The sequence below is a fragment of the Corvus hawaiiensis genome, chromosome 6 (assembly GCF_020740725.1).
Source record: "Corvus hawaiiensis isolate bCorHaw1 chromosome 6, bCorHaw1.pri.cur, whole genome shotgun sequence".
Taxonomy (NCBI): domain Eukaryota; kingdom Metazoa; phylum Chordata; class Aves; order Passeriformes; family Corvidae; genus Corvus; species Corvus hawaiiensis.
Genome location: NC_063218.1, coordinates 23,835,255 through 23,976,612, shown reverse-complemented (window position 1 = coordinate 23,976,612; position 141,358 = coordinate 23,835,255). Strand labels below are relative to the sequence as shown.

The window sequence follows — 141,358 nt, the reverse complement described above, 5'->3', positions numbered from 1 at the left end:
ATGGCCCTGAGCCCAGACCCTCCTAGGAGCTCTCAGAAGGTGCTTTGGATCTTCTAAGCAGAGGCCCAAGTCCTGCCAGGACACAGTACCTCTGCCTCTGGGCAACCAAGCTTATGATTCTGCCCAAGAGAAAACCATCTCACAAAGGCTGCTGAGAAGCAAAGGCAGAGCTGCCTGGGCAGCTGTCATTTGGGGGGGAGGGGGGAGGAGGGGGGGGTGACAGAAGGGCTGTGAAAGCTCATGGACAATGTGTCTGGCAGGAGTGGACCAAGCCCTCTCTCAGCCACAGGAGCCTGTGCAGCAGTATGGACACCTGGCATGTCTCAGCCCTGCGCCCTGCAGGGTGAACCACAGCTCAAGGGGAGAAGGAAGTGCTTTCATCAGCACCACAGACACGATTGCAGAAAGCAGTTTTGCTCCAGCCAACACTCAAGCCCTCCCATCGGTGCTCGTCTCCACACCACTGCTTCTGTCTTGGGCACAGCACCAGCATGCAGATTGAGAGGCTGTTCATCCCTGGGGTATGACAAAGCCTTCACCAGTCCTGGGAAAGGTTGCTGTGGCACAACCATCAGGTGAGGTGGCCTTGGGGACGGAAAGGTCAGCGGGGTGATGTGAGGGAGGCAGGTCTCAATGTGGGGCAGGAAGGAAGGGTGGAGAGACATGACAGCCCCAATGGGGCTGGCAGAGATGGTACACAGAGAAACAAAAGAGCACAGTAGGGACAGCAGTGGGAAGGGAAATGGTGGGCAAGAAGCATGGGGCAGGGGAAGCACAGTGACATCTGAGCCAGAGAGCTGGACCCTGGCCACCGACATGGAGAAGGAAAGGACTATGAAGCTGCTGGAGGGGAAAGAGTTGGTGAGGACCAGGAGGGGAGGAAGAGGGTGACACAAAGCCTGTGGACTTGGATTAGAGGGAGGATAGCTGAGGCATTTGTGATGTAGAGAATCTGATTCACACCTTTGATGCAGCTGGTTTGATAGAGCTGGAAAGGAGTGAATAAAGTGCTTGTTCTGATCTCCTGACAGGTGGAAAGCCAGTACCAAAGGGCTACTGGCTCCAACAGAGACAAAATTGCTCTGAGAATTGGGATGTGATGGGCTGCTTTTCAAGGACCACAAGTCAAATTGGGCAATTTCCAGGTGGAAATCGAGTCTTTATTGTCTCTGATAAAAATGTTTCTCTGTGGCAGTGTTCTGACCCAGCCATGCTCAAAACTAAGGTGTTGCTCCTAATGCTAAGGAGCAGCAAATCCATCCCTGGGGGCTGTCAGGGAAGAGCCGGGCTGGTTTTGGAGCAGCCGTTCCAGGAACTCTACAGGGCTGGGGCTCTGCCACCGCCCTGTCCCCAGCGCCTGTGGCAGCAATCTGGACACACTGCCCGTGCGCATCACATCAACAGGGGAGCAGTGGAAACTCCATTGCCTCCGAGCAGGCATCCCCAGAGCACCCAGCTTCACACCGGCAGTGCCTGCACACAGGCGCCGGCAGGGTGTTCGTGGCTGCCGCGTCCCCCGCCCCGGCAGCGTCCGGCGCTCGCCAGGCGGCCGCCAGGTGTCCCCGGCGCTCCGCGCAGCGCCCGCCGCGCACAGCCCCGCACAGCTCCGCACAGCTCCGCACAGCCCCGCACCGCCCGAATAGCCCCGCACCGCCCCGCACAGCTCCGCACAGCTCCGCACAGCCCCGCACCGCCCCGCACAGCCCCGCACAGCTCCGCACAGCCCCGCACCGCTCCGCACCGCCCCGCACAGCTCCGCACAGCTCCGCACAGCCCGAACAGCCCCGCACCGCCCCGCACAGCCCCGCACCGCCCCGCACAGTCCGAACAGCCCCGCACCGCCCCGCACAGCCCCGCACAGCCCCGCACAGCCCCACACCGCTCCGCACCGCTCCGCACAGCCCCGCACCGCCCGAACAGCCCCGCACCGCTCCGCACAGCCCTGCACAGCCCCGCACAGCCCCGCACAGCCCGAATAGCCCCGCACCGCCCGAACAGTCCCGCACAGCCCGGCACCGCCTGAACCGCCCCGCACAGCCCCGCACAGCCCCGCACCGCCCCGCACTGCCCGAACAGCCCCGCACCGCTCCGGCCGTGGGGCCCGGCCGCTCCCCAACCCCGCCCGCCGCCGGCACTCGGAGCATCGCGGGGCCGGGACGGCGGCTGCGGGCAAAGCCTGGGCCCGGTGCCTGTATGTCCAGATCGCTGGGGACGGCTACGGCGCCCCAACACCCCATGGCTGGCGCTGGCTCCTCTAGTGGGAGCACGGCGTCGGCCCGGGGTCCGAGCTCACCGAGCCTGCCGGGTGCACCTCGCCGTGCCCCTCAGGCACGAGAGATACGGGAAGGGCTCACCGAGCTGGTGATGCGGGATGGAGGCAGCATGGATGGTGATGGAAATAAAGCACATGGTGGTGTGGGTGGCTAGGTGTAAAATTAGCAGATTTGGACTCTCTCGGCATTCCTTTTTTTCAGCAGGAAACGCAAACAAGTAAATAAGGTGGTTGTCGGAAGTTTCTGCAGGCTGTCCTGTGTACATGGGATCAAGGAGGAGAGGAGGCAGTGTAGGGGGGCTGCTCCCGAGACTGGCTCGGAGCTGGAGGGCAGCAGAGTGGCCGTGGGGTGCCCAACTGAGGCAGAGCAGACTGGGTGACCTGGCTGGCAGCACTGGGCCAGGGAAGTGCACCAGGAAAGGATCAGGGATGGGCAAGTTCGGGAAGTTCCAACAGCCACACTGGGACAAGTCCTCTCAGCCTCAGAGCACTCCTGATGGGTTTGCACCCAACCAACCAGCAGCCCTGCAGCACCTTCAACAAAAAGCCCCAGTGAGAGGCTTTAAAAGGGCACATGACGCCAAACAAAGCTGATGGATTGCTTTCACCAGAGGCTTCTTCACTTTCCTGTACAGGAACCCAGCAGGGTTGCTGGGAGGTAGTGGAGGTCAGGGCAATGACTCCCAGGCGTGGAGGCTTGCCGGGACAGTCAGCATCTCCATCCCTTTGAGGCATCAGCCAGTGAAGACAGCTTTGGAGGCTGTTGGGCTCTCACTGCTTATCTCAGCCAAAAAATATCAGTCCAGGGTCAGGGGAGACTAATTCCCCTGCCTGCTACAACACCTAAATCACTGTCCTGGAGAAACATGAGCTCGGACTGGGTCTGGGCTTCTACCTCCTCTTCCTCAGCTCAGGACCACCCTAAGGAAGTACCCTAAGGCCGCTCTCTGGGGCGAGGGGCATTGGCATCTTGCCCTCAATGTAGAAAACCTACTTAAAAACATTCATACATACAGAGCCACTGAGAACCAAACTCCCTGACACCTGGGCTCCAATGCTTCCAGCACAGAGGCAGCCCAACCCCTGTCCTGAGACCAGCCTCCTTGCTCGGAGTGGCCAAAGAGACAAAAAGTATCCCACTGGACTGCTCACAGAGGTCCTTCAAGATGTGTTTACTATCAAGACGTTCTCTCTGCCACTGGAAGATTCACAGAAGCTCTTGCTGGCAGACTGTAATTTTGCTCATGGCCCATTTTCCTCTGCTAATGGCTACAGTCCTTGATTTCACATCAGGTTTTCTCCATCACTATTTATACTCAGTATGGAAGTGAACACAGTGGTTATCCTAAATGGCTCCATGTTCTTCTCCAAGCAGGTACTTTCGTCCATACCCTTTTCTCCAGTCCCATCATCTCTACTTCAAGGCTCTTCTCCTGCCCATGAAGTCCCACAGGCCATTCATGGCTGCTGTTACCATGGGACCCTGCACCCTGTCCTCCCCACAGACCACTCTGAGAGCAGCAATACCCTGTGCTGGAGCAGACCTGTGCCTCATGCTCCCCTCCAGGACCAGCCCTGCTCCCCTTGGCCCTGCAGCCCAGCCTGGGACCATTTGCAGGTCTGCGCCCCAGGGATGATCTCCCTTCACCATCCGGGCACCCAGCACAGAAGTGGTCAGACAGGTGGGACTTGGCTTTCTTCCAGGTGAGAGACTTGCACCGTCAGAGACCAAAATGGGGACAGGGACATAGTGCTCAAGTTGGCAGCAGTTGTCGGGGTGACAGAAAGATGTCCTCCCCTTCACAGCTGTGGCTTGCTGATAGAACAGCTTAGCCACAGCACCTAACTCCATCCTCACATCTCCCTGAAAATCCCCCTCTTATCTATTGAAGCTGGCAATGTAAAGCGTCTGTTAAGGACTGCTCGTTTGTCTCTGTTTAAAACCTATCCATACTCAGACGATTCATTAGCACCCTGAAGGCTCGAGCATGCCAGCACCCTGCTTTCCCCACTGCCCTGTTTATTTTATCCATGTCTCCCTGCCTTCAGCTCAGGGCTATTTCCACCTTGCTTACTGTGTTCTGATTCTCCTGGGGATTCACAAGGTTCCTCTGTAGTTCAGATGTTTAACTCATCTGCCAATGATGTGCTCTCTCTTTAAAAATGAACTTATGCTGTGGAGATGACACCTCTCCAACTTACTTTTCCAAACCCTAAGTTTCCAAAACCAGTGTGTATTTATCAGCAGTAAGCTGATTTCCTGGTCCAGCAAATAAGTGGATTGCTGTCTTCCCATATGGCAAACCCCAGATAAACTTCAAGGTGTTAAAATTATTACTTGGGTCAAAAGGTGCAATCCAAACCAGATGTAGAGAGTCTCTTTCCTATTCCAAAATTCCATACTGCCAAAGAATACTCAAGTGGAGATGTGCCCTCTGAGTTGGAGGAGGGACAGTTCACACTCGTTTATTCTATCGTCGGGAATATGGTGAGAGGAAAGGCAACAGCTTCCCCCAGCCATCCCACAACCCTTGTCCATCCCACAGTATCAGACTCCAGGATCATGCAGAGGATAGTGCTAATTTTTTTTCCATATAGTATGGAAACAGCTGTTGCAAAACAATGCCACATTTTCTTTTCCCTGACCTTGCCAATTGCCTTGCAGAGGCGCCCTCTGGGCTGCTCCTTCATTTGCTGTATGGATGCTTTTCCTTTCTTCCTGGCCCATTTCTCTTCCCAGGCCATGTCACCACCTCCCTGGGACAGGACTCAGGTTGCTTCTTGCACCCATCCAGAGTCATAGTGTGTTGAAAGAAGCAGCTGTGTGCTGGGTGAGCTGCACTGTTGGTCCTGTGTGGGCTGAGCGAGGACATTCTGCTCATGGTGTTTCCCTCCCAGCATGTCCCTGTTGTGTGGGACAAGCCTCAGCATCACCCTTTTGTCCTCCCCTGCCACCATGGAAGTCATGGAGAGCAGGAAGGATTTGCAGAGAAACCTCTGCCCAGCTCAGGAGCAGCACCAGAGTGGCTGTCACACGTGGCATCAAATCTCTGATGTGCCTTGGGCCAATTTTTCACACCAGCTGTTGAGCTTCCAGACATACAGCCTGGGGACAAATCCTGTGACCAGCTCTGGTTTTCAAAGTGTACCTGAAGGGTTTTACTCCAAAAGGAAGCTGGTTTAAGTGACAGACCCAAAAAATACCGGGGATCATTGTAGCCTTCCCTTCCAGGTTGAGCAGTGTTTGGTTTGGTTTGCTGCCTTCTTCACTTGACAGAGAAAGAGCAACAGAAGGACAATTTGGAGGAAACCTGTAATGGATTATTTTTCCTTCTCTAGTGCTGTGCCATGGCCCTTCACTCAGAAAAGTCAATCATTTGCCCATCTCCATTTCGACAAATAGAGAAATTCTGTCTGAAAACCTTGCCTGAAATTACCACCCTGAAAGCAGCAATGGAGTTGCAGCTCCTGCAAGTGGTACCTGCCAATCACAGGCTCAGGTCGAGGGCTTTAGAAATTAGCCAGAAAAAGGGGGGCAGCAAGGGCAGAGCTTTGGATTACCTGGTGAAGTCAAAGATAGTCCTGGAAAGATGTGAGTACATCCTAACACAAGCAGAAGGCTGTGAGGGTGCCAGACAAACCAAAACGACTTGAAGTGCCCATGCCCATGCCAGGGGCCCACAGACTGCTCTGCCATAAGCTCCTGGGCTGGGCAGGATTGCCCCCTTTGGGGCTTGCTCCAGGGAGCTTGTAGGTGATAGAGGGGGATTTTAATGGCCAACTTTTTGCCAAGTACTTGGTCACTTCCCTGCAATTGATGGTGATGTCTGCAGGCTGGACTGAGGGCAGGAATGAGTTGGGTACCACGCAAAAGCAGGGATCTGCTGAACAAATTCACCGTGCTGGAGCTGCAGCAAATTACTCATTCTTTAATAATGGTGTTTATTACCTGCCTCTGATGGTGGTTCAGGGAGACGAACTGAAGTGGATTCAGGTCCCCAAAGCTTTAGCTCTGCCAGCCGCTTTTACAACACAAGAAACTTTTGCCAGAGAAATGCAGTCACTGCATTTTGACTTGGGTAATTTCTTCTCCTGACAATCTACAAAGTAACCAGCAACTATCCCTCAGAGACCAAAGCTATTTTTTTCCTTGCGTGTGGCAGGCAGGCTCAGACCCCACTTCTCTGGTTATCCCTGGTATTTATACAGCGCTACCTTCCTCCTGGGAAAAAGGTTTTTACTGGTGGCAGATCCCAAGCTAATGAAAAGGGAATTTATCTTTTTCAGAAGCAAAGGAAGCAGCCCAATAAAATGGGTTTTGGGAGAGCAGCATGGCTTTTGTGAAACCCGCAGCAGCTTCGGAGAAGGAATTACAAACAGGCACTGGGTAGAGACGGAAAGTGCTTCCCATTGAAACTCCTGAACGAGTGGCTTTTTCCACCAGACACAAAATGGGAGGGCATCCTCAGGGCTATAGGGAGATGGTGCTGCTCAGGGAAGCCGTGTCGTTGGCACAAGTCACGGCACCGTCAATAGCCAGATCTACCGAGGTCCCCGGACTGTTCCCCTGCCCAGCTGCATCCCGGGGATGCCCGGCAGTGGCGTGGCTGCCGCCGGCTGCTGAGGCTTCTCGGCAGAAGGAAAACCACCCCCAAACTTCAGCCGGCGGCTGAGCTGCCACCCGGGGAGGGAGTCCCGAAAGCAGGCTGGGTCCAAGGTGCCATTGCAATTGCTCCGACAGATCTGGCCTCCAAAACTTTGGTTGCAATCTTTACATTTTGGCCACGCCAGAGCCTCTGACGAGGCAATTTGTCCTGGTTTCTCCAGGTTGTAGCCTTTCATCTTTACGTCCCCCAGCGTATTTTCTGACTCCCCTGGGGCCAACTCAACCTCGGCGCGGGGCTGCCTTTCCCTGGGGACGTGCTGCCATCCCACTGGAGAAGCCTGGGGACGCTGGGGACGAGCTCCCGGACCCCCCGGGAACGCCGACCGCCCGGGCGCCAGCGGGGGTGCCCCCACCCGAGAGCTGTACGCGGGTCCTTACCTGCGTGTCGAGGAAGGGCTCACCCGCCAAGTTGGAGCACCGGCGGCAGGAGTGGAGAGGCGGCGGCTGGCATGACGGCGCCCGGCAGCGGCTCGGCGGCCCCGCCGCGGCCTGTGGCCGGGTGGGCTCCCGGCGGCCCTGCGGCGGGCCCGGCCGCGGCCGTGGGGAGCGGCGGGAGCGGCGGAGCCCCGGCCGGCGCCGGAGTGCGGCAGCGCAGAGCACCGCGCGGTGCCGGCGGGGAGCGGCGCAGCGCTCCGGCTGCGGCCGGACCGCGCTTCACCTCCGCGCCCGCAGAGCCGCGCTCGCCCGCTGCTGCGATCAGCGGCTCGAGGGCTGGCTAACGGGAGTCGTGCTGCGGCTCCCGACGTGACTGCTTCTCCCGCTGCTTCCGATAACACGGCACAAACTCTCTCCTTTCTCTTCGGATCGCTGCATTTCCCAGGGCACAGCCCTTCCCACTCCCCCAGCAAGGGAAAGACCCAGTGCCAGCGAGCAGAGTTTAAAGGAAAAGGATAAAAGCGATTTCTCGGTGCCCGAGCCGGTGCTGAGGGGACAGGTAGCCCGGCCTGAGCGCTGCACCCCAGGGACAGCCAGCTCGTTTGCTGGCTCAGTCGGGTATTTTTCTGCCCTGCTCCGTAAGGACCAGGGTGGAAGGCTGATCTGCCTCACACGTTTCTGGGCACCACTCCGACCAGCGGAGTTAACCCGGGTTTGCACCAGCACAGCAAGAGTCAACACCACAGCCCCAACAGCCCATTCTTCCTGCGCCCATTTCCCCCCCACGCCCCCAAATGTCCCGGGAAGCCCGTGATGCTCCCTCACGCTCCGGCAGCTCCCTGAGCCCTGCACCGATGCCCTGCTATTCCTAAACTCCCTAGATGTCCCCCTAATAGTTTTCCCCACCTCAGGAGCACCCAGCACCGAGACGACTGTTGGCAGATACACACGCGGCTGGAGCCTGGTCTAGCGACAGCGACCTGCTTGAGCGGCAGAGAGCTGCCTGCCTTCACCCATCCTCTGTGCTGCTTTGCCAGGAGCAGTCCGTGACAGGCAGACTCAGGTGCGACCCACAGCCACCCGTGTCCACCAGCAACACTACCCAGCTGTCACCCTCCGCAGCCCACACTGAGGCTTCCTGGGGACCACGCTGTGTCTTCTCGGTACAATGCGACTTTCTGAAGGTCCAGGCTTGTCTCTAACACCTCCCAGCTTCTTCCAGGAGCTGAACTGACAGCTGATGGGCTATGTACCAGGGCAGCTGGGTCTCAAGGTCCCATTACCAGAGGGGCTGGGGCACTGGCTAGGGAAGGAGATGGGCAGGGCAGCCTCCCCTCTGCTCCAGCTCTCAGATAGCTGCACATCTTTCCAGTAGCAGCAGAGACACCCTTTTGCAAAGCTAAAAGGGCTGAATTATGTGGGCTAAGAACAGGACTGAAGCGTGTGTGTTCCCCAATGAAGCAGTGACAGCTGGCCTGCTTTCCCTCCCTGGGGGTAATCTGTGTGTCCCACTGTTGGCAACTCCCAGCAGGTCTGGGGAAGATTTGAGCACAGAATGCCAGCCCTGGGTTGGGGGCCTCAGCAGGGAAGCTGTCTTTGAGGATGTCAGCCAGAGCACAAAGGCTGCTGCTATGAACAGAGAGATCTCCAGGGAAAACAGGTCCCTGTGGCCAGACACAGACAGCATAGCTTGAGGGGAATCTAAGAAGGAAATAGCTGTCCCTATGTCCCTAGGGAGTGGGACAGACAGGAAAGGGCTAGGGGTGCAGTAAAGGAAGTTTTGCATCTCTGCCATCCTAGGTTTGTCAATCCAGATTAGAAGAATCCTTTGGAAGCGGCCTCAGGATGTGACTTGGGACACAGGGACAGAGCAGATGACTTGTAGTGGTTCCTTCAGCCCTGAGAACTCCAACTCCAGCAAAGTCCCAGCAGGTGTGAAATAAAGCACTGGCTGTGTACACCTCAAGATACAGCGTGGCTGTGGGGTGAGCTGCAGCCCTGTGAGGAAGCAGAGGAGTCAGTGGGACTTGCTGTTGCATGGGTGGAAACAAACAGGTTTGGTGGCAATCGCCTTTCCCAAGTGAAAGTCCCCATAAGAGTCCTGCTCACGTCTTTGGGAGCTCATGGGGATGTGGTCACCACTGACTGCCTCATTCCCAGTCCTGCTGTTTGCCTCAGTTATGAGATCCCATGCAGCTGTGTCCAGCCAGCACGGGGTAATTAAAGGCAAAGAGGCCTCATTCCACAAGGACAGCCTCTTGGCAGGGATGGAGGGGCTGTGGAGGTGTAGGGAAGCAAGACAGGCTCAAAACACCATTTCTCCCTGTCCTGGGGGAGCATGAAAGAAAAACTCAGTTGCTGGATGAAGCATCTTCATCCGTGGCCTGCCGAGGCCCAGAAAACTTCCTTGGCTTTACCACATGCAGAAGGCTGGGAGCATGGAGCACAGCTCACAGAGGCAACACTGCCACCATGGTGTGCATGGTCACCTCCACCACAGCTGTCCCTGCTCATCTCCGGCCAGCTCCTTCCATCAGCCGGGGATGGCTGCTCCATCCTTCACCAGAGCCACACATATCCCTGGCTTAATGTCCAGGTGCAGCAATTGCCTGGTGGGGCAGAGGATTAGCCCTCACCAACTTTTACAGATATGCTGCTTAGCAGCAGAGCTGCAGCACCGTTTCTCCTGTTTTAACAATGAGAAGGTGACATTAGCATCCCAAATCAAAGCCTCTTCGACCTTGAGCGGCTCTGAGAGAAATGTATGATACACAGATATGTACATGCTTGTGGAGGTACAGCGAAAACCAGCCTAAGTGATGTGGTTTGGGGCTTTGCTTTTATAACAGCAGCCATTCAGTCCAGATTAGAGACGGGCAGTGTCCCTGGGAGGTGACATGAGGCAAAAGGCTGTGTGACCTAGAAGAGTCAGCAAGAGATAAAACACTTCTGGGGCACTGAGGATAAGCTGCCAGTTGGAAACTTTCCTGCCCAGAAAAAGGGACAGACTCTGAAGGGAATGTAGCAAAATGTACAGAACCTCCCACTCCACAGAAACTTCTTGTTGTATTTATGCATCCTCTGGGATGAATGAAATGAAAATGGATATCAAAACAGCCCTTTGCTCTCAGCTGCAAGGGGGACTCTGTTGAGAATCCATCCAGCAGAAGGAAATGACATCTCATTACATTAAATATTAGCTGATGCACTATCCCATTGGACTTGTTATACAATCCAAATGATGCACCTCTTAAAAAGTAATTAGAAAAAATGTTGCTGGAGACATAAAATACAAGAGGAAAAGGCTGTACTTGTGTTTCAGGCCTGCCTGGCATGGGAAGGTGGGGTTTTGTTTTGATTATGTTCTCTAAAACATTAAAATCTGCCTGCCAATACGTTCTGAGCTTCACATGCTTCATTTAACTACAGACATAGCAACAGATAAATATGCCATGACAAATTTGGTAACACTACTTTATTGACGGCCAAAAAAACCCCAGATCACTCAAGACTAAAAGCCTGAACTCCTGCCAAACAATCACAAGCAAAGTGCTGAGATGAGAGATTTCACGCCAGAAAGGGGCAGGCACTACTAAAATGCCCAATAGCTGGAAGGCCTCTGCAAAGGTGAGGGTTCAGCTGCAGAGCATCCTCAAAGAAACAGAAACAGAGAGTGAAAATACAATGAAAGGGAAACACACCACACCTGAGATGATTGGTCATTGCTGCTCAGGCGACTGCATCAGCAGGACCAGAGGACATCAGGAAGGACCCGCTTGTCAGAGGCACTCAGTGCACTTTGTGCCGGTGAGGTGTGCGGGGGATTTGAAGTACCTATTTATGATGGCTGAGGGGAGCACCAAGCAGATTAAAGTTATATTTGCAGCTATTAAAAATGATCAGATTAGTGAAATCTAGAATGGGAGAGAAGCTTCAGAGGGATGAGCCAAAGCTAATTAATTCGGCAGCGTGATGGGAGAAGAAATTAAGCGTGGACAAGGGGAAGGTAAAACATATTGGAAGGAAAAACTCCAATGCTTCATAATCACTAGTGATTTCTAAATTAACTGGAAGCATGAAGGCAAAAAAATTATGTGGGTGTATCTGTGGACAATAGAGCAAAAACCATCTGGTTAATGTACAGTGGTGAGGAAAAAAACCACGAACATGCTGTCAGATTGCTTTCATAGAAGGATACAGAAAATAATAAAAATATTACAGTACTGTGTTGGTAATGACTCAGCTGTTCTGGATAAATTGAGGTTTTTCAATTAGAAGACAGATCCAGATCATTTATTGTGAAAAATACAGTTAAAAAACCCCAAGTCTTCTGTAAAAGTGAAGCATTAAGCCCTGGAGGGCAGAATGAAGTTTTTTAAGTGTTTGTGAGGAAGTCTGGCCATTTAGAAGGCAGCAGTAAACAAGGCATAAGAGATGCAGTTCCCTTACGAAACATAGCACCCAGCATCAGATCTTGTCAGGACTCTGATATGATGTGATTAGCACCTGATAACACGGGTAACTCCAACTTTAAATGTAGATAAAGCCCCTGAGAAGGCTGTGTCTGCAATATATTTGAATAGCATCCTTCTGGAATTAGTGTCATTTTCCTCCTTCATAGCAAATGTTGTCTTCTGAGGAGGCTGGAGACTAAAATGCTTCAGTGCAGTAAAATCCACAGGGAATCCCTTCCTATCCCTCCCTTGCTCCCCATCACCCACGGCCCTGAGTGTCTCATGTACCCATGTCAAAGGGGGGGGCCTCCCACCCCTTGCCAGTGGTACTGCAGCAGTGTTCAGGTGTCAGGCACTTTTCTTTGGCACGCAATGGATGGAGGAAAGAGGTACTTTTGGAAAGCACCTGAATTCTGCAGTAATTAAGCTCCTAGTTGACATACTGTGAATAGACATTCAGTGTGACCTTTTCCTTACTTCAACTATGAAATCTTGCAGGATGCCTAAAGTATGTGGCAGAATCTCCAGCTCCTCACAGCGTAAGAAACTCCCATTCTCCTGGACAGTTGCCTTGGGAGGACAGGACATGGAGGTCATAAAGGAAAAGGGCAAGCCCTCATGAGGGCAAGAGACCTCCATGAATTCCAAATGTCCAGAGCTGATGCTCCTGGACCACAGCCAGCTGTGGTGTAGGCTGGGAGAGCAGGGGAGCAGTGTGGGATTTTCAAGGATATGAAGGGGGCAGGAGGGAGAAGGAGATGGTGTGTATGGGTGCAGTCACGTCATGTAGGGGATATGTTCAGGGAAATAGACATCTGGAGGACGAGTGGGATACGGAAGGGAACCCTATGTGCTGTCTAGCTGCTTTGCATTGCTCTGGAAAAGCAAAGCAGCTCTAAACCCAGAATAGCTGCTCCATATGCTTTGGCTGTTTTCGCCCGCAGCCAGAGCTTTGTGGTAAATCTGGCCATGAAAGATAACAGTCTCTTAAAAATGCTGAGCTGGTGGGACTACTTGTCTGCCATGGACGACCTCAGAACAGTCCTTCCAGCCTGATTCACTGTGGTTCTGCAACTGTTGAAGGTAAAACTCCGAGTTATGAAGAAAATCAAGGGGGGGAATCCAAACAGCCCCAAATCTGTACTCCCATGTAGCCTGTACCAAAAAAAAGCTCAGTGAACTTCAGCTGTAGAAATGTCTGAGAGGACAGGGCAGACTGTTTGAGGCCTGTCTGTGCACTTCTGCATCCTATTATCTTGAATTTAAGTCATAAACTGAAGACTTCACTTTGGCATAGTTCTTCCCAAGAATGGAAGTCTGTGACATGTGGTTGCCTGGCAAACCTTGCCCATCTCTGATTGCGAGAGAAGTGAGGTCAATGGCTGACAGACGTGATCCAGCCTTCCTGTTACCAGGGCTGGTTCTGCTGCTGGTACAGACAGCAGCCACTAGTCCCTAGGGCCTTGGAGGGCACAGAGCAAATAGCAGGATTGAGCCATGTTTTGAGATGAGGTGATAAGGAGAAAACTCCTCATGTTCCATAGCTGGCTTTGAGCCAACACAGTTCAATCCTGCTCTCTCACAAGGGCCTGGACTGTGGTGTTTCACTTCATTAAAGATTCTTCTACTTACTATCTTTTTTTCTGTTCCCTCTCATTTTTCAGAGTTGTCCCGCTCTGCCCAAAAAAAGCCACGTTAGGCGAGGACGTGTCCCAGCCTGTGCGTGTGGGGACATGGACAGTCGCAGCAGCTGGGGGCTCTCAGACTGTCTCTGTGCTGTGGTGTGGTGGCAGAAGGTTTAAGTCCAACCCCAGGAAATACAGCTGCTACCTGAGGTGACCATCACTTGCATGATAGCAGGTCTCCCACTGACTAATTGCTGAATAAACCCTCTTTAGAGGCTGGCAGAGTGATCCCTGGGGACCTCCTTATTCAGCTATTAGCAGGAGGCAATGCCTCTGGAAATGAAGCTTTACCAGGCTGCTGAAGCCCCAGATGAAAGGCAGGCAGCAGGGTTAGGATGAGGACATCAGCAAGCAGCTGTGTGAGCACCACGGGGACCTTCCCCATTTGTGCTCAGTCCCTTGCTGGCTCAGAGGGGCAGCGGTGGGCTGCATCCCTGTCTTTGGGATCCTGCAGTCTCCTGCAGACCCTTTAGCATCCCTCTGCCCTCCCCTGGGGGCTTGTACTCAACTTCTGAGCAGTTGAGGGCACCCTCCATGGCTGCAGTGGGGAGTGGACCTTGCACCAGGGCAGCCTCCTGATGTAACCCCCTGCACACAGATCTGCACATCTCTTGGTTTCTCCTTGTTTCCTCATTTCTGGTATCAAATCTCTGAGAAACTGACTCCGAACATATTAAGGAAATTCAACTTGTCAAACAGGAACAGAAGAACTTTGCCCCCCAAACCCTTAAAAAGTATTGAAATTCACTCGAATAAGCAAAAAAAAAAAGACGGAGCTGTCACACATGAGGCACATGAATCATCTTCAGGGAGGAAAGCAATTCTGGCGATGTCTGGGCTTGAAGTAACTGTAGTTAACATTATAATGACTCATACCACATATGCGTCATATTGCTTTTCATTAAGAGCAGCATTCTGATGTCCTGTGACTAACTGGAAGCTGGAATTGTGCTCCCAAAGCCTTGGGATGGGAACTTGTCTTGCTCATAAGTGCTGTCTTAGTGTCAGAGGCATTATCAGCCTTCAAATATTAAAATAATAATAATAATAATGATAATGATAATAACAATAATATTAATAATAACAACAGCAGCAATAATTCTCAGATCAAGAACTTCATTCAAATGAACAAATGAGATGGGCTTTGGAGATGTCATCCCCAAGAGTGCCATGATTTTAATAGGGAGAAAATGGATAAATTGAGGGCAGGCACCTCCAGAGAGGCCATTCTTCTGCTCTCAGCTCTTTAATGTCAAACCAGGTTCTTCAGCCCATTCCCGATCTTTAGACAAGGTCAAAATTTCCATTTTTGTCTCTCCACAAAAAGACTTTGGATTCCTTTTCTATAGCCCTATGACCCTTTCAGCACCCTCCCAACAAATTATTTGATGTGCAAATCCGTGCTAGTCAGGCATGGACATCAGCTCCTGCGGGCCAAACCACTCAGCCAACATCAACTAGATCAGCCCGTGTGTCACCAAGCCTCTGTTTGTCTGTACTTGCCAGGGGCCAGAGCTAGCGCTGACCCTTCACCCTGTGAAACAGGGTTCTGGAGGCTGGAGGAGTTTGGAGTGTCAGAGGTGAAGGGGTAATGTTGCATAAGAGATGAAATACAAAGTTGTATGAATTGGGGGCAACAAATGCAGGGGATTAAGGGAACGAACTAGTGGCAACTCACTGAGGACAACCTCAATTCTTTGAGGGCAGAAGCTGCAGTTTTTGTGGTCTCAGTCCATTACACTTGGCCAGGGGAAGTGTCAAGGCTCTGGGATGATGTCAGCTCCTCTGGTCAGGCCAGCCTTCTCCAGCATTTAAGCCTTGCTGTTGCCCCATGAGGTCAGTCAGGCTGTTTTGGGGGCTGCTTGCGGTCTGTTGGGTGGGTCTGGAGGATAGTGAGCACACCCAAGGCAATGCTAATGGACCATTGCTTCTGTTCCAATGACAAAATGCTCAAATTATATCAAAATTTGATGAGTGGTAGGAGAAATTTGACAGGAAATGGGAGGTAAAGGTGAGGAGATCCCCAGGAACAACCTGTCACAGGGAAAAATGGGAGAGATGTAACTCTGGGATATGAGCCAAGGATGCATTGAGCTGCCAGGGGAACAGTTTCAGGCTCCTACGCCACAGCTATGTTTTGGTGGTAGCATAACTGCACTTCCCAGAGGGGTGCCATGGGCTTTGAAGCACAACTGATGTCACTTGTTGGCCACGGTTGCCTTGTTTTTGTGCTGGTAGAGCTACGACACCCATCCAGGGATGAAGTCCTCTGTGGGGGATTACAATGAGCAGTCCTAAAGTGAAGCGACTGCTGGAGCCTGCAGAAGGTCACTGGCTGGACACCGCAAGAGGTTGTTCAGAAACCTCTGTGTAGCTGGGAAGCACCCTTCCTTCTCAGACCTGCCCTGAGAGAAGGCTTTGAAGAGATGGGTGAGAAACCCTGGTGTGGAGCAGTGGCAGATGTGCCACAGCAAGATGGACTTCCTATGGATGTCTGTGGAGTCTCGTGTTCTCAGGGCAATGGCTCCTCCAGGCTCTGGGCCCTGCTAAATCTTGTGCTGTCAGCTTAAAACCACTTTTCATAACCAAATTGTCCTCCAGCATAATGAAAACTTCGAATCTGGGTGGGAGCAGAGTAGCTGAGGGCTATGCTGGAGTTACTGTATCGAACTGCAGGAAGAGAAAAAATACAATCTGGAAGATACCTGCGGTGCTAAACACACTTTACCCTGCTATCTGAAGAAACAGATCAGCCAAAAAACTTATTATCAAACTTTACAAAGTATACCACCTATGGGCTGAAGGAAGCAAGAGAAAGTTCATCTCAAAGGGAAATATTTATACAAAATTGATGAACTACAAAAATAAGTGCTTACATTTGAATCACTGCAGCAGGACAAGGACAGTACTCTCTCTGCTGAAGAGCAAGCACTATCATGGGTGGCACTGATGTACCATCTGAAATCCATAGCAGGCCAATAATCATTCACATCAGCTGCTGAAATACATTGTAGGGGCTAGATTGGCAGGAGGAAGATTCTTACAAACCTTAGGAGGTAAGATTGCCTGGAGATAGAGACAAAAATACAATAGCAGTGGGGTCCAGAGGGAAACAGGAGTCATATAAATTGCCCATTCAGCTTTGCCTCTCTAACCCCAGGACATCCCCCAAGCTGGACCAGTGACAAGGCTGCAGCATCTGCAGCCATTTTGGTGCCACACCGAGTCAGACCAGCTCCAAAGTACATTCACAAGCAGGCAGGCCATGGTGGGGAGCTTGAATCTAAGGAGAAGTGGTCAGTATACTTGCTTTCTTGTGGATGCTTGGTTGTAAAAGCAAACTGTGCACAAAGTCCATACAGCTGCTTGTTTTTTATTTGGGTCCTGTGTCAGGGTTATAGATTTAGCTGTATCTTTGACTGCCTCAGCCTCAGACTAGAGATCATTTATAAACAGGAAAGTATTTCAAGTGTTGAATGTGCCAGGTTATGACATAAATGGGTATAGTTTGGAGGGACTGTGCCATAATCAATTGACTCAAGATACTGTTATCTGTGAGATACTTACAGATACAATCTCATAAAAACATTTCTAAAAGGTGAGAATACAAAATAAAAATGTTTTACAAGCCTCTCTCTCATTGATGCATTTCTAATACAGCATGTCAAACCCATCAGCACAAATGGCATCATTGCTGCCCAAAGGCCTGCCTGTCCTTTTCCTCCACCTCCCTGCACCAGCTGGTGAGACCCACAGCTCTGGGCCAGAGCAGATACGGCCTGAGCAGCAAAATGACCATATAGCTTCTGGATTCAGGTGTCCCAACCAGGGTCATCTCATAGCAGCACCTCCAGGACATGTGGCTGGACATCATTCCCTATTGCAGCATCTCTCAGTGGTCCAAAAGTCCCATGTTTTCAAAAATAAGCTTCTGCTCCAGACCGATGTGCCGACTTTGCAAAGTTGCTCTGATTTGGCTCTTCACAACCGAGTATCATTGCCCTGCACTGCACCCCATACCAGTGTGTTTCAAAGCATCAGGGTCCTGCAGCATCTCTGTGGCCCTGGAAACAGGGAATGTGGGGGACCAAAGTGCATTCTTTGTTTTCAGCCAGTAGTGCAATTTGCATAGGCTGCACCCGGATTTACTGCACCCCCTGATGACCATACAGGAGCAGTAAACACCCACATGGCCATTTGGCTCAATTATTGTAATTCCCTCTCCACAGGGCTTCTCCACTGTGCCTTGCAGGTTGTTCTGGAAGCAGCAGCACACCGGCTTACTAGCTGGAGCTTCATTATCATATCATCTTCACTTCTGCCACCTGTAAAGCAGTGGATTGATTGACTTGGTCTCACTAGTCCCTAAAGCCTTCATCAGTGTTTACTGTGGATGTCTCAAAGTCCCATTCTCCATCCACAAAGGAACTGCCAAATCTTGTCAAACCTCTGCACTCACCTTATCCCCCTCTGCTCATTCAGCAGTGCTGCTATAGAGCAGGAAGGGCAGGGCCCTGAAGACACTGCACGGTTGGTATTATTCTTGTTTCTCACCCAGCTGCAATGTAATTTGTAATGGTAATTACTGAAGTAATTACCATTTTCTAACACCCAGAGATGTCAGTGACAGGCAGTATGCTGGCAGCAGGTATTGCATGGACATGAAGAAAGGAAATATAGAGGGCATATCTGGGATGCTGCACATAACAGCACAAAGCCAGCCTCAGCAGGGGTGCATTTGGGAGAGCTTGGAGCTAGAGTGGTCAGGAGACCAGGAAGAATGATCAGAAGCTAAACAGAGAAGAGAGGAAGGATAGAGTTAGGGAGGTGAGGATGAGAAGCTCAAACCTGATTCAAGAAGAAGCCCACAGAGAGAAAGGCATTGATATTGCATCCTAGAGACAAAAGCAGATGCCATTGGGCATGGGCTGAAGAAGGCAGAGATCAAAGAGCATGGCTGGGAAGCTGCAAAGCAGAGGCTATCGAAGCATGATTTTGACCAGTACCTGATTAGAGCTTGAGTTGTCCATGCGCTGGAGCAAGCCAGACTCTAGAAAGTCCAGGCACAACAGATTAGCACAGCTTGGACATGAGCTGGGTGTGCAAGCAGAGGGACGGAGGCTGGATGAAGGTGCTCACTCCATCTTCAAGCTTGGGTGGCAGTGTGAGGAGCATCGCTGGGAGACTGTCACCCTGCTGGTACGGTAGCTTTTTAGCATTCTCCTTGCCATCCTGTTTTTCCCTCCTGTGTTGCGCCAACTTCCTTTAATTTGGTCATTAAAGGGTTATTTGGGTTATTACAGCAAATTGTGGCATTTTCTCTTTAAACCTGTGAAATAGCCAGAGCCCTGAAATTGCCCTGAACTCTAATGGGTACAATCCTGGCTCAAATGAATTATTGGCAAGCTTCTCACGGACTCTTGCAGGGCCAAGATTTCACCTCAGATGGACCCTGTCTTTCAATTAAAGGTATTACTCTTAATATTCATTAAAATTCTGTCTAATCCTATCTTTACAAGGGGCAAACCCTGAAATTCATTAAGAGTTTTATAAAAAGCACAGAGGACCAGTCAGGAAAAGTGCCTTATTTGAGAGGCTGAGGAATGCCACCTTAAATTGACCTTAAATTAGCCAGGTCTGAGAAGTGGGACAACTTGGTGCTGGAGCCCACTGGGAACATGACCTCCCTGGGTGTGAGTGGCTACAGAGTGGCCTCCCTGGGTGTGGTGGGAACTCCTCCAGCTCCCCATGGTTTTGCTCTCATAGCTCCTTGCCTTTTGAGGCAGTAGAGGGCAGGTGAAGGAGGCAGCATGGAGCTACAGATGCTATGAAGTGCCCAGTTAATGCCTTTGCTTCACCCTCTCTTCTTCCTTCAACCTCCTTCAGGTATCCATCCACACAGACATGATCTTGCTCATGGGTGCCTCCCCTGGCTGCCATCCCCCGCAGCTCAGCCCACAGCCATACTGTGGTCACAGGGCAGTCCGGTCTCTATGATCCTGCAGGCCTCACCTTTGCTATCCTGTGTTGTGTCCATGTGCCATCCCCTAAAGCCTCTCCCAGAAAAGCCTCAAAAGAGGGCAGCCATCAGTGGGGAGCAGCTGCTGCCTGTTCTGCACAGCCTTCAAATCCAATGCTCACCAAGCCATTGAGAGAACACCCCAAGAAGTTGCCCAAGGATTTGTTCTTACCTGCATGGAGAGGCAGCCCCTTCTGGCAGTGAGCAGGCAGCAGGGAGAGACAGTGCACAAAGCCCTGATGTTAGCTCTGGGATAAAAAACCTACTGAAAGGAAAAAATATCTTGGAGGCTGGAAGAGGGAGAAATGAAATGGAAGAAGCTGGCCAGGTGAACTCTGCAAGGAGCACAGCACAGCAGGAGAGATGGGTGTTTCTCCAGGCCAAAGGTTAATGAGTTGCCTCAGTCAAGAGCTGAATCCCAGATATCATATTATTTTCTGGCCCTCAGATGTGAACCAAAGTGCCTTGGGTCTGTCCTTTGGTCACTCTAATTTCAGTGTAGGTATCCTAGATTCTCTGCTTGTGTTTGCAGATGCTGTAATTTTGTATGCATTTTCATGAGGCTCATATAAATAAAAAAATTCCTTCATCAAGTAAGTATCAGTGCATTATTCACAGGCTGCAGCTGTCGGTGGTGGCTTGACCTCTGTGAGAAGCCCTGGTTTGCTACCTGTTAGACAAAAAATTTTTCACTGTCTCTTGTGTTTCTCTGCATCTGTTAATTCCTTTATTTTTATTTCTAAAGCTGTCCCATCAGGCTGAATGACTCCTAAATCCCTGTTTTCTCTCTCTTTCACTTTGCTGCTAGGAGCGCTACTGTTGTCTGAAGCCAGAAGGAAGGCTGCCAACAGTCCCCACTCCCTCTTCTCCCAAACATCACCTGCTTTTCCCAGCTATGAAATATGCTGGATGAAATACATTAGGTTCCCTTGGTTGATAATCCATCAGTACTCCTGAACACCAGGGAAGCAGCCGTCTTCCACTTCTTCCAGCTAATTCACTGACAACTGTTCTCCTGTCTCCCCTCTTGCCCTGCCAGATTCTGTTTCTTTTTATCACTCTTGTCCCTGTGTTGCTTCCAGTGTCTGGCACTGTTCCTCCTTGTGCTCCTTTCCTTAAACTGCTTCCATAATTCTCTTATTTCTTACTCTCTACCTCTTCTTGCTTTCTTCTTCTAGCCTCTCTCCTCTGCTTTCTCCTTATTTCTATCTCTTGGTAAATTGTATACTGTCATTTACAACTACAATGATGATGAAAGACCCGAAAGGTGAAAATAGCAGGCATTGGTTTCCTACCTTTCCCTTCCCTCCTCCCCTCACCCCCAAGCATAATTCATTTTTCCAGGTCTCCTACAGCAGAGATCCAGCCTGCCCAGGGAGCATCCACATTGTGCCAGCAGATGCAAAAGTGACAAAAGGTGTCAGAAAGGACCAGCTCCCCTAGCTAAGCTCCTTTGGGAAGCCGTGATATTACAGCTGGAGCAAGGTGAGGGCTGGCTTTGGAGTGCTTTCCACCCAGCCATCGCCAAGTGCTCTGCAGTGATAGGCAAATTGCTTTATCTCTGTGACACAGAGGGAGAAGTTGAAACAAATCATTGGGCTCTGTAATGAGTGTGAGGGACACGAGCAGAGTGCTTTCCCTTTATGCTGTGACGGAAAATATTACTCAAGGGGCCTGGCCCCAGGGACCAACCACAGTTGAGCTTGACTCTCCCAGTGGGAGCAGTAATAAACTTTTCACCGCAAATCTGGAATCTGCAATGTGAAATTCAGCCTAAACTTTGACACTCTTCTGCCTCCAGCTTGCTGCTGATGTGGCATGACTCCCTAGGAGCCCATGCCAAGGCTGGACCTTGGCCGCAGCACACTGCCTGCTGGAGAAAGCTGAGGGGAGCAGCCCTTTAGCAGGGAATCTGACAGAGCTAGTGAACACAGCAATGGATATGACCCTGGCATAACAAATACCATGAGAGGCAGGCATAGCTCACACAGCCTCACAGAAACTCCCACCTTCTCATTACCCAGACCCCAGGGAACAGATACATTTATTAGCAGTTGATCCAAGCAGTCCCTGGACAAACCCAGCCCATCATCTCACCTTGGCCATAGCTACAGGCCAGGCCCACACAGCCATTAGCTCTGCTCCTGTTCATCCTGTTTTCCTTGCTTTAAAGGAGGGGATTTTAGTTACCTCTCCTCTTCAATGTTTTTGCCTGTCCCTCCTCTTGAAATACCTGCACCTGTTCTCACATTGCTTGTGTCATTCTTGATGATCTCAGTAAATCAAGCAGGTAACCAACTGTTGGCTGAACATTAGCCATGCTGGAGATGTTTTCCAGTGGTATAAGCTGTTTCGCTAGGATAATGAGAAATTAGTCAAGCATTCATGAGCAGATGCTCTTCCTTCTGAAGAACACAGGGCTCACTTCATTGTTTGAACAATTCTTTCTGCTAAGCCACTGCTAGCTGCAAAGGTGCTGATTTGATGTGATGTGTACCATTTGTCTTCATAACAGTTTCCAAGATGAGCACTACAGACTGAAGTCTACCATCACCCATGGGCTCTTTTGGCTGAGTCAGACACACTTCTCAGCAAGTGCCCTCAGTAGATGGAAAGAAAACTTCCTGACCTGGTCCAGGAGGCCACCACATTGAAAGCAGTGGCCTCCTTGTTTCAGGTTCTCCCCACCACTCCTCTTGCAGCACCCCTGGGCACCTGGCCACTACCTGCGAGATCCACAAAGCCAGTGGTGGGTCTTGTGGTGGTTCTGAGGAGCACATAGACCAGTCCTCTGTTTTCTTTCCTCTATGGAAAGCATGCACAGCTCTCCACAAGGGCACAGTGGGACATGAGGACGGAGGATCATCTTCATGGTGGGTCATCTTGGTGGCAGTGGTCCAAGGGTGTGGATACCCACTCAGGGACAGACACCTAGGCCCAGCATTTCTGTCCATTTGCAATAATGAGTGAGAAATTTAATGTCTTCTCAAGAGGCCCAACTCAAAAAAGCAGGTCAGTGCTGGCTCAGCCACATGATACAAAGCCATGCTAGCTTTACCTGATATTGATAGGGAGAAATGAAAAAATGGAAAATAGATTTTCTTTCATATATCAGGAATCCCTGGGGGGGGGGGGGGGGGGGGGAGGGGGGAAGTGTATCCAAACAACTTGCATTTCTGCAATAAGAGAAAACACTGGAGTTTGGAGGCTCAGTGGCTTCATTCACATAGATCAAACTCTCTATAAAAAGTTTATAAATTGATACTTCTGCCTGTGAACCCAAAAGCTACAGCTCTTCACATGGGGTCTGGGTGAACCCAGACTCTCAGGACCCTTATTTTATATCTGTCAGGCTCTAGCCATTTATTAACACATTTACTCTTGTCCAGCCTCTAAAAGCTTTAAACATCAAGCACAGACCCTTGCTGCTCACTCCCTGGGACTTTGTTTCTAGGCTTAGCACAGCTTTGTTCTGCTGAAATCCTGGCCACTTGCACCAATACTTTAAAAAAAGAGGTAATTCTCCTGAATGTATGGGTCTCTCCATTGTTCTTACAGCTCTGAGGCTACCTTGTTTCATAGTTCTTTTATTAGGTACAAGCATCTAGCATGTATGAAGCTGTAACACAACCCATTCTTTTCCTTCAAGGCTGCACACCCAAAGCTCTAGTTATTTAGCCCCACTTCTCTCTCTGGGATGCTACATTTATTCCTTGTTGTCTGATTCGAACTCAATGATGGACAACATGGGGCATAGGAAACAATTATAGGGAGCAGAAATAGCCTCCACACACAGTGGGAGCAGCTCTCTAATTCAGAGCCCTTATTATAGATCAGAGCCCATAAGATTCAAAGTCCGTATATACCATAAGAGACTGTGTGGTCTCTGGATTTCCTCTGAAGCATGCTATGGCAAGTACAGAAAGACAAGTCTGTCATGTACAAAAAAAAATATTTAACCCTTGCCAGCCTGGGGTGGATCAGTGTAGTAGGAAGCTTTGGACAGGTTAAGGTGGGACACATTAGCCCAGGTACTTTTACATCTGGATTCTGCAGCAGCAACAGATGACTTGAGTAGGATTGCTGCTGGAGCTCCAGGAGTGGTTGGACTAATTTTCTCTCTGCCCTGAAAATGCACTCTCATCTATCAGAAAATTATTTTCTGTGTCCATGGGCATCTTCTCACTCACTGATTTATTTACCTTGTACTCTAGCGCAAATCTTAACAGGCAAAGGGGTTCATCAGGTAGGACACAACTTTACTCTGTGAGATGTTTCTGATCAAAGTCATTGCCTCTCCAAAGCAGAATTACCCTGAATCCTTGGGAAGTCCCCAGTGCTGTGAAAATATATATGACCAGGTTGCTTTTTATGGCACTGTTTTCCCTGTGGATCTGTGGTGCAGGTGGCAGAACAGGGATTTCTTCACCTGCTTTCCTGTTTCTATCTCTACCCCCAGTGCTGGACCCATCCTTTCCTGACACCACTTCCTTGGGGTGTACAGAACCCTTACCCGGATCTGCTTTCCAAAGCAGTTTGCACCAGACTCAGTGCTTCCTGATCATCCATCATGGGAACTGAAGAAGCAGCCTCTCCTCTGTGCTCCCAAGAGAGGACACTGATATTTGTTGTTTCCTCTCTGCTTTCTGCTGTCAGAGAATCACACACCTCACTACCCCAGCCCAACAACTCATCAATGCCACGGTATTTTTGTGAGACCCTTCAAAGCCGGGGATTAGGGCCTTCACAAGCCACCAGCTTTCAGCTGAATGTGCCCCCAACTCCACTGACAAATCTGCAGCAGCAACGACCCAATTTCATCTCTCCTCACTACTCAACCTTAGACAAGAGCATGGGATTTATTATGCTGGGACTTGTGTTCCTAAGCATGAGGATGTTGCTATTATCAGCAGCTGACAGGCCATCAAGAAAATATTGCTGTCAAAGTGACAAGCCAATGGTTAGCATTTCCTCAACCCCCCATTTGTTGGCAAACAGCAGGAGGAGTGCAGCTCCTGCCCACAAACACAGGTTCCTGGAGACCTGGGGGGATCATCCCCTGGCCAGGATGGGATGCAGGTCCCAGCTCTGCAGCATCACTGCTGGAGGATGAACTGTTTCTGCGCTGGCTGCTCTGCCCTGCTGCTGACAGGAGGAAGCCCTGCCTGCCTTGCCAAAAACTTTTTTGGTTGGTGAGAGATAATGACAGTCATTGTGCTGGGGCTGTCCACCATGTCAGCATCCTATTTTTTGGAAGAGTGTGTCTTAGGCTTGAATAGCCTCTAAACACAGCAGGAGAGATCTCAGCATGGAGCATTAGGCCCATGGGTTTCCTAATCTGAGAATTACTTAGCAATGCCTACTAGCCAGAAGTCACATCCTTTTCCCTTTTTTTTTAAATTAAAAAAATTATTTCTTGTTAAGCCTCCTTTTCAAAATTTAGGACCACAGTTCTCAGCATGCCATTTTCCCTGATGATGAGGGTGCTCTTACACTGTGCCCTCAATTTTTTCAGACAAGGATGCCCTGCCAGCAGCATCAAGGGGCCATCATGCACACAGCATTGCCAGGCTGGCAAACAGGAGGTCACCTGCACATGCATTATTTAGAGCAAAGCCCAGACTGACTCCTCCCTTGAGTGCTCTTGAGCTGGGCTGCTCTAAAATGCAATTGTTTGAAATGTCATGTCAGAAGGACCTTTACCAGCAACTGCTGAGAAAGAGATGTTTTGGAAGCATGCAAGTGTTTTAGATATTTTCAGGGGTTGGTGTCTCAGGGGAATAGGCTGTTTCCATCACTTTGTGTCTGTTTTCTCTGGGTCAAGGCAGTTCATAGCTCTTTGATTACTTTTCATAACAAATATGGGGTTTCTGTCTGAAATAAAGCCAGTGCACAGGATGTAAAGTGTTCTTCCGCAAGGAAAACTAGCCTAAGGTTTCAAGGTATTGAATTGCTCCCTTGTGTACATGGGTGTTTTTGCTTTAAAAATGTGTCACAAAGTAATGGGGAAAAAAAATAGAAAAAGAGGAAAAAAGTGATGAAGTCCATTTGTGACTCAAACAGCCATGTCCAGATACTAAAGACAGATTTTAGTACTTATATCCTCCTTCCAGAAAATCCTTCATCCCTGTGAGGTGTTTTAGTGAAGTGCCCAGACGTATTAAAAGATTGGGGATGATGCATGACCCTGGCTCCAAATGAGCACCCTTTGCTGAAGTTTCATCACAGAAAATCAGAAGCCACCTATTCCCTAAAATTAGATTTTCTGCAGCCTGTTTTTTTCATTCAGGCAGTGTCTGCAGCATCAGGCAGGACACAGAGTAAAAGCTCAGCTCTGCTGTTGGCGGGCGGGGGGTGAGCAGGAGATGTCCTCTTTAATGGGAAAGGAAACCAAATTAATCCTGTTCAGACTCAAAGCCTACCATCAGAGGAAGGCTGAGAGGTCAGTGGAGAACTGCTCTACATAGCTACATTTTTGTTGTATTAATTTCCCTGCTGCTCAGTCAGAGGATTCAAGAGGAAATCCACTTTGCAACAAACATGTAAATAGAGAAAATGTTTTAGAAAATGGTGGGAACCAGTATCTCCACAGTGAAAGCCTGCATCACCCAGCTTTGTTTTTCTCAGGAACAAGGCTGCCTTTCCAGGGTGGTCTGCTGGTGCTTGTTCTCATGGTCCTTGAGAGCAACAGATATTAAATAGAGGTTTCGCTGATGGGGCTGACTCAAACTCAGTGTCAAGCATCACACTGGAGCTACTGGTCAGGGGCAGAGTTCCTACCCTCTTGCCTTATTTTAGAGAGCAAAGATGGTGGGTTTTTCTCCCAAAACCTTTCCCACAATCTCAGTTGGAAAGACCCCTTGTTTCACTCAAAGTCAGGAATTCAGAAGATGACAGAAAAAAATGGTCAGTTGCTGTTGTTATCAATTAGATAGAGATCAACTTTCTCTGCCTTGAATGAGCTTCTCTTTCTTCTCCTGCTAATGCAGAAGCCTGCAAAACAGTTTCCCAATTAACTGGGGATGGTATGCATGTTAACTGCTGAACTGCGTTAAATTGCTGTGCACTTTGTATTGTCATTATTGAAAGGTTGGGGTAAAATTTAGCTGTCATCTCATGAAGCTGAGGCTTGACTTCTACTTTCCCAGTGTTTTGGCAGCTCACCTTCTCAGGCAACTGCATGGACCTGGTGAAGGCAGCACAGAGTCTGATGGCTGGGGAAGGGCAGCACAGCCCTCATTCCATTTGAACATCCTGTTTCTGCACTGGTGTGGAGGTCTGTCTGTAAAGGTGCTTGCCATAGGAGCTGCTGTCACAGGGGATTTCCAGGGTTTCCAGCCCCCTGAAGCCTCCATCATCACCTGTTAGGAAGAAGAGAGCTCACCAGCAAAAGCTGAGGCTGGTGCCTGCTCCCCCCTCCCCAAAAGAGGGCCTTTGGTTACTGCTCTAATTATTTGGGTCCAGCAAGGTTCTGGGAGGGATCCATAAGCCTGCAGAGAGGACTGGCACCCTGATCCCATAAGGGCTAGAGGAGCTGAGGACCACAGCCCAGGACTGGTTTTGGCACAGCCACTGGGATGGAGGAACAGTGGCTGGGGAAGTGGGCAGAGAAATTCTGAGGACTTGGGGGAACAGGGAGGTGCCAGGCAATTATAACAGTGAGGTGCAAGATGAAGGGAAGCAAAACCTGACCGGGGCTGCTCTGAGCACCTGAGGAGCATCAAGGAGCACCCAAGTCTGGGCAGTGGCTGATAGTGCTGTCCCTGACCCTGTCTTTAGCCTCAATGGTGCAGAGCACAAGTTCTGGGTACCCCTCCTGTGGAGCTGGCTCAGCCTGCAGGGGAGTGCCAAAGAAAGGGGGACTTACTCTCATCCAGCTAGTGCCTTGAGATTCAGGGACAGCTACAGGGGAAATGGCAGGAGGCTGCAGTTACTGCAGCATTGAGTAAATTGATGTTAGACCTGCCCCTCAGCGTGACTGCAAGCAGGACAATGCAGGGAGGACTCTTCTGTGATGATTTCATTTGTCTCATTTTTATCTCTCTTTTGCTACCTCACCCTGTCTTCTCCTTCAAGCTTCTTTCTCTGGCTCATCTCCCTTTTCTTCTTACTGCAGGACTCCTGTGTCCCTTCTCCCACCTTCTGGTTGGTCCCATTTTTTTCCTGCTTCTCTGACACTTCCCTTTTCTTTGTGCCCCCATTCCTGTCTCGAGATGCCCAGATGCCCACACATCAATGCTACATGTGACCAGGTCAGCTTTTCTGATCTTCCCTTACACCTAACCACGCTATTGCTGACTTCCAAGAGGCAAGAAAGGAAAGGTGGATAGTTGCCTTCCTGGGAATGGAGAAATGCTTGAGCTGGGTGACTCAGGCATTGGATGCTGTTGGACAGGGTTCAGTTCTGATCTAGGACAGGAAAGCTGCTTCATTGACATTGACTTTTGCCATCTCTGTTGGATTGGCCTCCATGGTCTCAGCTGAGTGCTCACTAGAGGTGATCCTCAGGCTCTGGGGCTGAGCACAGGCATCTCCTTGGAGGCAGACTGGTCTCCTCTGGGCAGGTCTTCAATGACAGCTATGCTCGCCTTGAAGACAGACTGCTGTTTGACAGAGAACCTGCTGTTTGTGCTTTACAAGTGCCGAGCAGAATGCCCACAGCCTGCAATGCCCACACTCCAGGCCAAAGGGAGAGACACCACGCTGTGGCCATGGTGTGGGTGGGACTCCTGGAAAACACCTTGGTGGGCAACAAGCTTCAAAGGACCTGGCTGCCAGCCTGCCCCAACAGCACCCCACCCCAGGCACCTTCCTGGGTTGTGCGAGCCAGGAGAACCTGTGTTTTGGGATGTTTTTAGCTGATCCCATGTGGGCTGCTCTGGGTTGAAGTGCCCTCCTGGGCAGGGCCCCTTCACTGCCAGCACATTGCTGACTGTATGAGTTCCCACAGCCAGCCCCGCCAGCCCCCTCACTCATGCTTATTGGAAAAAATAATTGGATGGATTGAAGTGTAGCACCGTTTTACTTAACAGATAAGAAATTTCATATCTGCCCTGATTAAGGGCCAGGAGATATGAGCTCGCTCCAGAGCCAGCAGCGGAGGCAATTTCATTTCACTTCTGCTGACAGAGAAAGAAGTTTGAGGGGCTGAGCACTGCTGCAGTTTGCTGCATTACTGTCACCACAGGAGGGACCTGCCTGCTCCCAGTGGGCATAGGGATACTGAGGAGCTCAGGGATGCTGAGGAGCTTGGCCAGGAAGGTGTCGTGCCAGCTGGCTGTCATCTGGCAGTGAACACAACATGAGGGCTTGGGGCTGTGTGAGATCATCCTCCTGCTCAGGCCCCAGAAGGCAGGGGGTTCTCAAGCCCTCACTGCCTGTGCTGGTGGCACCTGCCACCTCACTGCCTCTGCTCTTTCATCATAAGTGCAAAACACCTAGACTGGTAAAGAAAATCAGTCAGGCTGAAGCCATCATAGCACATGGGTCTGTTTAAGCTGGCAAAAACTTGGTGTCACCCTGTGTCGGATGTGTAGCACTTTTGTGATGTCTTTCACACCTCAGCATGACAAAATGTCTTTACTAGAGGTATTGCCTAATTCCCTTGGAACTGAGGCCCCACTGGTCCCCCTGCTTTCTGGCTGTCTTGCTGCCACAGACCATGGGAAGTGGACAGTGTCACAGCACAGCCAGCTCTGCAGATGGGCCAGAACACAAATGCACGTCATGGCAGGGGCACATGTGCTTGAGCATCTGTCCTCGGCAGTGGTCTAACATACACAGCAAGTCCAAGCCCAAGGTAGGCTAGATGTCCTCCATGACCCAGAGAGGCTGGCTGGCCAGGAACAAATTGGTTTCAGTAGTCCTGGCATCCAACAGGGCAAAGCTCAAGTGGGTAAAATCAGGGCAGCTCTCCAACTCTGCCACCAAAGCTGGAGTAGTGTACAGGTATAAACAGGAGGCATGAAGAGAAGAACCTTTTCCTGTACTTAGAGTGAAACCAGTGAAGTTATTAATTGCCATCAGCATGATGAGCCAGAGCAGGATGCCACACTGTGCTGGGGGAAATGGCATCTGAGGCTGAGGCAGCAAAGTCAGGAGGAGATATAAATGACAGCAGGTGTGAAGTTGCTCCTTGAACGCAGGGTCCTCTGAATCCAAAAAGTCAAGAGACAGAGGAGGAGGAGACATGTGGAGCACTGAGGACCGGGCCACTTGTTCCCGGATTGCACAAACACTTGTCATGCAGACAGTGCTGTCAGTCTTCATGACATCATCCCTAAGATCATGGAGTTTGACAGCCCTCCTTTGGGGCCACTGTCTACAGGCATATTTCCATGAGCTGCAAATAAAATTATTTTTCATAGATTTTAATTTTTTTTTATATTTTAAAAATAAAAATAATTTCTAGCCTGCCACAGTGTAAGCTGGACTGTGCAACTGGGAGACACCGGCAGTGTTGCGTCCCTCATTATGGGCAATCCCTGTGAAGGAAATGGGAGTGGCTTGGCTAAGGTGGCATGTCCTTGGGATCCAGGAGCATCTGAAATGCTCCCTACAGCGGGCAGCAAAGAGCAGCAGGTTCACATGGCACTGGTTTTAGACCTGAAAATACACCAGTCCCTAGCTGATCCACAAAACGGAAGAGAGGAAGCATCCTTCACATATTGAGAGGCCTTTGGGGAGCTGAGTGCTCTGTCACACAGCCCTGCACAACGCATAGGGCAGAGATGAACTAGGGACAGTGTGATAAATGTACTCCTGCTGTCAGCCAGGGCCAGGCACTGCTGTTCACAGGAGGAAACCAGGGAGGTTTCAACTCTCTTACAGAACTGATGTTGAGTTTTTAAATCAATAGCTTCACCTTCTAAAATGTTCCAGAAGAACCTGTAATGATTTTTAATGTATTCTAAATGTCAGAACAACCAGCATTCTCTTCTGAGAAGCTTGCAGTGAGTGGTGCTGGGAGCCAGGCGGACAGTGAGTGCAGCTCCCTCAATCTGTCTGCTCTGGACTACACAGCTGCCACAGTGGCCATCTCATACTTATCCATGGTCCTTGGCTGCTGCAAGGAGCCTTGGCCCCAGCTGCAGGCAGGAAACAGCTTTATTTCTTGAGCTATGTTGTATTAAAGCAGGAATATATACAGAGAGAAGACCTGTGCCCCAAGACAAAACTTTATCACTATCTGTTGCTTCTATGTAGGGTTTAATTTGGAGGAACCTGGCTCCAGGGAATGTTTTCAGCCCCCCAGAGGGGAAGGATATTAACCCTGAAACCTGCTTTGGCTTAAGGAAAATGTCTCTGGCAGCTGTCAGGGCTGAGAGGTCCTCAGGGCACTGCTCTGGGAGTGCTGGTGTCAAGCCTGTTGCAGCGACACAAGGCATACTCAGGAGTGAGCTGCTTCAGTGGAGATGCTTTCAGCAGTCCTCTGGTCCCTCTAGGGATTTGCAGACAGCTCAAGTCACAACTGCTGCTTGCTTTTTTTTCCTCTTACCTTTGCAGATGTATTTTCCTCACTCTTCCTCCAGCAAGCCTCTCAGTGAAGACAGGAAAATGCTGAATTCATGGAAATAGGTCAGAGACTCTCAGATCTCACACACAGTGTGCCAGAACAGGTTATTGCAATGGGCAAGATTTAAGCTATGTCAGCCATGAAATGAGGCAGAGGGTTCTGCCTGGCACCAGCTTTGGTCACCCTCCCAATTCAAGGACATATCTTGTAAAGGTCTGTTTTATTGAGCTCAAAACAAGCCCGAGACAGCGCAGCCCTGTCTGGCATGGGCAATTGTGAAATCCCCTCCCAGATTTGTGCCCTTAGCCTCTCTAACCTGCTGAGGCCTGGGGTGTGTAGGCAGTCAAAGCTGTACCGCAGCTGGTGCCTGGCACAGAGGTGCTGTGTGAGACCAGAGGTCTCAGCGTGCAGTGGTACACCATGTTGTAAATGGTAATCTCCTCTTGACATCTAATCTTGCTGCTGAAAAGCACATAAATCTCTCAATAGGCTATGCAGGACACAGCATTTGGTGTCTGTGCCTGCTCCCCTCTCTCCAATCTATGAATCTTGCATTCAAGTTCTCCAAGAATCCCCTTGATTATGAACATGATTATGCCAGAAACCTCTGTGTTTCCTTTCCCATGCTGCAGGAACAATTGAAGGATGGTTCTAGCTTATTTATAGTTCCTTTCCCCCCTATCATATGCTAAATATAATCAGGGCCCCAGTTTTCACCCTTACAGCAGAGCTGTGGCTGGAGCCAAAGGCAGGAACAAGCACATCATCCTGTGGGTACCTGTGCCATGCTTCCTACTGCAGGCAGAGAAGTGCTGGTGGGAGTTGGGTCAGGGGGAAACCCTAAGGCAGCCACATGGAGCTGCCCTGGGCACAAATGGGACCTGCCCAAATTGTGTCAAGCATACTTCAGCAGCTCTGCTCCCTGGGCAGCTCTCCAGGGTTTGCCCAGCACTGCTGTGCTTCAGATGCCTGGGTTGTGCCCAGGAGCATGTGAAACATGCTTGGCACATGCCAAGCTTGCCTCAAAATGCAGTTTTCAGGATGCCCAACTTTTCAGACACATTTGTAGTAAGATTGGTCTGAAAAAGTATGGGACAATTTTTTTCCTGAAAACGTCAAAACATTATGTTTGGACATTTTACAAATGAAGTAGCTTGGCTTTCTTTCAACACGACAGTTCCATTTCAAAAATAACCTTTTTTTTTTTTTAGGCTAAATAATATGAAACATTTGGGGTTCAAATTGACATTTTCATTTTATTTTTTGCATGTACTCCCCCAAGTTTTCCATTTGGTTTGCATGGGCAGGTCTCCCCCTTCCTCCTATCTGTGTATGAAGGAGTAGGGATGGGTTAGCAGATAATGAAATTTAGTCTCCCCATGGAGCCAAGAGTACAGGGAGCTTACCCAGGATGCTCCTTCTCTTTCTGCTGGAGTACTGTCTTGAATACCTGTATTCCCCTCCCTCTTCTCCCTCCCTGAGGTTTTACTCCAGTGCCCTGTTGCCCCATCCTAGAAATAAAAATTCTGCTTTCAAGGCTGTCTGTGCCACTCCACTCTCCACCCTCCCTGCCTCCCTCTAAAATGTTTTCCATTAAAGCTAAAGATTAATTTCTGACCTCAGTGACTGACAATGTGCCAAGGGGGGAAAAACAGTGCAGGCTGAGGGGTGAAAGACACGGAGGCTATGGAAGAAGACACAAAATCAGGGGTGGCATCAGTTCAGTATCAGTAGCTTGCTAGCAAGGCAGGGTGTGTGTGGGGATAGCTCTGGGGTACATGCAGTCCCCCAAAACCTGCCCTGCAGAGCCCTAGGAGCTGCGCATTCCCATCACATTCTTGTGCCCTGGCCTGGCTGGGGGTGAACTGGCACAGCCTGGGTCTTGCTACCTTCATCAGAAGCATCAGGATGGTCCTGTTCTCCCAAGCCTTCAGCTGGCCCAGGATGGGAAGAAACCCTCATTTCCCTCCATTGACTTCTCCGCACAGCTGCCACCACCGATTGCTATGGAAACCGGGAGGATGCAAAGCAGGGGAAAGCTGCCTGGCTGGGAGGTTCCCGCAGTGGGAAGGGGTCCTGCAGGAGGAGGCATGATGTGGTGAGGCTGGGTTCCTCTGCTGGGGTGAGCCCAGGGCCAAGCCCCTGTGGGAAAGCAGAGGATGAGTACTGGCTCGGCCTCCCCATCCCACTGACACCCCGGGGGTTTTGAGGCGCTAGTTATTGCCTACAGAGGATTTTGTGCTTTTCCTCTCTCTGTCTCTGCATCAGTCATGACAGGAGCTTGCAGCAGAAAAGCACCTCCCTCACCAGCTGGGAACTGTTGCCAGATTTCAGCTTCACCAGTCTTTCTTATGTGCAGCTCAAAGGCTCTTCTGTTTCACCTTCTTGTGAGGACTATCAAAGTGCTCTCAGAATTTTTTCTTTCTTATTTTTTAATGTTTAGCAGCTTTTAAGAGGGGTCTCAGTGCAGGCAAAAGGCTCTTATCAAGTACAGATTCTGCCTTCTCCTTTGAGCAGCAGAAAGACAGTAGCAAGAGAATGCCTCTTAATAAGTGAACCAGGGCCTCCCTTCCTTTCTCTCCCTGTCCAAGCCCCAGCAAAAGGCTGTGAACATCCATCTGGGGCGCCCAAATCAGCTTCTGATGACAGTGCCCTTGGTTAGGCACACACATGTCCTGGCAACCCTGTGAAACTCTGAGGAAAACATATAACAATTTCCTTTGTCAAAGACACCAAATCAGCTTTATCTACCCTAGGTATGTTCCCAGTTCTTTCCTCTTAGTATCTCCTAGCTGTTAATGCAGACAGACTCCTGCTGATACTCTTATCTCAGTATTACATGAGGTGACATGAGCAAAGGTTACGAGCAAGTTGGCCAAGTTAAGACAAGCTATCTGTGTAGGCAGTCTCTGAATGGCACGGCCTCTACTGGGATCATCAGCCAAAAACATATCAGAGAGGCACACGCATGGGACGTATTAGGCTTTTAAGGACGTCCAGGTTATGTCTCCTCCCTCTCTTCCCCTGGGGTAAATTCATACAGAGAAAATCTTCTCCAGTGCTGCTGACACTGCCAGTGGTGCACACAGGAAGATGTTTGGGACCCAGATACCCAGCTCTGCAGTGACTCCACTAATAAAATGTATTCTTGGGAAACCTGCTGTCCCAAGGAACAGGCCTACCTGCACAGAATTGAGCTGGGGAGAGAAAGCAGGTGTTTAGATCGGAACTGAAAGACTTTAGTAAGGTAGCAGCTGAATCACCATGCTGCAGGGAATAAGCATGAGCAAGCCCAAGGGACAGACAAACACTGCCTGCAGCCCTTGCTGGGGAGTGGTGCAGTGCCCCTCACGCCAGTTTGTGAGAAGAGGGAGCCAGAAAGAGAGCTGGTCCCTGGCACCCAGCATCCCTTTTTTATGTAAAAAGGTGGGTGTTGTTTTCACTCGTTCCTGAATCCTGACTTTGATGTGACAACTTGTGCAGGAAGATACAAAAGAAAGCAGGGAGATCTAGAAAATGCTTTTTGCCTGAGCTGAGGTTTAGTTAGACTCCTATAATTAACGACTGCGGCTTTTCTAAGAAAGATCCCAGCTGCTTTCCTCTGCAGCTTGCTCTATAAATTTTTCTCTCACGCAACTGACATGCACCAAAACTCATTCCTGTGAGGAAGGGAATGAGCATGTATAAATCAAATGTATCTGAAAAACATGAACAAGGGGAGAGGGGGCAAAAGAAGCACAGACTCCAAAAGAAGTTACATAAATCAACTTCCCTGGGAGGATGCAATCAGGTCCCTCTGGGCAAGAGGTAGTTTGCAGGGTCATGTGTAGCAAGCCCTTCACATCTGATCATTAAGTGAGGAGCTCAGGCAGTGAGTGAGACTTCTCTGTGCCCAGCATAGGACATGCTGTGGAAAGTGTGCCCTCATTTTGTCTTGGGATGAACAACTCTCTCAATAAGCTGTTCTGCTGAACTACTTGGCGTTTGCAGCTCCAGGGGAGCTAGGACGTCCCTGCCCATCCCCAAGGCTCAGTCTTCCGGAAGTCCCCCAAACTGAGTAGTCTCATCTGCCCAGTAAAATTATCTCATCCAGGACAGATCAAAAGAACATCAACCCACAAAGCCCAGCATACTTTAGAAGAAAGCATCCTCAAGCAGCAGAAGTCTGATTCTCAAATTCTTACAACAGGAGCCTTTACTGCTTTGGAGAACTAGCCCTTGCTCCTAAGCATATAAAACAATGACCAAGGCTCTGTGCACCCTTGCTTTTCAGATCTGCTGCCTTTTCTCCAGGCCAGTGGGGCCCAGTTCTTGGAAAGCAAGTAATGTTCCAGTCCTTTGGCAGGTCTGGTTTTCACCTGAGACTTTGGCAGTTTCAGTTCGTTGATGGTCCTTCTGCACAGACAGTTGCCATTCAAAGTTCATAAACAGAGAAGAGCAGGTAAATGACTTCATAGATCTGGCACCCCCAACAGTAGTATCTTGTGGGGACAGGTGCCCAACAGGCATGGGCACATGCTCTGCTCAGGCCTTTCATTCCCTTGGTCTATCTGCCTACTCTTTGTTCCTCCATCCCTTTCATTTTTGTCTACATGAACTACACACCAACTCTTCACCAGTTCTTGTCTTCTCAGAGTCTCCCAGGTCTTACCAGGTTCTTCTGCCTCTTACAATACCCGGACAACTCTAAGTGCCCTCCCACTTTTTGAGAGCTTCATCCACCCACCAAACTGTGCTTCCATAGCAGAGCTGGGGGAGGCTTAGCATATACCTCCTGTTGCCTTTCACCCCTAAGCATCTCTCTGGGCTATTCCCCCTTCTCCCAAACTGTCCTGTTTTGCCTTTGCTCTCTCACAATGCTTTGAGCTCTATTTGATTTGCAGACACAATTTTCTTTCATGTAATTCAGCTCTGCCCTGTGAATTGGCTCTTCACTGATACATTTTTGCTTAGCTCGAAGAGGATTAAGTAAATTCTTTCACCGTGGCAGTCCTATTTCTGGCCTATGCCTGTTATCAGGGAACATAGGACAGCGGCAGCAGAGGAAAGCATTTTATTAAGCAGCCAAGGTATCTGCCACACAGTCCTACTGCTTTCCTGCTCCCCACTAAGCTTTTGCAGACATTGGTAGATAAGTTCTGCTAACAATAGCATTGCCCCATTACTTCTGCCTTTGTCACCAAAGGCAGCTACTGAATTTTCTTTTCCAAATGCTATTAGCTCTTCCCTGTAAAGTTCCTATATTTAATACAAATCTTCCATGTCTGAAGTTTGTGGCAACCATGCATGGACAGGCAGGGAGATGAAAGGAAGCCTGCCACACAACCTGCCCAACATGCTGGCCAAAGCACGGCCTCAGCTGGACACATCAGAGGATGCCAAGGAGAAGATGAAGAGGGGGCCCTGCCACTCCCTCAGTCAGTGCCTGCTCAGCTGCTATTGAGAGGAGGGAAAGCACCTAAAGCCACCCTGGCTGTGGGGCTCTGAGTCATGACTGCAGGGCTATGGCTGAGCCAGCACGAAAACCTCCTGTAGGTCCTAGCCCAAGCCAGGCCATGGGGCCAAGCCAGCCTGGCCCAGCACCAGCAGCACATCCCCAGCAAACTTCTGTCCATGCAAACCACACAGAGTTTGTCCCAGTGCTCAGCACCTAGGGAGGTCCCCACATTTCAGAGAACTTTCTCAGTGTCTTTCAAGCAATAGCTCCGAGCCAAACCTTGGCAGTGTGTCCAGGCAGTAAACTTTCCAGGGTGAAATTCTACAAGTTCAGCAATGTAGAGGACTCACTGGTCTTTGTTCTTCCCCTTGATGAAACAACAAACCCAGGCTGACTGTGACAGCTCTTTGTCACATATGATCAGCTATAGCAAGGAAAAACCGTCGTGCTTGAGCAGCACCTGCCTTACCTGGCTGACCTGTTGTGAAGACCACCTCTGTCTCCATGCTGACTTCTGAATGGACAGAGCTTTATCATCCTCTGCTTCAGCATGTGGGAAAGACTAGTGGGGCAGATGTAGAAGGAGAGTTCTACCACATCCTCTCCCTTGATAACTATTGCATCAGGCTAGAACTGTGCAAAACACAAGCTTTTCCCCTCAGTAATCAAGATTAGACCATGAATAAAAGGAATTAGCTAAAGGTCAAGCCAGCTAGAACAAGAATAATGAAAACGGGCTTAAGGAACAGCTGTGTGCAATTGCTCAAAGTACAGCAGATTTTGTCCTTTTCCTGACTCAGTGGCTGGGGGAGGCAGAAACTTTAGCAGTGGCCAGAAGCACTTCTGGCTGGTGGACTGCTAGACGCATCATAAGCATATAACTGTTTTCTCTGCCCTGTATCCCCTGAGTCACACACAGAACAGATAAGCATTGCCTTTGATCCCTAGTTCTCTGATGGGTGCTGCCTCCTGCAACAGCACAAGCTGCCCCCGTTGAAGGAACATCCCTCACTCCTGAGGTTAATGTGATGTGCCCTGGTGCCTCCAGCCACAGCAGACAAAGGCTTCTTCTCCTTGGAGTCTTAGACCCTGTAATTAACCCTTGGCCCTTTGGACCAAAAGAAGCTGGGACACTTTGACCTTTGGAACCCGTTGGAAAGTTCAATTAACTTCAAAGGCCTTTGCTAGGAACATTAGTTGAAGAAACAAAGAATTTAGAGAAGTGCTGGAACATTGTCATCAAATTGTTCTGAATGTATCTATTTTTAAAGGGTGAAGGGGAGAAGAAGCTGAAGAGAGTACCTCGGAGCCTTGGAGTAGTCATGGGTCTCTCTCAGCCCCAAGCCTGAGCCAAAGGAGGAAAGGGGGTGGTGATGATGGTGGTAGCATCTTTCTTTTTTTTAATCTTTTAAAAATTTTTTTTAAGCGATGAAGTTCCATCACCCCACCCCCATGGTCAGAAAATGAGACCCACAGATAGAGCTGAAGATAATGGCAGGTTGCCATGGAAATGTGCATTTAGTCTCGCTGTTTCCATGGCAACTGAAAGACATACCATTCTGTTCCTCTGAAGGATGCCAAAGGTAAATGAGCACTGATTAAAACAGGAGCACAAACTTGGGTTCTAATCAACAACAAAGACTAGGACCATAAACTCTTATTGCTCAAGCAGGAAATATTAAGAGCCATACAAGTTCTGGGAAGGCCAAGGGCAGAAAGTGCTGTACACAAACTGCTCCCCATGGGTTGCGGAATCACAGCCTTGGTGTAATGGCCCATCTCACCGTCATGAACAGCTTCAACTGACTCACACAATATTTCTGTCCACAGTTGGATACTAAACCAACCCCAGGTTCATGATCGACTGAGCTGTTTCCCAGGCAGGTATCTGCACAGATCAAAGCCAGTTGCAGCCTGATCCTGGAAACCATGCAGAGCAAACATATTCCTTAGAACCCAGCGGGATCTGAACTGCACCATTATTCCTCTACCTAGCCCCTAACGGCATTTGGTTCAGGGATTCATCCTCTTAAAAAAAAAAAGAAAAAAAAGAAGAAAGAAAAAAAAAAAGAAAAAAAAAAGAAAAAAAAAAGCCAATAAAAAGCTTCCCAAACAGAAGTTGGATACAATACAGGTGGCTCCAGCTTATTCTTGCCAATGCTCCGTGTCCTTGAACTGTGGTTCTTTATCCAGGCTGGCTGACAGCTGTATCAAACACACCATTACACGAGGTTATCCTTTACTGCCAGTTTCTCTGGCAGCTATGGCCCGTTCCAGAGAAGCATGGTGAGAGCTTTGGCTGGTGTGCATGAAAACAGGCAAAGAAAAGGAAACAAGAAAAACACTGCATATGCTCTCACACTCTCTGTTAATGAATCTGATGGTGGTGTTTGCTAGTGGAGACAATGTTTGGTTCAGTCCTTAAGCAGGAGTTGTAGCAGCTCATCAGGAAATACAGCACACTTGCTCTGAATTTGTCCCTGAACTCCCAAGAGCAGCCCCATGGAAAGGGACCAGGTGGTCCTGACTGATGGCAAGTTGAATCAGAGCCAGCAGTGCCCTGGCAGCCAGGAAGGCCAAGCATGTCCTGGGGTGCATCAGGCACAGCATCACCCACCAGGCAAGGGAGGGGATTGTCCCACTCTGCTCTGCACTGGGGCAGCCTCACCTCAAGTCCTGGGGGCAGTTTTGGTGCCACAATATAAGGATATAATGCTATCAGAGAGTGTCCAAACAAGGGCAATGAAGATGGTGAAGGGCCTTGAAGGGAAGCCATATGAGGAGTGGCTGAGGTCACTTGGTCACTGCTCAGCCTGGAGGAGACTGAAGGGAAACCTCACTGCAGTTACAACTTCCTTGTGAAGAGGAGTGTTAGACACCGATCTCTTCTCCGTGGTGACCAGTGACAGGACCCAAGGAAACGGCATGTATCAGGGGAGGTTTAGGTTAGATATCAGGAAAAGATTCTTTGTCCAGAGGGTGACTGGGACTGGATTAGGCTCCTCAGGGAAATGATTACAGCACCAAGCCTGCCAGAGTTCAAGAAGAATTCGGACAATGCTCTCAGGTACATGTGAATCTTGGGGCTATCCTGTGTGGGGCCAGGAGTTGGACTCAATGATCCTTGTGGGTCCCTTCCAACTCAGAATATTCTATAATGGAATAAACTCCACTGACCAGTCCCAGCTTACAGTGTGAACAGTGGAACTGTTCACACTGTAAAAACTCAATTTAAAAAAACGGTTTTTCACTTGCAGCTGCCACCAGATGTTTAAAATATTTGTAAGGCTGAAGACAGTCTTGGTACAAAGCACGTGCCTTCACAGCGTGGGACACAGACAAGAGAAGCCTTCTTTCATGCATTTCTGCTTTCCCATTATTGCCTCCTCCACTGCTCAGTGATTCCTCCCCCAGGTGCTGGATTCAGACAAGCCCTTAAGGTGGTAAGAAATTACATTACTGTGTGGGAGAAGCAGAAGCCCCAGTGGGTGTCATCCAGAGGGTACTGGTTCCTCAACCCTAGTTGTCTTCCTGACTCACCCAGCAGCTCTGTACAGATGTATAATTTCACAAGAGAAAGGTCTGAGATTAGTGAAATTTTGCAGATGAAAATGTATGGGTGAGAGGGACGGTTATTCCCCTAAACGCTCACCTTGGGTTGGCCATTGGTCTTATTGTAGCCACTCATCTCAAAATGCTCTTTGTAGTAAATGATACCACACAGGGGCCCACCAACACAAGCACAGCACCCTTATGCATATCCCTAAACCACGAAAAAAAAGGCGTAACAAAGATCTCCTATTTCCCTACCACTGCCTGGCTTGAGGCCTTGAAGTGGGACCCTCAGTTAATAGGCCATGGTAGATACTGAATCTGAAGAACAGAGCCAGTCACAGGCTCAGGATGTGCTGGTCGTCTACCAACAAGCCTCTACAGAGCTTCCAGAAGCTCTCACCAAAGGGAGAATTTCTATTCCATCTTCTTCTACCTTCTTGTCAGTGACACTGATGACTGTGCCCTTTTCCCTTGAAGTTTCATCTTAAGGCTTCCATAAATATCTTTCTTGATCATTCATTCCTTGTCAGGTGGGTGAACTGAGAGAATCCTCCTTCTTTATGTGGGAGCAGAGAAAGATTTTCCACTGCAGTTTCTCATTTGCCACAAAGCAAAGGCAGCACCTCCAGCTTCTTCAGCTTCTTCTCAGTGGTTCAGTACAAGGGCTGCCATCTATTCCCACACTAAAGACCTCCTGCAGGCATGCCTTGGTAGCCCTTCATGGTCGCGGCAGAATCAAATCCCCTGTCTAATCTTCTGTGTCCTTCTCTTGGCACCACGGGTCTTGCCCCGCAGGCTACACTGTGGTGCCATCTTTGTCACCTAATCAGTGCACAAACCTTGACAGGTTAGGTTTTCTCAGTAGGAACCAAGATCTAGCCTTTTCTGCCTACACAGCCAAAATACACCAAGATCACCTTTGTACCTGTAGTGGTTTAGTTCCACAGTACCCCGCTGTCAACAAGAACCCCTTTGCTGACTTCCTAACATTGACAGAAGTTCTGATGTATTGACAGACTTCTAAAGAGCCAGGACAACTCGAGGTGACAGACAACCCTTTACACCCATTCCCTAATGGGAACTGGAAAACCAGTAGTTTTGGCCAATAGGTTACACCTTCTGCCAAGAAGCAGGACTAGGAAGCCAAGAGCAACACGGTGTATGGGCTGGAATCTCTCCAGCTCCTAGCATTTTCTCTGATCTAAGGACCACACTGCAGCAATACCAGTCTGCCTCCAAAACACACAGCTGCAAAGAAACTTCTGCTCTTGCTTAGGTCCTGAACGGAGCAGATCCATCCTCACCCCAGAATGCCTGTGTATGTCCGGTGCAGTGAGTCCCAAGGAGTAAGGGGTCCACCTAGTGCAGTCAGAGCAGTACTGCCAGGACCGCGGGCAGACTGAATCACACGTGAGCTTCACAGCAAGGCTGCAAGTGACACTGGTGGGCACCAAAGCCTTATCCCCTGCATAGTCCCTTCGAGGGAGAGGCAGACCCTCTGAAAGGGGCAGCACTCCACGTGGACAGCACTTCCAGCTACTGCATGGGCGTAGAGCAAGTGTAGGCAAGTGGAAGCTGGCTATGTTGAACAGACACGGCACGTTTACACTTAGCAAGAACAGTAATCCAAGATGAAGCCAGCGTGTTTACAGGGGCTGAAGGCTGGCTTTAGTCCAGGGAAGAAAAGCCTTGGTAGCTGCTGGTTTGCTACCTGCCAGCACTACTGCTGCACTTTTATTTCCCATAAAGGATCCCGAAAGAGACTTGACCTAGATCAGTCTGTGAGAAATGGATCAAGAATGGACCTTCCTGATACAGAAAGCAACTCCTCTGGCCAACTTATAGCTATCCCAGCTGAAAGAAATTGAGTTATCTAATGTATTCTACCCACACGAGCTTTAAGGTCTTACACTTTTCAAAGGCAGTTCTGGCTGACATCACCTTCAAGATCTGGGAACATAAGAGTAGGGTTAAAACATCCTGCAGGGGTTTAGGCAAGTCTTTTAACCACATCCTTTTACTCCCTTCTACAGAACATGATAGCTCTCTTTGATAGCAATATAACTAGGCAGACATTGTTGACTGCAGGAAATGGAAAGGGCTAAACGGAAAGAGCCACTGCTCCACATCTTATCCATGTGCATCCCTGTGTGACAAAGTCAGAGCAGATCATGTATGAGCTCCTGTAACATCTGCTGATGGAACTGAAACTAGCTGGCTATCAACTCTGAGCACTAGAAATAAATAGGCAAAACAGTGCTGAACATAGGGACTACTAAATAGTTTAAAAAGGCATTTGGGAAGCTTAACAAAAAATGCCTGTGGCATGGAGCCTTGAAAAGCTCACGGTTTGCCATAGGCAGTTCCCTTGAGACTGAAGTCATGCAGTGCTCCCACACTCACGTGAAAGACTCAAGTCTTAAACAATTTGATTATGATCAGATAAAAGAAAAAAAAGGGAACAAAAATAGCTTCCCCATCTCTCCTTTCATCCAGAAGCAGGTGAATCACTGACTTAAAAGACATCTAGTGGCAGATAAAAAACTACAGAAAATGACTAATCGAAAGGATGTTATTCTGGAAACTTCTAGACTTCCCATTCCATGGGAGTCTTAGAAAGGAATGGACCTATTCCAGCCTTTCATCAAACCAGGCATGTTAGACAGAGACTAAATGGTAAAGCAAGTTATGGAAAAGCTTCCCAGACAACTTTAAGTCAAAAAGACCTGCGAACCCTTATGCAGTACTCCAGCTCTCTGTCTGTATCACCTTAACTTCCCTTCCTGCTGGCAAGAGCAGGCAGCAACCACACTATGAAACCTGAGAGTCTGTAGGACCTAAAATTCCAAGTCAGGCTTAGGAAGAGCCTAAAATAGCACTGGAGCATTGAGAGCTGTGTAATTTATTTTTTTATATATACACAAGGCTTTTCTTTTTCTATATATAAAAGACATAAGCTATTAATTCTTCCTATCTCAAATTTTTTGGTTTCACTTACTCTGAACAAATAAAAACCATCATCCCAGGAACTTACAGCAAAGCCACCATAGGTTCCTGGGACCAAGAGAATCCTGTTCAGCAAGAAAAGAGCAAAGTATCTGGAAAAGCCCACTGTAAGCTGGGCAGTGGGGGGCCAGCAACCCTGGGAGGTACACGTGAGAAACACTCCAAGTCCTATTCACTTGGAAGACATGGAATAAGCAACATTAGCCTGAAAGAACCCAGATTCTACCCACATGTAAATGCACTAACAATACCAATCAATCTTATAGACTTTTATAAGTAAGAACTTTTGATACACACACACACACACACATATATGTATGTACAGCCTTCTCTTGCAGAGACAATTAGGTAGTTCCACATTCAGGAGAGGCCAGGCAAGTCAGCACCACCTGGCCAGTGGTTCACAAGGCGCTGAAGATGCTCCTGGGTGCGTGCTCATGGTTACTTCATCGTTTCTGAAGGGAAGGCCAACAAGTCTTGGAGGCAGGCTCAGTGCAAACACACACACAGCTGCAGTAATGTGTAACAGCTGTGTCACAGGGTAAGGGAGATGAGAGGGAGCAGCAGGGAAAAGAACAAACATAAACCCTCTGGAGACTGCCAAAAGGGTCTGCAAACAGTGTCCATCCATGGCAAGTCCAGTCAGAACTTGACAGAGAAGGAAGTCCCACATGAGCAACCCTTCTCTGCCTGGGGGTTGCTCACCACCTGGAAGGAGCTTCGAATCAGCTCTTGGCTGAAGTCCACCATGGAACCTTTCACAAAGGCCAGGCTGTCCACATCCACAACCACTCGGGCACCACCTTGCTCAAACACCCTGCAAAAAAAGCAGCATATTTAACCATCAACTGTGCCAAAGACCTTACAGAGAAGTGCAACCTCAGCATGCTCTTTATTTCACAGGCTTCTTCCCTTCAATGTAAGGTACCACCATCTCACACATCCCCCTCCTGCCGTTTTTGCCAAGAATAGTAACACCTGACCACCACAACACTCCTTTGTCCTTGCCTGTCATCAGGATTGATAACTGTGTCCAAGGAAAACTTGTACTGGAAGCCAGAGCAGCCACCTCCTTCCACCTGCAGCCTGAGAAACTCTGATCCTTCTGCGATTTCCAGCAGCCTCTGCAAATAAATAAAAGGAAGAAGATTAAAATGCCTGCTGAACAAACTGGTGAACATTCAAACATCTCCCCTGCGCGACGGCAGGGCAGGCAGTGTGGAAACCCTCCCAGAGACACCCGAGCCCCTCCGAGAGTCCCCACCTTCACGCAGCTCTCGCTGAGAAAGACCTGTCCTTCGCTAGGGCCGCTCTCCGTCGGGCCCGGCTCGGAGACGGACGACGCCCAGCGCAGCAGGGAGCCAGCTGCGAGGGCAGGGCCGGCCGGGGGCCTGGGCAGCGCTCGGCCTGGGCACGGCGAAGTGGGACACCAGCTGCCTCGAGGAGAAGGGAAAGGGGGCGCCTCAGAGGGGTCCGCGCCGCGCCGCCGGAGCGGGCGGCGGGCCCGGCCCCTGCGGCCACCAACCCCTGCCGCGCGGCGGGGACGTTCCGTATCCCCGAGAGAGGGTCCAAGGGGCCGAGTGCTCAAGGGAACGGTACCTCGTCCGGCCGCCCACCGCCAACATCCACCACCGCCGCAGCGCCGCCGGCGCCGCCATGCCGGCCCAGCCCCGCCCCGCCGCCATGGCGGAAGTGCGGCCGCGGCGGGCGGGAGCGGCCGCGCCCACACCGGGCGGGCTCTGGGCGCTGCGTCAGCGGGGCGGCGGTGGCCTTTCGCGGGCAGTGTTTGGCCTTGGCCTCGGTAAACAATTTACAGGCGCTGGAACTTCGCACGAAGCTGCCGTTCGCTCTGGGGGTGTTCGCAGCCATGAAGCACTGAACAGTAATGAACAGCGAGCGCTGTCCGTCAGGGCATGCTTGTCCCGGGATTAGCCGTGAGGTTGTTTGTCCTGAGCAGAACCCAGAGAAGGATCGAGGTGCCGCCGCAGGGGAGTTGGGGCAGGCAGAAGAGCAAACATGGGGCCAGGGCTGAGGGTTTTTAGGGTTTTTCCATGATCCCGGCTTTTCTGGTTTGCTCTCCTTTATCAGGTGGGGGCTTAGCTCAGAAGGTGGAGGACAGTCTTCCTTCGTTCGAGCGCTTGGCCCGGCGCTGCTGATTGTGCTCTGCCTGACACCCACATCGTCCCTCTCCTCCCACCGCAGCAAGGCTGGGAGGAGGCCCCGGGCCCGGCAGGGCTCACCCGACTCGAGGTGGGCCCCTACGACCGCCCGGGGCACGCTGCCCTCCCACGGTGATTTAAGCTCCTCCTGGTCGTCTGCCGTGTGACAGTGGTCTGACCGGTCGATCACGGATGCACTCGTGGTTAAAAGAGTCTGTATCTCTTTCTTCTTCATGTGCTTCTGTGGGAGGAATCCTGTTCCTCAGCCCTAGCCAGGCCTGCGGAGAGTCATACAGTGACTGTGTGGAAGACTGGTGGAAGAAAACCTGTCATCCCAGCAGGAGGGGGTGATTTACCATCACGGGACTTCAGGACCTTGTCACAGTTTGCTTTCTCACCATCCTGCTCCAAGCATGGTGGTGCTTCTGTAACCATGTGCTTTTACTTATTTGTTCCATCCTGAGCATGTAAATAAAGACTGGTTTGAGCTGTTCAAGTTTGCTTACTCCTGGGTTAGCTCTAATGATGCTAGGATAAAGCCGGGAGAGTATCACAGGCAGGGTCCCAGCAGGAGTGGTACTAATGCAGGTACCTGCAGTAGTTGATGAATCCTCATCAGGGATATGGGAACACTGAATGTTCAAATTAAAACGTATTGGAGTGTTTATTGATTATTATCAGTGTGGCATCCCAAAAGCTGGCACCTTGGAGGAGGGAATGAAAACCTCCTGGGAGAAAAGGCAAGGAGGGATCATGCCTGATTTCTTTCCATATTGCATTGGCTTTCCTACTCCTGTAGGGTGTGTTAGATTGATCTTGCTGCATTTCTCCATGTTGTGGCTGTATTCACTGTGAACACCTTTTGGAGAATGGATGTAGCCCCAAAAACCAGACACTTTATAGTTGCCTTCATTTTTACTGGTGGTGTGTCAGAAGTGTGGCAAGTAGCTTCAAGGATCTTTGGGACATTGCTGAGATGATTCCTGCAGACTGAAAGAATGAGAAGAAGGCCAGCTAGCATCCCTCAGTCAATATAATTAATAATCCGCTGTGCTGAGGACTCAGGTGCTGGGGACAGGTTTTTGGTGTGACAAGGGAAGGCGGGTGTAACTAAGGAGAACAGCTACTCCCTTGCATCTCTTACCACTGGCCATTTTCTCCTTCAGTCAGCTATGTGGTACAGAGATGGTTGGTTGGTTTTTTATTCACGGAGTTAAAGTCTAGTTTTTCTTCCTTCCTGGGCTCTGATTTTGTTGGTCATTCCTGATAGCTGGACATAAGCTGGTTTTAAGTTTGTGCTTTGATTTCCTGTTCTTACTCTGGTTTGTGGTGTCTTGGTTTGGAGAGTTTGTTTAGCTCTCTTTAAGCACACTGTATTGAAAAGATTTGTCTGAGAGCTGAATTCACTAGATATTTTGCTCTTTTCTCCTCTGAAATATGATGCTAAAATAATCTTGTATCTATTTTGAAGGGAAACTAAAATTGTTTCAGTACTTCAGAAACTGGTGATAATAAAACCTCTGGTGTGGTGTTGAATGCAAGAGTGGATGTGATGAATTTAAATGTGAATTCTGACAATCTGTAGCAAAATGAGCATGTTCTGGCTGAAAGAACAGTTAAATTGATTAGTCTCTGTATGTGGATCTTCTTGAGAACCTGCCTGCTGTATTCACTGACGCTGTAGTGCCTGCAAGCGCATCTGTTTAGTGAGCTGCAAGTGCAGCGCTGTTAGAGGGATTTGGATTAATCAGGTGTAGATATTTGATGAAGTGGAACATTATGCTTTTTCCTCATGTAATAGAGTTGGTTGAACTACAAAAATTAAGAACTTGAGTATCAGTCTTGCTGGAAAGAATGTCTCTGCCAGCTTTCTTAGCCTTTTCCCCTGGTGTTTCTGCAGGATAAGCTCCCTGTGATGTTGGTAATCTGAAAGGACCTCCATCTGCAAAATAATGAGACCAGCCTAAAGTTAATTTGAATCTTTCTTAAGCAATGTTTGGTTCCAAGGGAACCTGGAGGCTTATGCCTGTTATCAGATGTCACAGGGGACATGTGCCTAAAAGCAAGGTCTGTTTGGCCCAAGATGCTTGTGCTGCCCTGAGGACTTTAAGCTTTAGTAATGTTATTGCAAAACTGACACCATGGTAGTGTATGATATCAGCTAAAAACCTTGGGCAGAAGGTTTCTGCTTCTTTCTTCTGTAAAGGCCTTGGCTGTGGATTTACAGACTTATGGCTTTTTATTACTCCAGTTTGGGGTGCAGGGAGGGGAAATAGACAAGTTAATTTTGATCCCAGATTCAATATTTTTAGTTCACAGACTTTGAAATATGTGTTGACTTGTATGGATATAGTCACTGCCACTATGTAAAAGCATCTGTGAAGCAAAGATACAGGGTGAGTGGTTTCACAGGAAGGCATCCTGATTTAATGGACTTTGGAATTTGTTCCCAAGCAAATTCCAAGCACTACTTATCCTGGTAATATCTGACGGCACTTTATGGTGTTGCTCTGACCTGACTGCAGTTCTGTTAGCAGCAGTCAGATAGGCAGCTTTGTTTACCATCTGTAAGACTTGAAGGATAAGGGAAGACTTTTGAAGGGCATGCGCAAGGAAAAGCCTTTATCTGGGTCAGTTATAAAGTGTGCTAGGTGGGCTTAAATACATGGCTTAGTCTCAGCAGGAGTTTTTTGAGAGTGGGTTTTTTTTTCCATAGGGCTGCTGTAAGCACCCTGGTATGCATGCCTTTGGAAACTGAATACTTATTCGAAATCTTTAAAAAAAAATTAAAAAGCTCCACACACCTTTCTGATGTGACACCCTTTGCAGAGGGCCTGAGCAAAGCGTGGGGTGCCACCTCTGAGTCGCTTGGCTGTGCAGCTGCAGCTGAGCGGGCAGACACCTCACTGGGACAGAGGTCTGAAGCGGGGACGCTGTGTCAGCTCTGCCGCATTCCTACCAAATCAGCACTCACATGCCTCTCTGCTGTGTTCTGACGTGATCCCAGAAAGGCTAAAAGTTACTACCATGTGAAATTGGTGAAAAGCTGTAAACTTTACCTTGGGTCAAATGCTTTCTGAAGCGTCGTCTGGTTTGTCTTGGCATCCACAGCACAAAGCAGGGAGTCTCTGACAATTCACGAGTTTGAGAAACGGGACTGACGTGTGTGTGCTCTCTGAAAGGTGGCAGCCACGCCAGGTACTCAGCAGATGTAACTCTTGGCACTCACGTTACGCAAACGGCTTTCAACATGCAGAACACGAGGTATGGGATATGTATGAACAAGGCCACGGACTAGTCTACTACAGCAGTTTTATGGGCTTTATGTTTTTTCCCCTTTCAGTAAGGGCAGCAGAAGAACTTCCCGGCCCATGGTACTGCCTGTATCTGAGCCTGTCCTCCGGCTGCTGCCTTTGACACTGACTGTCCCAGGACAGCCCAGGAGTGGGAATATCCAGTTCCAGCGCTTTTGGAGACAGTGTCTGGCTGGCTGTCTAGTCTGTCCAAGGGCTGTAGTTCCAGCACACCACCACCACGCTCGGGCTGTCCTGTTGCCCCCTGTCACAGCGGCGCTCCCGCCGTCCTCTCCCCGGCTGCAGCCTTGCCCTGAGCCACGGCGGCGGGGGCGGGCGGTCCCGACCCCGGGAGCGCGCAGTGATCCGGCCCGGCCCCGCGGGCGGGGCCCGGCCCTGCTGACCGGCGGGCGGGGCCGCCGCGCTCATGTGACACCGGGGAGTCGCCGCCGCTGCCACCGTGCCCGCTGCCGCCATGGTGCCGTCCCCGCTCGCCCTGCTCCTGGCGCTGGGCGCCGCCGCCACCGCCCTGGCCGAGCCCCTCCGCTTCGTTGACTGCGGTGAGTGGCTCCGGCCCGCGGCTGCGGAGCAGCGGGAGGAGTGCGGCAGCAGGCGGAGACTGCCCGGTAATCCCGACTCTTACTTGCAGGTTCCATAGACGGCAGCATCCAGGAGGTGAACGTGAGCCCCTGCCCCACTCAGCCCTGCCTGCTCCACAAGGGGACATCCTACAGCATCAACGTCACCTTCGCCAGCAGTAAGGAGCACATCCCCAGCGGGAGTGGGCAGGGGCAGGTGATCCCTTCTGTGTTCCACTGCTGGGAGGGGAGATGGGCGCCTGGAGATGTATCTGGGTGGGAGGAAGTGTCCCTGAGTTGTGTTCTTGCAGCCTCTAGGGTACGTGAAGGGCAGGGTGTGAGGTATACATGTGTACTCCGTGTTTTGCAGAGATCGAGAGCCAGGGCAGTAAAGCACGGGTATACGGGGAGATGTTGCATGTGGACGTACCCTTCCCTATTCCTGAGCCTGATGGATGCAAGTCCGGGATCCAGTGCCCCATTCAGAAGGGCCATTCCTACAGCTACCTGAATAAACTCCCTGTGAAGAGCGAGTACCCCAGTGTAAGTATGCAGGCAGCTGGTCAGCTGCTCAGCTACTGCCTGAGTATAGTGGGGTAGTCTCACCACCTGCCTTTAAGGGAAGACACCTTGTTCTGTTCTGGTGAGAGAGAGTAGACTCCATAGGCAGTCTGGTGTTCTTTCTGCTGTATGACTCTAGTTTCAAGTTCTCACTTTGGGACAGACCCAGCAAAGGAAGCAGCTAGTTCCAGCTGCTGAGAAGTGGCTTCAGCTGCTCCAGTATCTTCCTGTGCTGTGCCTCCCACTAGAGCCTGCTGCATGCAGCTGAATGCTCACAGACTGGGGGTGCTCGACTGAAGTGCAGTTTAGCTGGGGATGCTGCAGGTTGTTTCCACTCTACTTTCTCAGGGAGTGGGAATCCAAGTGCAGTGTGTGTCATGCAACTGAGCCCTCCATTCTTAGATGGTACTCCAGGAATCGCTGCATGAGCATAGCCCACCTGCTGCACGCAAGGGCAATGCCCCAGCTCTGTCCTCTTTGTGAAGAGCTCCCAGGACCTCCTTGTTGCACACAAGTGACTATTTTTCTCCCCATGCCCTTGCCTTAAGATTTCCTGAACATTCTTATCTTCCTTTCTCCTCTCTCTTTCAGATTAAACTGATTGTGAAGTGGGAGCTGGTAGATGACCAGGACCAGATGTTGTTCTGCTGGAAGATACCAGTGCAGATTACCACCTGAGGAGCCCTGCCATGAGTAGGGCTTGGGGAGGGGAAACCAGAAACAACACAGGCCAAATTCTTTTATATAATAAGCATTTCTTACTGCTTCCTTCAGAGCTCTGCAGCCTCTGAGCAGCCAGCACTGTGTTCCTTGCAAGATCAGCCATGGGCAGAGTGCTCTTACTGTGTTTAGGTGACACCCCTGGGGTGCTCTTCTAGCAGCTTTGAGGGACAGTAGTGTCTGCTGCAGGAGTGACTGAGCATCATCCTCCAGTTGCTCTGTGGAGGCACTTTATCTGTTCGACGTGAAGCTGTCTGTCCTCACAAAGGAATTTCTCAGCGATGAACCTGGCTATTGTCTGAGCTGCTACCTGGTAACCCTTCAGTGCCTCTTCTAGAATGCTGGCTGCATCCATCCTCCCATGTTTCTCCTGCTCTATTGTGATCAGGACGCCCCTGGGACCTGCATTTGCTATCCATGCAGCTGAAGCAGAGGGAAGGAGAGGAGTCTTTCCCTGAGCTGACAGCCTGCTCTGTCCTGGGCCTCTGCTCAAGCCAGCAGGACTCCAGCTGGGAAAACTTCCTTTTTGTGGATGCAAAGCCAAATGGCGTTCAATGTCTCTGCAGGGATGATTCTTTCTCTAACCAATGGTTTGCACTACTACTAACTTGGAGCTGGTGCAAGCTCTTGAATCTCTTTTTATAACTTTCCTTTTAATAAAGGCTAGACAAAATCTGCTTGTGTTGTATTCTATGAGTGAAGAAGAGCAGGAGGAAAAGAAGAGTGGCTGGGCATCTTCTAGTTGGGGTTCGGCTGGTCTTACTTCTTATCTGAAGGCATAAATAGAAGTGGTATGCTGGCCCAAGTGTGGATGGCCTGGAAGCAACCAAACATCTCTGTTGCTGGCCTCCAGCTGGCAATGTCTGGCTGTGCTCCTGCCTTGCTAGTCCTATGCAGTCTTGAAATTGTGCAAAGGCTCCCTGAAGAGGTGATGGTGTAGAAGGCAGCCTTGCTTGCTGCAGCGTAGGTAAAGGTCTTTATACTGAAGGCTCTATGGGGCTGGAAAAACAACTCCCAGACCTGCCAGAGAGCTCTTACTAACTGCAGTAACTACACTTTTTCATGTGGGAACTGCAGCCCCCTTGTGTGAGAACAAGGCAGGGTGTGAGCAGCTATAACTTCGGTGCTGTCTGCAGGGACTGGAGTTGGTTCCTGCCACTGGTGTTGGGCTGAGGATTTGGCCTGGCAAAGCTCTCTGTTCTGGATATGTGTCAGCTGAGAGGGCTAAGAATTAAAGTGGGATGGCTCTGCCCTTGGCAGAGGCAAGACAAGCATGGTTCTGACAAGCCCCAGTGTCTTGAGCCACAGGGGCCCAAAATAAATGTTTTATTTAACAACATGAGAGAAGTTTCCAGCAGACTCGGTTAAAAAAAAATAATCACCAACAACTTTACAGAAAGGAAGCTGGACCTGCTCCCCCTCCCCCTGCCCAGCCAGCATGGGGCACAAAGTGTGGGGCTAAAGGCCACAGGGAGAGCTGGCCCTGGGGCCCCTCAGCCTTCTCTCCCATACCCCAAGGTTAGGCAGCAGCTCTAGAAAGCTGGGGTGGAACCCCCATCTTAAAGCTCTGGCCTGGGGGCTGGACGCTTCACAAGGAGTGAGGCCAGCACCTGCGGTGTGGGTAAGGCTTGTCACTAGGTCAGTGCAGCAGGGGCAGGGAGATGAGCCCCCTTTCTTGGCAGGTTGAGGGGGAGAGGCTGGAGCTGTGTGGCAAGGGAAGGTGTCCTGTGAGCCTCCATGACACAGGGCAATGTGACAGGTACTGAGGGCTGGAGTGGACTCTGCTGCAGGAAGAGCAGGGGCTGGCAGGGCCAAGAGGGGTGCAGAGGCTGGGAGCTCAGCCCTGACCTGTAGAGAGAGGTGGTGGGGAAGTTGTGCACTTCGAAGGGGAAGGAACAAAGAGCCGCGAAGCCCCCACAGCCCCGGGGGGGCCCTTCTCTGTGCTCCCAGGTCCCAGAGCCATGCACAGGTGAGCACCCTCACCCCTGCTCTCCTAGAGCTACGCAACTGCTGGGTTCTGGGCTGTCTGGGGCACGCAGTGGTGTGACCGGGCCAGGGCCACATAGCCCGGCAAACATTGGCAGCGGTAGGAGCCCTCTGTGTTCTCGCAGGTGCCACCTCGGCACAGGGGCTCAGGGCTGCCCACCTCCTCACACTCGTTGATATCTGCAAGGAGAAGGATTGGCCTGAGCTGATGGCACAGTGAGTAGTCCCAGCCCACAGCCATCTCCTTGTGCCCCTGCCATCCCCCCATGGCCTCCCACACAGGTTCTGCCAGTGCTGTCCCCCAACTAGTACCTCTAGGATGTCCCCACCAGCCTCTCATGCCCTCAGCATATCTGCAGAGCATCTGTAGTATCCAAGGGTGGCATCTCCAGTATCCTCCAGCACAGTACTGAACCCTACCCCATGCAAACCAGATAATAGCCCCTCCATGCTCCATAGCTGGTGACACTCCCTGGTTAGCAGCTTTTGTCTAACAAGTTGTAATAGCTTGAGATCTGGGGAAAAGGCCACCTCTAGCCTTGGAAAATGCCCTTTTCTGATCCAACAAGGTCAACCAGACAAATGATGGTGGCCCTGAGAGGCTGATTATCATCTCCAGGACCAAAACACAGAGGGACTTCGTGCTGCACAAACAACAGCTTATTTTATTAACCTGCAAACTGTGCCAAAGGGCTCAGTTGGCCAGCTTGTCAGACTGGAGTGTGCATGTGAGCCCTACAGCAGCTGCCCTACTGTGACAGGTCGGCTCTGCTAAAGGTACTCACCCAGACACCCTGCCTGAGATACATCAACTTGTGGTGGGGCCATGAGCTGGACAGAGCACCCATGTTCAACCCCAGAACCGTTGTTTGCACCCACAGGACCTCCAGAGACCAAATCCTCACCTACCAAGGCAGGTCCAACCTCTCTGACCACAAACTCCAGACTCAACCCCCACTGATCAGCAAGAAGTGGGGAGCAGCTGATGGGTTCCCACCCAAGGGAGAGAGAACGCCCCAGCAGTGGCCACTGGACCCCAGGAAGACCAAAGTGCTCTGTCACCCCAGGGACCTCGGGTTATCTCTAGCATAGGTGGAGGGGGCCATCTGACAAAGAAAGGTAAGTGTAACTCCAGGGAGAGATGCTGGAAGCAAAACTTTCAGGGAGGTAAGAGAAAGCACAGCAGTCACAGGAGGAAGAAGGAGAGAGGAAACATGAGAAGAGAGAGCTTGAGGAACAGGGTAGTCTTCACACACAGCCAAACCAATTGTTAAACTGACACTGTGGACTTGCACTAAACCTCAAGACCAGATATTGCCATGAACAGGATGGCTCGCTTGGAAGCCCAAGGAAAATTTAGGCACATCAGGGGAGATGTGCTTTGCAGCCTCAGAAGCAAGGGAAAGTAAAAGCTGAAAGAGCAGGCAGGCTGATCTGGGCACCAAATCGAGAGGAGAAAAAAAAGGAAAGTTTAGCCCAGAGAGACCCAAAAGCCAGAAGCAACAGAGTAGTGCTAGCAGTCTGCACCAAATCCTGGAGTTTGCCCACTTGGGCAGGGGTGGGGGCACACAGCCCACCTTACAGGGCACCAGTAAGCTGTCCCCATAGGGAAGTGAGAGGGAAGGTGCTGCAGCAGCTGCAGGAGTATTCTAAAAGCCTGAAGTCAGCAAGGTAAAAACATGGGGATGACTAAGAACCAACCAGAACTGAAAGGAAAAAAACCAGGCTCCAGTGTAAAATGAGGGCTAGTTAGTTCAGGATAGAAAAGGCAACAAGCAAAGGCTCCATAAATATGTTAGCAGGAAACAATAGGGAATGCAAGTCTACTTCTTATCGACAGAGGAAACAAAAGCCAGTCGATCTGGCTGGAGCAGCTAACACAGGCTTTGTTCCAGCCATCATAGAAACACTCATGGTGATCAGATAGGGCACAGACCATGTTCAAAGTGTTTAAACAAGGGTGCCAGAGCACAGGGAGGGAAAGGCCACACTGTGATGGAGAGGTTCAACAACCAGATATAAAGCAGTCACATCCATAAAGGTTTGCAGCAACATGAGTTCACATGCTTAATGCTGCCTGCAGTTCCTGAAAAGTTGACAGTTGTCTCTGAGATGGGAGCATAAAGGAGGCCTCAGAGAAGCAACAAAGGATAAATCTCGTAACCATCTTCAAAAACAGAGAAGGGAATATCCAGAATTAGTCTGCTCACCCCTAAGCAGTTCAGGTTTGTAAGTGATTAGGTCATAACCCTCTAAAGGATAAGAGGATCATTAAATAGCTAGTGCAGATCAGTTAAGGCCTGATTACATTAAGCCAATCTGGTTCTCTTCCCTGACCTGATAACTGGCCTGTCAGATAAGGGAGAAGTGGTGGATATGATGTGCCTTGGCCACGGTGAGGATTTCAACACACTCTCACATGACACATTCAAACAGATTGAGAAAATACTCTCTAGATTAAACTGTGGCAATTGCACAATGGACCACATAGCTGCACTCCAAAGACAATTAGCAATGCCTGGCTTTACAGTAAAAGCTCTTTAGTGCACAGGCTGCAGCTGTCTGTCCTTACCCCTACTCCATGCAAATGTTGTCATTAGGGTGGATGAAGGAAGAATCCCCATGCTTATAAAATGTATGTGTGTGGCAGCAGACTGCAAGCACTTTGCAGGGTTCAGACTTACTCTGAGAGAAGTGGTCCAAATTCAACCAGACAAAATTCACTGAAGGCAAATGCAAAGCACTATGGCCAAGGAAAGGGAAACAGTGCACAAATACAGAAGAGGGCGTAACATCTCAGACAGACATTTTGCACAGCTGCACTTGGGATAGTAGAGACCATGTGTTCTGTATGAAGAAGCTGCACCATTGTATGAGTTGGAGTAAGTGCCATGCCTAAGGAAAAAGAGGGTCTTCATCTGCTCTGTTGACTGCCTGAGGTCTCAGCTGGCTTGGAGAGATATAATGTGAAAAGGATGGAGACATGGCATAGGGATATAGAGGAAATGCAGAGAGAAGATTTAGAAACTGTGTCTCATAGGGCAGGGTGGAAAGTGAGGAATTTCACCAGGGCAGTGGTGAATGTAGAGGACATTAATCACAGTAACTATGGCTTGTGATGTACAAGATTGGTATGAGAAGACAGGAGACATCAGCCGCTCTAGGTGATGCCCAGAGCTGCTCTTACCTAGCTGCCAGCAGAAAGTGGCAGGCTGAACTTCCACGAGGGCCCTCCCAGCCGTATGGGAAGGAATCAGAAGGGGAGCGGGACTGCTCCTGCTGCCGTCCTGGATGGCACCGGCAGGGAGCAGCCGCGGCCAGGGGACGCGGGGCCTCACTCACCCACGCAGGCCATGCGGGTCATGTCCAGCTGGAAGCCGTCGAAGCAGTCGCAGGTGTATCCCTCCGGGACGCGCACGCAGCGCCCGTTCTCGCAGCCGCTGAGGATCCCGCACTCCTCTGCCTGCAGCCCCTCGAAGCCCTCGTAGAGGCCTGGAGGGCAGCAAGGGGGGGTCAGAGCAGGGTGAGCCTCAGCCCAGCTGCAAAGGGGATATCGGGCGTGCAGCAGGACAGTGCTGGTGGCGCCAGGACTGACTCAGAACAGCCAGGAACAGAGCTTGCTCCAAGCCTGGAGCAGCCTGGCCAGGGTGGGAACTGCCAGGCAGTCCCCATGGACACAGTCTGGGTGGGAAGGCACTTCCCTGTGCCTCCAATACTCACCAGCTTGGCTGGGCAGGTAGCGGGGTGGAGACCGCGCTGGGCCATGGTGGAAAGGGCTGCCACGAAACTCACTGCTGGGTTCCCTCCGAGGGAAACCAGCATCGGGGTTTCCGTACTCAGACTCCAGGTAGTTGTAGTAGGGGCTGGGAAGGCCATAGTGGGGATCTTCCAAGCCCGGTCCATACTCATACCTAGGTCGTTCTCGGAGCTCAGCCCCTCTCTCACTGCCTTCACTGGCCCCATTACACAGGAAAGCAAAATCAGCTGCAGGTGATGAGGAAAAGGAAGGGTCAGTGCAGCCCGGCTCAAGGTCCACTATATGGCCAGAGGGTGTGCATCCACACTGGGTCAGGTGAGCCAGGCCTGCATTCAGTGCCCTCCAAAGCTGCAGCTCTGTAGTTTGTCGATTGTCAAGAAGACTAGCTCCTGTCTGGGGCCAGCAAGTCCTTGAGCAGCAAGAACCCCACTTCCCAGGGTGCTCCCATCCCCAGCTGCAACTACCTCCTAACCTGCGCAGAAGCAACAGGTTCAACTTTCCCCTCAAATACCTTGGACTCACTGCAAACCAATTTCAGGTACATTCTACCCACTGGTGCAGCTCAGCCCTGGAGAAATGTGTGGGGGGTTACTTACTCCTTGGGCTGGTTCCAGCAATGCAGAGACCTTATGCAGCAGACCTGCACGACATGACAAGCAGCAGCCCAGCCCATTCCCACCGCTGCTGGGAGATGCTTGCCCATGCCGCCCCACTTACCGGAGGACCTGTGGGGACAAAGTGCGCAGTTCTGGCCCCAGGCTTCACCAAGCCGGCAGCAGCACTCGGTGTATGTGGTCTGCTGGCCATGTAGCAGGTCTTGGCAGATGTAGTCAGCAACAGTCTGCCAGCAGACATCCAGGTGGATTTCATACTCCTCCAAGGCATCTGTGAGTGACACAAGCAAAGGATGCCATGAAAATCATCCAGAAGAGTGCCTGTCCGTCTTGTCCCAAGAGGGATGACCATGTGCCCCAGCTCCTGCCCCCTCCCCGCCCCAGCTGCACCTTGTGCTGGTGCTGAAACACTTCAGTCAGACACCACATCCCCACCCACTGCTCCCTCTTGGAGGACCCAGCCATGGGGCAGGATGTGTGGGGCAAAGGTGTGCTGTAGTGGGGGATCAGGCTCACCTGCCCTGCTGGAGAAATTCACACACCGGTTGCCAGTGGCATCCAGCACAAGAGGGAGGCTGCAGAAGCAGTGGTAGGAGCCTTCTGTGTTCAGACACTCACCGTTGATGCAGTACACTTCATTCTGACACTCATCCTGATCTGCCCACACACAAGGACAGAGCAAGGTTTCAGGCTGGCAGACATGAGCAATGTGACCCTTTCCCTGCCCAAACAGGGACCTCAGGGGCCTCAGGCCCCCCTCTCTTGTTCCCCAGGAGGGCCCAGGAAGCCTGTTACCTAGACCTGGCCTAGCAGGGACAAGTCGGGGTGCAGCAGCACAGCTGTCCCTCCGTGCGCAGTGGGGTGCCCACTGCTCTTTGAGGCCATCTTACCAACACACTCAAGCCTGCTGGAGTCATAGAAGTATCCTGTACGGCAGAAGCACTTGTAGCCCGGCACCGTGTTCAAACACTGTCCATTGCGGCAGAACTCAGAGCCAAATATCTCACACTCGTCCATGTCTGAAAGAGGGATGGAGGGAGGGCAAGTGTCTCAGGAAGCAGAGCCATGGAAGCAAGGTGGGCTGGGTGCTATACCTGCAGAAAGCCATCACAGCACCTTGCCTGGATCACTGACAGGTCCCCAAGTGAGCCCCCCACCTCTCTCACAGGCCCCATGCTTGGGAACAGAGGGGGAAGCACCCCCAGGCAGAGCAGGAGGAGGGATGGTGGGGAATAGGACACTTTCACAAACAGGAAATTCATGTGTGTCTCAAGAACACAACCCCCATGGAGGTAAAGTGCCAAAGACTGACTGAGCTGGCCATTGGGAGATCTGATCAGTAACTGGAAGAGCTGTGTCTTAATGGTCCCCTTCCCTGGTTCATAATGAGAGATTTGGACCAAGAATCACTGCCAGCAACGAGGCAGGACTGGCAGGAGGGGCATTTCCAGCCCAACGATACTGGCAATCTGGCATTTCTCTGGAATGAGGAAAACAGCAGCAGGATGTTAGCATCCTTCACAACAGGCCTGAGGAGATAGTTCTGTCAATGCATTTTCATGCAGGGCTTTACATAGTGCTCTCACTCTTCCCCCGGGAAGAAATGAAAGAAAATGGTGCTAGTACCTGTGAAAGAGACTTTTCCTGAGAGCAGATCTTTCTGGGGAATATAGCCCTTCCCAAGAGGGCAGATCTCCTGGTACTCCACTGACCAAGATACAGATGCCAAGAGGAGACGGAAAGAAAAGATGCAGCTCGTTAGTGCAATCAAGGTGGAGCTGGCAGGCAGAGCACTGGCCCTGCTGGGTGTGGTGGGGCCACAGTCCTACCTGTGCCTGGGATGGGGCAGGGGTAAGTCTCACAGTTGTCACCCCAGGCTGCCCCCACAGTACAACAGCACTCCTCCTTGGTGATGTTCTTGGCCAGGACGCTGTCACACAGGCGAACGTCACTGATGTGGTAGTAACACTGCTTGCGCTCTGCACTGTCAGAGGGGTGGGCTGCGTGTGTGTCGGAGCCCTCTAGAAGACAGCAGAGCAGGGACAGGATGAGGTCCTTGGCACCCCAACGCAGCATCCCATACCTAGGAGGTCCCAGAGCACACCCATCACCAGCAGTGTAGCCTTCCCAGCTCCTCACTTTGAGGCTTCTGAGCTCTCCCCAGACAAAAACTTGCCCATATCTGTGAAGGCTTGTACAGCCCTGTCAGCCCCTCATCTTTATCTCACCCTAGCCAGGGCTACCATGCTCCTGCTCTAGCTGCCACCCATGCTCTGTCCTAGTTGCCTACTCACCCATGGCAGCGTGGGGCTTGCACTGCCCTGCCTCTGTGTCGTACTCCTCGTGGTCACTGGGGCAGAGGCACAGGAAGGATCCCTCCACATTCTCGCAAAGTGCAGTTCCGCACACGGCGACCATCAGTTCACACTCATTCACATCTGCAAAGCAAGGGGTAACAGTGGGCAGCAGGAGCCCTGCCTCTGCATGGGCAGCCTGTGCACGGTCTGCAGCATGAGGTTACCCTGCAGTAGGGAAATGACAGCTGCTAGGGACAGCTGAGAACTGTGTTCACACTGCAGCTCAACACAAGTGTGGCAGGAGCCTCATGCCCTTCTCTTAGTGGATTCAGAGCCTGAACTCCAGCTTGCTAAAATCCAGTGGGTTGCTGGATCACAGAATCATCTAGGTTTGGAGGTCTCCAGTCCAACCACCTGATCAAAGCAGGGTCAGTTATAGGAACCCACCAGGCTGCTCAGGGCTTTTTCATAATACACCCTGCCTGTTCTCTACAGGCACCCATTAAAGCACCTCTCTAGCACCTTCAGTGCCTCTATCCCCCAAGGACCTCCTTTCCACCTGGACAGAAAAGGGCTCCATGTTCACTGGGAAACACTCACTTTTTCAGAGCCCGGTCCTTTGCAATCCCAAAATCTGCTGTGATAAGGGGAGGGGTTTTGACTCCATGAGCTGCCCCATCCATGTGTGTGATTCTCAGTGCGTGAGTGCAGTCCCTGTCTGTCTTCTGGGAGCCATCACACAGCAGGGACGCCAGCCTGGCATCTGCCAATGGCTCTCCTTTACTGACTGGCAAAGTGATCCTGGCAGACTTACCAATACAGTAGTGCCCGGAGGGTGAGCTCTCATAGCCGCGGTCACAGAGGCAGCGGAAGGAGCCGTCTGAGTTCTCGCAGAAGCCGTGGCTCCCGCACAGCGTCTCGTTGGCACATTCATCAATGTCTGCAGCAAAGCCGAGAACAGGAACTGTCCTAGACCCCACTTTTCCCAATGGACACCCCTACTCAGGCCCTTCTGCTCTGACCCCAGCATCTGGGGCTGGGATGGGCATTCCGTTGATGTGAGCAACTGGGTCTGGCTGCTCCAGTCACTCACCTTGCTATAAGTGTGCATGTTAAGAGAACCTTCCTGCAACACTCAGAGCTGCAAAGAGGCCATGTGAATAGAGCAATAGGGGCAGGGCAGGAATGGGAAATTGATGGGAAGCATGGGAGGTGACAGTCAGAAGTGACTGAGGGTAGCAGTTTCCTGCAGAGGTGTAAAGGGACACAGAGCCTACAGGCTCACATTGGCAGGAGATACAAGCATGCAGCTGAAGTGCGTGAGGCAAGTGCAGATGTATAGGATGATACCCTCCTGCTCCATTCTTCTTGACCTGGTCCTTCTCCAAGTGCTATATGCTATGGGGTTGGACAATCAAAGCTGGGTTCTCTGCTTACAGAGGGCAGGTTTACAGCCCTGCTGTCTGCATCCTGTTACCCTCCAACTGCTGCATGGAAGTTTTCTTGAAGCAGTCATAGCAGCTATGTGTCCACAGCCCATGGTTCCCAAGACCAGGAAGCAGCTTTACATGCTAAGGCTGAGCCTTACTGCAGCCCAGAGCCCAGTGGCTGGCAGCAGTTCCTCCCTGCTGCAGCCTTCCCTGAGCTGGGGGGAGCCTCAAAAACTGCAGAAACCCCTTTGCTCTTTTCTCTTTGCTGGAGCCTGGGCTTCAAACCCAGACTCTCCAGCCTAGCAGGCACTGGTACCAGCAGCCTTTCCCCTCACCCAGGCCTGCCAGGCAGGTGACTGGCACTGGCCCCAGCAAACATAGCTTACAGGGAGCTGCAGTCCAGCCCCAAGCCTGGAATGGCTGCAACCTGCCCAGGAGTCTCCCCAAGCGGAAAGCAGCACAATGCGGTGTCTGTTCCAGATGCCAGGAAGAGAGAAGTCTAGACGAAAGCAGGCAGCACAGCCAAGAAAACAAACTCTCAGCATTATCTGCCTCCCCACCAGCCACACATTTCCTCCTCCTCCTCCTCCTCCTCTTCCTCCTCCTCCTTCTCCTCCCCTGTGCCTCTGGCAGAGATGTCCCATAACCATCCTGTTCCTGCCAGAGAGAGGGACAGGGAGACCCAGGGCTGTACTCACCAATGCAGTCACCCAGGGGTGTCCAGTGGAAGCCAGGCTGGCAGCCCATGATACAACGGTAGGAGCCCAGGCTGTTCTGGCACCGCCATGTGCCGCAGATGGCATCCCCATATTCTTTACACTCATCCACATCTGCAGGGAGGAGAGCAAAGGGATGACGATGGTCAGATGGGGACCCTGCTTGTTCAATACAGCACCTGGGTCTGCTTCAGTTGGCCAGAGGCCTTGGACCAGTGCTAGTCCTCCTTACAAGTCACCAGAAACTTTGAGTGCTGGGAGCAGAACTGCCCTCCCCCCTGCACTGGCTTTATTCATCCCCTCAAATTCTGGGAGGCTGATCTCTCCAGCAATGAGCTCTCACCGACGCAATCATCAGTCTCCTGGGAGTGTTTGAATCCATTTTCACACAGACACCTGTAGGAGCCTTCCGTGTTCAGACACTGGCCTTGCGAGCACAGGGACTTGTCTGCACATTCATCCACATCTGTGAAATCAAGACAAAAACATCAACCTGGATCTCACAGCAGGGCAGGAAGCAGAGGGCAGGACCTAAGGTCTGTCCCTGCCACCCTCCAACTCACCTTGGCAGCTGACTCTGCCAGCCACATTTGAGAAGCCAGGAGCACAAATGCAGAAGTAGGATCCATGACTGTTGAGACATTCGCCATTGGGACTACAGATCTCACTGTTCAGGCACTCATTCACATCTGCAGAGGGAGCAGAATCAGGACCATGCACCCAGCCCTGAGGTACATCCTTCACCAAAGCCACATGGATTCCCTGTTCCCAATCTCTTACAGGCAGCCCTCAAAGGGCTCCTGGCCCCATTTTTTTCATCATGGAAACAGAGATCTTCCCTGTCCATGGTGAGCCTGGATATGACTACAGCCTTATGGATGTGGCATGCATGGTGGCATCACTTGCCTTGGCACTGGCATCCTCCCTGCTGAGAAAGAAGAGGATCCAGTATGTGCAGGACCCAGAGGGCTGCATGGATGGGGTTCGTACCTTGACACACAGTGCCATTGATGAGCTCAAAGCCAGTCTGGCAGTGGCACTCATAGGAGCCTGGTGTGTTTCTGCACTCTCCCCCCAGGCACTGAACAGCAGGGTCCTCACACTCATCCACATCTGCCAAGAGAAAGGGCACAGCACAGAGTGAGGCCCCAGCTCTTTCCACCACTGGGGAAGATCCCCATCCAGAGAAGCATCACCCAGATGTTGGCCTGCAAAGTGGGTTTGAGCTGCCCTCCTAGACCATCCCGTCACAGTGAGAAGAGGGCAGAGACTCCCTGTTACCACGGTGTGCAGATTCATCCCAGAATCTTCACTTCCTTCCATCACAGGAACCAGAAAAACACTATCCCAGCACCAAGTCAGTGGTGCCCAGTGACAGGACCAGAGGCAAGGGGCACAAACTGAAACACAGGAGGTCCTGCCTGAACACTCTCTTACTGTGACAGTAGCAGAGTACTGGCCTAGGTTGCCCAAAGACACTGTGGAGTCTCCCTTTTTGGAGATACTGAAAAACTATCTGGATGTAGTCCTGGGCAGACAAATCTTGGTGGCTCTGCTTGAGCAGTGGGTTGGATGAGATGACCTCCAGAGGTTCCCTCCAACTTTGGACATTCTGTGATTCTGTGAGCACAGGGATACTGCTAATCCCAGAGACCATCTCCAGCAGAACTCTGCTCTGGGTACAACAACCACCAAGAGGCCAGTGCAGAGTCAGAGCTGCTGACAACTCCTCTCTTCAGCCAACTGCACAAGAGCAAACACCAGGAAAGCAATGCAGCACCAGCCCTACCTTCTAAGGCTCTGCCTTCCCACTTGCCAGACTTGCTTACAATGTCCTTCTCATGGGAGAGCTGTCCAGGGGCCTATAACAACTCTTACCCAACTGCAGAGCTCTCCACAAACCCTCTCTCACCCAACTCTCCCAGGCCTGGGCCAGAATCTGCTGGCACTCTGAGGATTTTGCTCACAGCAGAGGAGAGAGGGACACCTTCCCTTGCACAGAGGGCTGCGAGATGCCAGCAGATTGCCTGCAGCCCTTGAGGTAGGGGCAAGCACTGGAGAACACTGCACAGACAGGAGGTAAAGCCCTGAGACTGGCAGCTTCTGAGGGTAGGGAGGAACATTTTCCCCTCTGCAGAGCACTGAGCATGCCACAGGCACAAAGAGCATCACTCCCTGTGGCCTCAAGGCAGGATTCCCAGCTTTTCAGTCTCAAAGGGTTGCAAGTAGCAGTATTATTGAATCCTTCTGGAGAGGAACCAAAACCTAGTTTATTTACAAAAAAACTATCACAAAACCCTTATCATTTTTCAAATATGAAACTTCAATCCATAGACAAGGCCACCAGCCAAGGCAGGGAGGAACATGCCATCCTGCCACCAGGTCAGTGTGACCCAAACAGTATCAAACCCTGATAAGATGCCCTCATGAAATGGCTGGGGCAAGGTGGCTGAGATGGGGCAGCTCATGTGGAGTCCTGGGAAAAGGGGAGGGCAGATGTAAGGCATCAAACCACAGCACTTCCATCACACCCAAAAATCAAATGGAAAATAAGTTCATTTCACACTGGCTTTCTCAGACCTCGAAACAGAGAAGAATTAAGGGAGGAAAACTTCCCTCTCCTCCCACCCTGGAGGCCCCCATACAGGGGGATCCTTCTGAGAGTCACATCAAAGGCAAGATCTTCCATTTGCCAGCTACGTGCAGGCTGCAGAGCTCTGCAGTGCTCCAGAGATAAATTCTCAGCACGTGGCCATTCTTTAAACAAATACCTTTGCCAGCTCTGCCCTTTCCCTTCCCTTGCTCCAAACAGGGAATTTGCATCAAGCCATCTCAAGCCCAGGATATCCCCCACAGTCAGCCATCAGAGAGGGAGTCTTCCTGCTTGTGCTGGGGCAGTTCAGCTCTAAAGCTGGGACTGAGCACTCTCATGTCTCAGCAACCAACACAAACCAATACTGCTCTTAACTCTCTGCCAGCATCCCCCGCACAGCACAGCCCTTGATCTAAGCTTTCCCTTTAAACATGTCCAAGTTACATTAGGGGCTGGGGAAAAATGATGAAACCTGGGTGCCCACAGTCTCTCCCATGGGCTGTGGACCCAAAGTTTCTCCTTCTGTTGAAGACCTACATTTGAAGTATATGCTCCCAGGCACACAGTTCTGAACTAAACAGCACACAACTCTACAATGTTTCCAGGCCTCCTGTACTCCTCTGGCCTTTGTCAGCATCTCCTAGATCATCATTAGTCCATGAGTCCTTCCCCCCGTTCCTTTCCTGTGTGAGCACAATCAGCTTCGTGCTGCTCCAAGCGACATCTGCTCACAGCCTTCCATGCTCTCTGCTGAACAGGAAGCTAAAGAGCTGGAAAAGGATCCTGAGGCTAAAGAAGTCCTCCTGCCCCACCAGTAACCCAGCTATGGCAATGTCTCTTCCCTCAATTCCTCCAGCACCCGTGCCTCTGTTCCTGAAGAAGGGATACCTTCACACGTGCTGCCATCTCTGGAGACAGTATAGCCGGTGTCACAAGACGTGCAGGAATAGGAGCCCTCGGTATTGAGGCAGAGTCCGGAGGGACAGGCAGCCTGGGCGGTGCATTCATCGATGTCTGCATAAACACGAGGGAGAGTGGCATAAGTGGAAAAAATGCAGAGCAACCATGACCAAGGGCACATGTGCTTGGGGAACCAGCCAGCAAGCTGGCCAGGACTCAGGCAGAGCCAAGTGCTCGGGGAGAGCCTAGGGAAACCTCTGGACTGAGTGTGTGACACTTCAGAGTGTCTGGACTCGTGGCTCCCTAGTACCTTGGCAGCTCTTCCCATCAGGTGCCACCTCGTAGCCTCGGTAGCAGGAACAGCGGAAGGAGCCATCCAGGTTGACACACAGTCCATGAGCACAAGTCCCCTCCACAAGACATTCATCCACATCTGTGTGATGCAGCAGAAGGCAACATGGCATGGGAGGGTGCCCAGGGCACTCCCTCCGCTCATGCTATGAGTGCAATATGCCCTGGCCAAACAGGCTGGCTGCCTGCAGGGGAAGGATGCCGCCTGTGCCCCTGCTCCTTTTGAGGCTTACAGGGAGCACTGCTGTGGGGCATAAGGGTGCTGCCCAGAGGCAGCTCAAATTTCTCACCAATACATCTCCCGTTCCTGGGCCGGTAGCCACCCCCACAGCTGACACACTTGTAGGATCCTAGTGTATTGACACATCTCCCACTGGGGCAAGAGCTGGGATCCAGGCACTCGTTGACATCTGCCAAGAAACACAGTTCTTTCAGGCTCCCAAAGGTAAACAGTGCAGCAGACTCCAATGTATCCTCTCCAGCTGGATCCTCAGAGTTTCCCTCCAGGGCACAGTGATACCCAATAGGAGTTGAGATGAGTTTGCTGGGGCTTAGACAGAACTTCTTATGGCCCCACCTATCCCTCAGGATCCTACACCCACACCTGAGGGCTGACATAAGTCAGCAGCGAAACTCACTGCTGCAGGATGTTGCCAAAGCCAGGAATGTGCACGGGCAGAGAAGGGGATCAGAGAACATCTGTGCAGGGCTGGCTCATCAGGGCGTTTCATAACTGCGATTAGGATGCAACCTCCAGCTCAGTTGTCCTTAAGGCAAGTGCTTTCTGGAGGCCGTGTGGGGGAAGCAGCATTCTGTGCGTGCCCTGTTTCCCGTACTGCCTCCTAAAATAGCCTCCCACTCTGTGATGGGGATGAGCTATTGAGAAAGGGGAATTTTTGATCAGGCACATCCTATGTTCACGAGGGTGAAAGCTCTGAAGGGCGGCCCGGGTCTTGCCATGTGAATGGGATGCAGTGGGGATGGGTGGCCTGAGCCTCTGCAGCCTGCTCTCCCTTCAGTCTACCTGCCAGCATGACAATTTTGTGACAGAGCCAAGGTGGCATGAAAATATATAGGCATGTCCTCCCATAATGGGAAGCTGGAATGGGCTGGTCATTAGGGAACTCCATGGAGAGGTGGGAGAGATCTTGGGAGAACTCCATTCCCTCTGCCCAGGAAAACCTGTTCCTCCTGCAGTCAAAGGAGAGGACAGGCAGTCCTTGGAGTGGGCACAGGGCAGACAAATGTGGGGGTGTCCTACCTCCCTTACAGGAGGAGACATGGAGTGATGAGAAAAGGAGGTGTTCAGCCATACACAGGGTGGGTTGGAGTGGCAGGAAAACCGGGAGCAGCAAGCTTCACCTTCACACTGTCCTCTGGGGCCCATGGTAAAGCCTTCCTTGCACTGGCAGTGGTAGGAGCCGGGTGTGTTGACGCATCGCTGTCCTCGGCAGATAGAAGGCTGCTCACATTCATCTCGGTCTGCCAACACACAAGAAGACAGTTCTGAGTCTTCCCCCACCAGTGTCAGGAAGGCTGGGGGCAGGAGAGGACCTGCTCCACCTGCAGCTGGCTCTACCCAAGGGATCTGTGCTGAGGCTCTCCTCTATCCCCCATCTGCCCTAGCATCCCCCTTGCCGTGAAGCAGGGATCAGGGCTGGCATCACTGACTCCTGCCCAGATCATCATGGGCAAGGTCCTACCCCTAAGCAATCCCCATGGATTAAGCTGTCCACGGGCAGGCCTGTGGGAAGGGAGGGTGTGCATGTGCACGTGTGTGCATGAGTGCATGTGTATGTGCACAGTCATGAGAGGGCGTGAGGGTGAGAGAACAAGAAGGCCCTGGAGAGATGGCAGCCTTGTGCTGGGTAAACACTACTTACCCTCACAGCTCTGCTTGCCCACTGAGACAGCCAGGGTGTACCCAGAGTAGCAGAGGCAGAAATAGGAGCCCACACTATTGATGCAGCGACCTTTCCCAGCACAAGGGTCTTTCAGACACTCATCTTCATCTACAGCCAGGCAGGGAAGGAAGACCAGCAGTCACCACCTGCAGCTGCCTGCAGCCCCCTGCCAGCCCTGCCGTGTAGCAGATGGGCAGGGCCTCAGCAGAGCTGCCAGAAGACCTTCCCCCAATGGCCTGAAGGACTGAATGGGCTCTTGAGGCCCAGAAGGCTGAGCAGTCTAACCATCAATTGCCAACCTACCAATGCAGTGGAGGCGGCTGGGGTCCAAGGTGTAACCAGGGTGGCACAAGCAGCTGTATCCCTCTGGGGTGAGAACACAAGCACCAGCTCCACAGGATAAGGGTGAGGAGGCACAGCCACTGACCCCTGCGAGGAGAGAGCAGAGTGTTGGGAGCAGCACCAAAACGGTGCATGAAATCTAGTGTCTGCTTTGTGTCCCAAGCACCATACCAGGAGGCTGCTTTTTCCCTTCTTGGAGAGTGATGCTGAGCCTGCTCCTCTCCTTCTTCAGGCTGCCTGCACCCACGGGGCAGCAGGGAGGACACAGCAGACCCTGCCACCTCCTCGGGCTCCTCTGGCCTGAGCTGGGATGCCCCAGTGCCCTATACGGCTCACCTGCACTGCAGCCCCATGCCTTGAAATAGAACTGGCAGCAAAGCCTGACACCTGTGACGGGGTTCCTTTTGGAGTGACAGCAGGGCCCCCCCGCCCCGCACCACCCGGCTAAGACGAGCACAGGCAGCAGTGAAGGGGCAGCGAGGCACCACACACCCCTCGGCATCGAGCCAGCCGGGGGGAGTGGGGGGGCAGCCCAACCCCAAACAACAGGCTATTGAGGAAGACGCATTCCTCAGCAAGGTGCCTCCGCCAGGCCTGCTCCCCAAGGTGCTCCAGCCCCCGGCGCAGGGCAGGGGCCACACTCCCAGACACTTAAGCAACCCTGGAACAACAGTTCCCTTGTTTCCGGCGCAGTAAACAAGCCGCCCCGGGAGCCACATGCCTCCCCCTGCGCTCCCCCTTCCCGATGAGTCAGCTCACGCCACGGAAGGGGCACGGCGCCAAAGCCACCGGAGCGGGTGCGTGATTCCCCTCCTCAGCAGCCACCGCTGCGCCGGGCAAGGGAGTGCAGGCGGGGAAGGACTCAGAGATGCGAGCACTTTGTTCCCCACACAGGTTGGCTCTTGTGACTCCCCACGGCTGGCCAGGTTTCCCTGGCTGGCAGCAGCTGGGCTCAGGCTGGGACAAGAGTGGCAGGGCAGGGACTCTTCTTTTGGAAGTCAAGGGAGGCATGTGGGCAAACAAACAGACTGGTTAAGGGAGAGAGCCCCTGGGCAGAGCTTAGGACATCATTTCGCTGTAGCGCTAGGCAAAGAGAGGCAAGAAATCCCCAAGAGCGGTGGACACACACACACACCTGCTGGCACCTGTGTTGGAGCAGCAGCATCCCAGGTGGTAGTGGGGCCAGGCTGACGAGCACCATGCCGGAACTCCTCTTCCTCTGCTGTGGAAGGAGAAGAGAGATAAGTTAAGCTGCCTGATCCCAGGTAGAGGTGCCCGCCCAAGGTTTACCTGTGCTGGCTGTCCTGGCAACCACAGCACCAAAAGAGAACATGGGAAGGGGCTGCAGGGTGGTTGCAGCAACCCTATCATCTTATTGAACACAGCCTCCTTCACCCTGCTGGGTATTCATCACCTCCCCACGTTCCTAGAGCCCCACATCAGCCACCCAGTGTGATAGGGGTCCTCTGTGCTGCCCCCAGCCAGCCCAGCCAGGAGCCTGTTCTGCCCAGCACTGGGGGCTGCCATGCAGAGAAGGCAGCTCCCAGTCTCCCCGCTTTCCTCACTCCCCCGTTCTCTTCCTCACAAACACCCTGCCTTCCCACCAGTCTGGCACTCACCTCTGCGCATGGCAGGCTCTGCAGTGGTATCAGCAGTGCCCTGAGGGACAGAAACATAGGATTCTTGTGCATAGAACTGGGATGCAGCACCCCTGAGACGTTTTTCCACCCACCTCCTGGCTCCTCTTTCTTCCCAAGACCACCATCCTAGGAAGAGAAGCTGCCCCAGCTGGGTGCATTTGGCAGGGCCACTTGGTCCTGAGCACATCATCCTGGGCAAAACACGTCTTCAGGCCATGCCCCGGGGACTGCCCACAGAGGGACCGTGCCAGCACACTCTTCAGGTGAAACCAGGGCACTGCTACCAGGCAGGCACCTCCTCAAGGTGGCCAGGAAGGTCATCCAGGCATGGTGAATACTTGCCACTGTCACCGGCGGCTCTGGAGGGCTGAGGACAGCTGCTCCTTTGACCTGCCTCAAGAGTGCTACCTATCAGAGGGGTGCCTTGTGCTAGAAGCTTTTTCTCAGCATCCCCTCCTGGCAAACCTATGGCTGCCAAAGGAAATGCTGGAGCACGACCTGAGTGCTGAGTCTCTGCTCCATGGGGCTTTCCACAATTGGTGAAGAAAACAGGCAGCTGAACAATATAAGTTCCAGACTTCACATTTGGAAGCTTTGGTTCAAATTTCTGCCCTGTCTTGAGATTTCCCCCATGTACTTGAGCCAAGTCACTTCATGTTTATGAAGCAGTGACAATAGCAGTGCTGTCCCTTCCCTCAGAGGTGCTGCAAGTATGTCTGAGGGATGAGCTGATATAGCAAGAGGGCACAGAGATGCTCAGGAGAGATATGGCCAAACCTCTACTGACAGCAGGGATCAAGAGGCACACATTTTTCAAGTGAGACTCACAATAAAGAAACACAGCCCTGGAAGAGCCTAGCAGAAAATCAGTCCCCAGGCTGCTTCCACCAGACAGGATGAATTCACACAGCCAGTGTTGGAGACCCCTGCCCTGACTGCTCCAGTGGTGTTTCTGCTGCACCCAGCTCAACACAGAGAGAGCTGGCTGTGAGCTGGGCTTGAGCAGGACCCTGGACTCCATGAGAGAAGCACGCCCAAAGCTGACTACAGCAGTTCCTCTTAGCCTGCTGCCCACCAGCCCTACAGCCAGGCCAGGCTGACAGTGAGCGACCACACCTCAGCTGTGTAAGTACAGCTGATATTCACCAAAGTTAGTGAAAGCACAGCAAACTTGAATATGCAGCATAGACCAGAATTTCAAAGCAAAATTCTCCTTGGTGTCCTTTTATAGTGGGATAGATCCTTGCTGTAATTCACCCTTTTGCTCTTTAGGACTGAGTTCATTGTGGATAATCCCTCCTGTCTAGAGCTTCAATCCCTGTGAGATGCAGTATAGACACGGCTGGATCCATAATTCACATACCTGCCTGGCTGAACAGTAAAAAAAGTGTGTAAGCAGGAATAGAATCATAGAAAGCTTTGGGCTGGAAGGGACTTTAAAGATCATCTAGTTCCATCCCCCTGCCATGGGCAGGGACACCTTCTACTAGAGCAGCGGCTCAAAGCCCCATGCAATTTGGTCTTGAAAACTTCCAGGGCTGGGGCATCCACAACTTCTCTGGGCAATCTGTTCCAGTGTCTCACCACCCTCACAGTAAAGACTTTCTTCCTAATATCTAATCTAAATCTCCCCTCTTTTAGTAAATTTGTATGACATTCCCCTTCCAGCCCATCAGGCTACCATGGATGCACCAAGCTGTAGCAAGACAGACCTTACTTACCTGCACAGCAGGAGAAATTTCACCTGGAAGGGGAAACAGTGCATGGTGAGTAGCGAGAAGACAGATAGGCATCCTCCTCAAACCCTGACTGCCCTAACACCCATGTCTAAGACACTGCCATTCAGTCCCTCACACTTCTCTGCAAGAGCTTATTCCCAAAGCCAACACACTTGGACTCCAGGCACTGTGCAGACCCCAGGAACTTCTGCTCCAGCAAGTGCTGGCACAAGCAGTTGGTCACACTGCCCTCCAGCTGGGCTGGACAAAAGCCCAAGGACTGGAGTGCTAGACTTGCCATGCAGGCCTGAGGTCCTGGTGGAGGCCGCCTGGCCAGTCAGCACCAACTGCAAAGATGCAGTTGCAGGAGCCTGAAACACTCAACCTTCTCTCCAAAGACTTGAAGACCTACTGCCTCATGCCTCAGGAACACTATAGTCATACAGATGTAGGGAGCCCTTTTCAGCCAGAGCTCCATCCATGGTATATGGCAGGACCTGAGAAGTTTCCCACCCTTGCTAGGGGCCCAGATGGAGCAGCTTTAAGCAGAAGACCCCACACTACCCTGTCTTGCTGAGGTGCCAGGGTAGGGGAACGCCTCTAGGATGCTGCCACGCAGGCTGTCCTGCAGTTGCTGTCTCCTCACTGTCCAGTCCAAAGTCCAGTTGCTGTTCTCCCCTTGCTCTTCTAAGCTGAGGGGCAGCTCTTCTGTCTCTGCCTTCCTCATTGACAGTCGGATATCAGAGCTGGAGTAGGTGTAGCCATGTCCTGCTGGGCAAATTTCCCTGAAGGCCTCTGTGAAGGAAAATCAAATCAAAACATTAGAAAGCAGAGGTTGGAGGCTGGTGGAGGGATCACCTGGCTTACCACACCCAGACATGATAGTGGGACAGTGGAATAAAGGAGTGAAGATGGATAGGCATGCATGTGAATGCAGGTGCCAGTCTTCCCAATCCTATAATTTTCTGTAATTTTTATGGGTTGAATTCTTACAGAAACACATCTGGGCTGCAGTGGGTGGATGCTTCAAGCAGAAGGAATGTGCTCACAGAGCAGGGTGGGTTTCTCACAGGCATCCCCAGACTCTCAGAATGAAATTCCTTCCCATGGTCAGTACTGCTAGAAAGAGATCATGCCACAGGAAGGACCAAGCTGAGCAAGGGAGCAGATAAAAGCGAACCTGGAGCACCTCAGCACTGAACATTCTGCACATCACTCAAGATACTCTGCACAAACCACCTGAACATTTTTCCGGTCCCTGAGGATTTTTGTGCTTTCCCTTCCACTCAACCCCATGCTGAGATACTCAAACTCGTCTTCACCTAGCTTTCTTCCCAGCAAAAGATATATGAGAGGAAAGGACTGTTGAATAAAGCCAGGCACAGACATGGCTGTATTCTCCCTCTGGTACAGACTGGTTCCCCATCAGGAACTTCTCCATCTTCCCAGTATTATCCAGGTCTGCTTCCTGGGTTCTGTACCCATCTCACAGGACAGCATTCGCACTGCTCAGCTCTGGGTCCTGCAGCTGTCTGTGTTCAGGCAAACCCAAACCCCAGTCTAACCAGAACAAAGCTGAAGTGGGCACATCTCACCTGAGCCAGGCATGGGGCACTCCTCACAGTTGTCCCCCCATCCCTTGCCGACGCGGCTGCAGCAGCAGATCTGCTGGGTGATGCGGTGCGAGAGGGGGAAGGTGCACACGCCTCCGGCTGCCGAGCGGTAACACAGCCCCTGTTCCATCGACACCGCTTTGTCCGCTGAAACACAACAGCTGTGTCAGCGCCAGACGTGCCCCGAGCTCTCCAAAGAGAGAACAGGGGACACTCAGCACTCTCCCTTGGCTCTTTCTCTGGCTGTACCTCCCAGCCTGCCCAAGGGCTGCCCTGTCTTCTCTCCAGAACACTGGGCCTTTCCCCCAACAGTGTCATCCCCAAGAAAACCCAGCTCATGTGGGAGTTCTCTCATCCCAGGGGGCTGTGTCCTCTGCTGTCACACCACGTGCACATTCCCTTCAGCCTCTGTAGGGACCATGCAATGTCCACGGAGAATAATGCATGATTGGGACCCATTCTGCACACAAGTGCAGAACAGCCCAATTCAGGTACACTCAAAGGAGATGTGAAGCACACTGCAGCCTCCACTCAGCCATGGGATCCTGCTCAGGTCCCTCGCCAGACTGGGGGGTTCCCTGGAGCACTTACAGATGCAATGGCTACGGGATGGGTCTAGCATGGTTCCAGGCTTGCAGGTACAACGGAAGCTGCCACGGGTGTTCACACACTCGGCATCTTTGCAGAGGCCCTGCATCAAGCACTCGTTGATATCTGTGGAGAGAAGAGAACCTTGTGAGATGTGAGGAAGCTGAGGGTGAACTAAACTCCCTACCCAGTGTCTCCCATTCAGGTGCTGCAAACCAAAGGGGTCTCAGCTGGGCTGGTGTCTGAGGCAGCCTCTACACCAAGCAGCACAGTGGGGACCTCTGTGGTGACAGTAGCCCCACATCTGCAGAGCTTGCTTGCTGCAGCTGCAGGATGGCTTGTGGATGACTCCTCTGCTTCGTGGTCCTTGTGGAAAACAGATGTGGCCCCTATGGTGAGCCACTCTGTCAGGGTCACTACTATCATGGTTGTTTGCAAGCCAGGAATGGTGAGTCCTGTCCTTTCTCCTGATTCTTGGTATTGCTTGCATAGAGCTACCACCCATGGAGGGACCTTATTGAGAAACTCAGTGCCAGCATGCAGGGAGAGCATTGACAGATCCCATCCAGATGCAGAGGGGTGGTGGGCCAGGCTGTGGCTCACTGTGCCTTCTTCTAAGAGCAGGGTGAGCAAGTGAGAAGTCACCATGTTCAAGCCCTGCCTCAAGTTCTGCCTCTGCCCCTGGCTCAGCACTCATCAGACACAGTCTTTGGGAGGGAAGCTGGGTTTATCCTAGGGAAGCACCATTGGACTCATCCATTTGGCCTGCAGTAAAGGCTTTCCTACAGCACCATGTAAGACTATATGAGCTAAGCCAGAGAAGATAGGGATTGGCAAAAAGTGCATTAAGGGGAGCTAAGAGCAGTTTTCAGATGGAGAGTGAGGAGAAGCTGTCCTTTCTACCTTCACTAAAGAGCTTGGCCCAGAAAAGTCAGAATGCTGATTAAATGTGCTGTGTCAGGAGGCACAAGCAGTACAGGAAGAGCTGGATGAGACACAGGGCAGCAGGACTGGCAGCAACTTCAGCACCACCCTGAGACAAACCACAGGAACACATACTGCAAGCTAAGAGGTGGAAGCTGTCAGTGAGAGGGACCTGGGCCCACTCACTGCTCACAGGACAGCTCTGAGCTGCCAAGACCAAGAAATGCCAACATGATGCTTGGCCAAAGACAAAGGGCAGTCCCAATGCCAGTGTGCATGATCCTGGTGAGACCTCAGGTGCCCTCAGAGCACCCAGTGTTGCTCTAGGGACTGTTTCAAGATGGACGGGGTCGAAGACTCAGGAACAGCTTTTCCAGCACTACCTTATTCCTCAGAGCCAAAGCATTACTGCTTGGTGGAGGGGGCTGTCTTGTGAGACACACAGACAGCAATGACAGCTGAAGTTCAGACTTAATGACTTAGAGGCCCTTCCCAGTCCTGTGCTCCTAAACTCCCCAATTCATCCCACCAGCTGCTCCATACACAGTTGATACATACAAGGGCCGTGAAGACCAGGCTAGAAGTTAAGTCAATTAGAGGTACTAATGCTACAGGGATCTGCAGCAGGCCAGGGAAGAGTAGGATCTGGCTGCACCATGTAGTGTTTCCTGCTCTGTACCAAGCACAGGACAGAGTTCATGAGAACAACCAGTGACCAACCCCAAATATGCTGGGAACCCCCCTCAGAAAAGACATTAGGGCTCTCTGGAGGAGCCTCATGGCTCATCCCTGTCACTCCACAGCACGGTCAGAGTGTTATGTCATTCTGACAGACCAACTGGACAAAGTGTTTGTCTCCATATGAACAAAGGGCTGAAGGGATTAGAGTAATGAGAGCACAAAACAAACAAGCACCAAGGGCTAGGCTTTATATGCCTAATTTAAAACAGGGCCACATCCAGGCCTCATCCCAACCCCCTCTATTCTGCTGTCAGCCACAGTGGAAGTCCCCACTGGGAATAGAAGCAGACAGGTATGCTCAGAGCTATGCACTCCTACCCCCTGCAGCATGCCAGGGCTAGGGCTAGCCCACAAGAAGAGGCCTCAGGGATCACAAACTGAGATCCATATGCTGCCTCAGCTGCTTCATCCCACCCCACACAAGTCTGCCAGTGCTCCTGAGAAACAGCCACACTGAGTAAGGCAGCCTGTGGTGGAAAGGTGCAGGCTGGCTTACCCCAGTGCTTGGTCAGCAGAAAGGACTCAGGTCAACATCAGACACCAAATATATATATGGTCTCCTAGGACTTTCAGTGCGTGTCCTGTGCAGTGACTGCGCTGCATGCACACCTCCCTATCCCTGAGCCTCCAAGACCTCTTTTCCTCATGTTTAGCAACCATATTATCTCTTCCAGTGCCATCCTTCCTGCTAGTCCCAGCAGCACTGGGAGGATCCCTGGCTGGGTCTGACAAGCACTCTCAACTTGGGCTCCTTGCAGCCTTGTTCTGCTCAATAGGATGCAGCAAGGAAAGGAAAGGAGATCCTGCAAAGGTGAACCATTTGTTCGTCTGCTGGAAGGCACCAGAGACAACCCTTTCTGTCCATACTGAACAGAGGAAAGTGGGCTTCTGCCAGGGTCCTCCTCCAATCACAGTGCTTTAACAATAGCCTGCAAAGCCAGGTAGTTTCCCCTCCTACCTGCGTGGCAAAAGAAGGCCCCTACATCTGTCCACCAAATTGAACCCTCACTCTGGGCCCTAAAGTGAGGTGCTAGGCTTCCTGACACACATTCCACTACAACAGTAGAGATGGGAATAGCACCTTGAAGCAGTAGTGTCTGAAGAATAGAACTTCTCCAGTCTAGCTTACAAAGGAGCATCCAGAGGCAGAGATCTCTGGTTCATGGTTTTTCCTGTGCAAAAAATCTTCCTAGCCAAATCCACACTGTCATCTACCTCTGCTCCTCCCTGATCCACAGGGGACACAAATCCAGAGCAGGCACTGCAGGTCTCTTCTTTCTGACATGAGTCCCTCCTGCTGCTCTGTTCCTCCAACTCCTATCTGATGTCTCTGGGTAGCTCCTCATAATCATAGCACTGTCTGTGGCCACATAAGGGATGAGATCTGAGCACCAAGCAGAATAGTTGTTGTGTTGTTGAAAGTTCTCCCTCAGGACAATGTGGGGAGGTTGAATCATTAATTAAGTGTGGTGGAAAGTCCCAGCTAAAAGAGATGAGTCATTGGATTGCCAGCCCTGGGTTTGCTCCCTGCTGCATCTGCGAGGTGACACCTCTCAGCTTATCATGAATCACAAGAAGGGAACAATAAAATTCCTCTTTAGTCAGAGCACGGAAAAACACAAGCAGTGTAGGTCCAAGAAATGCCAAATAAACATGAACCAGAGAGAAAAGGGGAGAGATGGTGCCTTCCTCATATGGAACTGAGGGACCACAGAAGTGAGCAATGGATTGATCCTGGCAGCATGGGGCAGGCAGCGGAGCCTCGCAGCATGAACAAGTGATACAGTCAGAACAGAAGGCATCGCTTTTATGGCACTCTCCCACTTGTAAATGAACAAGCTGATAACCTTCACAAATATTTTTAGGCAACAGAATTTCTGTTGCTTCAGAACATGGAAGAAGTGTTTTTACACTCACACTTAGCAGAGCATAAACACAGGCCCTTACTGGGTCAGTAGGACCTAACAGGGGAATTTTCTTGTACTGGCCCAACTTTGTGCTCACTGTGCTTGTCAGCTGAGTCATGTAGTCCTGTGTTACCTGGTTTTCTTCCATTCTTGATGAAAGCACGAAAACTTTTATAAGCCATGTTCTTTGCAGATCTGTACCAGGGAGTTAGGTAAACGTATTTTGTATAGATAATTGCAACTCTGACAGCGGATGTGAGAAGGAGAGACAGAGATGAAAGCAGCATCCTTACCTTGGCAGTGGCTCCGGTTCAGCCTTTTGTATCCCTGGGGACACTCCACCTGTCCATTCTCAATCACAGGGTGGGCTGGGGAAAAAAGCAAACAGTGTGGGACACTGTCAGGAGAGCCTGCCACCAGCATCCTCCCTGTTCCCTGCCCTTCTTCCAGAGGGGAAAGGGTCCTTAGGCCTGCCTTGGATGGGCTTCTAATGACTTCTAGGGCAGAGGGAAAGGTAGGAGCAGCCACATTATCCGTGGCGTGTCTTCTCCTTCTTGGCAAGTGCCAGCCTGGTGACCCACAGGTGCTGCCTGTGCCTCATACCTAGCACTGTGTCACTTTGTCTCCTTCTAGGTCAGTTTGGATAGCCAGGTGGCACATAACAAGGGGGATCAGAGTGAAAAGAATGGCTGAGGTCCTTGACAAACTGCTGAAATAACAGCTCAGGCCCTGTTTATTACATTTCTTTTTATACTGCGTGTGATTTCCTGGCCCAATCCCTCTCATCAAAGAAAAATTCAGATTTCTGCTTAAAATAGTTTTGTGGGTTTCAAAATGTTCTATAACACGCACAATTAAACATCTCCAAATTTTTTAAAGGCAAGTAAAATGTGGCCCATAAATTCCTAGGAAGTCAAATTTAGGCACTGTATTTTGGAGCAAGGGACAGGGAATCTAAGAGTGGATGGGTTGGAAAGTGAGTAAGCATGGGGTGGAGTAGGAAGAAGGGTACTTTGCCTGGGGCAAAGGATTTTCCCAGGGTGGGGCTTCTTAATTTTCTGGATCTTTTGCTTGGGAACAAGGAGTGCATGAAAGAGCTAACTGACTGCCCAGCTATATTCCAACCACACTTAAATCCTCCTGCCTGGCATCAGTAGCTCACTCCCTGGTGTCGTACGTGGAAAGCCCTCCATGGCAATAGTCATATTGAGGGTCCAGCAGATTCCTAACACATTGCAGCTTTCAAGAACCAGGGACAAATTGAGACCATCCTTACAGCAGGAGATGCTTGGCAAGAGCCTGCAAAGTTTAAGAGCAAAAAGAAAGCCTGTGAAGTTTAAGAACACATTCTGGGGGCAGAGAGCAGGCATATCCATAACTCTTTGTCCCAAACACTTGAACTCTATAATGCAATTTAAAGCCATTCTAGGACGGTTCTTGAAAGGCAGAAGTTAGAGACCAGCCTCCTAGGATAAAGGCACTTAGGAAATAAAAGACAGGAGAACATGTCATTACCAGCCTGTACCAGGAAGAAGAATAGAAAACCTGGCTTTCTCAGGTATATTAAATGAAGCTGCAAGGTTTTCCATGTGCACACTGATCCTCAGTAGCTGAATGAATGACAAAGACAAAAAAATCTTTTTACCCCCTTCAACAGTTTAGTCATGAATTGTAGGCAGGAGGTGCTAACAAATATCTGGATGTTAGGGACAAGGGAGCTACTAGTGATGCTGGGAATCACTGGGTACCTTTCCAACCTTCTGGGAAGGTAAAAAAACCTCTGGTTTATGGGCCCCAGGCTCAGTACCCCAGTGGGATTTCAGGTCCTCCTACACGATAGTTTGTGGGGTCGGGGCTGCCGACAAGCATTAACTGTGCTTGGAAGCATCTGTCAGCCTCAGCACAATGTGATAACAGACACTCAAATGAAGCACCATTGTTATGTGCAAGCCCTCTGAGCGGAAGCCAAGCGTGCTGGAGATCAAACAGCGATGACGTGTCAGAGCCATGCACCGCCTCTGAAGAGCCTTTGTGGAGAAACAGATTCTGCAGCATCCCTCCGCCAGATGCTGCTGGGGAGACAGCAAGGCAGAAAATGCCAGTGATGGGCAGATGAATTGCAGGTCTGTGCCACCTTAGCACTTACAAAACTCCGGTTTGCAGAAACCAGCTCACTACATTAGCAAATCACTTGTGAAGCTACGGACAAATGTCCTAACTCTGCAAAGAAACCCTTGTTCCCTGGCAAGAGTAACTGTAATGTAATGTGAGCAGATCTCTCTGTACCAAGGAGAACCAAGACATTTTTGAAGTATTGGATGGAGGCTGCTCTCTTTCTGCCAGGACCTGTCCACAAGGGAAGACAGTGTGTGGCTGCAGGAGGATATAAGCTATTAACTCTCAGCTTTGTGCTTGGTTTCTTGAGTAGAGGACTATTTCCTTCCACAAGCTCAAATGTTGCTGAACTACAACAGAGATGGCCAAAACCCCCTGAAAAAAACAGTCTAGGACACCTACATTTCCTGCAAAGAGGATCAGCATCCAGCCTTCTCTTATGCAGCTGGTAGGAGGGTATTCCTCTGGAACCCACCTAGTGATCAGAGAGGGCAGAAAGCTGTCAGCATTCAGAGCTGAAGAGGCCCCAGTCTCCTGTGTCTGTCTACACTCTCTCCAGGAAGGGTTCTCCCAGAGCCTAAGGCTAGGGATGGAGCAGCTGAGTTGCATCTGTCAGGCAGACGGATTTCAGGCTTGCTGAGGGCAGGGAGCCCTGGTTCCTGATTCAAGAGGGTGATTTCAGAGCCTTGCCTCCTGGGCACTTCAGCCCTGCAGATGCTGTGCCAAGCCAATGTGGTCACCAGGTAGCTGCACATTAGGAGTCCCTCTTGGCTCTCCTCATTGCTTCCTCTAGCTCTCTGCAAGCTCTGCAGGCACCGGGCATCCCTGTCAGGGCTGGGCTCATACAAAGGAGCAAGAGTGCAATAAGCTCACAGGCTCAGAAAGGAGGTGAGTGCGAAGGAGCCACAGCCCAGGACTTCCCCCAGAACCTTTGTCCCCAGCTAGAAAAATACTCAAGTAGAGTATAATATGAAAGGAAATTGGGTGGAGGGATTTTGGAGCCTAGCAGGATGATCTTTAAGCAATTAGGCTAATTTTTCATCATTTCCCAGGAGAAGAGATTTTACCCAAGGGCTCTGGCTCCCCAAACACGTCTGGAGAAGCTCAGGGTGGTGGTGAAGTGGAAAACTTCTCCGAGTGGTGGTAGCCACAAGGGTGTGAATGAGGCAGTGTTTGTTGGATGAGATAATACATTACATTAGTCCATACAATGTCACTGTTAAAAGGGGAAAAAGCAAGCCTCTGGTCAGATGAGAAGTGAGGAAATGCCCGTTTCCTAAAGCTAGCCCATTTATTTTGACTCTTTCCATCTACCATACTGAAGAAACTGAGGGTAGCTGTGGTGCTTCTGCTAGTTCTAGGTTTTCCAGCACCTGGGAGGTGAAAGGAGCCAGAGTGAATGGTCTCGTGACACCTGGATAAATGGGGATGGTGGACTCAGTCAAGCCTCAGCCTGGTTTAGTGTGAAGTAGAGAAGATCAGCCTCCGCTGCAGAGAGGACTTGAGCTGCTGAGCTCACTGGCAGAAGAGCAGAGCAGCTTGGACCTCACAGCAGCCTTCAGAGATGTATTAGAGGTGCCACACCAAGAAGTAGGCTGTGGCTATGGGGATGAGCCGAGTTCTAAGGCAGAATGGACAAGAGGGAAAGACACAAATCCTTCTGTCCAGGTCTGTCATGACTGCTCTCCTCTGGATGGTCTGTTGTAAGCAGGCTCCAGCAAGGCTTCCTCCAATGCCGCAGCAAGGGTTATGGTAATAGCAGTGGAGAGGGCATGCACCAGTGCCACATGTGTGATATAAAACTACGTCCTCTGGCTCTACATCAGTAAAGATCTTCAAGGTGCAAAAGATGCTTGAAGGAAAAAACTCTGATAATTCCTTTTTGCCATTGGGCGTTTCAACAGAGAGATCCTCATTCTGCTCTCAAGGTGGCTTCCAACTGCAACAAGATACCTTGTACCTAAAAACCCCCAGTTTTGTAACACTGTGCTGCAGTGTGCTGATATGACAGTGCTGTACGTGTATGATGAGCAAAACAAGCACTATGCAGAAAAAAGCAGGCCTGAAAATGCTGTGTGTTCCCAGGTCAAGCATTGCTTTCTGTGGTACTGGCACAACCTTGCAGAGGTTTCTGCTTCTTTCCCCGCCTCCAGCCTTTCCGTACCGTTCTGCACAGACTCCCTGTGGCACATGGTAACAAGTGGCCTCCATAGCCTCCTTCCCATATATCCAAGGTTTTTTTTCCTGTATTCTACCCCATCTGTTCACAGGAGCAGACCAGGGGGTTGATTTTCAAGGGGCTTGTCATGGCTGTTTCAATGCCTGCAGGCACAGCGCAGGGGGGTGTGAGGCTTGCAGATCCACTCAGCATTTCTGACGATGACGGCTGCATGGGTGAGCTGCCACCCCTCTCACAGTGGGAGGTCTGTTAGAGGAGTGCTGCGGATGCCAAGCCAGACATTACAAGATCCAACTTTCCAGTGAAATTCAGACTTTTCTCTAGGACAAAAAACTTGAAAAAACACGTGGAGTGGGAATAAAAACATAACAATAGCCTTCAAAGACTTGTTTCTTAATGCAGTTAAAACCCATACGAGGAGAGAAAGCAGCGGAGGAAGATCTGCAGTGATCACAACGAGTGGGTGCACAGCCCAGCCCATGCTCAGGCTGACTGTAAGATAAGGGGCAGGGGGCACTGAAAACTCCAGACCTGGAAAATGCAGGTTTACTCCTGCCCCCAGAAAGTCCACCAAATTTCACAGAAAGGTGAGACTTGTAGCTTCTGGCAGTACTGGAGATGGTGTCCACTGATACAGGTGTTCTCCTGGAATGCTGCTTGTTCCAGAGGTGTGTGGTCTCACAGATGGGGAGGAGGTAGAAGAGCAGGGCTGTGATCCCCTCTGGACAGAACTCTCAGCTACCAGTTTCCTTTATCACCATGCGCCTGAGAAGGGCCAAGGCTTTGGGAAAACCAGTATCCAAATTCACACCTGCCGTGGGGTCTGTGTCAACCTGTAGCTCCAGTCTCACTGGGTTTAATTTCCACAGACCATCTCTTAACAGTGTTCCAACACATTCTTTCCACAGACCACTGCATCCCCCAAAATAACACATGGTCTGGCAGGTAAGCAGGAGTAGCTCTGCCCAGCAGTGTACCTGCTACTAGCCCCACATCCTGAGCTTGCCACAGGACGGGACATTGCATCAGTGCAGGTTCCTCACCAGCAATGCTCAACTACCATGCTGGTCCCTGAGCTCCCTTTCAGCCACATCCTAGTGTCTCTATTTCAGCTGCTTCATCAGCCTCCAATTCCCTTTTCCTACCCTCATTCTTCTCCAGGTTTAACTTTCCAGCTCCTGTTTGCCCCTACCCTTCTGTTCTAGCCTTTCAGTGTGTGCTCCATTGCTTCCCCCAAGTACTAAAGACCCAGGAGAGTCACTGAATGTCTCCATCTGATTTATCCTATCTTGCAATACAACACATTTCATCCACCAAATTCTGGCCAGAGCTGAAGAACTGCAGCTGCATGACAGCATGCAGGTGTCCTGCTACCCTCCAGGGCCCTGCCTCTGGCTCGTCTCTTTCTTTCATGAGTCAGGCAACAAAGAGCCTTTGCTCCAACAGCTCATAGAGCAAGCTCTCTGCTCTCCCCTTTCTCCCAGGGTGCCTCTGATGCATCATAGGGGTCCTATCTTTAGTTCTCACTTGCATAAGCAACAGCAGCTCCCAGGAACTTCTACTGTAGCCTGCTTGAACACCCATCCTGTGCCCACTTCTCTGAAGAGGCTTAACAGTGTACAGCCCCCCAGCAGCAAACCACACAGTCCAAGAACAGCTTAAGGAAATCTCTAAGACTAAAGTAACACTCACAGAGACTCCTGGCCAGGTCAGCCCTTGATTTTGAACTCAGCTTTTAACATGGTCTCATTAGGATGCAGACAAAGCATTTGAGTGCCTTGGCTTTTCTGATGCTGAGCAAAACATAAAAAATAGAGAGGATTGGTCATGGTAAGTTTGCTCAGACAGATGCCTGCCTCCTATTCTTCTTCTCTGATGTCTTTCCGCACACAAACACGTACCAAACATGAAAGCTGCAGACGATGGAGACATCCGGACGTATCCAGACTCTACTAACAATCAGTGTCTCGGGCAGACAGTCAATCCAAACAAGTTCCCCATTTGTCTAGCTCTTGCCTGGCTGCACTTCTGTATGTTGTAAGTGTTTACACTGAACTAGCTTCTGCCATTTCTGTCTCTAGTTGCTGGAATTAAATTCCCAATGCTGTCAAGTCTGCTCTGGTGCATGCTTCCCCGGGACACATGAGAGCAAGGAGTTCTCTCTGAAGATCACAGTGCTAAGAAGAAAGCTGGAAACACACACTGAACATGTTATCTCTATGCACGAGACACCAGATCACTGAACTACAGCCCAGTGACTTTGAGTGAGCACAACACAGGCCAGCAAGACCAGAAGGCAGAAGGAATGTGAGTGTGGGATGTGGTCTACAGGCAGGAAGTACGTGGAACAATGCCTTCACACTAGCATGGAACTGGAAACCCTGGCAGACAAGGCACAAGGCAGTGAGTGGTCACAGTGCTTGGAGGCTCTGTTAAAGAAGTAAGGTCGCTGAGAAGGGACTGTTTCCCTGACTCCCCTCCGGGATCAGATACCTTGCATGTGAAGACAACACACCAGAGAAAGGCATCTGAGCTTCTCACTCCACAACAACTGGGCTCTCTTAGGCTGCCTTCATCATGTGTCTGTCTTACAGCTCCTTGCACCAGAGGTAGCCAAAGCAGGAAGATACGTATATACCATTGAACAGGATGAAAATGGCTCCTTCAACTAGCCTGAATTAGGGCCAACATCACAAGAGCCATTAAGTCTCCAAGGAGGAACTTCATCACCCAGAGCCAGAGGGAATTTCTTGTGGCACAGGAATACAAAAGACCCACAGGGATACATTTTACATATCCCTGGAATTAATCTGAAAACAAAGCCAGACAAGCATCTGTCCACTCAGTGAAGACCAGCAGTGACAACTTGCCTTGAGTTGCAACTGCTGCCAGGACACAGGGCATGTGTTGAGCTGTGAGCTGTGGAACCTGCTGGCAGCTAGGAGTCATTTCCTAAGTGCATTTGCTCTACTGGCTGGCTGACTGCAAGGAGCACATGGGGGTGTTTTGTGTCTGTTTTCACATCTTAGAAGCCTGTGATTAGACACATTTTGAAGCTCTAAGTCCAACAGAGCAAATCACTGCTGCAGCTCTGGCTGCATTCTCTGCAATCACCTTGCATCCTGGCACAGAGAACGAGAAGGGACGTGCAGAGTTTTTGCAGCAATCTGCAGCCTAACTGAAGTATTAAGCAGCCCCCCTGTTTTCTAATGGAGGGATCACAGAAAGACGGGTAAGAAACAGGGAGACTGCTGTAGGATGGGGAAGAGAAAGCCGTGACTGGGGTTGTGAAGGTCAGGGACAAAGAAGAGGGGCTGAGGCCTGTGTGGGGCATTTCCTTGTCTGTACTGAACCTGCAGACCCCAGGGTCACCCCCCCACAACATATATGCCCAAGACTTCTTTGGGGCTAGCACATGGATGAGGGCAGGCAAGCAGTAGCATGGCTGAGGCCACAGCACAGCCATGCAGCTTGGGAAGATGACAGCAATCAGAGCTCCCAAGATCTGGACTGGGTTCCAGGATGCTGACAACCTCGTCTGTGATTGCAAGGAATTTGGCTCCAGTCATCCCTGCCCCTGGCTGAGGAGGAATCGAATGGAGGGAGGATAATGAGACACAAATTCAGCTCTTGGGAATGTGCGTGTAAGCGAGCAGGAAAACCTCTGGGCAGAGCTAGAAGTCACCAACACCACACTTGCTTGCAAAACCTGCCACCTTGGATATCTACGCTCTATTGAGGAGTCAGGTCTCCTGAACCATGGGGTCTGTTTTCTTTAGCTCTTTGATCCAGTGAAGGGATGTGATTGAGCAGCCAGGCAGCAATGAATGGGAGCAGGCAGGCAGGCAGGCAGGGAAGAGGTGAGCAGCTCCCTGCCCACATTCCACTAGATGAGTGCACCTTTCCCTTTACCACACCCAGTCAGCACTGGATGCTGGAGCCTGCCTCCCCTCCAGCCAGGAGTCCTGCATGGCCTCTCCACCGCAACACAGGATGGGGCCATGGGGCAAAGGGCCATGCTCATCATGAAGCACCTTGAGCAGAGCAGATGAGGAATCCCCATCTCCTGCTAGATCAGTCTGTCCAGCTCCCAAGTGCAGCAGAAACAGAGCTGGATGCCCATGCCCCTGGAACGGACCCCGGGTGTGCTCCTGCCAATTGTTTGATGTAGTGTTATTTCCAGAGCCCCTGCCAAACCCGTGTTGGGCCCAGAGCAAGCCCGTAACTCTATAGGGCTAAGTCTGCAGCCTCCTCCAACCTAGAACTGCACCTCCTAAAACCACGGCTGCTTTTTTCCTGTTTCTCCCTCTGAATGGGAGAAGCATGGTGGGAACTGTTAGCCACGTGAGCCTGGGCCCAGCAGCCAACCCAGAGCAGTGTTGCCTGGTGGGTTGGGGCAGCAGCTGGCATGACCCTGCACTCACCTGGGACATGCTGCCCATCCCCGAGGACCTTGGGCCAAGGACAGCCATGTGTCACAACCCACAGCTCCGTTCCCTGCCTCATCTACACGAGGCAGCCAAATCATTTTTACTCGTCGAGGGTGCAGGCTGTCCCTCATATTGTTCTGGCTCCTGGCCAGCAGCAGTACTCACCTGGCCGGGGGGGACAGGCCAGGCACTGGTCCATGCCCCAAAAGAGCCCCACACTGCCGCAGCAGTCCTCCAGCTTGGTTAGCCCTGGCAGGGGGTTGGTGCACTGCGGAGAGAGGAGCAGATCAGGCTGCTGTGGGATGCAGAGGAAACATGTGCCCAGCTGGTACAGTAGCAGCAGAGCCAGCATGGGGAACAACTGTCTGGGGGCAGAGGCTGGCACAGCCCTCTTGGCACAGCTCCCCACTGGGACACAGTGGAACCGGGGATGTGGATTAAGATAGTAAAAAGTTGTGCAGACAGAACCTCCCTTGACTGCACCCTTCAGAGGGGAAGGGGCCATCAAACAGAGCACAGATGAACCAGAGATGATATCACCTGGCAAAGCCCCAGAATCAGCCCCTTGCCTGGCTGATTAGCCTGTGATATGGGTGCACCACTCCAGCCCGGCGGGGAGCTTGTTGTCAGGCACTTTCCTCTGCTGAATGAGTCTCTCTTTCCCCCCACTCTCAGCAAGGCCCTCTGGATTACAGGCTTCCCCATTAGAGCGGAGCCGCTGGGCCCACAGGCTGGAGCTGGCCCCTGGCCAGGCACGCGTGGCCGCCTGCCCAGCACTTGCATACCGATCGGCTCGGCTGTGGCTGCGCGGGGAGAGGCAGGCGCTCCCTGCCGAACTCCTCACCCTCTCCCAGGCACGGCATCACCCCAGCTGGGTGAGGTGTGAGCATAGCAAGGGTACCCCCTGCTGCACCTAGAGCATCTCTTACAGCCTCTCCAGGCATCCATGAGCATCTCCATACATCATCATCCTCTGCTCCTATGGTCACAGCATTGCCATCTCCCCACAGAGAAGCAGGGCTTTTCCAGCCCCAGGTTCTGATTTCATTTATTTTTGCACTAGAGAATGGCTAAGAATGGTTTCCTGCTAGAAACGACTTGGATGGGAGTGACTGAAGGATGGGATGGGAACTGGGAGTAGCCCCCCCGAAAAGGCTGGGGAGCAGTGGTAACAGGGCTGAGTCCCAGACTGCCAGGCTGGGGGTCTCTCTGAGCACGAACTGCTCTGGGGGAGCTCACAGGTGTTCCTGTGGGTGCCAAAAACCTCCAATGCTTTTCCAGTGACGCAAGAGAAACATGTGGGGAAAGACAAAATAAGAAATTATGATGACTGTGGGACAGGGGTGAGAAAGTCCCTCACGTGCATTTGCTTCCCAAGCCCCAGTCGAGCTCTCCAGGAAGGCATCGTTCCATGGAAATCAGACTTCCATTTATCGTCTGAGAGGGAAAGGAATTTTCCTATGTTTTATACGTTTCCTACAATAATTGTGGAGCATGGCTGTAAATGTTGCTATAAATAGGGCACCCTTTTAAAACCAGACTGTGTGTGAAAGCCATCAAGTCTGGGCTGTGCTGCCCCAGGGCACAGCCTGGTCAGGGCAAGGCAGTGAGGTCTCTGTTTGATCAAAGCAAGGAATTTTTTTTCTTCCCAAGTAGTAACACATTGCTGCCTGTGCCCATGGCATCTGCATGATGCCCATGCTGATGCTGAACAGCTTCACAGAAAAAAGCCACCCCCCACCCCCCGAAAGCCAGTGCTCCCCTACCCCAGAACAAGAAATACTCCAGCGCTTGATAGATGACCTCTTACCTGCCCATGGAGAGCCTCCCGAAAGCACCTCCCCAGCAGTCCCGGGGCTCTCTGCTGTTGTTGTCCGCTCTCAGTGGCAATGCTGTTGCCATTCCCATGGGCATAGGTGTACCAGGGCACAGCAGCCAGCTGAGGCACCAGGACTGCCTCCACACTGTTTTCCTCCGACACCTCAGGATCACCCCGCACCCTGGCCACCTGATGAATTTGCACGGTGGCTTCTGGAGGGTGGTTGATGTGGACATTCACCAGAGAAGGGTTTAGGGAAGCTGGAAGATGAGTTTACACCACATTTATGACAATCTGGCAACAATTTGGCACCCAAAGAGTATCATCATGAGCAAAGTCACAAGAGACGAGAGGCAGACTGAGCCCACCAGGAAATCTAGAGGAAGACTGCATCTAAGAGAAAGTATTTGTCTGGCCCAAAAACAGGACAAACCGACCAAAACCTCCACAAGAAACTAGGGAAACTTCCTTTCTAACAACCTGGCCTGAAACAGCAAGCATAAGGAGGTAGTGGCCTCCTCAGGCCTGTTAAAAAAGATCTGAGGAGCACACAAGTAGGAGTAAAATGTGGGGTCTGGAGCCACTGGCCATGCTCACCCAGCTGGTTGGACAAGGGTAGAGTATATGTGGAGTGCTTCATGGAGCTGCCAGCTGGGGTCTTTGGGCCTCTCCCTCCTTGCTTCTTTTCCAGAGAGGGAGCTGGCAGGTGGCAAAACTTCCCTGTGGAGTTGGAGGGGCACCAGCATTCATCCCGGCCCACGCAGCGCCCTCCATTCAGGCAGGGAATCTGACAGAAGTCTGCAAGGCAAAGAGAGATCTGCTTAGAGGAGGAACTGAGACACTGGCTCTAGCCAAGGGCAGCTGAGGGACGCCAGGCAGCTGGACCAGGACAGCACTAACCCCATGATGTCCCAAGGACCAGGCCCAGCACTGGGCTGGGGTCAGCACTTGCAGCCTGGAGGCAGGCTCGGCTCCCTGCTGGGCAACACCATCTTCTCCAAGCTCTGCTCACAACTGGAGTCATGGGTTGAAGAAGATGAACTCTCCCTTGGGCTCTGGGGCCACAGCCAGGCTGGGGCACCCATGTCCTGGGGGGCTGCCAAAGTGGTGTTGCTGACACAGCAGGATCTCTTGGAGTGGGTCAGGAGCTATGGCAGCCATGTGTAGCCAAGTCTGCCCAATTTCTTCACTTCTGCATCGCCCCCTCCCCACTTGGCAGGGTTTTTACTCCTAGCCCAGAAGGGAACTCAGCAGGATGAGAGAGGCAGATGGAGAGAGCAGGCAGAGAGCCACATCCTCAGAGCCTGTCTCACATCCAGCCCTGGCCCTGCCAGCAGTTCAAGTGGGAGAAGTGTGGAGTGGGACAAAAGAATCAGGAGCAATTCATCTGCAAAGGCTCAGAAAATGCATACACAGATGAAACCAAAGTCATGTCCTTTCTGACCTCATCAGATGCTTGGAACATCTCAGTGTGAATTACACTCAAGCAATGCATGGGATTTCTTGACAGATTATCCTGACTCATTTCAGTGTGGGAGGAGACACTGCTGCTCCACATTCCTGGATGGCTTGTCAGGTTCATTCCAGGGGATGAACACCCATCCTGTTTCAAGTTCTTCTGCTCAAGCCCAGCACCCAGTTTTGGGGGAGGAGACACATTTTTGGACTGGGACCTAGGCAGAAATTGCTGTGAACACCATCTTCCATCAGTGTCCACAAGAGCAAGGCTTTTCATTCTCTCAGTGTTAGGAGAATTTGAGTGATACAGAGGCACTCAGAGGACAAGTCCCAACAAGTCCAGTATGTTGCTCCCACCAGCTGGCTCCAAGACAATGTGACCAACCCACATCCCAGTGACTTGATGAGCAATCCCAGTGGCTCTGAAAGGCGAGCGGTGGTTGCAGCAAGCCCTGTTTATAAGAACAGTTTGCAACCTGCAGCCAGCTCTCCTGGCTGCCATGTGAGTGAAAGGAGAGAACAGGAGGAAATTAGGTGATGAAAGTCAGCCCCAAGACTGGATGCCAACTAAAGCAGCGAGCTGGCTCTGAGAAGAAGGGGGTGGTGAGGCTTGGCTGCAGGCCTGACTCAAAAACACACATCCCCTCTACCCAGGGTGAGATGGAAACAGGAGTTGCTTGCCCAGGAAAGAGAGCAATGAGGCAAAGTCTGTCTTCCTCCCCCAGAGAGGGAGTAAGCCCCAAAGACCTCAGAAGACATCTTCCAGAAGACACTGAGAGAAGCCATTGCTTCCCCTCCCTATAGCAGCCCAAGCCCTTAGTCTGTAGAGTCAGGAAAAGCAGGAAGAGTAGAGAGGGGAAGCAGGCAAGAAAGTAGGTGGAGGGCATAGGGGTGCTCACAGATGCGGAAGCCAGATTTGGGATCGTGGTCATGTCCCCCTTGGCTATAGAGAGTGGTGGTGTCTCCTTTCTCGCAGCTGTTGTAGCAGCGCCCACTCTGGCATGTCTGTTTGCAGATGGTGGGTGTGAAGACAATTTTTATCTTCCTAATCTTCTCTGTCAGGTTGGCCCCTACGAAAGAAAAAGAGTGCTAAGTGGAAACAGCATCTCCAGGCCAAGGGAGCTGTAATTCTCAGCTCAAGCTCCAAAGCATCCCCAGAGCAAAGAGGGGTCTATGTCCCTCCCCAAGGTGGTGGAGTCACCATCCCTGGAGGTGTTTAAGGAAAGACTGCATGTGGCACTTAGTGCCATGGCCTAATTGAGAAGGTGGTGTTAGGTCATAGGCTGTACTCGATGATCTTAAAGATCTTTTCCAACCTAGCTGATTCTGTGATTCTGTGATCCTGTCTCTCCTCACCCCTTGCTCACTCTACATGTTTTCTGCTCTAGCATCTGTAAGAGTTTGTCAACACATGAACAGTAGCAAGCAGCATGCTCTGGCTGCCCAGTTGGAGTGGCATAACAGTGTGAAGGGACACACATGTACTAACTTCATCATAAAGGGAGTTTTTTGCTTTAAGCAGTATTCCCTCTCCAGCCACATCAGTAGTTGGAAGACTGGCTGCTCTTAAACCTCTGGAAGTATTCCCACATGAACACATTGGCATCCATAAAAGAGAGCATCAGGTCTTAAGGAAACCATTGCCTCCCTACAAGTGTCCCCTGACCTCCTGAGTTATCTGTGGTCCTCTTCTGGTCCCTCACCATCCTCACACTAGATACGATGGGAAATCACACTCAGAGCTCTTGCGGTCTTGTGGAAAATGGTCAACAGACAGAACTATTGCGTAACCAGCTGGCCTGACACCAGGGCCTTCCATCCCACCCCAATGAGACAGTCATGTGCTGCCCTTGCTGTGCTCACCCCGCTCCCTGTTTCAATCACCAATTTCAGATTACAGCTTCAGCCACGATGTAGGTTCATGGCCCTACTCATAGAGGCTGAGATGCCACATGGTGCCTCTTTGGGGAATCACAGCTTCAGGAGGAAGCCAAGCTGCAGAAGACAACTTGCACCTGTCCTAGTTGGGAAAGCATTGAGGCTCCGCATCTGCGCGTCCCAGCAGCCTGGCCTAATCCCTGCTCATGTCAGAAGGCATCAAGGCAGCAGCCAAAGGGACGAAATAGACACTGGTTGCACAATCTGACCTCGAGGGCTGCTCAGACTGAGGAGTAAGCTGGGAGACACCATTCCTACAGACTGAGGCAACTCCCCTTCAGGGCATTGTGCCGGAGTGATGTTCAACATCTCCTGAGATGCAATTGTCATATCCCCTGGCTCCTGTCTCAAGCCATCCGTGTTTTGCTCCCCTGATATGTCCTCCTTCAGTAGGGCTCTTTTCTTTGCCAAGCCCAGCAATGCCCATGCTGGCCTTTCCTTTTCATCCCACTGAGCAGCACAGTCCTGGGAGTCCATGGTTTCTTGGGGATCCCCAGTGAAAGTGTTGCCCTTTCCCATGACACCCCAACAAGAAGCTCCAAAAGAGTGGCAGCCCTGGAAGCCTTACCCTTTGCAGACAAGGTGTGCTCCTGGGAAACAGCATGTGGGCCAGAGCTGCTCTGCTCATATCCATTCCCATTGGGGAGTGCATTAGAGGTGAGCTGGCCATTGCTGGCTGGGTAGCGCCGGACAGTCCTTGATGACCCTGTGTGCTGAGGGGAGACAGGAGAGCCAATTCTGCTCTGAATCCTGCGGAAGAGAAAAAGTGAACCAATATTCTTCACGAGTGCCTGCACTGACCCACAGTGCCTGTCCACCAAAGTATCTTGCAGCAACTTTCACTGCTGTGCTGCCCAAGATGCCACCTGGACACAGAGCTTTGTCTACCTGAGCAGGATCCCACTCCTCCCCTGCTTTCAGTCATTCCCATGGCACTGTTTCCCTCTAGGAACCATGTCCCATGTCCTGAGCCTGGCAGGACACACTATTCACCAAGACACCCTCTCTGTACCATCACATCAAGCTGTCCTTCCACAGGGCTGCTTCAGCTGCCTTGAAGAACCTCTGCCTGCCCATCACACTCAAGGTCTGTTCCTTGACCATAGCAAACATAAGCAGCTCCCAATACACTTGTTCTTATGGTGGAAGTTTTCTCAGGACCTGCCTTCCCAGCCCCAAATGAGCACTAAAAGCACAGTAAGACAGTCACAGAAGAGGCCAGACCAAGCAAATACACAAAACTCCACCCATGAGAGTCACAAACAAGAGAGAATGACCAAGAACTCAAGTCTGTAGGTGCAGTTACGACTTTCTGCACTAACTACATTTATGACTTTTGGTGCTCTCTGAGGACTAAGCATGGAGAAGGCATCCAGCTCTCAAGGTCACACTTCATACACACTCCATTATAAAGCCATGTAAACCACAAGGCAGAGCTCTTTGTGTTAAAGATCTTGATCTACTGCACTTGCTCCCATTTCCTTTTACTGATTGCAGCACTAAGCCTCCAAGAGGGCACTCTGCTTTCCAACAAATGTATTTCACTCTCACCTGCACCAGCTGCAAGGAAAAAGGCTTAGTACAGCCAAGGGCCACAACAGGTTGGCTGCCCACATGCTCCTTGGGTTTCTTTGAAAGTGCCAGCCTTGGATGCCTCTGTAACTGAACTTCAGTACCGACAACTCCTCTGCATTCCCTGTCCAACACCTCCATCTCTGACTACATGGCTGAGGCAAAGAGTGGCACTTCCCACTGAAGTGTCCAGAGAGGCCTATCCCGTTCTGTGGTTTTTACCATCTTCCCTGTCACAGTCAGCACAGGAGACGTGTTACACTGTCTACAGGGAACACAAATTTCTAAACCAAACAGGACTGGATGATTCAATGAGAGTTGGCTGACAGCAGCTCTGCCTTGCAGACATTCCTTGGATAGCTTGGAATAACAATAAGATCTGGGGAGACGGAAAGGGAGCTCATGCTGTGCTGGTATTCAGGCAGGTCAAGAACAACATACAAGGTAACTGTCAGCCAGCGAGCCCAAAATCAGCCTTGAACAATGGAAAAGATGACGCACAGGTCAATTAACTGGGAACCAAACAAAAGGAATACAAAGTGAGGTCAAGTCAAGGAGGTCTGTGAAGAACCACTCTTGTCAAAGGAGTCCATTTTCGTAATTTGAGACAATTAGACACATGCACACTGACAAGCTGAGAGCCTATGCTATTTCAATAAAAAAATAAACAGGGCAGTACGATGTCAATCAGGCACATGCAAAATTAATAACAAACTGGCTGTGTAACAGAACACAAGAAGTAGTTGTCCCTGGGGAGGGTATTAGATGGGTTCCAGGGTGATCAGTATGAGGCCTGGCATGAGTCAAGAATTTCATCTGGAAATAAATATTTTTATTTCGAAATAAACATATAATCGACATTGATAATGTATGCTGCTGACACAAAAATTTGCAATGTGGTGTATCGTGATGAGAACAGAGCAATCACACAGAGCAGTTTGGAGCTCTGCGGAGGGTAAATGCATCCAAGCAACATGGGGTTTTAATAGAGCCAAATGCAGGATTACACTTCTAGGAAGAAGGAATGCAGGCAGCAGCTGCAGATAATCGGAGACAATCCTGGAAAACAGCAATTCTGAAAAGATTTTGGGGCTAATGACAAGCAATTAAATATGAACTGTCAGTTCAATGTCCTGACATTAGGACACTGAAACACTGCAGGAACAGGGAGGTATTTTTGCCTCCCTACACGTCCTCATCACAGTAGGATATATACATGCTATAATATGATCCTAGCTCTGAGGTCACATCTTCTAAGGGATGTCAAAAAAATGGAGACAATACAGGAAAAGACATGACAAAAATAATTGGAGGGCTGGTGAAAATGCCTTTCTGTAAGAGACCTGAAGTATTCCATCTCTTCAATTTAGGATAAAGAAGATGAAGAGGTGCTCTGATTACAGGGCACAGGTTTCTCCACAGGAACAAAACGCCAGGTGTAAAGAGCCAACAACATCAGCAAACTGAAGTCAAATGATTCCTTGCTAGAAAGCACGCCTACATGCAGCAGTATAGCTGTCTTCCTTCTGCAAAAACCTCAGTGGTGCATTCCCAAACTCCTGATACCATCTCTTCAGGAGAGGAGAGTGTGGTGACAAAAATATTTGTTGTCTTGTTAAAATCAAGATCTAATGAGGACAGCAAATAATGCTTGTTTTTTAATCATCAGCAAGGTTAGCCAGAATAACTGAAGAGAAGTGAACCTTACTTCAGTTCTACCTCAGTCCCTTTCAGAAGCTCCCCTGAGATTCTGCAGAGTACCACCTACCCCAGAAGGCCAGGGCGGCCAGGCATGACCTACCCACACATTTCTGAGCTACTAATTTAGCCCTGCAGCCAGAAAAGGAACTTCTGGTTGCCTGTTATGTACTGCTTTGTCACCTGCTGTGCTACTGTTAGTTTTGTTAGTGACAAAGGACAAGCCATATGAAACTCTAGGGAGGCTAGGGGAGAGCTACCAAGCCTTGGAAGCTCAGGCACATTTGTTCTCTGATCTCAGTAAGAGGTCCCAAGCATAGTCCTATGGGTGAACATGTCTGGGTGTCCAAGGTCTTTTACTGCAGAGATGGAAGCACACCGAGGAAAAGAAGTGCATTCCCCCAGACAACAGTGACTGTCTTAGTGCTGGCCCCAAGTTCTGAAGAGTCACTGGGTGAAGGTGACTGCTAGCATAACACAGGGAAATATAAGCTCTTCTGCTTGCAAATCCTCACATCATGTCTACCCTGGAGAAAGGGAGCATGCTTTGTGCAAGTAGCAGAGCTTGGCTGGGCTCTACCCATTGCCTGCCGGAAGGAATTTCACCCTTTGGCTTTAGGAACATCTGTTGTCATTCCCAGGATTACCAAATTTTGTAACAAAACCCACAAAACCCGAAAACAACAACATGTGAAGGGCTTTAAATAAAATAATCATTAGCATTTCAGTTCCAAAGAAAAAGGGATTACATGACCTTACTACAAGGGGCAGTCCCAACTTCACAAAGGAAGAACAGAGTAGGAACATTACTCCATGGTTTGAAATACTTGAGGAAAAGTCATCCTACTGAGGTCCCATTGGCAAAGCATTCCAGTGTGAGTTGAAGCAGGGAGGAGGTGGGGGGGGGGGGGGGGTCAGATTTGCTTTGAATTAGGTTGTTTATTTGGTTCTATTCTAGGCGGATGAGCACTGGGATTTGTGGACTGAGTTAAGTAATACCATTCTAGCCTGGGCTACAGAAATCAATGGCAAAAGGCATCTTTCCATCTCTATTTGTCATGCCAAGCAGCTGACTCATGGTCAGGGAATACAAAACAGAGTTTTTTCCCTCCAAACCTTCAGAGTCAGTCCATGCTGGGCAGACAGGGACTGGCTTGCTTGAAGTGTCTCAGGAAATAAACCTGAGCTCACCACAGCAGTACAGATCCAGTCAGAAGCCATTAGCAATCCCTATCCATTTGATGGATCTTAATAAACATAGGGCCAGAGCCTGGCCAGTTACCAGGGATCTGCATTGCCACAGGTTTTCTCATTGGTGTGGCTGTCCTAGGAGTAAAAGTGAGGATGGGAAACAGATGGGGTGGCTCCAAATCAGCAGAGTGTGGAGCTTGTGTTATCACTCTCCATGCCTCTACCTGCTTGAGAAGAGGCAGTTGACTCTTCAAGCACTATGTTCCAGGCACTTAAAGCCCCAGGGCCTCATATTCATTCAGTCTTACAGCCTCCCTCAACATGGTATTACTCACTTCCACTCCTTCAGCCAGGCACATGGCCAGCACAGATCTCTGCAAAGGCAGTGGTCTCTTCCTGTACAGACAACTGCCTGCCAAGCAGCTGGTTTCTCTGCTCTTCATCCATCAGAGCTCCTGCCAACTTTCTCTGTGTCAGGCACAGCCCGTGGGGCAAAACCAGCATGCAGACTCCTAGGACACCTCTCCTTCTGGGCTGTCCTGTAGTACCCACCTGCTCACAGCAGCAGTGGTCCAGGAGAAAACATGGGGCAAGGAGGGAAGGCAGAAGGAGCAGCATTCTCCTTCCAGAAGCATGGATGTGTGTGCTCCTGCTGATTTCTACCAGCCAGCTGGAAGGTCACTGGCTGAGAGGCCTCGGTCACCCTCACATGGAAATACCTATAGGTATTAGGCGCTTATCAAAATTAAGAGATTTGGGATGGGAGGGAGCTGTGCAGACAGACTGACCCACATCTGCAACAGTTCAAAACTATCCAACAAGCACTTTTAGCTGCCATATTCTGAGGTGCAGGTCAAGGACCTAGACTCCCTATAAACCCGAGGACGTATGCTAGAAGTCAAGAGAACTAAGGGAGGTCTGGTCCCCTACATTCTAGTGCTGCGTATCCCTGCAGGACACAAATAACACCTGTATTTCATTCAGCAAGGGATCCACACATCGCCATAGCACTCTTGTGTGTAAACGTTTCATTTTCAATGAATTTTGGTACCACCTGAACTCTGCTCTATATTTACTTTAGTCATAGCAGGGTAGAGAAGGTACAAAAATATTGTATGCCCTGTATATCATGGCTGTCCTGCGAGTCCCAGATGAACCTACAAGGTGCCTGTTCTCTGAACAGAACAGGTGAGTGATTTCCTGTCACTCCACTGAGGACTGAGCTGGCAGAATCCCAGCAACTGCACAGATGGATAGGAGGATCTCTGTTTTCTGAATCAACTGCAAGATTTTTTTTTTAAGCCTGCAATTTCAAGATTAGATATGCAGAATCACAATAACCAAGTCTAAATCACTGAGACTGAGGCATCCAGAAAACTATAAAGTTTTCCTAACTCACTGTATATAGAAAGCCTTTTCAAATCTCTGATCACTTCTGATGATCACAGTTCTCTGGGTAAGCAAAAGCCAGAGGGAATACAGGTGGGCAAACTGTTCTCTTAGTGACTTAACACCAGGCAGCCTCCTTGGAGCTGGAGGCAAAGGTGGCAAACTCTTCAAAGCACTTCCCTCTCCCCAGCAGCAACACCTCAGTCTTTCCTGGATTTAGCTTCTATCGGCCACTCTTCATCCAACTGTTGACTTTGGCCAGATTGCTAGTGAGCTGGGAAATGGTGTTTTTTTTCTATTTGTGTAAAGGAAATGCAGAGCCAAGTACCACAAGAGTATTACTGGTTTTTCATCCAGCCTGCCTCGCCCTCTCCCCAGCCAAAGCCTGACAGACCACAGCAGGGTGGATGGCTTGAGGCACTGTGGAGAGAGTGAGTCCTGGGCAGTGCAGTCAGCAGGGAGGGGCACTAACCCCAGACAAGGCAAGGGCTGGAGAGATGAGGATTGAAATTCACTCTTCCAGCTGGAAACAAATCTTCGCCATGCTGAACATCAGGAAGAGATGACAGAGACTATTGAGACCTAAGGAGCAATTCTCAGAAGGCCAACAATAACACTGGCCAAAACAAATCTGAAGATAAGCAGCTCTCAGAGAAGAAACCATCTTCCCAGGGTCCAGAAACTCCCATCCCAGGGCCCAACAAGCTCCATCTCTCCAAATATAACAAGCCTGCTGCTTGGGATGCAGCTCCTGCCTCCAGGTACCCAGAAAGGACATGTGCTGCCCACAGGGCTGGGAGCAGAGTCCCATGCAGGGGAGCCACTGCAGCACTGGTAAGTCCATCCCAGCTCCTCCAGACCGCAGCCTGCATGTGCATCTCCAAGATGAGAGGGCTCAGCCAGGGCAGGGACTGAGTCATGCTCAGCCCCTGATAACCTGCCAGGACAACAGGCAGGTTCTCCCCTGGATTTTAAATGCTGAACAATATATTTGGTGTCTGTCTTGTCCATCTGCCTGTCCCTGGCAAGATGCCCTCCCTGCTTGGGGCCACAGGGACCAAAATCAGTGATTCACTTCCCCCTTTGTAATGCTCAGCAGTTGCTGATTTTCCACTAAAGCATCGCAGAAGAATGGGCAGCCTTAACACCATGTGTGTCTACAGGGGGAGAGAGAAGCAGCCAGCCTTGGAAAGCAGTAAATTGACCACAAACCAGAAACTTCCCCTTTCTTGGACTCCAAACAGGTTCCTCAGCAGGCAGACAGGATTCATGGCTCAGTCCGCAGGCCCTGGAGCACAGGAGAGGCATTGCTGAGAGAGCACTCAAGTTTATTATCAATTAGCTCACAAACATGCTGACAAGGAAGACAGCTCTGTTAAGACTCTGGGAGGAGAGGGAAAACCACACCATACAAGGCACCTGACTTCAAGCCCACCCACATTATGTCCATAAATCCTGGCTCAGTTTATTATCTCCAGGAGCAGCAGAAATACCACTGAAACCTGCCTGCTATCCCTCCTGCTGCTGTCTTCAGCCCTGGTACCTCCCATTCAAATGAGAGAGACCCTGAAGTCTGCAGCCTGTACTCCCCAGCGTTTGATGGAAGGCAAGGGAAGTTCTTCTGCACAGGAGAAGCAGCTACCAGCATCTCACAGGCATAAGACCTTCTTGGGAGAGTGAAGCAGAATCTATGTACCATGAAGGCCACAGGAATGACCACTCGGTGCCTTTGTGCCAAATTCACAGACACCTACAGCCAGATGTCATGCGAGATGGGACATAAGACACAGGCACCTGGACCATCACAGGGACATCAAGGTGCAAGTCATCCAAATCTTTCTTCCCCTTCAAGACCTCTAGAGCTGCTGTTGGCAGAGTGTCACTGATGACATCCTTTGCCTTTGTGTGGGAGGGCACAAACAGCACTCACAAAGTGGGGCTGCAGGGCCAGGAACATGTGTCAGGCTCCCTGCCCCACATCATACTCAGTGCCACTTCACATGCCAAGAGCCGTATCAGTCCAGCATCCAGGTGCCACCCTATCCCTTACCACAGCTACTAAGAAACTGTCATGGAGCCCATATGGCTCTTATTTTGGGCTCTCACCTGTGCCATGTTTCAGTGGTAACTCCAGCTGCCTGCTCCACTTGACATACGAGCCGGTGGCTGGCCAAGATTTCTCTGAATCTCTCACTACAAACTGTAGCAACAGATGTGCAAGTCCTTGGGACAGCAAAGTCACCAGCTGTCTGCCCCATGCCACCAAGCTCAGACTCCTCCACCACCACCCTGGCATCTTCCTTCTTCTGGCCCCCAAAGCAGTGCCAGTGCTGCAGCACTGTCCTAGCTGGCTCCCAGCCTGCCACGTACTGTGTGAGAACAAAGAGGGAGAGGCTGTGAACTCTAATTTTATCTGTTCAGGAGTTGCCAGACACCATATACGCAACTGAACCCCTCTAAGCTCACAGACAACTAACAAGTTCTTTTTAACCAGTCTCTTGGTATCCAATTTGCTCCTTAGCCAAAGTGGCTGCTCAAATGCCTCCACACAGCTCTCTACTGACATTAAATGCCTTTCCCTTGCCACATGTGCCACACATGCCACCTGCCACTCTGTTGAGTGCTCTTCTTTGCGCTCATGTATTAGGCAGTGAGCAACTGACTCCCTGGAAGCAGTCCAGCTCTCCAAGCATGGGAACAGCACCTGCCTAGCCCAGCAAGGCTGCAGAAACATGCCCTGCACAAAGGCATGGCATCAAGTGGTCACCAGGAGCTGCAGACTGTGCTCATGGTTGGATCCATCAGACCTTAGTGCTGACCCATAAAATGGCCGGAATCATGATTTCCAAATGCCAAATGTGATAAAGAGCTGTCTGCAATCTGCTTGTCTCCAGAGCTGAAGTGTAGGCCAATGTCTTCCAGAAAAATAAAAATGCAGCCTGCAACTGCTCTGAGCTTCAAGTGAAGCCAGCAGAGGGAACATGCCAGGCTACCTGATTACAAATGCCACATTTGGGCCATACCTTGAACACTCCATAGACTAAAATAGGGATTTAGATGGTGAGGGAGACCAGGCAAGCTACCACCTCTCTGGCAGAACTGCCCAGGCTGGCCTGTGGTGCTCAGCTGCACACTCCTCTGAGCTGAAACAATGAGAAAGCTGCCTCAGTTGGCTCCCCTGCTGCATGGAGCGGCTGGTGTTGAGGAGCACAACCAACGGGCACAGCACTGCTGCCAAATGCAGTCACACAGGCAGTCTCACACCTTAGTGAATAGAGACACATCCAGAAGTATCCTAACAGCTGCCATCACATGCAGGTCTCCATCAATGCCACCATCTCACTGCAGACATCACCTCATGGCCGCAGCCTTTGCAACATCACAAACCCAGGCATAAGCTGCTGGCATATTTTGAGAGCTGGGTTGTCAGTCATGCAATGTGACCACCCCACTGAGGTTTCAAACCCCCACCAACCACAGCAATGCCTCCTCTGCTCCCCAGTACAGGGTCCTACCTGGCAGGGAAGGATCTGTGTTTAGGGCAGTGGCATGCAAGAGGAGAGGACAACATATCAACCTGTGTTTGTACACACAAGCACACTAACATCTCCATCTCAAAGAGCCCTCTGTTTCCCAAGACACAATAACTGCAAGGTGAGGGGCTGGCTGCCATCTAACGAAACCTGCTGCAGAGGCATTAAGCAGAGGAAACCTCAACACTGGCCACAGGGAGGTCACTCATCTCCCCCATAACACAGTGAGAAAACAAGCATATTTGATGTTTCATTTCCATTTTGTTGACTAGCAACACCCACCCCCTTCACCAGACTGCCAGCTTCAAAGCCCTGAAAAAACACTTTAGCCTGTTCATCCTCACACCCACATGCACCCCTGGGAGTGGGGGGAGCCAGCTGCCTGCCCACTGCTCTACACAGGACATGGAGAGGGCTGGCAAAGCCTCTCTCATCCCAGGCATGTGAGTGGGGTGAAGAGTTTGTGGCTGAACACACACACACAGCATGAGAGGAACAGGGTGAAGAGATGTGCATAGGGCTCTCATCTGAAGAAGTGAAGGCTTTTCATCTACAGCAGGTGGTCTCCCACTCATCCTGGGAACACTGGAGATCTAAGACATATTTTAAGCTAAAATAATGGTTAAACACCCAACAGGATGCCCTGGCCTTTGGATCTATTACCTCATTGTGGTTAGGTCTTCTCACATCGCTCCATCCCCAGCCACACACAAGGATTCCTGCACCTGCAGCACTCAATCCATGAGAGCTGAGTTGGGATGTAACCTTTGCTATCCACTCTTGAAGTCTCATCCCTGCCAAGGACCAGAGAATAAGCATCCTGGTGATTTTTAGTCTGTACTGTTCTGCACTGGCTCCATCCCTCCACTTGCTCACTAGCCAGAAGACTAGTGGCAGTCTGGGAACCAGGAGCACTCTTGGCCATGTAAGCATGATGCCTGATGGCAAAGCCAGTGCCTTCAGGAGTACCATGACCACAAATCTGCTCTACACCTCTCTCATGTGGCTTTCAATACCCACACCAGGGAGGAACAGGTTTCACAGACTCCTCATTGAGAAGGCATGTGGAGTGCTGGGCCTGCTTTGGCAGCACCTGAACTCCAGCTCTGAAACAGCACAGCTCCAAAGTCATGGAGAAGGCAAAGCTCCAGTGTCATTATCAACCTGTCATTATATCCCCGGAATAGTTTGGCACATTGCTTTTTAGAAAGCCATACCATTGAAAAATTACCATGGCCACCCTGCCAAGGCTACAGGCAACCTATTACATGTCCTGTCCTGATAGCCTCAGCCTCCAAGTATGTTACTCATCCTCCAAGGCCAACATTTGGCTCAGTTTTGCAGATGTGGGTCTGTTAACCATTCCCCTCAGCTCCCTGCCTCCCTCCCTCCCTCCGAATTCTTTCCAATTTGTCAAGATCTTTTCTGTCAATAAAGAATACCTTGACTAAGAGCAGGATCCCAGGGTGCACAGGAAAAAACTCATCTGACTTGGGTCTTTTGCCTCCAAAGTCCTAAGCACTCTCAGTCCCCCATATGCAACCACACGCATAACCCCCCACTGCCTAATTTGCTGTTCACTTCTATGCTGAAAAATCTCAGCCTCTCCTTCCAGATTTCTTCCTCCATGGAGGATATTTTTCCTTCAGCTGTAACAGATAATATTTTTCCAGCCTGAATGTCTTCTTAATTCCTGCCTAGATGTTTAGTTTCTGCCTAAATGAGAGCCTTCACGCAAGCGAGAAAAAATGAGGTGGTGTGGAGAGCAGGGTACCAATCCCACCGAGCACCAAGCACTCAGGGCAGCATTTCTCAGGATGCTTCTGAAGAACGGAAAAGAGAACAAGTAGATTTTATAGAGAGACTTTTAGATCTTCATTTCAACCACTTCTTGTATCAAATCAGCTTCAATTAATCCCTTGTTTCCTGCTACCACTGGTGATTTATGGGGAATACTCATAAGTAAAGAGAACAGCTTTGATTTTACTGAAGTACCAGTTTAAACCAAAAAAGGCAACACACAGTCAGGTATGAGAAACTGCAGTAATCCACATGCACAAGGGAGCTGAAAGCAAGATAGATGACAATCCTAATTCAGGCATTAGGAAAACTCTCCCCAGCATTTGATCATGTGGCCTTAGTGCTCTTCTAACAACTTTCTTTTTTATAGAACTGCTATATCAATTGTATTGTCATAAATGTCCCAAATGATCTATATATAGTATATAAAATAGGCTATAAACTGGATTTTCTGCACTACCTTACCTACCACATGTACAATGTATTTGCCCTGCACCCTGCTTGAATGGAGTGTCAGATTAAGCTGACAGTAGCAGCACACTTCTTTCAGTTAAAAGGAAAAGTGCATTTGAACTGCCTAAAGGCTGCATTAAGCTACAGGAATGGCTCCCAAGGAGGTGCAGAAGAACCAGGTCTAATGTAAAGACCATATTTGGAGTTTAAAAAAGGGGTCTGAAAGCCAGCTATTCTCCTGCTGCTCTGAAGGGTATGCAACCCCCTAGAAAGTAAATACATAAAACATACAAACCAGAATGGTGCTGACAGCTTTAAAACACTAGAAAGTAAAGCAACTGTATCTGGTGCCAGACTACAGAAGGTATATCATGTAATTTAAAAATAGGAGTATTTTTATATAAGAAAAATGGCACTTACACTCTTCCTGAGTAGCTTGAGTTTTTCCTTTAGGCTTCTCATCCAGCTTGCCACGGACTTTTGACTATGTCAAAGCAGGAAAGGGGCTGAGATCTGGAGCTTATGGAGATCTCATTGTTCTGAGTGACATATTTTTCTTTTCACATGTTCTCACCCAGACTGGCACTGGCTTTTTAGTTTCAATTTTTTAACAATGTCTCAGATATCTGCTCAAAGTTGGCTTTGGATCAAGGAACGTAAATGTTTGGCCACCTTGTGAAAACCACATTGCCAAAGGGAAGCACCTTAGAAAGCTGCAATTAGGGCTTATCTGCACTGACAAAATATGCCATTCAAGTAACAAGTATAAAGACACAGTAGTGGCACAAGGCCGGCAAATTGTATTTTACCCTGGGAATTCAACGTCATGCACTATGGATCTCCTGGGCTGGTCCCATACCAAAAGAAGTGGGAAAGCTGCCACAGCCCACGCCACAGGAATGCACTTAAAGAGGGAGATGCTTCTCATCCAGGGCTGGCTTTTATTTTCTCTGATATTTGGATATTAATAAATTGTAACACTCCTAAATGTGAATTGAGTGACAGTCACAAGTGAGCAGAAGATGCATTCAGTAGGTATGTAGCTAATATAGACCTCCTCCTAGTGCTACACATATGGTGGACAAACAGTCTGAAACACTCGTCAGCAACCCAAGTAAGGCAGTAAGCAAGCTCCCCATTTTCTCATAAATGTGGAAAGTTCAAAGCTGGCAAGAGAGGAGGCTCCAGATCCTGCTTTAACAATTAAGACAAATCTGCCTCTGTTTGGAGCAGCATCTTTAAAAAGCAAGTGACCTTGCAGTGAACTTTTTGTTCTATCTGCTAGTCCTCAATGACAACAAGCTCATCAAGCTGATTTTGCCAAGCCACAGTTCTCAATGTCATGTTTTAAGTGGCCACCCCAGGGCAGACAGCTTTGCATCCACCCATGGGCTCCACTTCCCTTTGCAAAGGACCATGCTTGACATTTGACTACCACCAGAACAGGATTTTCAAATGAAAGAACGATTTTCAAATGGGGGAAATACACTTTCTCATCCAGCAACCTCTGCCACACACCCAAGATCCTCCCGTCTGCTTGCTCCCTGCTGTTCTAATCCTTCGCTTCCAGGAGAGAGAACAGAGATTTTGGCAGAACCTTCCTGCTGGCATGAGGTTCCCAGTGTTCCCAAGCCAGGAGCGCTTGCCACAGATCCTCAACGGCTGCATACAGCCCTTCCTCTCGTCAGGAAGGGAGGAGATGTCTCCTCCAGGGTGCTGCAGAGGAGAGTCTGAGATCAGAAATCAGCGGGCCAGGCATGTTGCAACTCAGCCTTCTTCCTTTTCCATCCTGAAAACACCAGGCAACTCCCAGCAACTGCCTTGCCTAAACAGAACCCTCTCAGAGGATGTTCCCTACCCTCAAGAGCTTAGCTGCATTAAACTGTCTCAGCACCTTACACCACAGCTATGTCCTTTTCCCTTGCCTGCATTACTGGGAAAATGCTTTGCAGGTCCCGGACATCTTGTCTGTGAAGAGGGAGGATGCCTTGCTTTGCAGGCAGCCATCATCCTGCACATACATCCCATCCACAGCTCCCTTGCACAGATGCTGTCACAGATCTATGCACAACACTCCTGAAGAAGGGACCTTCTCAGGTGGCAGCAACAGGACCCTGCACACACACTGCCCAGAGTCAAAGGCATCTGGTCATCCATCCTGAGGGTAAGGGGCAAGGGAACACTCCCTGCTAAATAAATATGAATTCTGCTGATACTCCAGCCTTAGGAAAATGAAGCTGTTTCCATTTAGCTCGGCTCCTGGGCTGAGGTGCAACTCCACCCGCACAATCATCCATCAGGGCTTTACTCCTCCAGGCAGAGATTCAGGCTGAGATCAAGAAGAGGGAGGATTTGCAGCCAGTCCATGCTGGGAGGGCCTCTAACACCCCCAGGATTTTGCTCTCCAGAGCACTCGCTGTTCCAACCAGCACAGAATGGGGGCCTCTCAGCTTCTGCAGCAGCTAAGAAGTCCCCACAGGCTCCCTCAGACACCTGCCTCCAAATCTCCACTGAGTGACAGACTGCTGAAGGGACTTGTCCCGGTGTCCTATCTGTGGCCATTGCAAAGGACGATAGTCAAATTCTGTTGCTGAAGCATGGGATAAAGTGATGTCCTATGGCCTCCATAGGGAGGGAAGGAGGAACAGCACAGCATGGTCCTTATTGGAGTCCTATTTCCTTGGGACAGTGCCAGAGGATTTAAGGTACGTTGGGCAGCTGGGCATTCAGCAGTCCCAGTTCAGCCATCACTAGACGCTGTGTCTGACTGACTGGACAAGAATGCTCTGCCAGTGCCTGCACATCCCTCCGTCCTCTGTGCAGAGCCTGAGGTCATCTTCCTTACTGGGAAAGCCTTCAACAGGTGCCGTATCTCCAAGGACACTGCTCTCCCTCCCCTCCAGTCCCTCCACACAGGATGGCAGCACAGAGGGGTAGGAGGAGGTCATCACTGCAGGGAAACTCGTCAGCTATGCCCAAGATTGCAGGCACGTGAGAGGGCTGCATGCTCACTTGGGCAGCAAGCCCCTCTTAGAGCAGCAATCACAGGGGCTTGGCCACCTCTCCCTGCCAGCATCACCTCTGCCTTTCCTGAATTTGATTTCTATCATTTAGTCTTCCATTTGGGCACCAAGATACGTCAGCTTCAGTGAACTACTTGGTGCTAGTAAAATCTCTGCCAGTCGTTTGAGCCTCTCCAAAATTGTTGACAACCAAGGGTCTAGAAATGTTTCCAGCCCATGCATTGCCTCTGCTTCAAAAGAGACAGAGAGACAATAGCTACTGTAGAAGCAATAGGCACATTGAAAACAACCTGCAGGAAAACAGAAAAACAAAGGCCAAATTGCCCTCTCCTCGGGCAGCTCCAAGTGATGTTGACAGAGAAAGACAAAAGTTCAGAGAAGGAAAAACTGAAATTACCTCCTGGTTAAGCACCTGTAATTTGCTGTAATGTCTTCCTGACTATAACTGAGGGGCTCCTGCTGGAAGACATGAGAAAATTCTCTGCTTTGGTGGCTACCAACAAAACCAGTCTTTCTGGCCCAGCGGCTGAGTGAACAGCTCCAAGAAAGACAAGGGCTTTTAGGAGTGGTGCAGCCTAACACTTTGCTCCCATGTTCACAGATTCTTACAGAAAAGTGGAGGTGGTCTAAAAAAAACCAAACAAACAATATGTGTGGGTTGTTGTACAGCAGCAGGCACTACTCTGAACTCTTCATCCCCAGCAAGCTGCTAGCACAGTAGCGTGCTTATCAGGGAAAGACATCTCTCTCATCTTTACTGCCTCATTCAGCAAAAACAGCTCCAGCTCCAGCAGGACATCACAAAACACAATGTTTTGTGAAGGGGTTGTAGCTCAGGTACAGGAGCATCTGAGGCAGGTGTGCTGAAGCGCTAAGTAATTTCTCACCCAAAAGACCAGATGATGCCACAGTTGTCATCCTGAGCTTAACACACTCCTCAGAGTCCCTCCTGCATGGACCTCTGAGCTCCAACAGCTCCACCGTTGCTTCTGTACCCAATATGCTGGCATCCACCTGAGTACCAAAATGACCAAAACCACAGCACAATGACTCAGAAATATAGAACAAATGGCTCAATAATTGCTGGAGTCTGCCAGGAGACATCTCTGAGTGTCACTGCTTTGCTAATACCAACACTGACAAGCACACCTCAGATTTATGTACTCTTCTGTGGGTACTACCTGGATATACTGCTCTAAACATATCCTCTTGGGAAAGAGATCTACCCACCAGTCTTCTGTCCACCCTGCTGCTACCATGAAGGCTATTCCCCAACAGGACAAGGGCAAACTGATGACCTTCACAGCTCTACTTCCTCATGGGATCATAATTAGCCGGTCCCATTCCTGTGTGTGCCAGGGAACTGTGACAAAGTGCTGGATACAAACTGAATCCCTTGGAGGGACAGTAGGACCTGACCCCCTTATGTCAGCTCCCACAGCCCCTGCAGTTTTCATCAAGAGCCAAGTTGCCTGGTCTCATGAAGCAGAGACTGTGGCTCAACTGATCAAGGTGTTAGTTGCCTCAGAGATTGGCAGAGCATCCTGCCAGGAACCAGGTTTGACTTACACAGCTGGGACATGCCGTGGGATGGGCGCCTGAGCCCCTTGCGGGGAGGCATCCCGCCCTATTGTGCTGGTCCTCCTCCGGAGGGAGCTTGTGGGGGGCTGGAAGGCAGCAACGGCACCAGGCGGGTGGTACTCCTGCTCAGGAACAACTTCTTCACACCGGAAGCCCTGGAAGCCTGAGCGACAGGTACAGACCTGGGGGCGGCTGCAGGAGCCCTTGTTCTGGCATGGCGGGTCGCAGACAGCTGAGGAGACACAGAAAGGCAGTTAGTGGACATGGGACTTTAGCCCCATGGTGGTGACACCCAGCTGGGGCAGCACAACTGGGACAGTCCCATCTCATCTCTGCAGGCAGGTGACCTTCACAGTCTTGGTGTTACAACTGCTGTGGGCCCCTAACACGAGGTCACCTCCATTCTCCACACGGTTGTCTGCAGAGCCCTTCTCCAACCATACTCATTTCAGAAAGTTCAGAAATGAGCAGCATGGCCTGCAGATAGCACATGGCCTCCAGCATTGCCCAGAGTGCTCTGGACAGGAATAGGTCCTAATTCCCAAAGCAAGGGATTGCATGTTACCTTTAGTCCATTTTGGGGTCTGATTTGCACAGTGCCCCTGGCCTGTCCCCTCCAGTGCTTTTCAGCTTTCCTTCCACAGCTGATTTTGGAGTCACTGTGCTCAAATTCCTCCACTGCTATGGGGACTTCCAGTTCATTAACCTTATGCCTCAATCACCCTCTGAGCCTGTGTGTGTTCCTAATTACAGCACATCAGCTTCAGTTTGCGCCCTGGGAGAAAAGTGCTATTAATTATACACAGGACCCTAACACTTCCCAAGTCAACAGATGCCAAATTGGGTTTATAACCCAGACAGCAGCAGCCAGGAATCCACAGATTGCTTCAGTAGGACCGGGCTCGTTGTACTGAGCAAGGGTAATTGAAAAGGCACTGGAAAACAGTGTTGTCCTTCAAAGAAAGAAGGTGCCAGCTGGTCAAAGGGCAATGAAACCTTGTTGGGCAACACAGGGTGGACTTCCCGCCACATGGAAACCCTGTGAATGGGTTTCAGTCCATGAAGCCACTGCTTCTGCTCTCCCAGGACTGTCCCAGGGAGGCTGCAGGGGCATCCCACCACCTTCACACACAGCTACTGGGCTTTTATGAACATGTCCCTCCCTTTCCAGCTGTGCTCTCCACTCCTGTGAGATACAAGCACGCCTGGGAGAAACACTGCTTCTGGACAACAAACACACAGACAGCTCCTTCCTTGTGTGCCATCCACACATCATCCTGCTGTCATCAAGTGAGAGAAGTCCTTATGCAGACACTTGAATTCCTTTCACAGCAGTATAGCCCCCACAACCCTTCCCTCATCCCAAAACTAGCCTGCCATCAGCTTTTCCTAACTAGATCAGGGATATGCTCACTGGAATGCTTCATGTGACATTTATTACCATGTTAACATTCAGGAAGAGAGGGAGATCTCAAGGAAAAGGAGACCCCAACTCACGTAGGGCTATACAGGTTAAAGCCAGAGGTTTTGATGAAATCCCCCAGTAAAATAAATCAGCCAACACTGCAGTCTCTGGAACAGGGACAAGGTCCTAGTCAGGCAGGAATTAACTGTCTCTGGGAAGTCTGGCACTCCAGAAGTTGATGTAATTTATAATACAAAACTCAGCTGTGATTTAAATAGGCTGCCAGTCCCTACTGTTATCTCCCAATAAATGCCTGTTTTAACAAAGGCCACCAGCCCAGGAAGCCTGCCATTGAAAACAACCACTTCACATGCTGAAATACTGCAGAGCCACGATGCTGGGACCTGGAACCACAGCTGTTCTCACAGCCTCTCCCGCCAACATAGTCACCTTAGACTGTACCCTTCAGCAGGAGAATGGTGATAAGTGACCAGGCGCTCTAAAATGCCCCTAAGGTAGTTTACATAGAAAAGAGGAAGAAAGGAATGGGATTAATCTTCTGGTCTCTTCAAGCAGGATGGAAGGGGAGCTGCCTTGGCTGAAATATTTCAGCTCTAGCATTAATCCCCTTCCTAGTTGCCTTTACAGACTCAGGAAGAACTTGAAAGAGCTTTAAAATTTGCTGGTTTTCACTCAGTTCAGCTGTATATAGGAGCTATATATAGGAGATCAGCAATATAAGGAGAGCAAATCGGTCAGTGGCAGCACTGCCAGTGACAAGTGTGTGAAATCACTATTCAGGCCCCCCAAACCATAACACTGACTGAGAAACAAGAGGGTTAAAATACATATATATATTTGAAATCTTCCTCTTTGCTTTCTGTTTTCTGACCTCAGGGGTCACTTTGAGATGTTGCTCCCCAACTCAGGGTACTATAAACAGTTTCTGTTAAGTTGACAGGCACTCATTTCTTCTCACTGAAGTCTTATGTAATCACCTGTTTCAGGAGCTGGGGATTAGGGAAATCAAAAACAGTAATCTCAAAACTCTTAATAAAAGACTTGGAGCACTGCTGAAGTATCACATTATAGCAAACCTAGTTTGTTCAAGAATATCTAGCAGTGCCCTCACAGATCAGGTCTGGTGCTGTCTAGTTTTCAGTGCATGAGGTAAGTCCTCCCAGCAAGGTCACACAGCAGGGATGACTGTGGCATGACTCTGACCACTCAGCTAGGCCTGTCAGAGGGGAATGCCACCATGTTCAGCCTTGCATTGCTTTGCAGGCACACCTGGCCCAGGGTAGAGCAGTGACATGCAAGGTGACATTCAATTACTGAGTCCCTGCAGCTCTGCTCACACTCTTCATCTAGGAGAGTGATGTAGATCTTCACTGTAAGCAGGTCCTGTGCAGTTCCATTTAAAATTCAGGGGAATCTGTCCATCAGCTAGGCCCTCCATAGGAAAACTGAGAAGGTGCTGAAGGACTTGTACCACTGGGGGGATTTAGTCCACTTTCTCATGGAAAAGTTATGTATGTAAACTCAGTTCTAACTTATAGCTCTGACTGTGTGAGCACACCCAGAAGGGATGGACAATTTAACACAAGTGAGATCTGTACAGAGTGACAGGGAGGTAGATCAACAGCAATGCAGGAATAACAGAGAGGAAACAGAATTTCAGTGAAGAACAGCCACGGTTCAAAAAACCCTATAGCCACCATTCAGAAGAAAGACAAAAAGAGAGGCACGTGAATGTCATTTTGCAGATGTGGAAAAGCCCCAGGTGCTAATGAGACTGCCTGAAGTCACACTGTGAGGCCACAGCGGAGCCAGAGACTCAGTTTGAAATCCCTGCACCTTTATGCACCATCTTAACCGCAAGACCATCTGTGTAAAGTTAGAAAGTGCATTAGTTTATTTAGTCCTTCCTGACACACTGATTAAAAACGTTTCTTTTAAACTTTAAAATATTCACGCCAGGAAAAAAGCTCAAGCTGTATTCCCAGCCCAGGGTGCTATCTCTGGAAGCAGCAAAGAACCTTCATGAATAATGCTGATGAAAGTGGAGGCTGATAAACTGACACGGGGAGGCTGAGCATGATGAGCTAATAGGCAGCAGCTAAATTACTGACCAGTGTACACCGAAGCCACTGCAGCCCCTAAAATGTGGGCAAGAGGGCCAGCCTGTCGCTGGCTTGTGTGTTCAGGTTTCTTCTCCACCAAACTAAGGACATAACGGCCAGAGTCTTAGTCCAGAACAAAGTTAAACAGGCAGGAGGTTGAACCCTTCAGGCCCATATTCAGATGCAGCTCACTATCCCTAATGGCCCCTTCTGTGAGAAGACCTCTGGAGCCTCACAGCATACAGTCCCTGTATGCAGCTCACTGTGATGACCTGGCAGAGTGTGGGTAGAAATCAAGCCTGCTGCAAATAGGCAAGATCTTCCTCCTAAACTCCCTTAGCTCATTTCCACTTTCCCAGGAGATGTTGTTACTCCAAGGAAAGATATTTCTCTTTTTCATCTTCCCAGGCACAGACTGAAAATTCCACAAGTCCTCACTGCAACTTTGGTCCTCAAATCTGGAACATACTGAGAGACACCTCCCTAAGGCTGGAGTTAAGTCATACACAGGGATGTTGAAAGAGTAAAGCGCCTAGAAAAGCACGGGTAAAGGAAGAAACCACCACCCTTGGTAGGTGAGAGGAAGTAGATTATGGCAACAATTTGACCTATCCTCTCTCCTGTACCCAGGCTCAAATCCTTGAAAACCAAGGATCTGTCCAGGACCTGAATGCCAATTCTTTCCATGCTTCACTCTTAAGAGGTTCCCTCTGGCTGCATTTCTACCCCACTAACTTCCTTTATATGCCACATATCAAAGACCATGGGAACAGACATTAAACAGCATTACAGTGCAGAAACTTAAGTGGGATGGGCTGTCCAGCTTGCCTTGGCAGCTTTAAAAACAGCTGAATGTCTCCAGCAGCTTGAACTCCAGCAGAAAAGCCCAGAGAGGGAGGTAGCTGGGAATGAAATTATGTTTACACATCACCAGTCTCCACCTACGTCCTGCCTGAACTTTACCATCCGCTGTCAGGGGGACACTGTCCTTTTAATGAATCCTTGGGAACAAGGGCTCAGCACCTGAGCAATCACTAGGCAGCCTGCATGGCTGCAAGCCCAGATCTACTGCTCCTACCAAAACCCCTAATGAGAGAAAGATGCTGCCATGGCTGGCCCCGCGCTGTGTTTACAGACGCTGTCTGGCAGCACAGCACGCTCTCTACCGTTTGGCTTCTGTCGGCAGGGAGAGGGAGAAGGGAGGTGAGTCAGCCCTTGGCCCCCTGCTCCCAAACATTGATTGCTAATGCAATTACCCCAGCACGGCCAAAGCGCCGTGAGATCCCGGGGCAAGCAAAGCTGAGCCTCCTTCCCTGCTTAACATCTGGGCAGCTGCTGCCACTCAAGTAAAGGCAGATGCTCTCGGCTATTCTGGGTTGGGTGTTCCCACCCAGCCCGATGCCTGTGTTCCCTGTCCTCCCAGCTGACCAAGCACCGCAGGCAGCCCCGCACCTCCCTGGGATCAGGCAGGTGCACGGGGCCAGCAGTCCCTTGGGAAGGCCCACGGATGAGCTGCGGGGTGCAACCCTGTTATTGAGGGACAGGGGTCACAGCAGGGGTTAGTCTGTGGCTGCGGAGCTATTGAGGATGAAGATGACAGTTCGCTTGTCGGGTGTGCGTCGCACTGGCGCCTACTCAAACAACTTCTCTTCCAGTGCTGAGTCAGGGAGCCCACAACGACCGCAGCCCACAGGGCGGTACCAGGGCTGCCTGGATGAGCAGAACACTTAATACTTCCTCTGTGGGTAGGCAGGAGGGTCCTGGCCAGGCAGTTTTGCACTGCAGGAGCGCCCTGCACCTCACTGCCATTTTACATCCACGTGCTGCTCCACGCTCCATCCCCACCCATTCCAGCCCTTGTGCCAAATCCATTAATTGCTTTCCTTAGTAGCATTCAGATAATTTGCAGCCCTGATTCCCCGCTCAGCATTAGCAATGCTCACCCACATGAGCACTGGGCCAGTCTGCTGGTTCCCAGCTGCTGGGACTTTCACAGACCTGTCTTTGCTCCAAGCAGGACAAGTGAGAGCCCAAGGCTCAAAACGCACACATAAATGTGCTACTGCAGTGCCCTGCCCCAACAAGATCCTGCCATGGATGGACACTAATAACAATAATGAAGTAAAACCACAATTACTTCACGTACTCAGACTTTGCCAGCAGACAGGAAGAGCTGACCTACACCCTGGCAGTCCCACAGCAATGTTGTGGCACTGCCTCCACAGACCCCATGATTTATCTCCTGCCCTGGCACAGCGCATGGGATATGTGTGGGGTCACAGCAGTACTCAAGGACTTTTTAGGGGTGCATCCTGAGATTTGCACTGGCTGAGACTGTCATACTCACGTTTGATGCAGCGGTTTGTGCCTGGAGCTGTGGTCCATCCTGGGCAACACTGTCTGCCACAGACATTTGGCCTAAGCAAAGAGACAAAGCAGCGTGGTTAGGAGAGGGGGAAGCTGAGGTCTTGCTGCAGCCATCACCTCTGAGTCACCCATAAAATTATTTCCTGCAGCATCTGATATTTCCTTCCAGATGGACCAGCAGCTGAGATCAAAACCAATGGGACAAGGGCTGAGTTGTTTAAGTGCTTGGAAAAGAAACCCCCAAGGATTGTGAATGCTGCAGTGTGAGCGATCCCTGAGAGAGTAGCTCCCTTTTGAACTGGCATTATGCTGGATTCCTGGCACAGTGCTCAGAGGAACCATTTTCCTCCTGAGAGCAACTGGAGGCCAGCAGCCAAAGATCATTAAAGATCTCATCATCCTTCGTGGTATTGGGGTGTAAATTGGGCCCGATTTCAACTTTGGTCACAGTATCTCGCCTCCGCAAATGTCCCGAGCTGCTTCAGCCGAAGACAACACTTCATTCTCCACCTAACTGTTGCTGCCTGTTGCTGTTCATTGCTCAGCCCTGCCCTGGGAGGGATGGCACGCCAGAAGCCTCACGGTGGGACGCTCCCCAGCTTGCTCTCCCTTTGCAAGCACCCCGGTCCTGCATTTGTTATCTGTCTCTAGCGCAGTGACCCAGGGGGCTGAGGACTCTCTGGTGCTATGAAATTTGTGTCTACCTGATGTGCACAGAGCTACACTAATTCCAAGATGCTCAAATAATTTCCATGAGTGTTGAATCCAGGATTTTGTTGCAGCAACTTTTTGAGTGCCCTTATATAAGTGACATCCTCCCCACCTCTCCTTTCTTATGTGTTTTCAGGTAGGGATGACTGACAACATACAGCTATCATAGATGGTGCTGGGCCTCTAAGAGGTGCTCTGCAATGCCCAAGCAGGCAGCTAACGCTGCTTCCTCTGGTCACATGTCATATTTAAGTGCCTATAATGAGAAGGAATAACAAGTTCTAGGGTGCTCTCCAAGAGTATTACTCATCATGGAAGGAAGATTTTAGGAATAGGTAACTTTTGCATGTCTAGGTAGACGAGAAAGAGCAGTTGTGACAAGATAGAAAGTTAGAAACAGCCTGAAAGCTCTGGAAATCTTCTGGAAATGAAGTGGGGAGTATGGTTTATTTCTAATGCTGGACAAGGCAGTGGGAGCTGCTGATGGAATTTACACGAACCACAGTAACATGCACATTTGTCTTCTGGGTTGACTTTAACATGAACACAGTAGGGTCAGAGGAAGATCCTGCTCTGAAATGGCATCCTCCTGACTCCTGCATCCACATGGCATGAGATGAGACTCCAGAACTGCCAGGGCTCAAGCTGTGGGGCTCACGTTTCAGGAGAGCCAAGGACAGTGGGTGGCAGGTATTGTTCTGGTGTTCACAAATGAAGCGGCCTGTAGAGGTACAATTACTCCTCGTGGGAAAGAGAAGTGGTCTGAGAAGCCACATCATTTTTAAAGTGTTATATAGTCCTTCAGGATCAATGTTTTATTAATCTGGGCAGATTTTTATAGGGAGAAAGCACTTAAATTCCCTTGGTGTGGCTTCCTGCAAGCAGAACAAGCCGAAGTAATTCTAGCACCCACTCATATCTGCTCTGGCAGGGCAACAGTGCCAATTTCCAGCATTTTGTCTGTCAACCCGAAGAGATGTATGAGTCTGTTCTTTAAGACATCTCCAGAAAGCATCCAGTGAAAAAAAAAATCCTTCCTTTATTTACTGCATAAGAGCCCACAAGGCCTTTAACATTTTTAAGGTGTCCTGATCAGTAAAAAGAGAAAACCATTGAGCTGGAGCAGGTCTTTGGGTAATTAAGGTTCAGTGAGGGCCTCTACTCCAAGCAGCAGCATAAGCATCTTTGCTTAGACTGTCACAGCTCACATTCTTCCTTTGGCACAGGTGAAACACACCTCATAAGTCATATTCAGTCTGTTCAATGAGCAAACCTCTTGCCCTTTCCCACCTCAATTTATCCAGATAATCATGTTTCTTGTAGGCAAAGGCAAAATAGCTACTTTTTCCAGAGAAGCTGTTTTGGCCTTGAATCATACTATTAGTTCTTCACGGGATTAAAGTTTAACTTTTATCTACATCTCTCACAGGCATGCTGGAGGGACCACGTTGGTAGCTGCTGTCAATGCCAACATCAAGCCAGAGGTCACAGGAAGAAAGACACGAGGTTACAACAGACAGGGGCCCAAGCCTGAGCAGACAAAATCACTCCTGAAGTCATGAAGCCCCTGTTGGGTTCAGCACAAACCTCTCATTAATAGAACCACTCTGTGTCACTGCCAACCCCAGACATGAGTTGCCAGCCCCGGCTGAAGGGAGATGCCAGCACCAACCAGGGCAATGCTCCTGGAGGGAGGACAGCCCAGCACATGCAGAGGGGAGCAACCTGGCAGGGGTTGAAGGAGTACCCGGATGGGAATGTTCCTTCCTACCATAACGTCCTGAATGAGGGAATGGGAAGAGATGGAGGCAAGGAGGACCTCCAAGACTGGAAGTGAGCAGTTGGAAGGAATGACATGTAGGTAGTACTGGAGGGTAGAGAAGAACCACAACAATTTCCTGATGAAAGCCCAGTGAGCAAGACCTCACAGAGCATGAGGCACAGGTAAGCAAGAGCATCAGCTGCAGGAAAATAGCTGTGGGAGCTTTGCTGCCTGGGACGCATTCCTGAGCACGTCTGGTTCTACTTAAAGCATTTTGTTGTCATTTGCTGGTTCGAACACCATGCAGTTTGTACTGACTTACAAAGAATTCAGAATGAATCCCATGAAGTTTAAGGAGCATGGCATGGTTACAACATTGCAGGATGGTGCTTGAGAGAGAGTGGTGGCCTCCACATCCATTTGTCCGGCTGCATATGACACCACCAACACTTTAGGCAAAGATGTGTCTCAAACATGAGCCCCTTGTGGGGCATGTCCAGCCCTGGGCCTCTCCATCCAGCGCTGCGTCTGGAGAACAAACAAGTGGCAGGGTCCCTCCAGGTCTTGTGTCACCACAACGGGGGTGACCCCTGAGGAGCTACCTGCAGACACTTAGCAGCCTCTGATCACCCCTCATCACACAGGGAACAAGGGCTTCCAAGGCAGCAGGCAGAGCTGCCAGGCAAGACGACCTGCAAGAGGACCTGCCAGGCAAGAGGACACATCAAGCCCCTGGCAGACCTAACAATGGCCTAAGCCAGAACCATGTTCATAACTTTGAAGCATTCAGCAGCTGCCCGAGCTTAACATCCAGCTGTTCTCCTGCTTACCCACCCCTTGGAACAGGAAGCACAGCAGCAAGGAAATGGGAGGACGACTCTCACCCTCATCCAGGGCAGCTTGGGCTGTAGAGGGACCAGAGAATGGGTGGCGATGTGGAGGGGTCAGCAGCTCTCCCAGCTGGAAGGAAACTCAACACGGTCACAGATCAGAGCAGAAGGGAAGATATGTCCTCACATGGGTCTTGCAAGCTGAAGTTCCACTGAACCTCATACTAGGTCATGCTCCATGGGATGCCCTAATCCCAGCCCCAACACTGATGCCAAAACAAGCCTTCAGCAAACAATTGGTCTTTCCTATCTCTGTCTCCTTACCAGTGGAATAGGTTAATTAATGTATTTGCCTTCCTAAGGGTCAGGTCACCTAGCACATATCCTGGGAAATGAAACATTGCTGAGAACATTCAAAGGCACTGAGACTTGACTGCCTGTAACACTGTACTGCTACAGGGCTCATGGGCCACTTAACACCTTCCAAAACAGTCCCTAGCTCGGCTCAGACCAAAGCAGACAGAGACCATTTCCAGTAGCCAGCTCACCCTTTTTGGAGAGAAAGGGCATCGAATAACTCAGACAGCTAAATAGCCACAGTGCCAGAGAAAACCCTAAGGCATTCCTCATTCTGGGAAAATGCAGAGTGAGGCACTGGACCCACATCTCAGCCTCTGCTTCAAGTGCCAGCTAGACCCTGAGGTCTCCAAAGAGCACAGGCAGCAGTAAGCAACTGCAAACCAAGCTTGTTCTTCATTCTGTGGCTAGCATGCACCATCCGTGCCCGGGTATAATCCCTGGCATGTTGAGCTTGGTGCACAGGAGCTCCCAGGCACTATTCACTGGCCTGCTCCTTTTATGGGATAGGTATCTCCTTGACACTCCCTACAGAACTGAAGCCAGTGCCATGAAGCCTCCAGAAGTACCATTCATAGCCCTGACTGGATGCACTGGCACAACCTTTGACTTGAGCAAAGGAGCTGCTGCAAGCCACTCCGTCATCCCCTCCTTTGCTGCTGCAGCCAGAGGCCACCATCAGGATCACACTCGGGCTGATCAGGTGTTATCTTAAACAAGAACCAAGCAACCATAACAGGCACCAGGGGAGGGAAAACAATAAAACAGTAGTAAGATCATGGCTTTTACAGCGATGATCACATACTGTTTCTGAAGCATTCAGTAGAACCCTTTTTTTCACCACTTATTTTAATAGCAATCTATGCATCATCTTTCAGCTTCACACAGAACTCTGTGCTGCCAGATATACTGACTCCATTCAGGCCACTTACAGCATCCACACAGGAGGCCAGAGGGACCATTAGATCATCAGGTCTGCCTTTCTACTGCAGGAAAGTGAACTTCATCCAAATGCGTATGAAATATTTGCAGTCAGACCCAGTGAAGAACACTAGCAAAAGGCTGTTGGCATCGATGAGTCACTGAAAGCCCTCTGCCAAGTCCACATCAGCATTAACTACCTCTGCTCCTGAGCAATCCTATAGACACATTGCAGCAAGAACCTATATGCCGCAAAGCCTGGGTAAAGCAGGATTATACAGCCACAGATGGTGTCTACAACAACAGTTAAATGTGAACTGGGGTGCAGAATGCCCAGAAAGAAAATGGGAGGGAGAAAGAATGAGTATGGGACTCTCTGCCTGCTACCTGGGAATCTGGAAAGGCATCACATGCAAGAGCTGAGATTTTAGACCAAAATAATTGCATAAATAAATAGCACCGGGCTTTAGTGTGTCTGCAAAGTTACCTGAGTAAGGGAAAATGAAGGTTGTCATACTTGAGACTAGCAGGAGTTCAGTGTAAATAGCAGAACAGAAAATATCCCACCTAGCAAAAAAATGGAACATCACAAACTGAAGTTTTTAGGGGCCCTGAGTTTCCTGGATGAAAACGTGTCTGGTGCAGCAAGGGGCATAAGAAGATGGATGAGGTGGAAGGACACAGTCTCACAGAACAGCTGGAGGCAGCAGCAGCTAGCTTTCCATGAGGAGGAGCAACACCATGTGGTTCCACATGGACAATTATTTCAGCTAGGCTTTCTCTTAAGCTCCAAAGACAGTAGGTTATAGAGAAGCTTCAAAAGTGCCACTTTGGACTCCAGAACAGACAGAAAGCCATTACAGGCCCTTTCCAGAACTGAAGATCTTGGGGACTGGAGAAAGCTCTGTATCCCCAGCCTTGATCTTCCAGTGCAGAGCAGAGGCAGAAAGTGCAGCAGAGCCTGCATGAGAAACACAGCACTAGAACACAGGTCTTCCTTCCTTTAAGCTTGGAGGCAATGGCACTCTCAGATATGGATGATAACAGGTAAACTGTGTGTAAGTGCTGGACCAATCATCCCTGTTTACACTGTGGATTAAGGGATGAAAGCTACCTGCAAAAAGGTTCAGTGCTCTTCTGAACACAGTGTGAACCTTGGGGCTGCCTGCATGCTCCTGAGAGCAGCACAGGCCAGCTGTTGTCACCAGAAGCAGCTGCAGTCTGAAAACAAACATGCTACGTATCAGATGACTCAAATTCAACCAAACTGCTACATGACCCCAAAGCAACACTGACAGCATTCCAACTGCAGAAAGGGTAAAATCTTTCTGAGCCCAAAAAAGTCAAAATCTGACTGAGCGGGACTGGATCTTCCCAAGACTCCTTCTCTGGGTGGCTGACAAGCCAAGATAATGAATGGGGTAAGCTTAGAACCTATATGCCTTGCTGTTAGTGATACTTTGTGTATCAAACATAATGGAAGTAGAGCAAACCTGGTGCTTCTGTGGATCTGTTGAAGGAAAGAGCAGAGTGGCACAGAAAATATTTCTGTCTCAAAACTTTGCAAGGAGATGAGTAGGGGAGAGAGAAAAGTCAGAAACAGACCTTTTGTGTTCTAGTGAAGCTCCCCACCAGATGTTAGCAGAAGACATTTCTGCCTATGTCAGAGGGCTGTGAGCCCAGAGCCTGCCCCCATAATCCCCCTAGCAAGGCTTATATGAGAGAGGACACACACAATGCCACATGGGTTGGCCGAACTCCTGCTCGATGGTTTTGGTAGCCCTGCCCAGGTGGCAGAGGAGCTAATCTTGAAGGGCATCAGCCACGGGGGAGCAGCGGGGGAACTGCAGAGGAAGGGGCCCTGGGCTGAAGAGTACATCAGCCCTGCGCCAGACGTCCCGCTCGCAGGCTCCCCTCACAACAGCAGCTGGCCTCGCCATTTGATATCCCCTCCACCTCCACAGGGCTGCAGCCAGAGACTGGAGCTGGAAGCAGACCTGCCAGGCAAGTCATAGGAAGCCTCCTTCGGCGGAGCCAACTGAAGCCATGGGAAGCTGCGGCGTGGAGTGCTTACAAGGGGCCCATTATGGGAGGAAGGAGCCAAGAGGGCAGGTACCTGCAGCAAGAGCGGCAGCCGACACACTCCGTCCCTCAGAGCCAAGCAAGCCACTCCAGCCTCTCCACCACCTAAATCATACTACATCCCCATCGGGAGTCCCTCACCCTCCACGCCTCCCAGGACGGCCATGGGCAGCTCCAGAGGGCAGCTGGGACACTCTGCCCGCTGCCGCGCAGCTGTCTGCCAGCCGAGGCCCTGATCTGCCAGAAGGGCATTACATCCGAACACTCCCGAACCACACACCCCCACGACTGGCAGACGGCGGCCCGGCGGCCCACGCACACTCGGGTTACACGCCACGCCTGCGCGCACACCGACACACACCGTGCACCCGCGAGTGGCTGGGAGCGGCGCGGCCGCAAGCGCGGGACAGACGCGCCGCACGACAGCGAGCATCGAGTGGGTTCCCACGCCGCTCCGGACCCGGTCGCGGTCGCATCCCGCGGGGGACGTGGCAGCGCCGGGAGCGCCCGTGGGATGGAAAAGGGGATGCAGCACGAGGCTCGGGATGGGACCCAGCCCCTCCGTCCGGGGCTCCCCAGCGCCGGGACCACCGGGGCTCACGTTACGCACCCCCGGCAGGATGCCCCCCGGCCGCAGCACTTACCCCGCCATCCTCCCTCTGCCGCTTGGCTCCTTCGCCCGGGGCACGATTCGCGCTTTCAGCCCGCTGCCCTGGCGCTGGCGGGAGGAGTCCTGCCTGTTCCTCTGTCCCGCGCCGGGACCGAGCCCGGCATCGCCCCCTTGGCCCCGGGGCGTGGGCAGCCTGCGGTCGGGACGCTGCCTCCGGCCGTCGGCATCGCTCGGGCTCCCCGCGGCGGCCGCCGAGCCGCGGTCCACGTGGAGGGCGGCGGGGAGGGGCCGTGACGGTGGAGGGGACCGGGACGCTGGGGACAGGCTGTGCGCCGTGCCCACCGCCCCCAGGGCAGCCCCCCGGCTCCGCAGCCGCGCCGCCCCCCCGGTCCCCGGCTCCAGCCTAGCCGCCGAGTCCGGCCGACAGCGAGCGTAGCCCAGGAGGACGGCGAAGGTGAGCGGGAGGAGGCTGGCGGCAGCGCCCCGCATGGTGTCAGCCGGTGGCGGGGCAGACGGGCGGTGCGGAGCGCTCAGCGCCCGGCTGGCATCCCCCGGCGGGCGCGGGGCAGCGGGGACCGCCGGCTCTCCGCCCCCCGCTCACCGCCCCATCCCGTTCCGGGACTCCGACGGGACCTGCCGCCCACCGGGGCCGGGGAGGCAGAGAGCAGTGCTGAGGCAGGGGCGAGGGCTGCTGGGCGGCCGCCGCAGGAGGAGGAAGAGGAGAAGGGCGGCCGGCCCCGCTCGCCGGGCTGCCAGCGAGATCCCGCGCTCCGCAGGCAGCTCCAAGCACCTTCGCGCCTGCCTCTGGCACTGGCAGCGCCTGGAGGGGATGGAGGGTTTTATTTTTGGAAACCTCCCCCTTTGTGTCTTTTTGATGCTGACATCCCCCCTCTCCAGAGGACACGGCTCGGCCCCCCTTCTTAGGAGAGGAGACATTCCAGCAACACCCACTTTGGCAAAGGGAAACAAACTACAACAGAGAAGCCTTAACCCCTGCCTGGCCAGGGAGACCCGGCCGCCGCCGGCCCGGCAGCCGGCCTGCAGCCCCCCGCAGCCCGCCCCGACGCCCGGCCCGCAGCGACCCGCCGGGCCCCGCCGCAGCTGGGAACACTCTGGGAAGGTGGAGCGGCCCCGGCTGTGGGGTGCACGGAGCAGAAGACACGGATGCCAGAGGAATACACCGCTGCCCCTCAGCGTCTGGGGACTTCTGGAGCTGATCTGGATCGCATCTGTCAGGAGAAAGGCACGGCAATGGGAAGAGCCTTGTTGGCTATCCCATGCTGGCTCCAGAGCTGTTAGATCCTCTCAACCCCATTCAGGCTTTATAATCGTCCTTGTATAGGTCCAGGCTAGAAAAGGACCAGGTCCTTCAGCCTGAGAGATCTTTCAGGAGACATATTCCAGGAGCTTACAGTCTGTCCTTCCTTCCCCCCATCTGTCTCTGCCTGAGTATCAAGAGGTCGAGGGAGGACTTGAAATGACTGCTTTGCTTTATATGCACTGAGAAAGACAGAGAAGAGTAGGAGGAGGGAGAACAGGGGCACAAATCCCCTTTCAACCACACACATCAGCCTGACCTTGTGCTCTGCCACATCTCTACAGCTCTCTGCTGCTCTTGGCTGTCTTGGGCAAGGAGCAAATCCTCCCACTGGAGTGCAGACACTGTCCTTTATTTGGGGTGAGCTCATTCCAACTCACAGAAGCATTGGTGACCTTGGTGGGTGGCTAAAGGCCTCTTGCTGCATCTCTACATGCAAAGAGGCAGAGGAGGGCACCACAAATACGCACCGGAAGGAGATCCTCACTGGATTCTGTCCCTGCAGTGGGTCCTGTGGTGACCCTGAGTGCAGCAGCTGGATGTCTGCAGGAGAACACAAGGAACTCTGCGTGTGCACAGAGTGATCCTTTGGGTGCACCTTTATGCCTTCCAGCAGCCCGCAGGGTAGGGGCTCCTTCAGCCAGATGCTGCAGCTCAGCTGCTGGGTTTAAAAGGCAAATTGTCCTATCAGTCCATGATTTCATCTAATTTCTTTTGTCTCTTTTGATGTGTGGGGTGACTGCAATATAGACTACTGGCTCCCCTTCTGTGCCCACTGCTCCCCCAGCCCATTACAGCCTCATCCCACTGATGCTCCTCTCCCTTCAGCCTCTCCTACTACAGGTGCTGCCTTCCCTGGTCCTCAGCAAGTTGTCTGCTTTCCAACAGCTTTGTGGCAGAGGGGTCTGTCTAGCTCCCCCAGTTCTATCTCCAGCAGTTGTGCTCCTAAAGACTCTCCTATTTGAAACCAGTGGATCCATCTCCCTTCTTCTCATTGCTCCTCGACTTTTAGGCTTTCTCAGACCACAGCCACCCACTTCTTGGGATGGGAGCGCTGCTGCCTACCCTCCAGTGTGCAGAGGAGCTGGGAAAGGAGCAAAAGCACAGGAAATGAATCCCCCTGAAAGCATGCTGGTTCTGGCATGGAGCAGGACCTCAACACATCTCTTCTGGCTGGGGATGGCAGGTGAGGGGGATGGGAAGTAACTCCACAGGTGAGCGAGTGTGACCAGAATAATGGGCTGAGTGAGTTCAGGCTTTACCTTGGCACTGGCAGCTGGCTTACAGGGCAGCAGAAATACCAGAGGGTGCTTTGGCACTTCCTGGGATGCAATCAGCTTGCCTCTCTGTCCTATCAGGGCAGAGACAGTCACTTGGGCAGGAGTTTGCATGGCTGGAGATGTCATAAAAAATGCCCAGTAACAGCCATGGCTTGTTTCTTTGTTCTGAGGAAGAAGAATGTCCTTTCCATCCTCACCTAATTACTTTCTTATGCAGCAGTGGAAAGAATGCTTGTGCCTAAACCTGACACGAGAAAATTATCAATGCCATAAACAAAGCAGCCAAAACCCATGGTATTGCTCAAAGCCAGAGCAGGAGATCCCAGAACAGGGGGCACAAGTGGATTCCTTCTTCCTGGAGGTGCTGGATCACCCCAGAGAAGAAGACGGCTTGCAGCATCCCCAGTGGACCACACGTGCACAGGAGCCTGCCCTCGGAGCCCCAGCGGTAGTGGGGCTGCAGGAGCTTGTGCCTCCCTAATGGGGCTGAGCAATGAGATGTGCAAACCCAACAGAGCCATCAACGGCCCCCTGGCACCTCTTGCAGCTGCCCCTGGCTGTGGTGAAGCCTGGCCCAGGGAGCTGGCATCCCTTCTCAAATCAGCTTAGCTCTGTGTTTACAGTAACCCCCTGGAGCTGGACACTGAGCTCCTTGCAGCCTCACACATGCAAACACTCCTTAGCTTTTTCAGGGATGCGCTGATGCCATTTGATCCCACAGAAGTGCTGCAGCAGAGCAGGGGCCAGCTGAGGGCAGTGGCCCCCATGTCCCCCACCTGAGGGCTGTCTGGCACAAGGAGCTGTGGGCACAGGGGTTATGTGCAGGTGCTCCATGGCTCATTTCATATTTGGCCATTCCAAAAACAAACCCATTGGAAAAGGGGAAGGGCAGGGTGTGTGGGGAGTCCTAGTGCGGATTGGGCTTCAGCATGCAGCTCAGCAGGCGAACATGAAATACCTCATTGCTCAGGAACTCACACAAGCAGAGTGTGGATGGTTGGGCTGCTTGCTTCTGAGGTCAAGCCCGCACTTGGGAAGAGAGATCATCAGCAGCAGAGTGAGGACGGGGCAATAAGCCATCAAGTAGAGTTTGACAGCCCAGCCCCCAGCAGCAGGGAGCACAGGGCTCCTCTGGGGATGCGACCTTCAGGCAGGCAGCTCAAAGTGCTTTTTGCTGCCTTCACTTCCCTTAATTCACCATGTGACCTTCTAGGCTGCAGAAATGGCACCAGAGGAGAGTCTGAGGGCAGACATAGTTGCAGCACCTCTACAAGTCCATGCTTTCCACAGCCAGGGCACTGAGCTGAATGAGGCAGACCTAGCAGCCAGTTCAGAAAGCAAGGGGCTCATCAGACCCTGCAGAGAAGAGGTGCAAGTGTGGCCTGCACTGATGACACTTCTCACCTGCCCTGTCTATTGCAGAGAGGTTGGGGTGCTTGGGCAGCTGAGGATCAAAGCCATGGGGGCAGAGGCAGAGGTGTCAAAGTGGGCTGTGACCTGGAGAGACGAGCATAAGTCACATCATCTTGGGCCCTCTCAAAGGATAGGGAGAAGGCACTCTTCAAGACTGTGCTGATGGGGGCCCCTCTGTGCTAGGCCCCCTCACACCTGCATTATCCCACCCATTGGGTCCACACCAGCTCTGCACAATTCCCTTGGGGCAGTAACACCTGGGAGCCATGCTTCCAGGGCCAGTTGGCCCCCAGATGTGGCTCCTGGCACTGTATCCCTTCGATTAATTAGCCCTTTTCTTCCTCTTAGAAGGGTTCACAACCCACATGTGCTTCTTCCTCTGCTGCGAGCGTACCCATAACGCACTGCAGATGGGACACATTCCATGGATTCAGAAGCTGCCTGCAGCTCCTGCAGAGGAAGGAGTGCTCCCCTTGCTCAGGGCTCAAGGGCAGGGGAAGGTTGGCCAGCCTCACTGGCTTAAAAATCAGGGTTTGGAGCCAGCCTTGTAGAGGTACAACTCACAGCTTCTCTGAAAAGAGACATCTCACACCAGGAGAGAGAACATGGCAGCTGTAGAGAGCTGGATAGAGAAACAATTTCAAGGCACAGTACAGAGAGATCTCTGGAGAGGATCTCCATAACCATGGGCATCAGAGAGAAAGGAAAAGCAGCTTCTGAATTTGCAAACACGGCCAGCAAATCCTCCATGGACAGCATTCCCACCCATTGCCCGTGCCATGAAATACACACAGCTCAGCACATTCATACTTATGGCACCCAGGTAAGTAGACATTCCCACCCAACTGACGAGCCACTACAGCCAGACACACAGCTTGGCCCTTCAGCCACCTCCACACACTCTTGGTGCATCCCTCAGGGCCTTGGGGTATGTCTTGGCTTCTCCCTGTGAGAAGGCCACCAGCAGGCAGCTAAGAGCTGTGTAAGCAGTGGTTTGTTGTCAGAAAACAGAAGAGAAATTGTCCAGCAGTTCCTAGTCTAAAGCCAAGGTTTGCTGGTTTTATTGTTCCTTCTGCTTTCTATTTAACCAGGACAATCTCTGAGATGGAGGCACACACCAGGCAACTGGGTGTCCAACAACTGGACTTCTTAGTCATGCTGGTGTCTAATCATATGTCCATGCATTACCAAGGGCTGAGACCACATGCTGAGAAAGAGGTTACAAGAGAAGACAAAGACATGCCACTAGGGAAAAGAAACCTGGAGAGCAGGACCAGATGGCAGAACCCAAGGGATGGGAGTGCAGAGTGAGGCATAGAGGAGATTGCTGTGGGCTACTGCTGTAGAAAGGCCCTGGTTGGGCTGGCTGCAGAGCACAGCTGGTTCCTTATTTATCCATCACACTATTTAGAGCCTGTTTGGCAACTCCTCAGGAGAAAAAAAAGAATGCTCAGTTAGAATGTGACTCATGCAGAGCTACAGCAGCTCAAGGGAGTCTATCCATTTATAATTAATGAAGTCCTGTTTGAAATGGTCCGACTGCAATCTTCCCTCTTCCCTAGGGGCTGGTCTGGCCTCTCTGCTTCTTCAGTACCTGTGGCTGGAACTGCACATGGCAGCAAACAGGGCCTGAAAATCAGGAAAGCCTGATCATGCCCAAGGAGCACAGAGGGTGCCCTGACCAGAAATGCCATTCCATCACATGTTCCCTGCAGAGAAAGTCTGCTCAGGACATCAGCCGGATGGGGGACTTCAGCTGCTCCGCTCATTTGTCAGCTGTCCTCATTAAGGAATGAAAGGGAAAGAGAAAAAGGAAGCAGAACATCTTGCCATTTTTATGGGTTGTGACCCAAGAAGAGCGAGATCAGGGCACTGCTGAAAACAGTGTGGAAAGGGCCCTGATAGTGTGAATATCCATAACCTTCTCTTCCCCTTTTCACTGGGGTCTACATGCCAGGAGGCTATTCCAGTGGCAGCTACTGAACATCAGCATGCACAGACTAGAAGGGAACAGGGAAGCACGAACAGCAGCTTGAGGGTATGCAGGGAGCCTGAGGTGCTCTCATAAGTGAAAAGTCTCCCTTCCTGGTGTCTGGTACAACTTCACAGGCAGCACTGCTGAAGGAAACCACAACCTGTAGAAAATATAAGAGATGCAAACCAGTTGATCCAACAGTGAGGACAGAAGAAACCAGGCAATGCCCAGACTATGCTGAAGAAGCTCTTCCTGAGAAATTCCTCCCATGCTGAACTTCTTAACAACAAAGAGATCAGAAAAAAACAAACCTGAATCAAACTTTGAATTCTACAGAGTGTTCACGGTTAAAGTAGTTTCATTCCTACTTCTGATTCCAACACAATCTTCCTAAAAAGCAATGATTCATTTCCTTCAGGTTGCTGTTCCTTCCTTAAGACCCTCATCAGAGCATGAGGAACTTGGACTTTAAGTTCTTCAGCCCATCTGCTTTGCATAACAGAGTAAAACTGATGATGGTAGATCCTGAAATAAGAATGATTGGTGGGGCTGATGTTATAGCTGCACATTAGTTTGATTGCTCTGCCATCCTGAAACTGAGGGCTCACTCCCATCAGAGGATTTTAGGTGCTTTCCTACCAGTCTGGGCACTGCAATCGTTGTGTGAGCAGTGATCTCAGCTCATTACAATGCAATGATTTCAAGGGGATGTTAAATAACTTATTAATAAGTGAATCTTAGGGAACTGAGAAAAGTGGCAATTATTAGGTGGCATGTGTTAGAGCTTGAATAGTTAATCATCATGCTACAGACTAGTGCATTGACACTTTACAGTCCCATTGGGTAATTATTGGGATTAGGCTGAGTACCCAATTTCCCAGCTATGACTTCATAGGCTGGGAATCCAGCTCTCTGGTGACATCACAGCTCCACAAGTCTCCCTCACTAGTTGCCATGCTGATTACCGCCACCCACTCTACACATAGGTGTGGCATACAGCCTTAAGAAAGGACCCACACTCATGCAGGAAATAAGAATAATGATGAATGAGAGTCTAACAAGGAAATAAACACAGGTCAGCTGCAGAGAAGATGAGTAAAGCCCCCTTTCGTCTCACACCACATCAAGTCATAATCTTCTGAGAAACGCAAGAAGCTTGAGATGGGGAAGCCTCCACTTCCCACCCAAACAGGGGCCATGCCAGGAACAGAAGCCCATAACATGATTAAAGAGATGGCATTTATTATTCTCCTACTTTTCCCAGAGGAGTTTGGAGCTAAAGACAAAAGCAGAGACAATGTTCTCTGATGATGATGATGATTACCTCTGTGCTCAGCTCTGGCATGCATTTTCAGGCTATGCCTCTGCCTTCCCACCCTCTCCCCCTTCCCCATTTCAGCCCATCTGAGCAGGCAAGGAAGACTTGCACAGCTCAAGCACAAAGCAGCGCCAACAGCACAGGTGTCCACCTGCCTTCTCTCAAAGCTGGCATGCCCTGACAGCAGAGGTGGCAGCTGAGGAAGGCAGCTGGCACCATCAAGGTGGGAGAGACCCTCTCTTTCCTCCCTCCCAGGCCCTCTGCACCCCTGAGCCAAGGGAAGCTCCTGGAGGGTAGCAGGGCTGAAGGAGATGGGGAGCTCCTGATATTTCTAGGGAACGTCCCTGCATCAGCAGCATCAGGTTAGAACTGCCTGTTCTGAGGCTGTGCAAGCTGGTCTACAGGCAGCTCCTGCTGCAGAGGAGCAGGAGGAAGGCAGATGGGTACAGAGCAGGAAAGTTCTTCCCCAGCCAGGGGTGCAATCTGGGAGCAGATAAAAATGAAGCAGCAGCACTAGCTAGCCTTATGCCCTCTGTGAGGGACATGGCGATGCTGAAGGCTCCTGGTTGGGCACAGAGCATGGCCAGGGCCACCCCAGGTGGAGGGAAAAGTGCTGTCTCTGGGGGCCCCTCTCAATGCCACTTTGGTTTCTTGTTCCATGAGGAAATGCGACCAATATGGCCCCTGGCCTGAGTCACCCCAACCTTGCTGGATTTGTGGGAGCTGTGGAGGGTATGAACATCACTGACAAAAGCTTTAGGCTACACAAATCACCGAGAGGTAACAGTGGAGCTAAAATCCTATGTTAGAGCAAGTTTGGGGGTCTGGGGAGTAGAGCAATAGGCTATCAGCATGGACCTCATCTCTGAGTTTGCAGGCACCACCTGTAGCTAAGGTGGTGTGGTATCAGCACCTTGTGCCCTGCCTCGTCCCCACCATCCACAGGCTTCCTGTCAGCCTGCACCTAGGGCTCGCTGTCCTTCCCACACCAGAGAGCTGCTGACCCTCTTTGGTAGCCAACTGCTGTCACCAGTCCTTTGACTGGGACTGTGCTTCTCCGCAGCACAGGTTTCAGAAACCAGGCCCAGCAAGACACCTTTCCCAGCCCAGAGGGGACACCTGCTTTTCAGGCCAAAAGTGAAGTTTGGCCCAAGAAAGCAACTGCCCCACTTATTTCAGTTCCCATGGCAATGCCAGCAGGGAGATGCTCTCACCTGCAGTGCCTCCCAGACCACAGAGCTCATGGGGACATCAAGAGAAACCACAGAAAATACCACAGCAGCTGGGGGCCAGCTCTAGCCCTGTGCCTCCTCACCAGGACAGATCCAACCAAGGCCAATGCACCCCAGGGATGCATCTGTGTTACCCATAAAAGCAGGACAGCCTCTTCTGTGACAGCTCCAGTGCTGCTAAGCAGAGCTTGAGGGCTGAGGGATATTCCAGCTTGCCCCTTTCTTCCCTCACAGTCTGACTCTGAGTTGATGTGAACTACAGCTGACCTACAGCTCTCCACCTCACCTGTCCCTGCCCTAGTATCCATATCCTATATGGCATCGGCCCCTTGGCCCCTGCTCAGTTCAAGCCTCCAGCTGGCTTTAGAGCCACTGCTAGAAACATTATAGCACACCTGTTCTTCAGATGAGGGTTTACAGCCAAGGCTAGCACATCTGGATTGTAAAATAGACATTTGGAAGTTTATCAACATGTTTCCAAACAGTCTGGGTATGGCAGAAACTCTGTCTCGTTGCTTTAGTGGAGGAAGCAGCTGGGCTACAAGGATGGTTTGGTGCCCTTCTCACACCCCATGCAGGTTGGGCTGAGCCTCTCCTCCCCCCAGCTTCCCCTAGAAAGTGACCTGCCTCTTCCTGACACCAGTGGTCCAGGAAGCTGTGTCAGCAAGGCTGTAGGAAGGAAACAGGGAAGTGAAATCCAGTGCCTTTCCCATCCCAGAACCCGCTGACACAGCTACACAAAGCCTAGACTTCAGCCAAACATCTCCCAGAAACTCCACGTGCTCAGAAAATTGATCATGAATCTGCACCATATGGGTTGGGAGAGGGTAACTGATTCCATCAGCTTGGTCCTGTGCAAAGCTCAGCTGCCAACAGACTCCGAGCTTTTGCTCTCAGCAAAGTCCCGATCAGCAGCAACACCAAGCTGCCACTAATGGGTTTGTCAGCACCAAGCAGATCTAAAGGAAACATGTGGCCCACGGCCCTGAGTTGTTTCACATGCACAGCCCCTCTCATCATATTTGTTTCTCAGATGTGCAGCACTCACCGGTGCTAACAACGGACCTCCCACATCAGTGTTCAAAAATATACTCTCCAGATTTTGGTCTCTTCCCAGTCATCCCGCACCACCAGCAACACAGCCGATACCTTGGGGTGTGAGTGACAGAGGCAAGAGACACAGACAACCTGTAAAGCTGGCAGGGCAGGAGGTAGCTCTACTGCCAGCATGCAGGAGAGCTTTGGTAACATGGTGGTTGTTTCCCACAAAATCTTCAGATGGTCTGGGTCTAAGTTCATCAGCAGCTCATTAACAATCCTCTCATCTCCTCTTTTGCCAGTCCACCTGCAGGTGAAGGCAACATTCCTGTCCTGCAGTACTGACTGCCATACTATGCTCTCATCACCCCTGAAACAGAAACTACTCTGCTAACATAGTGGCTGAGCACTGCACAAATATCTACAGGGATCAGCAAAAGTGGCACAAAAGGAGAAATTTCTTTCGAGCTGGATCAGTCTCCTCACTTTTCTGCAATGCAATAGACTGTAAATGTATTTATACCTATTTTACAATCGTTTGGAGACCTGGGCAAACATGGATTCTTTCGTCAGCTCCACCCCAGTGAATCTCTTCCCTCCAAAACCCACATGCTCTCAGTAATATTGAACTAACTCTTTAGAGTCACTAATTCAAAATGGTTCCAAGTTCAGAAGGATTTAGTGGAGAAGCCTGAGGAGAGATAAATGTGTTAAGGTCAGGGGTAACCCCAAAACCTTCAAAACCCGTAGTGATGAAGATACAAATACATTTCTATAGTGCTTTGCACTCAGCCAATTTCTTTGTCTTTATGTATCTGTTTTAAAAACCTGGGTAAAAAGTGGGAAAGAAACCACCCCACACACCCACTCTGTGTTTGCTCATATACCTTGCTAGGCCCCCTGGTGCTAGAGTGAGCCACATTTCATAGAAAAAAGGGTATGCTGCAGGAGAAAACACCTGAATTAATGTGAGAGCTGTACACAGGTCACTGCTTAGGGAGAACAAGCATGTTTAGTTGCTCCTACCACTGAGCATATATAACATTGTCTGAAGTCCATGCTAGGACCCAGTTCACTACTGGATACTTCTTTCATGGGACTGGAGAACCTACAAACTTGCTAGAAGGAATTCAGGGTAAGAAGCACTGCAAGACATAACAGAGAAGAACAGGCTGGAAAATAAGAGAAGGGGATTCAAAATATCATTTGGATTTGCCAAGCAGATTCCCATTTTGCTTCTGGATGTGCCAGTGGGCCCATCTGCCCAGACCATTCCAGATGGTGTATTTTTACTAAGAGTGGAGGCAGCATAGCTTCACATTTCTCATTAAATTGAGCTGGTCACCTCTAAACTTACAGGTCAGTGGGTTTGCTGTCTCTTCCTCCCCCCTGGACAATAAATCTGACCCCCACCCCAGGCCCTCCCTCCCTGAGGCAGGCAGGTCCTGCTCATGAGAGCCAGCGCTTTGTTTAGCAGCTGAGCCAACACTTCCTCCCAAGGGAGAGTGTAACTCTGTAGAGGCAAAGGTCAAGTGTGCTCTTCTCAAAGCTGAGGGTTTGCCTTTGCCACTTAATCCAGCCTGAGATCTCACAGCCAACACAGAGCTCTCAAGGCTGGGAACACAGCCCTTGTGGGCAGAGGAAGGTGAACACCTGAGGCACAGGTACAAGTGCAAACATCTGCCCTTTACCACAAGCCTTCAGGGCACCAGCAAGGAGGCAGCTAGGAAAACAAAACCCCACCAGATACTTTCCTTCATCACTATTTTGTGACATAACCCTGCCCTCACCCTCACCAGTTCAGGCCTAGTACCAAAGGCAGCCAGGTGGTTGGTGGTGCCTAAGTTCCACAGTTGATTTACAGCCCTGCCTCCCACTGGGAGGAGTGGAACCAAGTCAGTTTTACCACTGCGGGGCCCAGCTCAGATGGCTTCCAAAAGCGTTCTGCTGTGCCCTGGAGTATTCCTGCCCTGCAGGTCTCATCCACAGCCCTGCAAGGACTGGCATAGTCAAGGGAGTGGTGAAGGACCCCATCACTCTGGTTTCACAGTGGAGGTGAGGAGATAACAGCTCCTACTGTCCTTGCCTCAGCCAGCTATGAACCTCCCAGCCAGGGCCAAGGAAGCAGTTTGTCCTGGCAGTGGAGAGCATCCCCTGGTCCTCTCCCACACACTCACAGACTGGTTGAGGTGGGATGTGACGTCTGGAGAAGGGCCCAGCCCCCCCGCTCAGGCCAGGATCCTGGAGTCACATTGGATTGGGATTTTTGAACCCCTCTAAGGATGGAGGCTCCACAGCCTCCCTGGCCAACTTGCTCCAGCATCATTAACTCTTTTCTGACCTCTAACACAGGCGGTCATCCACCAATTTTGCTGTAATGGGTTTGGTCACCATCAGAGGAGGTGGAGGTGCCCCTCTTGGGGATGTGACACATATGGACCACACAATGCTTTTAGCTGCACCTCCTGGCTCCAGTCCCAAGGGCCTCCCTCAGCCCCCAAGTTACAGGGCCTTGGTCAAGAGGCTAAGCCTGGAGCAAAACAGGAGTGTCCCACTCATTCTCCCTGACCACACAAACACAGTGACAGCAGATCCAGCCCTTGCCATTTCCCCAGTTTCTTGCTTTCTGTTCAAGACAACTGAAGAAGCAGGGGTGGGCAGCAGGAGACATCACTTGAGAGGAAGACTTTCTTCTTTCAGAGTTGATTGCCTCTGAGATTTAGGAGGATTAACTCTTCAGCCTCTCCATAAACACCAGACTATCCCATGGCCACCCTCCCCACCAGCCCTTGCAGTCAGCACAGATCCATGAGGATCCCAGGCCCACAAGCCTGTTTTCACAGATGTGTGCCATTTTACCTCCTGGTGTTTTCTGGTTCTCATTATCTCTGCAGAGCTGATGACACTTAAGACATTTAATGTCCCTGGAGGCTTTTTCTGGCACTTTAAGTCTGACTTATGCAACATGTCCTGATGTCCTGATCACCCAAGCTCACCTCTGGCTTGTTAACACCCTGGCTGGCCAAGGACCCTTCCCTGCTGGCCAGCAGATCTGAACCAGGCTGAACCTCTGCACTCACTGGAGTTAAAGCCTTGACAGCTTTCTCCTGCTACCCCTTCTCCTCTTATTCATGGATGGTCATTTATCACAGCAGCCTCTTCCCATAGGGGACCTGTGTCCACAGACCCAGATCTGCCCCTGCAGCTGCCAAGGAAATCCCAGGGGCCAGCACTGAACAAGGGCAAACCCAATTAGCAGTTTTCAGGTAATACTATCAATGACTTTAGCCTGGTTATTAACCCTAACTGCTCGGAGGGCATCACCAGCTTAGGACACCTTCCCAGACCATCAGGATGTTTCTGGTGGGGAACACAGCCTCTTCCCCAGCTTTGTGACTTCTGGTCTTGCTAGAAACCGGTTCAGGAACACAAGAGTTTGGGAACTAAACAGCTCTTAACGCTTATCACTGCCTGCTCCCAGAGACAAGTCTATTTCCAAAGTACAGCCACAACACATGTATATATGTTTGCAACACCTCATTGGAGGAATTAAAAAGTGACAATGATACTGTACTTGGGACACGATGACAACTGCTTCATCCAGCCAAACAAGACTGAGGCCAAGGCTGGTCCAGCCTACTAAATGGTGCTAGAGCTTCAGGCTGGGCATGGTACTAAACACTACAGTGGAGCCCCTCTACACGGCCCCTGGACATCTCTGAATTTGCAGGCCTAGCAACCTTTCCAAGCTTTTCTCCACTATCCTGCTATTTCTTTTCAGGCTGTTTCTTGCTTCTTGCCCATACTGCCTGCACAAGCTATTTTGCAGGAGGAAGGGTCATCTCTTACAAGCTGTCTGTGTCATACTAATGCGAAGTGGGGTGAACAGCCTCTGAAGAGCAAACCTTCCACTTCTGTGTTGTACTTGGACACATCGACATTGCTTGTGTTATGGGAAGGGCCTGTCCTCTGTCCAAGCCAACCACTGCCATCACACAGAGAGGAAGGTGACAGCACTATAACCTGGATGCCCCACACATTCCCTCCAAGACCTTTGCAGTGCTCACATCCAGCCAGGCTCACCAGGGAGGCAGATTGAATGAGGGCAGCTGGACAGGAGCCCTGAAAAACCAACCAGGCCTCCACATACCAGCCACTGAATTTGCATCTGAAGCCGCTAACAAATGAGGTGAAGGAAAAGTCTGGAATGGTGACCAAGTTTGGGCTTGAGTCCTGACTCCAGAGCAGCTGGTGCAGCCTGGCAGGCAATACACGACTCAGCTGTCCCCAACACCCTTGCTGAGCTGGAACTTCCTCCAGCGTTCCCATGGGCCAAGTGTGACGCTTCACCTCCTTGAACTCCTGCAGGCTGCTACAATTTTGGATAGGGAAAGGACCCTCTGCCCCCCTCCCAAATCAGACTTTATACATCCAGAGTACAAGAGGGGGTAGACAAGAGCAGCTGCCCAAAGTGGTTTGCAGTGATTCACCACAGCTGAACACCTCCAGCCCCAAATCATAGACCCCAAGACACCAACAACACATCATCTAGAGCACTAGCATTCCTCAGCTCTTGTCATGCTGTGAGCTCCCCTCATAACATGGCTGCCCCTTCCCACTCTGCTTACAGAGCTGGGGCAGGCTTTCTTCCAACTGGATGCCATCCAAAGACTCCACTGAGGTCCAGAGAAGGGACCAGGAGGTGCTCTGAGGGGGTGGGAGAAGGGACACAGAGACCATGGCTCAGGGGGTTAAGGTAGCATTGCAAGAACCCAGTACCTGTGGGTGGTGGGGGTGAGAGGTATCACGGGGTCAGACTCTATTGCTTCAGAGATTTCTCTCTTTCCATCTGCCTTCCCACCATCTGCTGAGGCGACTGCAAGGGAGAGGAGGTTTGCAAGGGTCACTCTTGGGCCAAAGCAGATGGAAAGGACCTGCTGCAAGCATTTTGCTAGACACGGGCCAGACAGCTGCAGTATGCCCCTCAGCCCTGCTGACAGCTCACTGGATCATCCACTGCATAGAGTACCACGGTGAAGGAGCTGGCTCACAACTGCACACGCTGCCGCGGAGGCTTGCTTGCAATGACGAAGGGTCTGCAGCTGTACGAAGCAGTGAATTAACAAGCTGTTTAAGTCCTTCATTGGAGGCCTAAACAAACAGATGCTGCCAGGAGCTGGTCTCTCCCCCTCCTGGGGACCATCCTTCAGGTCAGAGATGTTTTTTCTTGGTGCTCTCCAAGGGGAAAAACCAGAAGAACCTTTGCTACCCAGAGCTCCAGGGCCTTCTCCTCCCCCTGCACCTTTGAACCTATTCCAAATTTCTCAGTTCTGCAGGCTTCCAGACCTGGCCTGCTGCAGACCTAATTAACTCCCTTGTTCATTTATGGTCCTTTGTCACTAAAGCAAGTAATTGGTGCACAGAGGTAGCAGATCCTTGTGTGCTCACACGGACCTGACTGCTCCCTTTGGTCTGCTGGGGAAGCCCTCTCCTGCTCACCAAGGGTGCCTGCAGTCCCTCTCTGTCACCAGCCACTTTAGGATCATCTATGGAGAGCACACTGCCTCCACTTCCAGCAAGCTCTCTCAGTACTTTTGCACACAGATCTTCTCAGGATATGACACCTTTGAATTCAAGCAAGTCTAGACAGTGGACCGCACCTTAGCCTTTCTCCCTTGCTAGCACCAAGAAACCCCTTGGGGTTTCTCATCACGTGCCATTGCTTGCTTGCTTGCTCATGCACACATGCACACTCAGAAGCCTCCAGTTCAGTGGAATGGCACAGACACCAGGCCTGGCAGGGATGCTGCCCCAATAGTTTCTCCCTGCATTGGTACTCACTCAAGTTTGCACACAGCCAAGTGGATGTAAGAACAACATAACCCCACTGCTCTTTTACCACCACCATCCCCTGTGTTCCCTCTTACCCCTGGCACCACAAGGATAGAGAACAGCAGAGAGTGGCAGGGCCCTTTTCCAGGGGGATAGCTGGGCAGGATTATCCCAGAGCTCCTGGACCAAACAGACAGCTCTTCAGCCTTTGGAAACCTCCCTTGCCTTTGTTCCTTGGCCTTGTGGGGTTGGGGGAAGGGATCCCAATGAACATGTTTGTGCTGTTCTTCTTAATAGGGTGTTGTGTAACACAGAGGGAAGTGACTACACCGGGGACCCCAGCTGAGAACAGAGACTTTAATCCTGCTGCCCAGGAAAAACTTGGAAAAAATACCTACATCTGTTCTGTTGCATTAGGCTCATGGCTCAGAGGCTGACAGCTGACCCTGGCTGCTCATGATGCCAAGGTACAGCCCCTGCCAAACAGTGCCAGGGTAAATTACCATGACTGATTAGAAAGGCAAAAGGCAGCCAGAGGAAACTGGGGAGAGCGCTCTCCCTGGGCAGAAGGGAGAAGGTCAAGCCAGAGTTCATCAGGGTACTTTGTCTTCTCCACTGCCATATTGGCAAACAGGGTGGAACGAGGAGTAGCGGAAGAGAACAAGGCAGAGGATGAGATGCAGGGAGAGGCACGAAGGTGAGGAGGCAGAGAAGAAACTATGTGGGGCTCACCAAAGATGAGCTTCAGGAGACAACTCTCCTTGTCCTCAAACCTGTGCTAGGCTGAGACCACAGAGGACAAAAGGTACTCTTTTATCTACAAGCAGGGTGCACAGCTCAAGAAGGGCATGGGGCAAGTGTTGGCCTCATGGAGCAGTGCACACTCCCTGCATGAGTCTGCCAGCTCCAGGACACGTAAGAGCACAGGTGTGGGGCTCCCTGATGCAGCACCACAACACAGTTCTCTTGCAGGCTTAGGTTTTGTCATCACCCCACACCCATACAACAACTCAGACAGTGAAAAGGAAATTAGCTATCCAGCAAACAGAACAACAATACTGAAATTTGACTAACAGCAGACTCCTAGACACTCTGGAAACATGCCAAAGACTTCTCACCGTATTTGGTGGAGCTCTACATTGATACACCCACTGGGAACATGGTAAGTGCTGCACTGGGACCACAGAGCAGGAGGAAGAGCCCGTTCCCCATGCAGTCCCTCTTAGAAACACAGCAGGACGCTGAGGGTGGCCTTCTCCTAGACGGGAGGGGGTTTTCTGGAAAGACATTAACACCCAGTTTTGTGAAGGATATGCCTGCTCCTTACTCATGTATTAAATTGGCTCAAGCCTAATTAGCACAGTATCTCTGACAGGATTAAAGCAGATTCTACCTTCTTCCTGCCTAGGGCCACCAGCTACCAAACACTCCTCCAGGTCAACATCCAGCACAGGACAGTGGATAGCTTCAAGAAAAGCAGAAAAAAACCTCCTTTCTAACTCCTGTCTGTCAGAGACAGGCTTTGGCCCTAAAGCAGGAATGTTTATTTGCTTTAAATCTTGTTTAGCCATGGATGTTTTCATTATCCACATGCATGTCACACTCTTTTACTTGCCCTTAGGAGAATAGGCAGGAAAACTCATGCTTTCCTCAGTCCATATGTGGAGCAGACAGCTTTGATTAGCCACATGCATTTTGCCTTTCAATCCCTGCTGGCTGTCACTTTGACCTTGTTCAACAAGACCAAGGCATGAAAAGCAGTGTGTTTCCTTCAGTCTCTTATAAACTTCAACACCACAACCTTGTATCAAACTCTGTTCGTCTCTCCATCTCCATGGGCTACCTGTACATGCAATCCTAAACCTCCAGCACTAAACTGAGCACTTAAGGATCAGGGATCCTGCTGAGAAATGCAGCCAGAGTAGTACCTTCTGACCCAGAACCATTTCTGCACTAGAATCCAAAGATGCCTCTGGAGTCCAACAGCACCAGACCCATGACTCTTTACCACCTTCCTACCCTCTGCTGTTGTTGATCGACCTGGTGCCTTTCCCTCTGCTCCTTACACTGCTGGGGAGCAGCCCTGTCAAGGTCAAAGCTTCAGGCCTGAATTAGCTCCACAGCATCAAGTGCATTACACCTCAGTCATGTATTTGTCACGCAGCTCCTCTGACACTATGCCACTTCAAACTTGAAATGAAGCTCAGCCCTACTCAGGATGAGGCACAGCAGAGCCAACTCCTAGAAAGACATTCTTAGAGCACCTTCCAAGGGCACTGCCAACAGGCTACTGACACCACTAACTGCAAAGTGTAAGGTTAGCTGGCCCAAGCCACCTCTCCTCAAAAACAACCTGATGCCAAGAATGTTCAAGGAAGGCACTGGCCTGTGCAGGGACAGCTTCAGGACAGTTGCCCCCCTGAGGGTGGTAACAGGGTTCTTTTTCCCTTCTGTCCCTGGAGCTTCTGCACTGTTCCAGTCACTTACTGCAATTCATCCAAACTCATGTCAGCTTCCACTCTCCCAAGTTCTCTGTAAAGGCTAGTGGTGCCTGCAGTTAATAAAAAAAGTCCATTATGCTATAATGAGTCCTAAAAAGAGAGTATCAGCTCTTTCTGTGCACCAGCTCAGTTCTGCTTTCCTGGTCCACATATTTAAACTCCCTCTCTCCTTACATACTGATGACTAACCTGTGTCTCAAAGCCTGAGGGAGCACATCTAATCTGGTTAGTGTTACTGCTGTTGTTTGTTCATATTAAGCATATTATTCTTACTAAGATATTTGTGCTGAGTCTCCCAAGGGAATGCTTCAGGTTAATCATACATATGTAAATCCAACTTCCTTTCATGCATTTTAAATGTTGGAAAACAAAAGGGCAAGGGGGAGTGGTGCAACAGGGACTTGTGCAGAACCAGGGGATGCTTTCTAGATGCTCACTTCTCAGACTCCAGTGTGGGGATCAGAAGCACAGCAGGTGACTCTATCAGCCAACTTGTTTGCTAGATTAAGAGGTCTGCTGAACAAAAAAACCAACAAAAACAAAACAACAAATCCAGGCAACTGTAACCCAAACCCCACGGTTTCAAGAGAGCTGAGGTTGGCCACTCTTAAACGGGACCAGCTCAAGTAGGCTACCGGTCCCCCTCTGGTGGCCAACCAGCCGCAGTCAGGGTCTGACGGCACGACAGGGCTGCCGCATGGCTACTGTCCCTGCACCGAGGGAGGCACCCGAGCATCCCAGGGCCGGGGCAGCATGGCTGGGCTAGGAAAGCTGCCAGGCAGCAAGGCTTCAGAGCGCAGAGCTGAGTCAGGGAGCGGGGCACACCTGGGCTCCGGGTAGGATGTCATGGAAGTCTTCTAAAATCGAAAACATTCATTACAAGAACAGCCAGCAGCTGCCCAGTCCCTCCACCCTGACAGCCTTAGGACTATCTGTAACTAAGCCCTCGGTTTTTAATAGCAATACTGTGTAGCACCCATCTTGAAACAGGGCCCCATTGTGCATGGAACTATGCAACATCTGGACACAGAGAGTCCATAGGCTCTTTAGGATGGGGAATAAGATGGAGAGAAAGAACAGAAGACGGACAGGAAGCGAGTGAGCAGAAGGAAACAAGATAGCACTGGTCAGCATAGACGACAGCAGTCAGTGAGATGCTCTCAACGGGTGAGCACAAAGGCAACCATTCAATGTCTTACTAGAAGACACCAAGGCAACATTTTTGGCCTATAATTTTTAGTTTCCACAATGTAGACAATCACTACCAGTGTATTGCATGTTGTTCCCAAGGGCCTAGGAGAGAGAAGGCTGACTGCTCTAGTCACAGACAAGAAGAGGCTGCCAATTTTCCCTAAGTGGGGGTCTGAGTCTGTTCCACACCAGCAATAAAGTCCTCTGCAAATCTGAGCTAGCTTCTATTCAGCAAGCCACTTCTTCAGACAATCCTGAAGCCCCCACAGCTACTTTCATCGTCCTTCAAGAGGACTGCAGGGAAATCTATATCCTTACATTTCTTCACCCACTGCTGTAAAAGCAGCACTATCTTATCTCAAGGCAACCTCACACTTCAGCTACTGGAGCACAAGAAAGCTCCAAACAGCTGTTCCTTCTGGTAAGAGATGAGATTTCTAAAATTACTCAGAAAATTGCATGAGTTTACAGGCCTTTAGTATTATGTTAGCACAAATCCCTAAAATAAAGGGCAGGTATGGGCCAACACACTCACAGCTTAGCAGAGAATTGCCTCAAGAGAGTGAGAAGAATTTGGTTTCGGCCATGCAGAGTCACTCCCCCCAAAACCACCTAAACTCACTCTGGCCTTCATGTACCTCAGAGAAAACTCTGGAGCAATCTTAGGCCAATTCCAGTTTCTCCATCACTCATACAGTGCAAGAGCTCCTCTTCCTTTGTCTGTATTCATTGCAGCTTTATACCAAGGTAAAGAGGCTTGGCTCTCAGCCTCACTCCCCACTTCCAACCCTGTGTGCAACTGCCCACGCCTCAACATACTTTGCAGCACGCCATCCCTGCAGAAGGGTAGCTGGAAACAGCTGATAGGGAATTTTGGGTGAACTTCAGCTACAGCTGTTTTGTTTTACTGCAAAGAAGTTATAGCAAATTATGTCTAAAAATGAACATGTTCATGCAGTAACACCTCCTCTCCTACAATCAAGTTTCATGCTCTGGAAAGCAGAGATTAGTGTCTCTCACGCATTTAATGAAAAAACCAAAGAGTTTAAGAGGAAGATGCTAAATCTTAGATTCTGCACTGTACAGCTGATGCCAAGACAGGCTGAGGTTCTGGTCGGCTTAGCTGTTTCCCATAAGTGTTTCCCTTTTATAGGTCCTGTAATCACACATTCAAACTCTTTCTGTGCTCACATGCCAGGTCAGCCAGACACAAGATGGTAGTAGAATAGCCCAAACCATACAAAATGTAGTAATTCACCACAGGAACCAGGAGTTACAGCTTGGTTCAACTGACCATAACACTATGAAATAAGAACAGATCTTATCCAAACCAAGCATCATTTCCCCATTTTCTCATTTAGGTATCTGAAAAAATTCATTCTCTGTAGTTCCACAACTGAGGCAAAGCAACTAGAGCAGAGGAACTGAATGCACAAAAATCTATTTTCCCAAGCAGCACATCACAATATACCTCAGGTCAAGTGGCTGTGTATAGAATCAAGGATCCAAAGACATCAGACAACTCTGCTATTGCTGAATATACAAGCTGGGGCATGTAGGATTCCAGCATGAAGTGCATGGGCATGATTCCTCTCAGAGCCCCAACTCCATGCCAAGTGTCAGGATAAAGTAGAAGCTGTGGAGTTAGCAACAGGGCACTGTCACCAGTCCAAGACATCATAAGAAACTGGAGATCAGGATGGACAATGTGAGCAGCCAGATGATATCATGCATTCTGTAAAGAGAGGCTGAAACTTTAGAACTTACTTCATGCTAAAGTAATCCAGCATGCTGAGCTCTCTCCTTCACACCCAAACAGTTTCTGAAAACTCCAGGCTCAACTTGGCCCCCTTCTTACGAACTGCATGTAAAGGCATGTCCACATGGCTTGCTGTGTATCGTTTTGCTCATGCCAGATCTGCTGGCAAAGCCACCCACCTTTTAGTACCCTGGCCCCAACTCCAGCAGCTCTAGACTCACAATCTCTGCAATTTTCAGGGGACACAGGAACTTCAGTTTCTGTACTCATAATGTCACCACTGCTTTATGTAACCTCCTTCATCTGCATCCAGCATAAGACAATTTTGTTGCCACAGGAGCTTCTAAGTAATACCATGACCCAACACAGTATTAGAGGCAATCCCTAAGAATCGCATGTACCACTCACTCCCTTCTTTAGTCAGTGCTTATGGCCTGAAAGCCAGAATCAACACAAGATGCTGGTTTCCCATGTGAGAACATCCACATAATTATATGGTGGAACACACATAACCAGCCAGTGCTCTGCTGGCTGAAGACAGGCTAAATCTTGTACAGCCCAGGAAACAGTGTTTCATCATTTTACAGGTAGAAATGCTAATAGACACAGAATCATGTTGCAGGATCATCTCAAGTTTTAAAGTTAAGATTTTAATCCTTAAGGTGTAGAGGACTCAAAAGCCCCCTCTTCTCCTGGCTTCACCTAATCCTCTTGACAGTACAGTGAAGCACAAGCCCTACAAGTACCTGAAGCTCAAAGAGTCAGGTAACACACAATGAGATGGAAAAGTGATTGCACCAACTGCATTATTAATTTACATTAAAGTCCTTAAAATTCT

The 141,358-nt window shown here is 50.8% G+C and overlaps 4 protein-coding genes and 1 long non-coding RNA gene across 10 annotated transcripts in view; 2 read left to right on the top strand and 3 right to left on the bottom strand.

Moving 5' to 3' along the window:
* SYNDIG1L (synapse differentiation inducing 1 like) overlaps nt 1–8,371 on the bottom strand; it is a 23,889-nt gene extending 15,518 nt beyond the window's left edge. For 2 of the 6 annotated variants that reach the window (XM_048307749.1, XM_048307744.1), the window contains exon 1: nt 2,355–2,399. In XM_048307749.1, coding sequence (XP_048163706.1) covers nt 2,355–2,384 — 30 coding nt within the window. In that variant the 5' untranslated portion in view covers nt 2,385–2,399. The other 4 variants (XM_048307746.1, XM_048307745.1, XM_048307747.1 and 1 more) reach the window with 4 other exon arrangements.
* Nucleotides 8,372–43,238: 34,867 nt separating this feature from the next.
* On the bottom strand, nt 43,239–44,669 carry ISCA2 (iron-sulfur cluster assembly 2). Its single transcript, XM_048308276.1, has 4 exons — nt 44,584–44,669; nt 44,249–44,417; nt 43,993–44,108; nt 43,239–43,801 (listed from the first exon to the last, which is right to left on the bottom strand). The coding sequence occupies exons 1-4, from the start codon at nt 44,667–44,669 to the stop codon at nt 43,627–43,629; spliced, it is 546 nt and encodes a 181-aa protein (XP_048164233.1). The 3' UTR covers nt 43,239–43,626.
* A 53-nt stretch (nt 44,670–44,722) lies between these two features.
* LOC125327466 lies at nt 44,723–45,639 on the top strand. The gene is made up of 2 exons (XR_007204278.1): nt 44,723–44,960; nt 45,073–45,639. It is a non-coding gene; the product is annotated as an uncharacterized LOC125327466 (long non-coding RNA).
* A 3,228-nt stretch (nt 45,640–48,867) lies between these two features.
* NPC2 (NPC intracellular cholesterol transporter 2) lies at nt 48,868–50,972 on the top strand. The gene is made up of 4 exons (XM_048306914.1): nt 48,868–48,996; nt 49,086–49,193; nt 49,385–49,557; nt 50,167–50,972. Exons 1-4 carry the CDS (start codon nt 48,912–48,914, stop codon nt 50,251–50,253), a joined length of 453 nt encoding a protein of 150 aa, XP_048162871.1. The 5' UTR covers nt 48,868–48,911; the 3' UTR covers nt 50,254–50,972.
* Nucleotides 50,973–51,588: 616 nt separating this feature from the next.
* LTBP2 (latent transforming growth factor beta binding protein 2) lies at nt 51,589–120,510 on the bottom strand. Its single transcript, XM_048306913.1, has 35 exons — nt 119,698–120,510; nt 112,371–112,441; nt 106,484–106,727; nt 90,824–91,005; nt 89,217–89,387; nt 87,457–87,657; nt 86,851–87,119; nt 85,206–85,308; nt 76,610–76,684; nt 72,748–72,870; nt 72,139–72,303; nt 71,108–71,338; nt 70,547–70,569; nt 68,805–68,844; nt 68,321–68,407; nt 67,147–67,272; nt 66,823–66,951; nt 66,302–66,421; nt 65,230–65,349; nt 64,899–65,021; nt 64,577–64,702; nt 62,086–62,208; nt 61,659–61,784; nt 61,439–61,561; nt 61,078–61,209; nt 59,764–59,889; nt 58,947–59,090; nt 58,482–58,673; nt 58,279–58,359; nt 57,543–57,671; nt 57,169–57,309; nt 56,756–56,923; nt 56,002–56,265; nt 55,624–55,773; nt 51,589–52,461 (listed from the first exon to the last, which is right to left on the bottom strand). The coding sequence occupies exons 1-35, from the start codon at nt 120,150–120,152 to the stop codon at nt 52,295–52,297; spliced, it is 5,250 nt and encodes a 1,749-aa protein (XP_048162870.1). The 5' UTR covers nt 120,153–120,510; the 3' UTR covers nt 51,589–52,294.
* Between the last annotated feature and the right edge of the window lie 20,848 nt (nt 120,511–141,358).

Excerpts from the sequence above, each read along its gene's own strand:
- NPC2 (XM_048306914.1), top strand. The coding sequence starts at position 48,912 with ATGGTGCCGTCCCCGCTCGCCCTGCTCCTGGCGCTGGGCGCCGCCGCC. Across the intron at positions 48,997-49,085 it reads CCTCCGCTTCGTTGACTGCG|GTTCCATAGACGGCAGCATC; the intron begins GTGAGTGGCTCC and ends TCTTACTTGCAG. Across the intron at positions 49,558-50,166 it reads TGAAGAGCGAGTACCCCAGT|ATTAAACTGATTGTGAAGTG; the intron begins GTAAGTATGCAG and ends TCTCTCTTTCAG.
- LTBP2 (XM_048306913.1), bottom strand. The coding sequence starts at position 120,152 with ATGCGGGGCGCTGCCGCCAGCCTCCTCCCGCTCACCTTCGCCGTCCTC. Across the intron at positions 64,703-64,898 it reads TGATGGGAAGAGCTGCCAAG|ACATCGATGAATGCACCGCC; the intron begins GTACTAGGGAGC and ends GTGTTTATGCAG. Across the intron at positions 57,310-57,542 it reads CAGCAGGCTTGAGTGTGTTG|ATCAGGATGAGTGTCAGAAT; the intron begins GTAAGATGGCCT and ends GTGTGTGGGCAG.
- ISCA2 (XM_048308276.1), bottom strand. The coding sequence starts at position 44,669 with ATGGCGGCGGGGCGGGGCTGGGCCGGCATGGCGGCGCCGGCGGCGCTG. Across the intron at positions 44,109-44,248 it reads TCAGCGAGAGCTGCGTGAAG|AGGCTGCTGGAAATCGCAGA; the intron begins GTGGGGACTCTC and ends ATTTATTTGCAG. Across the intron at positions 43,802-43,992 it reads GTTATCAATCCTGATGACAG|GGTGTTTGAGCAAGGTGGTG; the intron begins GCAAGGACAAAG and ends CTTTTTTTGCAG.